The following is a 144,179-nucleotide window of genomic DNA, read 5'->3' on the forward strand; positions in this document are numbered from 1 at the left end:
CCAAATTATGGATTCTAAATTATAAGAAACCTTTAATTCAAATTTTAAAAATCAGTTAAATCACATACAAACAATACATGAAATCTCCGAGCTTTTTTCATCGACGTGAAATGATGTATGTCGACCGATTGATAAACCATCCGTCGACATTACTCGCGTTTTCAAAACTTTTATCAAACACAACAATGCATTCGGCAACGAGCACGGTGGGTTCTGTATTCGTCCTAAGTGAATACAAATCACGTTTGATGCTTCCCAACATCTTGCAGTTCTGGAACTTCTTGCACTTGCCCAACCGTCAATTTGACCAGTGATTTTCAGTGATTTTATGTACGATCAGTTTAAGAAGTAGTGTGGTGCGACGCGCGTAGTCATCAGTTCGATCCGATTTTTGTGCAAAAAATATCCATTCTACAGAATTAGTGTCTTTCCCCTTCCATCATCGTTATGGTTGCTCTCTATACTGCTCCTCACAGAATCAACTCCACTGGGAGCGAAGTCCATACTCATGATAATTCTCTACTCAGAGAAGGAGGTGGTACAAGTGATACTCCACTGTATTCTCCCGAGTGAAAAAGATTTCGAAAAAGACTTCTAACGGTCGTTTTGATGGAAAATTTGAAAGAAAAAAATTTACATCGGATAGCACATACCACACGACTATTATCGTTCCCGGATATGCAGCAAACATGACGTGCTGTCCGTAGACACTGGGCACGGTTTTTCGATTTTGCGAGCTCGAGTATTCCGTGATCGCACTAACCATAGTGGTCAGCGTTTTTCGTTCACCTGGACACACGAGAGCCCCCCAACGACTGTCATACGATGGTAACCGGACCGATATTATAGTGCGAGTGAATCATTCATAATCTATAGTTTAACGGAACGAGACGACGATCGATCACAGACCGGGGGACGTCGAACATTCCGAAAAAAGGAAAATGTTATAGGGAAATGACCAGCTGTGGTCCATCAGTAACTTGAATATACCGTATTTAACCGTAGTCTATATTGGTGTGCGTGAAACACTGCAGTTGGTCGCGATATCCCTATCGCGCGCACGGTACAAAGAACGAATAGTCGTGATTTTCTACAATTAAAACGCGGAGTGCGCAGTGATGACATTGGGGTCAACCGCTATGCTCCACGACAGCTAGGTTTTCTGGCTAAAAGCTGCCAATGGTACATCGTGCACCCACGACGTATATTAGAACTGATCAAAGGAGACTTGTTCGAAATACTTCCAGTTCTATGGATGATTTCCACTAGAAATTTATGAGTTAGAAAGTTAAAAAGAAAAGTTACTTTTGATCAATTCCCCGAACGAACAAATGTTTTTTTTTTTTTTAAGTAACTTCTACCTTAACGTATTTATTTTTTTTTTTAATGATTTACAGCTACTGATAAGTTTATTTATTTTAAAGTCATTTTTAATTTAATTCTAGAAATTAAAATTAAAAAATATATTTGTACGTGTAAATTATTGTTTTAATTAAAAATGAATTATGATTGTGAATGTATGGATGTACCATTCTTGAATTTTAGTAAGGATTGATATAAAGTACATATATAAAGCTTTATATAAATATTATAACATTTTAAAAAGAAACTTTCATTATGAGTGAAATTAATTTTTTTCGTTGTTGCTATTAGAAGTTTATATAAAGAAAAGTAACTTTTAACAAAAAGCTTATCTTAAATTAATTTAAATTAAGCTCATTTAAAGAGATAAAAAAAATTTGTTAACTTGCCCAGTTTTGATTTTAATAAATACTGTCTGTAGAGATGTGGAAATTAGAGCTTTTTGCGCTATGTTTAATGTTTGTAGAGAGCGTCCTAGCCGATGAGATGTAAAAGCTCAGGTTTCAAGAGGATCGTTATCTTGTTCCCCGTCAAATCGTAATGAAAAAAAAAAAAAAAAAAAAATAGAAAAACCTACTGAAAACCGTTGTAATGAAAGAATGCAATCTGATACGGATTCATCCGTTTTTAATAAAACGTTGACAAAAGTATAGGATGGCTTTTCGAATTGAGATGAACGTAGCCATCAAATTAATAGTAATACGCACTGGTATGTGCACTGCATCACCAAGGTCAGCAAAGCAAGACTACTGTACCTACTACCCCCTCCCCCCACTACGTAGAAATCTGTAGTTAGGTTTTTATTTTTTTTCTACGTTTCCCGCGAACAACCATGATGTGAACCGTCGGACGAGACGGGAGAACGTCGATATGAAAACCTGCAAGGATAAGCGTTGATCGTTAAATATTGCGTAGGTTCAAAATAGAAATAACGAAGGAATTTCGATTAAACGAATGTAGGTCAATCCAAATACTATGGAAAGGCCGAGTTACGCGTGTACAAGAAAAAGATTTTTAATCGAAAATGGATTACGCAAAAATGTGATGGAGAGTTTAATAAGATCCGGGGACTGTCAGGCGCAGGCGGGGAGTTTCTGCACCCAGGTAGCCGAGGAAAAATAATATTGTACTGTTAGTGCTCATAGTATCTATTCGGTCGACGTCGGGAGTGTGTTTAAAATTTTCAACGGCAATTGAACGTTTTGAACAGAGCCGCACACTGGATCGACTAGAATTTTGGTCACCAACGCCGCTTAGGTTTACTAAATCCAGAGCGACACCGAACGGTTGAAAATCGAGTTTCACTAAATGAATATTAAATCATACCAGTCGCAACGTTTTCGCGATTGGTAGGAACTACACGTATAAGTACTATACCTTGATCGAATCGCCGCCAAACAATCATTACAAATCGAATGCAAACATAGTGTTTCGTCAAGTACACGGACCGCTGGAAGTGTTGCCCCCGATGAGACGGAGGTTTATATTTTGACCGAATTTCAATACTACATATGTTTAAAAGATTAGTACAAAACGCAGTATTTGCAATTGATTAGCAATTGTTTAATGTACTCTATCGACCTGTTTGATGGATCACGGCAGGAGAAAACTGAAACAGATTTTAAACGGCAAACGATCCGTACGGGTTTTGATGTATTACCTGTTGGACACGATAGCCGTATGCAGTCGGTGCACGTGTTACGGTACCTAAATCTAAAAATCGAATTAAATAAGAAAAAAATTATAATAAAAACCAATAACACTGGAAAAAATATATATAAATCACGTACGCGCACATAAGTTTAATATTGTATGATTTCGTGTCGTATACGTGCGTGCACATGCCGGGTTTTCGAACCAAGACCTTTACACTTTTAAAATATTATAATCCGGCTATAACGTGATCATTAATCATTGAAATAATAAATACTATATTAAAAAGCGCATACACACATTATACCCGAAGCATTTTTAATATTCAGAGTATATACGTCATTAATGTTGCACTCGAACGTTTCACACGTCGTCCCGAAACGAAATAGTTTTTTCGTGAAAAGTATATTGTTTTTCGTTATCATACCTAGCGATAATGTTTATTCTCCGAATGGACTATCAAAATACTTTTATTCTACATCAGTTGCGTTTTATCCGAACAAGAATAACATGCGAATTGTTGTGGATTTAAAAATCGAATCGACAGCATTACCGGTTTTCGTTGCAACGTACGAAAATTAACCTAAACAGTATAGTGCATTGTGTAGCGAGCGCGGGACGCAAGGTATTTCAGTCGCTGGCGACGTGTACCCATGATTGAAATTGCTTACTTCCCGCGCGAGCCAAACTTACTAATTTTTTCCATGTTCCTGTGTCCGCGGAAAAGGTAATGCAGACAATAAACTAATCTACGTAAACAATTTCGTGGATGAAATATCATTATCCGTAACGTTGAACGCACTTGTGTAGGAACGGTGAAAACGAAATATGTTTAAATGTTAATGCGTCATGCAAGGAGGTCACAAAATTAGTGTAAGATTTAACCGGAGGTGTGTGTTTTGCAAGGACCGCGGTATAAGTTTCTTTTTCTGGTCGCGCTGTGAATACGACGCTTTCGGAGGTTTACACTTTACCGCTCGCTGGATGGAAAAAGGTCACTTTCCAACGCTTCAAACGCGGTCGAAAACCGAACTTTTTGTGCGGGCGTTACAACAAATAAAATCCAATGAACGTAAGTAAGTGACCACGTGTAATAAAAATATTCCAATCGTAATGTAGAGAGTAATAATTATTAATTACCAACGGTGATAAATTTAACGTTCATCAGTCAGCTGTCGGTGTTCGTTTAAAAAGTCGTTAATTTTTAGATAACTCGTAACGCATATACTGATACTTAGTTTCGTAACGATTTCAATGAGAATAACCGTTCGACACGGGCAGTCGAGCTGTTGTATTTTTTGGATGTCTGTATTGCAAGAGGATGTTCATTTAGTAAACCAGTGTACACGGAAAAACTCAAAATGTTTTCACTTGTATTTATAATATTATTACTGTCATTGTTATTATACAATGTCGATGGTATAGCTATACGTATATAATATCGTATACAAATCATCACGTTTTCTAAACTATTGTTTATTATAATCACACCAAAAACACTTTGTTCTAACTTCGTGTAAAAAAGCCAAGTTAAAAAAAAAAATGAAATAGATTTTATTTGACTTAATATAATAATAATAATGAAAATCTAGCATTGCTAATCTTCTGTTGTTATTTCTTAAATTTTCATTAATAACCATTTTTTTTTTCTAAAACTATAATGTAAACAACTTTCAACTACGAGGCCAGCGTATAATACTTAAAGACATATCGTTGCATCTAACCCATTTATTATTATGTTAAATAATCGATGTATGGCTTGATCCATAGATGGACCTTGATGGAAAATCATAAAATTAAGAATATATGAATTGTCATTGTCTTTGAATGTTGCTACAAGTAATGAATTAATCACAAGATTGTTTATTTTATCATTAAAATTGTTCCAAAGTTGGATTTGAAAATACAAATATTGGCAGGTATTCGTTATTTTTATTTTTTGTGCATAATTTGACGCTCTATTACACGCACTACCATTTACATCTTCTAATAATACTCCTAGTAACATTTAACATTAAATGTAAAATTTAATGTCACTGTGTTTGTACTATTTGGAATTGAAAGTTGAATGATATAATTTCGAGTTATTTATATTCTCGAATTATGGCAGAGCAAATCAAAGTTGTCTGCAATTCATGATACAGTACATTTTTAATGCTTCGTACAAATGAATAAGCTCACCAATAAACTCAGCAGCGTCTTGCTATTCGTGGTTAATAAAATGATGAGCAATCAGTTTTCTTATATCTAAAGTACTTAAGATGTTTTCTGTAATGTATAAGAGTTATGCCAGTTGTTTTCATATCGAATTTTGTGTAGAACTAATGGTTAATCTTTTTATTTATTATATGAGTAAGTTTTTTATACGTCTTATTGTAAATAATAATATTTTATTTCCCATATTTTAATATCCGTTTAAATATATTTATTTTATTTATTTATTAATATGGACAAAAGTCCAATTCACAATATATTATTGGGAGTTATTCTAGATCAGAGGTCTTTAACGGTGGCGATACCACCCCTTGAGGGCATTTTGGTTTCCTCGGGGGGGTGATAATTTTGAAGGGAGCGCTGAAGAGGCGGTGAGCTTTTTCAAACTCGGAGATTAAAAATAAATATAATAAATCGTCGAGGAAACATTGTTTGATACAAGTTTGATCACTGATATCGAAAGGTCGTCGATTTTTCAAACGGTAGAAGAATATTTTACCAGAAAATATATCCCCTTGACTAATATTATTGCATGTGCAATGGATGGCGCTCCTTCAATGACCGGTCATCATATTGGGTTCATAGTCCACCTAAAAAAAACCGTCCCAGGTATTATTTGTGTTTATTGTGTTATACATCGTCAACATTTAGCTGCAAAAAACTTAAGTGGTGTCTTGCACGAAACCCTTCAATTTGTTATAAAATCTGTAAACAAAATTAAAACAAATTCACTCAATGACCACATGTTTCGAGAACTTTGTCATGATAATGATGAAGATTTTGAATGATTACTTTTGCATACGGCAGTAAGGTGGCTTTCTAAAGGAAAATGTTTGTATTATTTTTTCGTATTATTTTACTCTATCATTGAATTTCTCGATAAAATTGATCCTATCTTAAAGGACAATTAAAAGCAATGAAAAATTAAAATTGGGCGACAAAATAAATTAATGAAGTCAATTTGAAGTTTCAAGAGAATGAGATGCACTTTATCAAGGCCAAAGGAATAATTTCCTTATTAATTTTTAAGTTGGATCTTTACAAAACAAACATAAATCGTCAAGAACTGAGTCAGTTTCTGAATCTCAAGTCATGTTTAGACGCAAATGGTTTAGTTCCAGAAGAAAAAATTCTAATATTCACTGATCATATTTTTCAGCTAAAAAAAGATATGAAATCAAAATTTTAAGACCGGCTTGAGTTACAAATCTCTAATTGGATTTTAGATCCATTTTCGTTTGAATCTGTAGAAGATCTCGAACTTTATTTACTAATGGAGTTTATTGATCTTAAATAGGACTGTGAGATACAAGTTATTTTTAAGCTGGTCGGTTACGAGCTATCCTAGGTCAAGCTTAAAGACACTTATCCACAACTATGGCAACAAGTTAAATTGTTGCTTCTTTTTTTTCCTTCAGCGTATCTAGTTGAAAAAGGATTCAGCGTTGTTGTTCAGTTTTTGACTAAACAAAGAAATCGGTTGGATATTTGCAACAAAGGTGATCTACGTTTAGCTTTGATCAATATCGAACCAGATATTAGCAACTACTCATTAGGCTCAGGGCAATTATTGATAGGCAAATTTTTTATATTTTATAATTTTTTTTTTCATAGTTAAGTAAAATCTTTTTGTAAAGTCAAATTTTTTTGTTAAGTGGAGTAAAATATAACCATTACTATTTTCTTAAAATAAAAGTGTTTAATTTAATTTAGTATACTGATGAATAAATAAATATATGTTTCTAGGAAGAAAATTTAATTTTAAATGAGGGAGCGTTAGCAGTAAATTATTACGATAAAGGGCTGCTGAACCAAAAAAAAGGTTAAGAACCATTGTTCTAGACTCATTTTTAACTTGCTCATAAGTTTATTACATCATTTCAATATACTACCGTAAAATGGAAATTTTTTTTTTTTTGTAGTTGTGATTTCTTGACCTTTATTTAACTTAGACTTATAATTTCAACAAAGTACGCTCCTTTTCATACTTAATTTTCCTTATTTTTTATCATTTTTACAAATTAAAGTCATTATCGTTATTATATACTAGTAATACTAGTATAGTAATAATAATAAATATATAAAACATTGTAATAATTATTACTGTTGCGAAATGGCAAATTACAAATATAATACACACAAGGTTTCAAAAGTTTTGAAGTCACAAGTCAATCGCAGTTGATAGCAAGTCATGAAATGGTTGGTTTCTGGCATCCAAGAAACTGCGCCGTCAGTTTCTTTAAGCGACGGATCAGGACACATATTATAATTTACGATATTTTCGTTGAGTACGCAAAATACACAAATTAAAAAGTACTTAAACATTTTTGGTAATAACTTAAAAGCTATCCAATCAATCTGCTTGTGAGTTCCTCTGCTCCCATGTGCACAATATTACTGTTCGATTGACACCTTATGCGACTTTATATGTTCAGCCGTTTGCCTTGTAAATCCGATGGATTAACAAAAATTAACATGGCATTTCAATGGTATAACTCGGTTTTCTGTTACGTTAGTGGTTACTATGCTACTTTTTTTTACTTTACTTCACTCCACTACCATCGCCCTGGATATTATTAGGTATACAATATCCATAGTAAACATATATAGATATTATAGATATTATATAATTATTATATTATATTATAGATTATAAATATATATTATATTATATATAGATATTATTTTTAATACAATATTATTTTGAATTACCTGTATAATAATCATTTACCTATACGAGAAGTTATCAGAAATTAAAAATGTTACGAAAAAGTTTGATTTGAAATACCTTATAGTGTTAATGAAAATAATAATATTGAATATTAATATTTGTGATGAATGAGAAAAATAAATAAAACTGTTAATGTAATCGCAAATAAAAGGTTTTCAATACGTATATAGACTAGTTATTAATTTATCTCGTTTGTAACAGTTATTTTATAGTTTATTCTTCTATCAAAATATATATTTTTTTTTGTCACCTTGCCCAATACATACAGTAAAACAATCAGAATTTCAACATATTAACCTTAAAGAATTGGTCTTAATTTTATTGTATTTAATGTAAATACGAAGTAGTTTTTATTATTTTTAGTTGAAAAAATTAATTAGTAAATACATTATTATATTTTTTTTTTTATTTTTTTTTTATTTTGCCATTGTATTAAACATTAAAACAAAAATTATTAAACCTATATCAATTAGTTATGGTTTAAAAAAGCAATGCAATACCTAAGACATAATTAATTCCTAAGATGAAATTTGCATGAATTATATCTATATATTGCTTATTTTCAATAACTTTACGTTATGTAATAAACTATTTATTCACTATGGACATTATTAATTATTAATTTTGACATTCTAATGTTTTTAAGTATTTCAATTTTGAAAAATATAAAAATTTAAAAAATGTACTTACGTTTTTTATTTATTTATTTTTTTTTTTAGTTGGTATATAATGAGATAAGATAAAAGAAAAGGGGTATTAAAAATGAGTTAGAAATCACTACTGAGAAAACATTACATTATGAATCCAAAAATATGTAATTATTATCCACACCATTTGGATTTACTTTAATAGCTGCATAAATAATAAAATATGATGAGTGGAACGTTTAAAATAATAAAAACAATAATTTAAAAAATAAAAAACAAAATAATCAAAAAATAAATATTAAAAATATTATATATTTAAATATTTAACAAATAAAACTTGTGTCATTCACGCACTTGAAAAACGTATTAACTTTTATTAGTTATACGATTAAATTTAGCAGTCACAAGAACGTTACCAAATGTATTATTAACGATAATGTGCGATTCTCGCCAAGATTAGAGTATATCCGAGTATCGTAGTAACATTGTATAAACATATGCACACATCTACTGATAATAGAAAAATTATTTTATGAAAATGAAAATGATGGAAAACATTAGGATTTTGTTATCCACTGTTTTATGGCATTAAATAAACAAAGCCATTTGTGCCATGTGGCTGGAAATAATGATATAGTTCTGATGCGTATACATAAATAATATACACACACGCGCATAAATGTAAAAAAAAATATTATTGTTATGGCGTACTTCAATGTTAGTTTCTTTTATTTGCATTCTTTTTTTCTATAAAAGTACTATTTCACTTTGTAACTCGAAACAACAATGTTATATGATTCGTGCGAACGTCTGTATATACGATGTGATAAGTATACAAATACATATATACCGATTTCGCTGTTGTTTATTTAAATCAAGCGAATATCCACGGCCAGATGACGGAATAAAAACGAAATCCTCAACTTAGTACAGTATATTTTGGGCGTTCCGATTAACAGGTAGACGTGTACGCTGTTGAATATTAAAATATAATATAATTGAACTGTAAAAAACCGAACGTGTCAGCACTAAGACATATTTATAGGATTCCAGTCTCTCGTCTTCTTTTAAAATAAAAGTATGAAATATTGTGAAAAAATATCAGTGTTTGTACTTTATATGTCACTGAATACGTCTTAATACTGATTAAATTTTCACAGAAACACATAATATTATCATTAATTCTACTTTTTAGATTTTACATTGATAAACGATAATATTTTATAATAGCTTATGCATAATATGATATTTAGGTACGCATTTTTATTAATTTTTATTTGACTCCCCCCCTTCACATAAACACAACACTGAATACGTCTGTGTACCAGTAATACCTGAGCACAGAGTATATTTTAATATCATATGTAATAAATTGTTCAGATTTATATTAAAGTTTCTATTACGGAAACGTGTTTTATTTATTTGTTTTATTAGTTTCTGTAATAATCAGAAATATGATTCTGATAACCATAGACAGATCATAATAAAGACATTTGAAATAATATGCGATGGTTAAGAATACACCAAATATTAGTGAACATAGACATCCATTTGTAAAAATCAAATCAATAACAATATTATAATATTATAAATATGAAAAAAAATGAAATTATTTTAATAAACTATTAATACGAAAAATATATTTCTCTTATATATTACACTAGTTTCGTTAAATGTAAGCTACGAGTTATCAGTATATTGATAAATAAGAGCTATGTATTGACTTATACATTTTCAAGTCGAAACTAAGTCAACTTTTTATTTTTATTTGACCAAATTACATGAGCGTATACGTACCTTGAACTGTTTAATATTAATAAGTTTGACGTATACGTCACACACACACAACTTGTGGTTTTAAATCAAAATGCTCATTGTCGTTTTTTTTTCAATATAATTTAAAAACGATTCTTCAAGTCCAGAAATTACATAGTTGTAGCAATTTGTAGATATTTTATTTTTGTAATATCGTTTTCATTTGAGTCAAGGTCGTTTCCTTGTATTACAGTATTATAATACGCCGATTGAAATTAGTGTTGATTAATCATAATGTTTTGAGGGCAAGCAAAAACTAAGTCCATAGAACAATATTCCATAAATAAAAATAAAAAAATGTAAAAATGTAAAATTATATTCAGTTATTTCAATTTCAATAAATATGTAAAATTAGTACAGGTGTCAGCGATTTTACAATACTTTTTTATTCTAATTTAATACTATGCATTATGTTTAATCGTTTTATGAGCCACATTGACATTAATTTTTAGTTGTATCATGCTCATACTACAAATCGAAAAAGTGCACCTGTAAGTATCGCATTGAATGGTTTATTTTGTTTTTACTGAAAAAAAAAAAAAAAATACATTTTTAGTGTTTGAAAATTTGGTCAATTGTATATAGGAATGTTATAGCGTTTTTCTAGGAAAGAGTTCACCCGGAAAATACTTGGACCGTTTATCAATTTATCAATAATCGAGGAGATAATTTATTAATACAGCAATCACAAAACGTAAGAAATCCGAGTCTTTGGTCAGTATCAGAATTGCTTCAATGTTTAACTATACATCAATTAATTTAACTTCTTTACGATAATGGACGTTCTCATGTCAATAGTTAAAAGTTTATTACAAATACAATATTTATATTGGGATACGGATCTGTAATTCTTGGGCGTTATACATTGAGAAACGCTATTTTTGCATTACTATGAACCAATCGGTCATTTGTAGACATTTAGTCCTACAATGCAAAATATAATATTAAAAATAATAATAATTGTTCCATGCAGCATTCGGTAATTACATCAAGCAGGAGTAAAACTAATTAATATATGAAATGAGAATTTCATACGGATGGTTATTATTAAGTATGACGAAAAAATAAACCGATTACTAAAGCGCAGAGTCACTTTGAACCAACTAACTCTGAGTATTCCTTCGACTCAATTTTTAAGCGGTATAATAATTTTTAATTCAACTTAATTCTGTAAGTAAATATACTTACGAGTGTTTATATTGAGAGCAGTGTTCATTAAACTCTGTTCGTCTCCCACACCACAAAAAGCTAATATGTCTTAGCATTATAACTATAACATGTACAAATTTCAAATTTAAATAACATTAGAGTACAACAGAACATTTTTTTTAGTTAGATTTAAAAATAGACTAATGGACATTTTCGATTTTATGAAAACATATATGTGATTATTTAATTTGTTATATTAGATCATAGTACTAAAATCTATAGTGCGAGCGTAAAAGTTAACGTTGGAAATATCAATATTATTTTATGACAACGATAAAATAATAATTATTAATAATCTTCGATAAACATACTCGTAAATTATGTTATAACTCTGAAAACGTTTGGAATGATTAAATTGTGAAGGAATTTCAATACAGTTTTATTATTAAAGCATATAAGAAGAAATGGTCTTGCGCAGCCGTCGTGTCAGTCATAAAATAAAGCCGTAACAGTAGTTCGTGCAGCGACGTGATGATTGATTGTTCGAAAATAAAAAACATCATATTATGCAAATGCAACACAGCGACGATGTAAAAGTAATAATAGCAACATTAAACGGTTTACATTTAATTTGGTTCGCATTATACGAGCCGTATTAACCATCTGTCACTGCTAGTTAAGAATTATTTTTAAAATCGACCGACGAGACTGCGCGTCAAGGATGTCTATTCTCGATACACGAATATAAATTATAAAAAAAAAAAAATAAAAATCATCTTTAAAATGTCACCAGCGCTGCAGCACTCCTCATGCATTACACGGGTTTAATAATAATAATTCAAACACACACCACGTGACACGGTCCTGAGAAAACGTATAGCAACCGAAGGATAAAACGGCAACTTTTCGCGTGGTGCGTTTTCAAGAACGTTTTCATCGACGTGATCGGAAGTATACGAAACGCATTACTCGTTTTTACGTAAACGACGACTGATAATATTTGCTTCGGAATTGAAAAAAAAAACTCCCAGATATTATGAATGGTATATATAAATAGTCGAGTAGGTTGTTTTAATGTAAATCGTAATTGTTTTATATTTCTCTCTCAATCAAAAAAAAAAAAACAAAAAAAAAGTATACCTAATATTAGAACTATAAATTGTTCGTCCTCGTGTGCGAGTGTGTAATTAACGAAAGTTTGTGTGGGAATTAAAAAAAAAAAAAAATAACAAATAATAATAAATCCGTTTCGCGTTTTACAAAACAGCATTCTCACAAAACGATCCAATGCGAATAGGTATACGCGCGCGTGTACAAGTTTCGAAACGTCGTTGCGTTGTGCGACCATTATTATTACCGTGTCATAGCCGTAAACGATAATCGTCGGCTAATGAAAATAGAAAACAATACAACAATGTTATGCATACACACACACACACACACACACACAGACACATATACTGCATATAGGTTTGTTCGACATGCAATCGAATGTATTCTATTCTATTCTATTGGCTCCGACAGACGCGACCGCCACACAAATACGGTTATCAATGATTCAGCAACTGTTACCCGCAGTTGTTTCGTGAACTGTTCTTGTACGTAATACTGATAGTTTTAGTAGGGGCATTGAAGCTCATTGTCATTCGTTTAATGCAATTAAAATACACGAAACCGTTCAAAAACACCGACGCGGCTACAGCCGTGCGCACGTTGTTTAAGATGATAAAATAATACATCATATCGCGTGGTACAATTAATACACATTAATTTATCGTGAACGTCAGGTTGCTCCTTTCAGTTTTGTCACCGTGATAGTTTTCTTTCTCTCTGTTCCTTCGGTGTACCTACGCGTATAAAATAACGACGTGACTACACTTCGACAGAGCCGTCTGTTTCGGTGCTTATACAATCGAGTACTAATTAACGTTGACTACGAAAATACTTATTATAACACTCGTACGGTACAATTTACATACGCTATTACATGTACTCCGTAACACGTATGACACATTAGAAGTTAATTGTCGTAGCTGTTGCAGCGTAGTAAAAGAGACGCGGACGTGTTCCAACGGAATTCATGACGTATCATTCGAAATCACGTCGATCTGCTTCTACGGTGTTTGTATACAAGTGGACTATATCCGTTCGTATCGATAACGGTTTAAACACACGCGAGACCGAATTTGAGGCGATATGCATACGCTCGTTCGTCTGAACGATAGAGCCTAAAGTGTGGAAGGCAAGGGGAATCGGTCTTCCTACGTCTCGCATAGTATTTTAAAAAGCGTTTCCCTTTCAAAGTTTTCTCAAGAAGTTCACTCTCAACTGTTTGGTCAAAACAATCGCGTAAATTATATTAATTAGTCATGAAACTATAGTAATATAATCAATAAATTTGTGTTAGCTTACAATTTTTATTATTATTAATTTTATTACGGTAATTACATTTCACCAGTGATGGTGGTTCCGAGAAACAGTTTTTTAAAAACAACAATTTATATTGAATAAAAATCGAACAGCAGCCGTAACAATTATATACTGTAATACGAGTATACGAATATAATTATAATTTATCAGTAATTGTATGGACAGGTACATGGAACGTTGAAGATAATATAGGAATCAAAGTCCTTCTTCTACTTTTTTTTGTTGTCATTTTAAGCCATAACAAAGAGTGTCTAATAAGTAAGGAATCCGTACTTTTGTAATACAGTACTAATGCCTCGCCGTAAGTAACGGCTGAGGATGAATTTAATTTATTTAACGTTCATAAAATGTCAAGCATACGATAATCGATAACCGTTAATTTTATTTGTTGGCTGTCGTATGATATAATATTATTCATCGAAGTCGGTTTCGAAATGTTTTTTAAACATAAATCTAAATAATCTTTATGAAAAAATAGTTAACTTATTACATTGAAGAAAATAATATGGAATACATGTGATCTACGAACTATATTATACAACTAATACCAATGCACTCGAATGCGTAACATAATGTATACAAGTAGACAGTACCTAGATAGAAAAAATTATAAAACCGTTCTGGTTGCACACAACCGTATGTACCACTAAAGCTAAGTAATTATCTAATTTTTTTCGTGATTTAAATAATTAAAATCGAATAATTGTTGGCTAATTTTCGCGACCGCGTCACATTTGTAACATAACGTACGATTACACTGTATTATATTGTACAATTATACGATATTAGTGTACCTCTAACATATGTTTATAAAATTATAGTATACATAATAAGTTCACGCACATTTTACGAGAGTGTTACGAGAAAACATTATTTTTTACAGTAAATATGGCGGATTAATGGTGTGCGCGTTTTTTTGGTCCCGTGAACGGCGCAGCAGGAGACGACTCAAGTCCGATCTCACTTACACGCCTGAAACTTTGCTCACCTTGTTGCAAATGTATTTAGGTCAAAGCAAGTTTCAGGCGACATGTGGATCGTTAATCATTGTTGTGCGGTTGTGCTGATCGGTGACGGATGAGACAGCTATCGGTGGGCTGCGGTCGACGGCTTATAGTATTGTTCGCAACGTTGGCACACCTGAAACTTTGCTCACCTAAGAACGTATTAAAAACACAGGTTGAGCAACGAGTCAGGCCCGCCAACATTGTGATGATATAACGCCGTATCCTGTTGAGATGTCGGCAGCGATTGCAAGTGTGTTCTTCGTCCTCTCTATACATACACACACACACACACACACATGGTACCGATTACAAGTTTTCGTTTTGGTGCGCGCCGTTAAGCACATAATGCGTGTTGGGCGAGAGATAAAGTCCTTCCCTCCTATATTCGCGTCCACTGAACCGTGATTAAAAGGTTATATTTCGAATCGATTGCTTTGCCTGGACTTCAAAGATATACAGGTACACATGTATGTATATAAATATATGTATAATTTTATATAAACGGTCACAGTTAGACACGTGTACCTATTTTATAAATATATGTATATAAGTACAAATTAACCACTTATTATAAAGGATATTTCAGCATGATATGACAAATTTAATAACTTTCGTTCTGTTCGATATATTTTTCTTTTTTAAAAATAATATGTATACAAGTACATACGTTGATATAGTACTATTATATGTGGGAGGAATTTATGTTATTTATTAACTCGAAATTAAAAATTTCATGTTTACCGTTTTAGAATTTTTTTTTCCTTTAACGGTAGAGCAAAATGTAAAATTTTTAATTTCAGGTTAAAATGTAATTAAAAATTATTGATTAGAAAATCGTGTTGAAACACCCTGTATAGTAGACTGATCATTGAGAGCTGCAGCAGCTTATCGGACGACAGCGTAAACGACGCGCATCCCCCAGGAAAGCTATACTTACTCACGGCCGTACCTACGCGCTGTTTACGGTCGGTTACGGTCATATACTTCGTGCGCTTGTACACTGGGACACAATCGAGTATTATGCAAAACCAGTTTTGCAGAGAGACACGCAACACAATGGTAGACGTCGACGATATTTCCGTCGACAAATCTCTGTTATAATCGCACACGATATTCCGGGTGAATTGAATAAGACGGGGTAGGTGGGTCAATAAAATATTCTATGTTATTGTACAACACATCAACAATGATTGTGACTGAAAGTTCGGATAAACTCGTAAAACTGATGGCCACGAAAATTGCAGATGTAGACACATTATTATCGCAGTGTAACGGAAGATATCCGCAATCGTTTTCGTTTCCTATACGAATCGTCGTGACCAGCTCGTCTGAAATTATAACAGAACGAAACGCATCAGATTATATACATTAATGTACGCATGTAGCGATTCGATCGATGCACGCGACCCTAAAAATAAAAAACCCATTACATTAAAAAAGTATACCGTGGACACTTTTCAACGTTTCATTGGCGCTCACGTCATTATTAATATTGAACACATATCATTACACATTACACACAAAAACTATGCAATTTATTACGCTTCTATAGATTTATGCACCGCTACCCGTTTATGATTACACTGCGAAATAGGTTATTATACTCGACGGCTACTATAATGTCACCTCTGTATACCGACTGATAGGGCCGTAGTAACCGAATATTGCGCACGGGGCGAAACTTCGAAATGCGTCCTTAAGTATTTTAATTTATAAAAAAAAAAAAAATTCTCAAAAAAAATGAATATTTTTTTAAACGCAATATAAATATATACTATAATTATAAGTAGGTTCATGGGTATAACATAATTATATTTATAAGTTATATAAGTAAATGCATAAATACATAAATACGTAATATTACTTTTACTCATAAGTTATAAGTTATAATGATTGATTGCAAATTTTTCGTTTTTGCGCCCTCTCAGGAATTGCGCCCGGGACATAGGCACCTCTATCCCTCCCCCTTGCTACGGCCCTGCCGATCGAAATGTACGCGTATCCGATCATTACAATATCGTATGCATGTGTTCACCGCGAGCGTCGTACTTGGACAACGAAAAAGTAAACCCGTCACGTGGAATATCCACCTACTCGCGCGCACGATTGTAACATTTTAACATCGTTAAAGGGATCGAAGAAAATACAAAAAAAAAAAAAAAAAATAATAACCTTGTCCAGAAATCAGCTTTCGGTCAAAACCCAGTTTCCGCGAACCCTGCACACATAAACACATTTGCGCGCGCGTGTTTCGACAAAGTGAGGAATCTCTTTTGTCGGTCCAGTGACTACGAACACGAACTGCAGCAGCGAACGCGGTGGAGGAGTTTCATTTCCGTTTTGAAATTACAGTTGAATCGGGTTGTACGTGCGAGCGCAGTGAACATAATAATGATGATGATAATAATAATAATAATAATAATAATAAATACGGGCCACGGAAGGGATGTGTTTTTATGAACTTTACCCGCGCGCTCTGCGATCCCGGAGGCGCGGTGAGTGTGACGCGTAATTGAAGAAACACTCGCTGGAGGCCAGATTATTTTTGACGCCGGTCCCAGGACTACGTGATTGGATTTGTAATGTTTCCGACGGTGCATTAAATCACAAGCCGTACGTGGTGTTAACTATAACTGCATCACCGTCGATGGCATTAGCCGTGGCGGACGGGGACGACTTTGGGAAATTGAAAATGTAATCCTATTTATTGCTTTTTCCGAATCACGCATACGCATTTATGTATATGAATACTTGTAACAACCGTATGCGCAAATTACAACACACACGAACGTTTACTTATAAATATAAGTTCCAAGTCACATCATCGACTGATGGTGGACTTATCCGTTTGCTGAAAATGAATTACACTACACCGGATTGATCGTACAAACATGGTTTTATCATTCGATGCGTAATGCAGTGTATAATTTAATACACGTTTAGTGCAGATAATATATTCTATAGAAAATATTTGATACAGTCATCACATTTTACTTTTCGTTTACAACTTTCCTGTATCTATAAATTGTACACTTAATTAATAATACTCTAGTTTAAAACGTGTCTACGTTTTTCACTTAAAAAATAGCATTACATTTTTGAGCTTATTCAAATAACGATTCATAATTAAATTAATGAGTTAATTTTTTTTTTTAGAATCGACTGTTACAATAGGATATAATGTCTTTTTCTTCGCCTTTCTATCAACTATTTGGGGTCGGCCACCCTTATTCTAAACCTCCACTTGTCTCGATTTTCTTCATTCTCAACGCCCTCACATCGTTCTCTATTCAATTGGGTTATTTTACCAATAATACTAGTCTAAAGCGCAAACATTAATTTAAATTAATTAATTTTACAAAACATAAGTAGGTATTTATCTATTAATACATGGATATATCTTGGTTAGTACTATCATAATTTAAAAAAAAATTGATAATATTATATATATGGTTATATATTGTTTAATTTTCATGTTTTTTTTTTAAAAATAAAAAAAAAAACTATAAATATAATAATAAAAAATTTAAAAACAAAATTCTTTCAAATTACGGTATCAAATGAGTATATTAGAACTTTTTTTTAAAGAGGACTATTGAAACATCGCTGTAGAAATAACATTTTATACTCATCGGCTTGTGAATAATAACTGCGCAACAGTATTGCTGCACCAGCGTATAATTTTGCAATTACGGTATTATTTTTATTTTTCAATTTTTTTTTTTTTTTTTGCTTCTCCGAGATTCATTGCTTATGTTTCAACGGTTTTATCCTCCGTGAACGTATATCATTTAACTCCCACCGAAGAGGGAAAACGACCGGATTTATTGGCACGTCCTTAGCGGCAGACCAGTTGGCGTGCGTTGCGGCTAATACGCCGTGTAAATCGATTTATTAAATGCCGGCCGCGGTCCGGGGTATACGCGCAAACGATCACGATTGATAATGGTCGATGCTAATGCGCTTTTCTGCATCCAATATTCTACCGTTATCCGTACAGAGATATACCGTGGTCCCGAGGCGTTACAGTATCGTGACCAGCTCGAGTTCACGATTATAATAATATATGTACGCTGCGCACACAGTTATAGGCTTTGTATACGTGTTACACGCAGTACCTCGAACTGTACGCGCATGCGGGGCGGACGGAAAAGGACCGAATGAAAAATAGTTTGTCAATGTTCTAAATAAGAATAAAAAAACAATTCAATTAACCAGAAAATAAAACAATCTTTTCCCGTAAAGATGATCCTCGGCAACGTTTTTAATTGTGTTATTGATGACTGTGCTCAAATACAATTTATATGTAAATGATTTCCTTGTGTTCCCTCCGACCGGCCTCCCGTAATCAAAAATAGAACAACAGATCTGTTATTGTCATCAGCCGGTTGTCGCATGAAAATATACTACTACCATACGGTGTACAAATCTAGCGAACAAACTCATCGGTGTTCGAAGAAAAATGAACTGCGACGATTAACAAACAACGATTTGAGTGTGTATACATAAAATGTAATATACATATTATGGGATGTGCAAACGGCGCGACTGTATTACTGCAAATATATCGACGATACGTTTTTTAAACATCGAAATCCTATATATGTTATATTGTTATTACGTAACGATGCACGGGCATCGACTCCGCGACGGTCATAAATCGTGCGTAACAAACTGTACGAAACAACGTCATGTTATTTTCGGATCTCCTAATAGATTTAGTTGATAAATTTCTGAGGTGGGCGTTGGCGTTTTGTAACCGTATGTAATATATCGTTACACGCGTACGGCACATAGGCGAATCTTCGTCATTAACGCAGACGTAATACGGAATCTATCTATTATATTAAAACGCGCGCGGTCATAAAAGAACGAGGGAAACTGTATATAAAATGAAACATTCATGAATCCCCGCGGTGTATACGCTGTACTTAACCAAATTGAACGTCCGTTACCCCGGCGGCCGTATAAAACAAGAGTTTATACTATTCAATAGGGCGCGCGTGTGTGTGTTAAAAGATAAAGTTAAAATGAGGCCGGTCCGTCGTTGGGTCTATGCGGTACGTACGGATAGTATCGGTGGATAGTGAAGCCGGCGGAGTCCTATCGAATCGCGCGCGGTAGTTGGTGGGTTTATAGACCGTACGGAACCGATGAAACGGAGGATGCTAGGGGACGGCACTAACTCTAATGGCCAATCGACCGAAAACTATTGTGTTGGGCACACGAGTTTCGGTGATTTCCACTGTGCACTACCGTCCAAGCGGCGGATGAGTACAATTAACATTAACCGGGTAATTTCCCAAAGTGTTCTCTCGTGCCTTTTGCGTACAAGTTATATGTACCGTTTCCCCACGTGAAACATATTAGTATACGTACCGTGCAGGATATACATTTATTTTTTGATTTTTTAAATCGTTCGATGAAAGTCGAAACTTTTACTATTTGATTCGCGTCGTCGTATATCGCGCTATAACGGTTTGATACGAATAATTGCACATGAAAACGTTCGCATATACAGAAGCAGCGAAGTTACCACAAAGTACTAAATTACAAGAACACAAACTCGAGAAAGAGAAATAGAAAAGAGAGAGAGAAAGAGAGAGAGATAACTTATATCAATTGTCATATACTGACACCATACAGTGTACCTTAAATAATTTGATACTGATAATATGTTGATCGTGTGATAGCGCAAGTAGAGCCGACGGAGTAGATATTTGGTAGCTGCCGCTTGTTGTACGGATGGAAAATAATGATAGGAGTTGTGATTAACCATCTAGTAATGGTGCTCAATGATTCTAAAATAATGTTCAAACCATTCACAGAAACATGATTTTCGAAACCCATGGAAATGAAAATCAGAAAAGAAGTATTTAATTACGAAACTCTGAGAATGGGATTGACGAATTGCCTCGTTCGTACGACGGATATCCCAAACACTTTAGACAGGTTGCACTTCAATTTAATATACGAGTATAATAAAAATAATATTAGCTTTTATGTATACCTTTTATAAGCCTTTAATAGTTAAGGTATTTTATAACACCCAGGTCAGATCTCCTAGGACCTCGTAAAACAAGAAAAAAGATCATTACACACTGATGAGAATAACAAAACGATTACTATGGATCTTACCTGCATGATAGAAAAAAAGTTAACTCAGAAGATAATCAAATATACAAGATGAATTGTTTAACACTCGTAAAACGAGTGTATCACCACGAATGGAAGTCTAACAGGCAGTTAACAACTAATCGTTTTTTACGAATCAAATAACATTTAATATCGACTTTTTGATGTAATGGTAATTATTAGGGCTCAGGACTTCTAGGAACTTGCATGTTTTTAAATAATTATCAAAAAATATAGCTAAGTAATATTTAAATTTGTTTCAAAGCAATACAAGTTTATATTTAAAATTTATAGTTGCATATTTTGCATATTTGACCATTTTTCGTTTATAAGTGCATATTTGACCATTTTTTCATTTTATAAATGCATATTTGACAATTATTCATATGAAGGAGTAAGTTTTTAAATTTTATAAAAAAAAATTATGATTTATTTCTTTATATATCTCGTGACTTGGAACTCAAGGTGTCTTATTGGTACACTAATTGAATGCATTAAAATAATTAAAACTATAAAAAACGTATACATTCTGCAAAAATTGAAGAATTTGCACAAGCTAAGGCTAACTATAAAAAATTTCGAACATTTTAAATGGAAAAATGAATCTATGAATAGATTGCCTGCAGATATTAGTAGTAGTGACCTACGATTTTTTAAGTTAGCACTAATAAGTTCTGTAGACGTGTAACGTTCCTTTTCTAAATATAAAATTATTTTGGCTGATAACAGACAGTCATTTAAATTTTCCAACTCAAGAAAATATCTTATAGTCCTTATAGCATCTTGTAATGCTCAAGGTTAGAAGAATTATAACTATATTAAAAATAAAAAAAAAAATGTTTTCAATTTAATTTATTTTTAAAACCATTTTAAATATTTTGTTTTAGATAAAAATTCAATATAAGATGAAAAAAAAATTTGAAAAAAAGAAAAAATTATCTCAGATCATCATATCTATCATATATAAAAATATTATTATAATTTATTAATAGTTAAATTTTTTTAAATACATATTTTAATAGCATATTTATTGATTCTTTAGGGCATAAATGCATACATATTTTAAGGTTTTTAAGGGCATAAAGTCCCTAGCCCTAGTAATTATAATTAAAATTATCTGAAAATTAGTGTATGAATTAATTCCACTGTTAGTTTTTTTCATAATACGTATACATATTTAATATTTATCTGTCCGTAAATGGCGATTTGTTATTGAGTTATCGTGAGAATTGACTGTTACTATTCGACGTTAAACACACATAATCTTCTATGCATACATTGGATAGTCCCATTTTGGATAACTAATAAACGGGTAATTAAAACTAACCGGATCAACGAATTATAATGATTATAACAACAAGAACGATAATGATATTACAGAAGTGGGCAGATCCGATTTTATTAAAACATACTAACGAGCAAATTACACTGTGTGTACTATAGCATGCACAGGGTGTAATTAAATTATGCATAAAAGAAATAAGGATAAAGTAAATATAATTGAATTGGTTTTAAATAGAAGAAAAAAAGAAAAATATACTTAAAGAGTTCATTTGAGTTTTGAATATCTACCGCGTAGTCGATGTTGCCGTTGTCGTTTTTACGTTAAATTGAAGTTGTAATAAAATATATGTAAATTCATAGAGAAACCCATAAAGTTTTTCTTTTTTTAATACATTCGGTCTGCTGCATTTTATTACACATACTATTTTGTTTTAAAAATATCGAAGGTTTTACCTTTAAGCTACCACTGTACAACTACTACTGTTTATGATTACTGAAGATTTATTCAGTTTTAAATTATTGTATTGTTTTAATGTAAATATTTAAAAAATGCGTAGTATGTAATATTTTTATATATTTATGTGTTTATAGAATGTTTTTTGTTTTTAGCACACATGCGTTTTATAGTATAAAAATGATAATTAACTTTTAAATACCTGCTGTACACAACTATTGTTTAATATTATCCTATATAGGTAATTTGTGCACCGACCCGTCACTCTAAATATTACCTTACAATGTTTCCAAGTGACGGATCTATAGCTAATTTAAAAATAAAAGTTATTATATGAACTTATATTATTTTATACGTATAAATTATATATTAAATAAAAAGTAAACGAACATTAAAATAAACATTTTCACTATGGACACATTTTTTTATCGAGAATACGGTTTTTTTTTTTTTTTGTATTGAAATCAATGAAAAAGTGTTATTTCAAGTTTAAATACAAACCCTCACTTATAATTATTATCCATCAAAACTTAAGGAAAACAAAAACCTGCGACGTTTTATATTTTAACAGGAAAAACAAAAGGAGAAATAAATTTTCTGATGGTTTATTTATTTATTCATTGTTTAGTTTTTGCTGATGGTTTCGGAACAATAAAGTTTTAAAGTGGAATCGAAGAATAGGAGTTATAATAAAAGCTGTCGGTGTAGAGGTAAAACGATCATTTTCGAGACGGAGTTAAAGTAGAACGGTTAAATGGTTTTTTTTTCTTATTTATTATTTTTTATTTATTCCTAAGTTAGCGGAGAGGGAAACGAGAATACTGTGAAACAACCCTCAGTTGCAGCGCGTAACGCATCAACTCGGATAGACTAACAAAACCAGCATTTAGAGTACGCAATACTTTACACTGTTTTTAATAATAACAATGACGTCGCGTCTATTGTTGTGCGTCACCACGCCGCTACTTTGAGTGGACGAAAATTACGACCACAAAATCATTATTATTATTATTGTTACCCGAGCGCGCGTCAATGACAAGCGTTGACAAACAAAAGGAAGCCACGGAGTGCACGGAGTAATATATTCGTATATATATATAATAAATAATATTATGTATTGTACCTAGGAAACGATACTCGTATAAATATTTTATTAAAACAATTCGAAGAGAACTGATAATGAGATTTTAGCGTTTAACTGGGAAATTGTGCGCGCACAGCATTTTTTTATCATCGTCCAACAGTATTATTTTACTATTACACGGCTAGCGAACGCGTGCATCGACTTTATTTCACTGTAAAACCGTGAGTACACAAACAGCAAATATTCACACACACCCGCGCGCGCGCATAAATACGCGTGTAAATACTCATACACGAGTACGAAGTATAAAATTCATACAGCGTATATGCTCTGCGGGGGCCTATATTCTTCGCACGGAATCGACTGGAATCAGTTTTAACGCGCCCGCTGGGGAACATATATAATAACGCGCGCACACGTGTGACGACGTGCAGCGGTGTCGTTCGGAACGCGAAACCAACTCGCGTAAAACGCCGATAAAAACCCCGCAACGCCGTAGCCCATATACCGCGTGAATCTAAAAGTATCGTGTTATTATGCACCTAAACGTATATTATTATTTATGTAAAGTATATGTTCGAATCGTGTACCGATGAAAAACGATCTCCGCAGGAGTGGTATAACCGCCGTAGTATCCCGCACGCGATATTCCGTATACGCCGTCGCGGATTTGTGCGCGTGTCGGACGGTTTAAATTTCAACGGCTGAAGTTTCTGAATGACAGAGATGTAACATTTTGAAACATCGATTGAATGATAATTGTATCGTTGTAGACGAATAAATCAACTGTGGTAACACAAACGGTTCGTTATTACGATATCGAATACTCGTGCACTTCGTAGCTTATTAAAAACACTAGACAAGAAATCAATATTAATTATGAATCATAACCGTTGGAATATTCCGCAATTGTAGTATTTAGAATATTTAGATATGAATCACTCTATCCGAAGCAGCTATCGCAGCAGAAACACATTTCCGACGACGGGGTATTGTCAATATTATTACCGTCACAAAAAAAAAAAAAAATCTTGTTTAAATGTTTAAATGTTTCAATTATAAGCGTGAAATTGTGACCTAACCTCGTGAAAAAATGAACAACTTCTTTTACCGTAAGATCCGATACTATCGGATTCATATCATACTCAATAATAATAACAGAAGTGAACGTCATGTGACGCGTTGTAAGCTAGCGTAGAGATTTTTAATTTATTTTGCGGTAGCTGTGTCGACGGCCGGCGTGTCGACTCAAAAAGAAGATATTTGCTCACGCGTGCATGCACTTGTAAGTCGTCTTATTATTTCAGGAATAGGAAAACTGCAGTTTTTTTCTACCACCCGATCCCGTCAACCCGTATTACTTTCTTCATTAATTTTTTCCCCGCACTGGTCGTGATATACAATACGCCTACCGCTCAATCTATGTGTCATAGAACCATCTGCAGCATCGCCGTCGAACGATAAACAATAATAATAATACGCGTTTTCTCTCGCTGAACCGAATGAACAATGTTCGCCGAAGTCGATCACGGAAAATAATCGTATACCTCCGATCCGACCAGTTTACTAATACATAGGTAAGCGATAACGCTCGGATAAACACGTCATATTATACATATATGGCAATGGGTTACTAATATGACTGTCAAAACCCGAACGGATAACGCACACGTCACATCGGCCGCATTATGAATAACGTATGATATTATACTATAGGTATATTATACAGCGCGACCCAGAAGCATGTACAATACATACAATTCTGAATTTTTGAAAAGTAACATTTTGAAACGTGCGCCCATCCAATTAAACGTATTTACTTGCGACGGAAACATTAAGGGTAATACAACACTTTTGGTGCACACTGTGTACGGTAAAGTATTAATCGATCTTGAATTATATTTAAGCCCACGCGATACATCATCACCTTATGTGAATGCGTGAATTTGACCGTGTCAGATAACGACGACGAGGGATAGAATCCACTGTCGCTTGTCATTCGACCAATGTATATGTGTGTGTGTGTGTGTGTGTGTGTGTGTGTGTGTGTGTGTGTGTGTTTGTGCAACAACGTTTGACGTGGTGGCAGCTGAATTGACAGTGGCCAATAAATTACCATTTTGTTTACAAATTATTGTAAACTGCTAACCTACAGGCTTATACGGAGCGGTTGTAATCACTGAGGCTCAGGTGCACACGTGCGGGGTACGCCGACTATAGCAGTAGTTGTGCAGGGTGTAGGTGTGCTGGTGCGGAAGTGGGGAGGTTTTGGAGCTGTTCGACCGAAAAACTGATGTGTAGCACGAGCGGCAGTAGCGGCTGTGGCGTTATCGCGCGCCCGTATAATATATTTTAATAATAAACTTTATTCGAGGGGTTTTTTTTTTTTTTTTTAATGATACAAAACCGTTGTAATATATTACAAACAAGCCATCTATTTTCATGGTGCACGTATACCGTAAATGGATATTTTTCGAAAACGTTTACGATACCGCACCGTTCTGTTGTTACGAATTAACCACCCGAAAGCACTCCTGATATACAAACAACCGATCGTATCCAACGAAATACCGAGCTAGACCCGAAGTCCCGAAGCACACGTGTTACGTCAAATCGACGGTTTATTTTAAGCCATCTTTTTGGTCCAACACTGGTGCCGTTGCCGCCGTCGCCGCCTTCGACCAGATGGATCACAAACACAAATATTTATCAAATACATTATATATATGAAAACAAAAACAATCAATTTTCTGGCAAGTATACGAAGGCCGGTTCTTAAAATATCCGTTTAGAATAATATATCATAATGGATTTTTGCGTTTACGCCACGTACCAACGCACGACGCACACGCACAAACCATATACAACTTGACACGCGCGCTGCCATTTCGAAACGCTTTTCCTCCGACCCCGGCACCTGATAAATAAGTTTTACGATATCGTTAAACATAAATTCAAATATATTTCTAAAACCGATATCATTAAAGTAGATGCATATATACTTCCTTCGTATAGACTTTCCAACTACTACTAGTACAACGGGACACCGCTTTAACATAATCGAAGTTTTGCGATTGCTACGTGCATGACCGCTACTTTGTCATTATTGCTGGACGTTAAGTAACGATATTATTATTGATCGCATGACGATAATAATAATAATAAAAATAAAAATAGCGACAAAAACAGTATAAATAATCGATGCAATACAAATGTTTAATGTCTGATCGTTTTTTACGACCAGCGCCGGAAACGGAACGAGGGTGGGTCACGTGAAGTGGAAATTATACACTCACACACGCACATTATACACAAGCTTTAAACATGTCCACCCTTTTGCCTAGTTATGGTTCGTAGCAAGTCCTGGAAATGTGACTTGGCCGAAACCAAGTTTAAATTAGCATATTACAAGAAGACGAAGTATGGACATCACCATACCGCTGTTTGTTTTGATAGTATCGAAGTCGATTCATCCTGATTAAAATTAATAATAAAAAGAAAGAGAGAGAGAATATTACAAATAATACAGGTCATGACGCTGTACGGTAGTTTTCACAAGAGACGATATTATATACTGAAAAATTATAGAATATTATGTAAAATGGCATCGTTCGCATACGAACAAACGTCAACCAGTAAGCATAGGCTAAAACCGGTGAAACGATGCTGAAAATTTATCTCGTATGTACACGGTTTATGAACAACCAGAACAAAACTATTATTCGAAATATATAGACTTCCGTAGACTTATACTTTACGATAATATCTTTCGTTTACAGTAAGGCTTAAAATGTTATTTAAATATTTCATTATTAATCGACAGTAGAAACGACGAATGGAGCTACGAAATGCATACCAAAGCAAAAATAATGAAAAAAAAAAAACTGAATATTGTTCCGTAACAAAATTATTTCCATTATGTAAATGTAATAAGCATTTTCTTTAGTGAATTAAAATGCGGACTTTCACTCACAATACGAATAATAATAAAAAATAAAACAAAAAACGAAAATGTTAATACAAAAAGCATTCTTGGATTAACTTTCAGAGAACTCAAAATTTGTTTTCACGCACTCACTATGTATAAGTATAAGATTTTCGGATAATAAATAAAAGTGTTCGTGGAAGAATAAATAAAACAACATTAGGTGATGGAAGCACTCGAAAGTAGCGGTGAGTAAAAAAAGAACAATATTCGTATATATAAATATACATGTATTATTTATTTTCCATAAAAGTTTTGTACGGGTTTTTTATAAAAAAAAAAAAAAAAAAAAAAAAACGAAAAGGGAAACAACTTTGAAAAATTCGTATATGTGTGAATAATAGAAAAACTTTTTGCGGACCGGATTCGCATGCGTGCGTAAATACCGCGATTCGTGTATGGTAATCAGCGTGTACAGATATCATTGTGTTTTCGGATGCGAATCGTGCGCATTCGAACGACACATTCTTGTGCTTTAGACTTGTGTCGGTTCCGCTGTTTAATTGCGATAATGCTCAGCCCGAAGAGGAAACCGACGTCACGTATAAAACTCGTTTCGAATTCGAGTGGAATTCACGAACGTATTTCCATAGGTTGATCGGAATCGACGAGTTAAAAAAAGAAGACGAACGGGGGAAAAATACGATGGCACTGAACCGCGGCGGTTACGCGGAGTCCGATTAGCGGTTTACTCCAAACGAGCCGCCGTACGACGGGGGCGTGCTAGCGATTAAACGATTTATGTGATTATAACAAAAATTAGCGCTCTCGTAGATTACTTAGTTGTACCCGTATACTTTCTTGTTTCTACACCGAGACTAAAACATCAATGACGGACGGTCGTGGATTGTTTTACACAATTATTTATTATTATTTCCTCGACTGAACAATCGACTAAGAAATCGCGATCCGCCGTCTGGATGCGTTCCACGCGAGCCGAGTTATTCGTACCGTTCGATTATTGTTCAATCGTGAAAAATCATATCGTAATAAAACATTAGGCCGGCGTTGAGCTGGATCGTCATCAGTCGACTTTTTGTCGTTCGGCGTTACGTGATGTCGAACCAGTGCGCCAGCCCGGAACAATGTGTTACCTGATAAATCCCGGGAACGATACGCGCGTTGTTGTGCCGATCGTCACGACCATCTGACGGTTTTCCCTTCGTCTTCGGAGCGCCAACGTCCCGGCGGGCACTTGCACGCGAACGTACGAACGGACGACGAGTGAATGACAACGGAGAAAAAACCGTACTCGCGTTCACCGCGTGAAAATAACCGCAACGATGTGGCGCCGCCGCACGTGTAGTGGTCGAGCGCTCCAGTGTCGACGCGGACCTGCCGACCCGGGACTCCTGTGCCGGCGGTGCGACACTCGTGGTCGAGTTCGCGTGTTGCACGTTGCTTCGGAGAAGGATGAAAACAATCGCGCGATGTACTTATTATTATTATCTCGTACACATGCGTTCGAGATTGGTTTTTTTTCCCCGACCACATTTTAAACGTACACGATTTTTCGAGATCCGGTCACGAGTTTTTGCCGACTCGAGAACTGCGCGTGGTGGTGGTGGTGGTGAATCTCTCTTCTCGAAACCCGATTGATCGCTGCGGCCAAAACGATATTACGGGAACGCGCGTTTATTTCTAAGCACCGATCGTACGGCCGCGGCCCAGGTGTGTCTCGTAGAACAGCTTTTTCTCGACGTTTATAAACAAATCAAAGTAGTGGGCGATTTGGAATAAAGTATTTTCGATTTAGACTATCCGCGTTTAAAAACAATTATAAAAATCGAAAACGATTAACGAAACCGTTTTCTCGATAAGCTCGTTTATTTTTATATCCGTCTATTACTGTTGCGTTAGAGATCGTTTTCTCTTGGTACGTCAATAATGTACCGCGGTCTACGGGCACCGGCTATTGCTCGCGTCCTGTTATAGTAGTTAAATGAATCAAGGACGAGGCGTACGGAAGATTGGGCAAACATATTTTAGGCCACCTACACCAACATCAAAGGGCGAGAACTACCGGCATTAACCGTGCGCGTAATATTGTTGTACGGAACACGGCCGATGATGGTGCGCAGTTGTCGCAGCAGTGCGATACGAGATCACTTGTTTTCCGATCTAATTGCGATCGAAATAAACGTAAAAAACGAACTGGTATAATAACGCCGAGAGAGAGAGAAAGAGATGAGATCTGCGCACGAAATTGGAACGTGATGGCGTTCAATCAACTCGCCGCGGCGTAGGAAATGCGAGCGAAACTATTAAAACCAAAGGAGGTTATTCAACTGTTGCCGGCGCAGCTGCGGTGCCATCTATTTCGTGCTCGCGTGCGCGCATGTGTGATGATGAGACATCGTGCAAGTCGCGCGCGCGCTGAGCATTATAATTTATGCTGCCGGTGCCGACGTCACACACAAAACACGCGACACAGCCCGTTTTGTCCGAACGACGTGTGGGAGGCACAGGATATTGTTATTTAAATTGATGAGGTTTTCACCGTTTTTTTTCATCCCTTTCTTCTCGAGTTGCTGCACCACGGACGTTACGCGAATATCGAAACGGAATGATCCTCGCGAGATATGCCACCACCAAGAGTAGAAAACAACAGCGCGTTATTGGAATACGTTTCACGGGAGTGTTTTGTTTTTTGTTAACCGTGAGACTACTACTTAACATTTTTACAAATTTACACGTCCAAAGCGATGTAAAACGTGTACGTAATTATACAATGCACGGCCGGCAGCGGACGAATACCAAAAGGATAAATTTGAACTGAAACTCGGAACAAAAATATCTTGTCCATTTAGAACGGTATTATATTGTCGAAACAAAAACGTTAGGCGTGTCATTGTGCGCTAGTGGTACGCTTTTGTCGAACACTGTTGTGTTTATTTAAAATAATCGAATACACCGAAAACGTTTTACCTGTTCGTTTATTTAATATTCATTCGAAAAGTCGAAACTCCTCCCACGACGGAAATCCATCATCCATTGAACTCTCTTGACGGCAACAATAGGTTGAGTGATTCCGAAATTATAAATCTCGTGTTCTTCAATAGCCATCATATACAATCTCTATGCTTACGAGGGTTTTCATCGGTTAGCCATGAGAAACGCAACGAAATTTCATCGGTAAAATGTAGATCGTTTATTTTACATCACGCGGAATGCAATTACAAAGGTAGTGTGGTGCGTTTGCCGGAGCTCTGAATTCCAAGTAGAGCGATAACCGTCTGTGAAATTGAAAGAACAGAGTTAAATACGTACATAAAAATATATTATCACCACCACAACAATCATCATCATCATCATCATCAACATCTTATATGTATAGTAAACACACGAATTTGAATAGTGCCGTGTACATACCTATACTCAAGTTTATACATTAAACGAAATACCTTGGTAAAATATAATCCCTAATTTCCTCTTTTTATTCTATATATATATATATATATATATGTCCTCTCCGTATTTTGTCTTCTTTTACTTTTCTAGAAACGATTAATTTTTGTTTTCTAATGCCACTATATTAGTTTGATATTTCCCGAAAAAACATCATTATTGTTAAAATGTGTATTGTGCGAGCACTGCCGCTCTTTTCCGCATATATCGTGTGTCCTCGTCACAACATTTTATACATAAGACGATACGGAGAAAGAGAGAGAAAGAGAGAAAGAAAATTTATATTATGGTGACGTAAAACTACTTTATTATAAAATAGCCACTTATTCCGTCTCTCAGTCTTGTGTATATTGTAATATTTTTGGCTTGTTGTGCAAGAACCTATGGGTTAGGTGTTATAGCGTGCACACGTGGATGGTTCGTGGATGTATTTCACCACGCGGTCTGCTGAAAACCGAGAAACGTTCATTCAATAGTTATACCAAAAACACAAGCGCGCCTCCGCAAGCGACTCAATATTCCTGATGTAGATTTTTACAAATCAAATGTGTCGACAAATGAAATGTACGGCCGGCAATCGTACGAGCGCGCGTCTGTCACGAATACAGAATTGAAATTCAGGCGATAGCCGCCCAGTGCGCACCTAACGAGTTCGTCGTATGTTGAATTCGAGTAGAACGTATATATAACGTAACAATGCTGCAACGGGATCAGACGAGACGTAGAGTCAGTTGGCAATATCATCACAAGATTGAATTTATGTTCACCAATATATCCGAAACGAAATGAATACGCTTCCGACATCGAACACGCGACGTAACAGAGCGGGCGAAACTTTCCGGTTAACCGAAAATGATCGATCGATTTACAGCCGGTTAGCTTTCGGAAACACCAGCAGTGGCGGTGACGAAAGAAAATATTCAATGGAGACTGATGGGTAATGATATTATGTTCGATTCCCACCAAAGGCCGCTTTTCTCCTCCTCGGCCGCCTCCACTGAATCCGCCGACCAACTGTCGGTCAATCGTATCACTGAACGGATGACCACGGTTTAGTAACTATATACAATACTAGTCCTATCAAAACAACTTTTAATTAATTGTGTGGCTCACAATTATATAAACTTTGTAGACTATATAAAAATATTCATATAACTTATTATTATTATTATTATTATTATTATTATTATTATAGTGATACAATTATTTATTGACAACTAAAAATGTTCAAAGGTAAACAAGTTTAATGATCTGTCCTGACGGAACGCCACCGAAAACTGACTGTATGAAAGTGCTCAAGGGTGGTTCGGTTGGAGAGTAAGTATAAACATAGTTTTGATGTTATACACGCGTATACTATGTTGATATGGTGAGAACGTCAAAAATCGCATATGAAAATGCTATCATGGTGATCAGTTGGGTGGAGGAGGGAAATTGTTTGAAAAAAAAAACATGAAAACATCATCCTTTTACTACAACCGTACAACGACGGACAAGAAGTGGTGTTTGAAATATTGTTCTGTTAAAAATCGATAAGCTTCATGGAGAGGCGTCATCATACGAGTGTACAGTCATCGATTAAACCAACGAACAAAAAATATCAGCCTGGTGCGGCGTGGAATACAATGTTTACAGCAGTGCTTAAAATTGTGTGAATGCACTACTCCTACTACGCACTGCGTGTAGTAAAAAAAATACGCTGTGTATACGAAAACTTTTGAAAGTGTGTAATAAAATTTGTTTATACTAAAATCTATACTTTGATACCGTTTTCAAAGGGATACCATATTTCGCTAACCTAGTAGTTTTCGCCACTGGAATTATGTTCGATTAAATATGTATAGCCCTTCAAAGTCAAAAACTAGGTATCGTGTTTTTGTGTACATCGGCTCTCTCTGGACGGTCTAAAGAAATAAATCTTCGTTCTAAAATCGAACAGGACTTGAAGGTGCTGCGCGTGAAACGAAAAATACAATACTATACAGCATTTTTACTGCCAAGCCTTTAATCCGTCGTAAATAGTGAATTAATTGCAATTCGTAAAGATTATAATGTACTGTATATTATCATCTCCGTGCGGCGGACGTGCTTCGCTGTGTACACGGGAAAAATTTCGCGCTCACATAATAAGAATAATAATAATAATAATATTAATTCTAATAAAAATAGTAATAACGTACAGCGCAACTATAGGAATATAAACAACGACGGCGGCGGCGGTGGCTGGCTGCTGCTTTTGCTGTTTTCCTCCCCTCGACGAAAAATAAAAACGTGATAAGAAATAATTTATGATTAAAGTCCGTGCGCCGTACTAGACGCACTACACACGCACCGCTGCGCAACACTGGCGCGACTACTACTCCGCAGCGGCCGCGCGCAATTAAATCGCCGTACGTGACTTTTGCTCGGCGCGTTGCGAATGCCATAAAACTCCGTTTTCCTCCGTCTGATTCCTCCTCGCACAGTACACATAAAGGAGCCGATCTCGTTCCGGATTTGTGACAGCCCAGTCACACTATATTTGTCGTATAACAATAAATATTGTATTATAAATTATAAGCTGTTTTGAATACATTTTTATTTTGCTGATTATTACTACACCACGCTCGCTTTCGTTCGTTTATCGCTCATTCCAGCCACTGTTTTCGTCATTCGATTACTGCGATGATGACGGATTTCGCGAAACCGTTCGTGATCAACCGTTGTATCGTTTACGAACAACACGCGAGTGCATCATCTCGTAGTCCGGACTCGTCAGATTATCTGAACGCTTTTATATTTTGTCCTGCTAAAATACATCCTAGGTTTGCGGTTACACGTTTACACGTTCGTCGGAGAAATCGATAAGAATCATATTATTTCTTAAACCGCAACGAAAAGTGACTTTCCATTTCTGCAACATGTACACCAAGAAAATGTCTCGTTTCGTTAGTGGAAAAAATGTAATCACAAGCACCTAACCCGCACTTTAATCACTGTATGCACTGTAGAACTAAACCGTTTTAAGCACGTGAGTGGTAAAACGCATTAACGCGTAATGGTTCGAGTCACCCATGTCTTGAATTAATTTCTATTCATAATGCACTGTCTGTGATATTTTAATTGTATAGTTCGCGTTGTGCGTTGAAATCGTTAATATTTACGTAGACTATAGCTATTCAGCCGCCACAACAATTTAATAAGTTTGTTCGGAGATGGGTTTTATCTTGTTAACGGTGGCACTGCCGGTAGAACAGAGAAACCGGAAAACCTTTTGGCAGTTCAAAAACCGGAACTTCCGCATAGTCCTCGACACTTTCGTCGAACAGCACATACGCATTTCCCACTCTCGTGGCGTATTCGCGGTTGGGAAATTTAATTGAATACACATAGAAGTAAATGCCGGCAGAAGCAAACTTAGGGATGATAAGGGAGAGAGTATCTACTTAACTTTTGGCCGGATGCCGACACGTAATGAAGTTTAACTCCGGAGCTGAGCGTCTTACTTCCAAACTTTTAGTGTTCTGGTGAATGGTGACATTGACAACGAAATTTACTATAACATTTAGTGATAATATACACATTGTTTAAGTTATTATAATCCAAATATTTATAAGTATTTAAATTATTTTAAATTTAATGTTTACTATTTGTTTAAATTGTTATAATCTAAATTTTGATAATTGTAAAAAAGTTAACGGAACGTACATACACATCAATTGTCCATGTGTATAAATAACTTGTATTTCATACATTGAATCACGATTATCATGGTATATTACTATAATATGGATTTAATATTTTTTAAATTATTACTTATGAATATATGAATGCAAATTAGTATACACTCCACACAGTTTGAACTTGGGATGGAATGTATAATTAATCATAGTTATTAATTTATTCGAAATGTAAAACTGATCGTTCGGATTTCTTTAGTAATGCATTTTTATCGGAACTAAAAAACAACACAATTATTAATACATAAAAACAGATTTGAAGTGTAAGTATAACATTTAGAGATTCAGAGGGTTACAAAAACATGAATTATAATGACAGGGGCATGCCTAGACATTTTTTCGAGGTGTTCAATAATTTTCCTACCATGTGTTTAAAATGTATTTATTTTACAAGATTATAATTTTGGCAATAATTAATTTTGTAGAACTAGATAGATCGATGATGAATTATATAAATAAGCTTGACAAATGTTTATTATATTAAACTTAAATTATATAAAAATATTAAGTATTATGTTTTTCATAAACGCGTTAAAATTTCGGTGGCAGGGTGTTTTGAACCCCCAAAATCTCCTCTAGGCACGTACCTGACTAATGGTTCGATGTTTTCAATATTGTTATTTTTCAACAGTATACAAAGGACGGGGTTTTTAAATTAAAAATCAAGTGGTCCCGTACACGATATAATTAATACAAGAATTAATACGTTCCGGAAAACTGGAGGTATTGAGTGGCGATGATACTTATTATATTGATTTACTATACGAAAAACACTACTCGGTATAATAAAGGACTGCAGACCCCTGGGGACTACTAAACAGGGCATCTTGATAATAATCGAGCCAGTCTGGCGACACTGCTTTTATATTAATTGGGAAAATAAGAAACTTTCCGCACACGCAAACATAAAAAGCATACAGAAAGTGGATATATACATATACTTCGAGAGACCTTTTTAATTAAAGATAAAGTCTCGAAATACTGATGGAGAGACAGTGATAGAGAGTGAGAGGGTAAGGTAGTGACGATGGTGAAATGAAGGTTGCGTGACAAGTTTTAACCGTTGGAGCTTGATTTTTACCACGTTCGAGTCTTGATTGATGAGAGCCCTCGGTAGAGACGGCTGGCGTCGGACAAAAAGAGAAACCGTGGAATTATAAAAGGAGTAAAAAGAAAAACTAAAAAGGGAAAAATCAATGAGTGGTCTTATACCATTAATGCATACTACCGTTGTACTGTGTACACACCATACAAAACTGTCGATGCGCCCAAAGCTAAAAATATGAACGCCAGATGATAAATTTATAAATATATGCACACGCTTATAAGCCTGTTTTTTAATTTTTTTTTTTTTTTTTTTTATTTATTTTGTGGTGGGCATCCGTCCAGCTTCGAGCGTCTGATTTTTGAGCGAAGCAGAGTCAAAAATGACGATTGAAAAACTAGTATATATACAAACATAAATAAACGTTGCTCGAACCTATGCTATTTAGTCTCCATGTCATTTGCAATTAAAGTTAGTTTGTTTTTTCAGACGTTTGAATAAACATGCTGGGAAATTAATTCGACGAGCGATGTCATTGATCAACGGGACCAGATATCATCTAACCCGACGTGGATCGACACTGATGAATGTCAATTGAGTGTTTGGTATAGAATATCGAAACGTTGGAGATGTATCAAATATTTTAGTCGCAAAGACATTTTTTTGTCATGCCTACGTCGAAAATTTGATTTTCGTGAGCAGTTGAAGTGTTGGAAAGCGATATATATATATATTATTTCAACTGATTTCATTTACACTATTTCTACATAAGTACGTTGAGAGTTACGGATGATAAAATATGTTCCATGAAATTGTTTTTGTAGATTTGTGTGTTGTTGCATGGATCCCTATCTATTATCTTTTGCATCTATTGCATTATCTTTTGCACGAATGCAGGGCTGTGACAAAAAATAGTATGTGTGACTAGCGCGGGAAAGAAGCGATTTCTGACTTGGACGAAATGCGGCCGCGTCTGTAGCTCATGCCGCATACGAAATAGCTTAATTCCTGCCCTTGCCATACAATATACTATTACGACTCAAAACAATAGCAAAATATAGATAAAAAATAAAATAATAATATGCCAATACATGAAATATGCGTAACTTGTGAACATTATGGATCTTGGTTTTAGTTTTTTAGTTGTACAAGCAAAATCTACATCAAACACAATTTTGTTGTCTAATCGAATTTCAACATGTGCGAAACTGAATTTCTCAATCACGTTTCCAGAAATTATACGGAATAATACAATGTTTTCTAATCGTAAAATAATGGTTCGAATAAAAGTTAAACTAACTATGCGTTGTGATTATATAATATGCACACAAAACACTGCCGATGAAATCACTGACAATATATAAATTCTAAGAAAGCCACTGGTACGTGTGAAAAACAGGCACCTGTAAAAAATATGTATTGTAAGTATTATTAAAATACAAACAAACATAATATTTTTTCCCATAAAATCACTCCATTCAATTTTATTTTCGTATAATTTTAATTTAAAATTAAATTGAAGTGGACCACTGAAACACATAAAAACTATGCCATTGACACCTGGTTGTGGATTTTTACGGAAAATAATTTATGTTAGATTATTATAGCGTTTATAACACTAAGCACACAATTTGTCTAAAATTTTGACACACTTTAGTGAGATCGGCACGAACATTCCAAAACAATAAACCTATTATACACCGTAGAATCTCATTCCTCATTCGGCGGTCGATTAGAATTGTTATGATAAATAAATACCAATAATTTTAGACGCTAAAATGATTGTTCCTGTATAAGTTCATATATAAACGTAAAGAGAAAATACGGGTCGTTTGGCGTATTAGAAATTGAAAATATAAGAGTCGGTGTGTTTTTGTAATGGCTGACAATCGAAATCCGAACCATTTTCAGTGATGGTGTGTAGTGGGTGTGACGCGATGATTGTGGTATACCATATGTAGTGTGATAACGGTTTTTTCGCCACTAGACGAACCAGTGTGTAAAACGTATAATAATAAATTGCGGGTGCCGGAGTGCAGGAAGGGCAATCGGTTGCAGGACATAGGGACGGAGAAGCGGGGAGGGATTGATAACAGGGCGATGGTGACGGGGAAATGACAACTGAGGACGGGATTGATAGCGTTGACGAGAGCGGAGGGTACATGCGATGAGGTGATAAAGGGGTGGTGGTGGTGGTGGTGGTGGTGGTGGTGGTGATGGTAGTGGATATCGCCGGGGATGATTGATGCCCAAAGCGGAGCCGCTGACAGCCACCGCTGCACCGGGTCCCTAGGGTTTCCCGCGTGCCTGGCATAACGCGCGGTTTAAACACCGTGACGCTCCGGGCCGAAAACAATGGTTGTGACGCGGAAACAACGTGATTAATGGTTAGGCCGATGGCAAGCGGTACGTGGTGGCGAGATAGAGAAGAAAGTTCGCGGGCGTCGGCTATGCAGACCGTGCAGAGTAATGTAGGAGTAGTGGTAGTAGTAGAGGTGTACGACCCGAAAGCTTTTTCGATAAATCAAATAAAAACGTAATGGAAACAAGACCCGCAGTAGTAGTTACAGTGTTAGCGGTGGAAGGCGGTCGAAAATGTGAGAAGGAAATTGAATAAGAGCTATTATCGTGTATTGTCGTTGAGAGCTTGCTACCAGGTTAATTGCAAACATTTAAACGTTTTGAGTTCACCGTATGTTTACTTTTATTTATAATATCATTATATTACCAAGACATAATCATTCACTATATTGTGTTTGATGTTTGTTGAGATTTCTATTGTATTTTGTACCGAGGTCGAGACTCATTAGTTTATTTATATACCATAGGTGTATTTATATATTTATACATATATGGTACACGAATAGAAAAATATTAAAATCATAGTTAAGAATTAGGAACAATCGTAAATATTTTGCACTACATATACGATTTAAGTTATGATTCAAGTAAACGTCGTCGTGATTTTAACGAGAACAGGGTTAACATCTGTTGATCGTTTCTTATTTTTGTATCGATTCAAACTGAATAATATCAATTAAAAAAATAAAAAATAAAATAAAAAAAATACACTATAAAAGAAGACATTATAGCATAGTTATCGGGTCTTAAGAACTTCATCCAATGTCGGATGTTGTTCAATTAATTACATTTTCGAGGGACAAAAACGTTTGTAGGGAAGATTAATGCGGGTTGCGGATCTAAGGAGAAAATGCTGAGGGAGGTTTAATAGGAGATAATAACGTTGACTAATCGTCTCAGAACAACTTTGTACATACAAAATGGGTCCCGATGACGAATTCGGACCCGGTAAAATAGGTTGAGAGAGGGTTGGCACGGTGAACGGTTTTACTTCAACCCTTGTAACAATTAGCTTCTTCCAAATTTTATGAATAAATCAAGTTAGATTATCTTGATGTGACAGTAAAACGCTTTTGATAAATAAATCTCAGAGATAAAAGGGATAGGGGAAACGATATTTCAAAGTTCATACTTTTATAATAATATTATATTCGTACAAAACTCGACAATGCGACAGTGTGGTATAATGTAATTCTATGGGAACGTAAAACGTTAAAACATTGAAAATATCAACCATCTCTCGCATCGAAAGTAAACAATTAAAGTTGAACGCACCGGTGTCAAGAAAGGTGGGTTTATTGTGTGCACTATGATTGTCGATTTGTTTGAAATAGTTTATTTACGAGTATGCACAGTGTATGAATTTCAAGCAGAAATGAACTGAAAAAAATTCTTAAGGGACGTTGTTAGTTTGTTGTTGCACAGCATTATTGTAAACTAAATATAAAACATGTCAGAAATTAATTGTTGAGAAAACAGAGTCTACGAAAAAACGTTTTCAGAATCTAGATCAAGTATTATAGTAAAGTGAGGTAGTATGGGTTTCGTGAGCCGAGCCGCACCCAAAAAATAAAAATAAAAATATTTTAAAAAAAAAAAGAGCAATTACCGGAAACCGGTAATTAGTTTTTAGATATTTTTTTTCTGTCATTGTTTTGTACTTTTTTTTTCCATTATTATTGTTGAAGGTTTACTATACAGCTATTAACGGAGAGGAGCGGTTTTTCTGTGTCTTGTTGAATAATAGTCAACATTGTATCTATTTCTGTCTAAGACACTCCCTTCGAAACAACCAATTTAAATTTTATATACACTGTCATCACTGGTCACTGCAGTGCTGTTTAATCGTAGTCAATAATGATCAGTTGCAGGGCAAAACGTTTAGTGTCCATACGATGTATTTATAAGAATGTGTACGTAGGTGTATTTTTATTGATTTTAAATGACATAGGTATCTACGGTTTTTTTTTCTTATCGATAATATTTTTGACTGCTATAAAGCATAGAAGTAAATAAACACCACTACTGTATTCAAGAGAAAAAAAGTAGAATAAAAATACAAATATGATAAAATCGTACACGATAACTCTACAGAATATAATATATTATAATATGGTACGTGGTTTTCCTAAATATGGTGCGATTATTTAAAAGCTAAGCTTCTATGGTATATAAACTATATGACGCCGGACCGAGACTGTAGTACCAGAGGAGGATTTGGTGTATGATTTATAGTGCGCATTGCACGGAAGACGAAAATAATGAAAATCGAGTGTATCAAACCGTTGTACCGGAAACGGAATAGAAATTCTCAATGACGACTACGAAGACGAAGGCTGACGATTTAGCCGGAGGAAACGAAATTCTGTGTACACGTCAGTTTAGTTCTCGCTCCACACAAACGTGTAATAATTGTGCTGTGTGTTAACCAACGCGCGAAGCACAACATCGTAGCAGTATAAAGAATAGACACGGTAGAATAAATGCGATAATCGAGAGTAAACCCCTAGACTCGTTGTCGTTTACGGCGTTCCCTGTACATACATACATACATACGTGTGTGTGTGTGTGTGTTATACACTTATACCATCGTAGAAGATATATATAGATATGACGGTGTAAATACAAAAGAATACTAAATTGCACCTGCAGGACGAATCGGACGGCGTTAACGTTGGCTGAACACAAAAGTGTACTAAGACCACCGTGACCTTACGTTACTACTGCCCGCAGCGAAGTTTAAAAGTTCGCAGTTGAAAACCACACGAAATTTATTTTTGTTGAAACGCATTGAACTTATCATACCACCCCACCATGTCGAGCCATTGTTTTTTTCCAGGCGAATCAACCGATCGTTACGATTCCCTTGTGTTTTACCATTGAATTCATAACATTACGTTCAACGCTGTACGGTTACACGAGCTATACATGGTCGAGATACCGACCGGTTTCACGTTATTGTTTATCACTGTACACACGCGGGTGTGTATAATACAACGTAATACGATGTGTCCCGTAATATGAACGGTTGTTACAGTTGACTCTTGTGCATTCTCGTTCGTATATAATGTTAAATCAACAAAATCCGACCAGATATTCGTACTTCACAAGTACCGCATTGCAATATAATACAAGTACATTCATACACGGCGTTCTCTGCAGCAGTCACGGTGTTACAAGTTTAATCGCCATATAGTAAACATAAAACTAAGCCGTCGAAGTCCATTTAGGTATACCTCGACAAAAATAAGTATTTCGCACGGGTTTTTCGAAAACTAATTGCATTTTCATACGGGTAACGTGAGTACGTCCTCTACGATACACAAGTAATACTCTGTATTTAAATTTATTCAAAAAACAGCCGAGACGAAAATATTATTTCGCGCCCGTAGTAAAGAAGTTCATGAGCGAAACAATAACAATTTAAAACACTTACACACACACACACATACACGTGTCGTATTTCCCATTTCTAGGCGCTAGTCGTGTTCAACCCGATACATGAACAATACCTAATCATCGTTGTAAGACCTTTCCATTGTCTTGGATCCGACGTGTTTCGGGGGAGAAAAAACCAACACTAGCAATGATGATGATGATGATAATGATGGCTACCGCACGCGTTTTAAAAATCATGAAGCCGCGACCTCCATTGTTTTCCACCACTATCGTCCTTACCGAAAACAGGACTCCCAAATGCTGTCGTCACGACGCGTTCCTATTCAAGCACACGTATGTGCGAGACGTGTCATTTTGTAAAAATCGGTAGGCAAGCTTCACGGTACTTTATACGCATGTCGTTGGACAGAATGAAAGAAAAAAAAACCAAATCAAATAATACCCAGTAGCTCTTCAACTCGTTGATTAATGATAAATATAATAAGACGCACGGCAAAACCGGTTTGAATAATAATATATGTATTATATATGCATGGAAAGACAACGCGGGCGTCTCAATTATTATTATTATTATTATTATTTTACGTTTGAAATATTATAATGACGCCGTCAAACGGCTGTTGCCATTGCCGGTCAACCGCAGCAGAAATAGTCCTCGTAGAGAGGTTTAGAAAAATCACTGAAGTTTCTCACGTTCTTGCACGTATCACGAGTAAAGCGGTCACGACTTTTTCTTCTTTGCGCGCGCGCGAGAGAGATGCAATCACGGACGGAATATCGTTATCTCGAGGGAGAAGCGAGTTAAGGGGAAAAAATAAAAATAAACACAGTTTTTTGTCCCGTTTACACGTCGTGGTGTGTTTCGAGTACGCGACTTTTTTTTTTTTACTTTTCGAACTGCGACACGCATACAACACGTAATAACCGAACAGCCGAATAATGCACTACAGTTTCGAGTTATTGAGGAATGCGCGCGTGTACGTCACAGTGGAAACGACAACATGGGACAATACTACAGTACTACACATTAATGCACGCGTACACGTAAACCGAAATATATTAGGAGGAAGTACGTGTGTCGGGCGTTTGTTGTAAATCAAGAGCACGGACCGAGCGGAATGATCAATGGACAATGTCTGCGTAATGGGATACGAGGCGAGAAGCGTTGCCTAGAATATTAAGAAATTACAGTGACACGTACACGCGCGTTGAAGCTCTTCGTCTTAAACTCCTGCCGACCGTCTCTGCGTGTACGCCTCTCTCCCTCTGCTATAACTCCTCTATGCGTCAGGCCTCATAACTACTGTTCAGACAAAATACGGTAAATTTATTTCCAAATTTTTATTAAAATGTGAACAAATATGATGCGGCTTTTATATGTATCGTAATGTTTTTATAACGAATGAAACGTACTACGATACAAATTATTATTATTAAAATCGACTTTTGATTTATCATTTTAATTTTAAATAGGTTATTTTGCCTTTAAATATAAGTAATGATGTTGCCACCAACATAAATGGTAAACAGATGATTAGAAATAAAATATCTGTTTTCTTGTGTTCAACCTTATGATTGGTTTTGTAGTGAGATATACACTTTCCGCTGTTCCCTGTTTCCAGCTATCCTCTTTAGTTCAGTGTAGCTTGATCGTTTAGCATTGGAGATCATTTGTTTGATAAATTAAGTTTTTGGACGTCTTCGGATTCTCTTACTTTCAATGTTTCCTTCTGTTATTCTGTAAATCAGTTATTTTTCGTGCCTTAATATGTGACTTAATCATGTTCTATCATCTTGCTTTATGGTTATGAGTATCTCTCTGCGTTCATCTATTTTACTGAATATGTTATTGTTGCTACGATGTTTTATCTATCTGACTCGTGGTATTCTTCTCCAAAACAAGATTTGAATGCTTTCGACGATTCGTTGTTTTTTCTTATTTAATATCAAAGATTCACAGCCATATAGTACCACATTCCATACATTCATTTATATGAAGCGTTTTCACTCACCTTAATAATCATTGGAGATTCGATTTTTTTTTTATTCATAAACTCTAACTTTGCCTGAGCGATTTCGGAATTTATTTGCATGATGCATTTGCCGTCTTGGCTAATCGAGCAAAAATATAAAATATAATCAGGAATTAGAGTCTTTTAAAGTACATCATTTTTAAAATTGTACAAATTATTTTGTAATTATAAACAGAGGTATTTGCTATTTGATAAAATGCATCATTCATTGTTGTATAAATAATTATTTAACATTTCCATTAAAAACGGTTTACTATGTGTTAGTGTTATATTTAAATTAAATTAGACGAACGTAAAATAATAAAAAATAAAATAATTGCATTACAAGTACAATAATACTAGAGGCTAAAAATTAATTAATTAATTTCAATATAATTTTTTCTCAATATGATTGAGCAGAAAAAACAACAAAATTGATGAAAAATAAGTGATTAAAGTGATTCCGTCTACTGTCTCTAGTCTCGTTCTTCGGCCACCAGTTCGACGCACGTGATAGGTTAGAAGATCAACGCTAATTTATAGCACTTGGTAACGCCTGTGTGTGATTCAACCGTATATACGAATTGAGTCGAAGAGAAAAAAAACTAAAACCCGAGGAGAGATGATGACGTTGACACGAACGTGGGCGACTGACAATTCTAATCCTTTATCCGAGAAAATGCTCGCGCCGGCGGTCGCCTCCGTACGTTAGTTTTTTTGGACGGTGCACGTACACCTGTCACAATATGACATACGCACGCGCATGAGAACTGTCGCGTTTTGTAATTACAATACTATACGTTTGCAAAACATTATCATTGCATCCAAGAATCGATTGAATACTGAACGATATTTTTGTGTTGTAATCTTTTCGCCACCGATTCATCTATGTCGACTGTTTGAAACCGATTTTCCTCTATTGATCGTATACACCACACGAGGCATTTTTCTTCGTCACTAGCGTGTGGATATACAACACGACACTTGCAATAATAATAATAATAATAATAATATTTATAAAAAAAAACGATTTTAATCGTTACCAAATTTTGCGGGACGATATTAATAATGTAATAAGTTAAAGTGATCGAACGTGAAAAATGTATTCTTCTGACAATGATATCTAATGTACACGCTATGAAATCGTTTTTCTTTACTTCTTATCGGCCAAAGTCACTAAACTCGGACTATGGTCTTCCATCATAGTCAAAATGATGGATGAATACAGTGACCTCCCATCGAACTTTCCCCAATTTTATTTCTTACCTCCTACCGCCACTAACAGTGTCGACTTTTTTTTGTTTTCAGATCGAAGGTTTGTTTGCTGCCCTAACTCATTGTGTTCGACAAAAAACCCAGGGTTGTTTTTGCGCCTATCGTTTGTACCTCTTGTTATATATGTTGTATATTTTACCAAAAAACTCGTTATTGATGCAAACAACACTCTAGAACAACGGTGTCTATACAGCAGTAGGTATTATTATTTTAATATTTAAGGAATTAATATTATGTTCCCCGTACTCCGGACTTTAAAATATTTATAAGGATTTTTGTATGCTTACAAGTGTTACGTACTCACGTATATACAAAGTACACATTTAATAACATCTTTTATAAATATATAAAACGGAGTATGAAATCGTAATGGAAGTATTAAGTTGGATAGAAAAATTAAAATAATGAAATATAATATAGAATAATATTTTTTTACTAAGGTATTAAATAAGAGTAAATAATTTGTAATCAATTATATTTATTACTATAAGCAAAAAAACTAATCAAATTTGAATTACTTATTATAGTATACGGAATTATGTAATTAATTGTGATTGCGTTAAATTTGGTTTTAATTTGGTATACCTATTGAAAATATGAAATGAAACTGTTGAAAAATCGTCTTGGATATTATTTAAATGTTTAACATTTAGCATATTAATTAACGTTATTTTATTTTTTTCAAAATATTTTAGTCTTTATTTTATTTGTTATGCCACTTATCCAAAAATATCATACACAAGCCTAAAAATGAATGTTATTTCAAATATTTTAGAGCATGAATATAATGCTGAATATAAATGTACTCCTCTTAATGAAGTTTTATTAAAACGAATTAATTATATTATACAAACCGAGTAAATATTGAATTTGTTATTTCAATTCTCAATATCTAATTATAATAGATTTAAGCATTAACTGGGATTCTCTCTGATTACGCTACAATATTTTTTAATGAAGCTCAAAACCTTCATTAAGCAAAGTTTTTATTAAAACGAAAATTATAATGCTGTGGAAACTAAAAATTAATAACGTCCACTTCATTATTCGAGTTTTGTTTTATATGAGCGTAAATAAATTCTTAAAAAAATTATTCCCACTGGATTATCGCATTAGCATTTCCGCACAGAAAAATATTAATTAACAGCATCGAGAAGACAAACCAAAAAATAAACATACATATAAAACATATAGTATATCGTTATAACATTTTTAAGTAGAATATCACGAACATTTTTAAAAATCAATGGGTGAATACAAAATCTAATCTGAGTGTAACAATATTATACCGTAATAAATAATGATTTCTTGACGTTTTTATAGACAGCGTAGTATTAATTTCAAAATATTATACTAAAGAATAGCACTTTTAAACGGTTTCGATTTTAATAAGGAAATAATTAATGAAGCATCTAGCGTCGATGTCTGTTTTTCCTAATTTGAGTTCTTTTCGAATTAATTTATAATATGAAAATTTAAAAGGATTAACGTGTTAATGCATTTAGTTTGTTGGGAAATGTCAAATGTGTAAGTAAGTACATTGCTTGAACTTTGAGTTACCAAAAGAAACACGTACGCTTATTAAATATTTCGGTCGGTTGAAACTCGAGAATCGATTAAAACTGAACAGGTTGACTGACGTGTAGGAACTTTTTCCGTAGTCAAAGTGATTTTAGCAAACCGGCTATGGCATACTACACATCCGTTGGTGTTGCTTTTGATATGTGACGGATTTTGTTGATAATCGATTCGAGAAAATGTTGCCACGAGCTTGGTGTATTTTTAATGCTGACTAAAAGAGAAAAATCGTTTCAATCTGCATAAAATGAAATTGCTTTCAAATCGAGAGACGAAAAAGAATACCGATGACCAAGTGGATATTATATATTATTTAGTAGTAGATCATAACTGTTCACTCTCGCTGTAACGTGTTCTACTGATATGTTTACGGCTGTGTATCAAAAGGGAGGTCATCGCTGTGTTTCTACATAAACAACACGGTGACAAAGAAAAGCGTCCTAATTGGACTAAATATGCATTGCGCTCGCGTTCATTTTTAAATGATGAAGGAAGATGAGATCACGTATATTAAAACAGAGAGAATACAAATAAAATTTCTCAATGTTTATGCAGGCTAGTATTCGACCACGTCTCCCCATTGCTCTTCATATCGTTATACCATTCGTTCAACCGTTGTATAGAGGCCTCATTCGCAATTTCAATTCCGTTTTGAATTAATATTATTGAACAACATACTTAATTATAATTTTTTAAATTTTTCTCCTCTAGTTGCATCTTACATAATATTATTTATGTGCCACATCGTTAAACCTATACCTATACTTTGTGAGATATACACAACCATCTACTGGATTTCTAAAAACGAAAAACAAAAACGAAGATCACAAAACCAATGCCACTGCAACCTTTTTTCGCGTGCTGATCATTATTGTCGATAATAAGATAGGAGAAAATAACGACTTAAAACTAAATGTAAACCAGTACTTAGGAAGAATAGCTGCTGTAGCTACACAGAAACCTGTGCGGTATGTTAACAGAAAACGAAGGATGCGATGGAAAATTTGGCGCTGAACAGAAATTACACAATCAGTTAAATAGTGATTAGTCGGATACGTCTAGTACTCGTACACGACGTGCGTGTAAATCGCAAATATAATATCAATTTACTTAAATACAGACATTATTCGTATACACACATCAAGTCAGAGTCTAAGATTTTTAATTGTTCGTATTACACACGACATTATAAACAAAATTTATTGTACACTTGTAGCCAGTGCATAATACCCATGATGGACACCGATGGAGATAGTGGTCTACCCTTCTAAAATTGTTTATTACGTAAAAGTAACTTTTACGACATTTGTGTAATATAAGTAACCGTGTTTGTGCTTCCAATAAATAATGCATTTTAAATAATTATTTATTTTTGACCCCTTAAAATGTTTATGATTCTACTAAATGTATTCGTTAAAAATTTAATAAACATTCTAACTAATGAATACACGCAAAACGACTTTCATATTGTATTTTCGATAATATTTCAATAAATAGAAAAACATTTTCTACACACTTTCAAATTTCTAAATACACACAACCGTATGCTACACGGTAGTGTAACAAAAATAATGATAACTTAACATATCGGTTCAGAAGAAACGCAGTTTAAGGACCGATAACACCACTATATCGTGTGATGATGTACATCCCGTCTCTCGTATAATCAGTAATGTCACCGCAACCGCCACTGGTCACCAGCAAAGTGCACAAGTATAAAATGGGCGGCGGTGGCGGTCGTTGCGGTGTGCGTACTTAATTGTTTGGACCGTGGGCAATTAATTACAATCTATTTGACGCACTATCATCGTATACACTGCGATGACCAGCAGCAGTACAAGGGCGTGTAATACACGAGTATACCGAGCGCGGTGTTGTGCATAATATTCTAGTAATCAAACGCTGTATAGTGTCTAGCCGAAGGATTAAATTTAGTGTTCACACTCATCACGAATCCATAAAACAGGGCGGTTTATATTCAATACCGAATGGAACGTTTCACAGCAGGACCATACACGAGTAAGTATTCAAACTCTAGCCACACATGGTTCTCTCTCTTTCTCCCTGAATTTAATCGACCAGCAGCAGTTTGGTAACTATCAAACCCGATCGGCAGTGAAAATCAATATAACATGATAATTTAGTTTATTATATTAATTCGTTTTTTAAAAAATTAATTGCAACTCAATACGACACACTTGACGAGAATATTGTATTATGACTATTATAACTATTCCTATTTCTATCAGTTGTCATAGTTAGCATGTTTGATTTTCTCGTGTACTCACCAAAAGTGTGATACAAATTCCTCCATAACTAGTAGTGATTTATCATTACGATTATCTTTAGAATCAGAGCTGTGAACAAAAAAAAAAAAAAATAAATAAATAAATAAAATAATATGCATGAAAGTATTTATATATATAACTGTTTACTTGCACTATTTTAGTCAAATATTTTGGTCAACCAACAATTAATTTATTCTATTATTTCCATAGAATACTATCCACGATCCAATTAATTAAAACCAGTTGACCATGATTTATTAAATGTAAATTAATAGATTTATTTATCATTTTATAGGTAAACTATAGAAATTATTATTTTTTTTCTTTCAATATGTTTATCATAAGTACACTGGATTATAGTTTTTTTTTTTTTTTTAATGAGCTGATCGTAAATCGATCAGCTGCACGCGCGAGGATAATGCGCAGAGGGTTCTGGCACTTTTCCAAGGGTTGATTTTCAGTCCATTGTCTTGAAGCAAACAATTGCAGGCCTATTCTTCATATGTGCTCACACTCACATACATATATACAAACACGTAACGATGAGTGCTCTCATATAATCCGTTGTACATATTGGATATAATATATTTTATTTGTCTCGTCAGATATAGGGTTATTTACAACCTCTGGCTAAGAGTAGAAGATGGCTAGAATTCAACAGCAGAATATGTGTATTGGAGAAAATACGGTTTTTATTATTTTTATTGTTGTTATCACATCAAATCCTTAAGAACACAGTGGACTAGTGTAATAAATAAAATCCCTACATAAATCGACCGACAACTAGGGAATTATATTATTATTATTGTTTCTGTTTTTATTTTTCTTCCTTCTTCCTTCAGTTCCTCCAGCCTTCAAAAAACTTCATGAACTCGAACGTGTTCATGTTCTCGGTGAACGTACATCTAGACACGTCAAATTCATCGATACTATGGGTTTTATACGTATTAAAATACTATAGTATAATAAAATATCGTCATAAAAACGAGATACTGTTGCTGTTAAAAAACAATAACATAATATTATTAAAATAATAAATAAGCTCACATGTACAATATATATTTATATATTATAATATTTATGTTTATGGTAAGAGTCACACGGGTAACTATAATATAAAAACATGCAATGCAATCACTTACATCGTATATGATGCCAAAAAACAATAATACACTAACATGTGTACTGTCACCGAGATAATTGGTTTTAATAATGTTCAAATGTGCACGCCAGACCTATTTTAATTAAACATAGTTCTCGCATTGACAATACTAGATGAATTATTAATTCCAGCAGAGTAATTTAAATAATTTGGAATACTATCATCGAAGGTTATGCCTGCTGTGTAGGCGAATAATGTAAAATTGGTCAAATATATTTGTCCGGTTTTTCTTTTAATTATTACATTCATTTTGAGTATATAAAAATATAATTTATAAAAAACATTCACTTATGCATGTATAATTGTATTAAATTTAAGTACCTGATTATAACAATCCAGATTAATTATTTTATATTAATTTTATTAATAATATCGTATTAATTTAATTATATTTTTTTGCAATATATTGTCTTGAATATTAATAAATACTATTAATATTTAATGATTAAATGTTTTAACTGGGGTATGATTTCGAGGAGATTTATCTGTCTATATTTAAATTTTAATATTATTTCCACCGAGAAAATAAAACATAAAATAATAGGTAATAATGCGATATGGATCTTAAAATGAAAAAAAATATGACTTATAAGGCCATAAGAAATTGGTGAAGAATACTTAAAATCTAAACGAGGAATATTAATTTGAATGTTTCAATTATAATGAATAAAAATCTATACATTTAAAATAAAAACACAGTTCAAACTTAATTTAAAGGTATACGTAATAAAAAAAAAAATAAAACATTGATTTGGTTGGAAAAAAATCTTAGAGAAATAAAAGTTGTTTCCAAGTAAAAATAAACTACTTTAAGAATATCTGTTTGCTAGATTTTTAAACGCTTGGGATTTTAATCAAAATTAAATCCATTGAGATTAAAATTCCAAAACATTATATTTTTATTTGAAATAACGTATAACATAGATGCTGTATTTCTGTGTTCCATTTAAATTTATGTGAAATAAGTTTTATCTCAAAATGTTAACTTTAGCATGGCGCATACCTTGAATTGTTTAATAAAAACACCGAAATTTATAAGTCACGCTTTTCAATCTTTACTGCTCTACTGTACGATAAAAGCTTATCCTTTCGCAGTATAACTCACATATTCTTAAAATACTTGAGAGAAACTTTTTCGATTTCCTAAACTTTTCACAAGGTCAATATTCGATTGTAGTCTTACACGATTGATCACATTTGGTTGCTTCCTTTCTTACGTGTACATGTACTACTGAGTAAAGTTTCAGGACACGAACTTTTGTTTAGTCCATTTTAATGTTCCCTATCACGACATTTAAGTTTCTGAGTGTTATTGTTTTCCTCGGAGGCGTGTTCGATAACCTTACCTCAGAAACGTAAATGTTTTGTATTTTTAGTTCTTGAATTTTAAAGTGAAAATTTATTGACATATATCTACTTATATATAGTATAGAATTAGTTGTTGCAATACCGTTGAAAAATGTATTGTTCTTAGTAGATTTCTCAGCACAGTTTTAAATATTTAAGTGTTTTGCGTGTCTAAACATACTGATACGATTGGAACTGTATATTTTATTTCTTTTTTTAAACTCGACGAATACAGTAATCTTAATTAATAGTTCGTCCACTCATAAAAAATATAATAATTTAAAACTTTAATGGGTAAGTTATAATTTATTATTTAAATTTAACCAGTTTACGACAAAACGTATAGTATTTTGTGTTTCTTTTGCCGTACCTAACTCCTTATTATAATCTACTGACGACATTAATAATGATTATATTGTATAGAAAATGTAATTATCACGCGCTATATAACGTTACGATGACACTACATTAGCTAAACTTAGTTGGAGAGTATATAATAATATTCAATAGGCAAATAACGTGCGTTCGGAGTATATTTCATGAGCATGTGAATTATAGACCGAAAACAATGTTTTTTTTTTTTTTTTTTTTAAAAACAAATATTCCATTTGGAGGTTAAAATGAAAAAAAATGATTTTCACCGAGTGAAATAATAAAGTATAGACACTACAAATGTAGTGAAGCAAATATAGTAGAAGCTTATATGTGAACATAAATGTATTCAATGTTACTCACCATTTAAGGTATATGATGTGTTTTGTTTTCTACGATTTTCCCAACGTATGCACAGCCAAGTAAATTTCTGAAATAAAAAAATAAAATAAATAAATAATACGGCTTATACAGTGTATAATTTTTATCATTTTATTATACAAATAAATCTAATCAAAATTATAATAATATTTGATAATCCTATAAATAAAACGTCATTATATATTTTTATGGTAATTGATCAAAACCGCTGATTGAAATATAAAAAATAAACAGTAAAAATATAAGCGTAAAAGTATACAAAATGCCGTCGATAAAATTTCGAAAAATATCAGTACAGATATATTATGTATACGAAGAATTACGCTACATAATTAGGATGCAGTTTATATAATATATAATACACGGGCCAAAGATCTCTCTCGGTGGTATTCCTTATTGTCGTATAAGTCGAAACTATTTCGTCGCGACTGACCTCTACCGCTTTCGGGTCGTCAACTTAGTTTCAATTATGGTCGTTTAATGATATTTCGTATATACGATAGACATCAGCAAAGTCATCGTACATATATTATGACTACGTAAAACGAGAGTATAGAAAACCGTAACAATGGCGTAGTAGGTCCATATGAAAAAAAAAAACCTACAAATTTAATTTCAGAAGACCATTCCTGCCGAGTGTTTATTATATATTTTTCATACAGAATAATAGCACGGAGAATATCGTATTATATAATAATTAAACGCAACAAGATATTACTATAACAATATTATCGTTTGTTAATAAATTATGGCAGTGAAGTTATAACATAAAAATAAAATAAAAATTGCACTGTAGTTTTGAAGAATCGCCTTGAAACCAAATTAGTTTTATAAAAAAAAATAAACATTAATATTTTCTGCGTTAATAATTGACATTGGAATAAACTTAAATGTTCTTAAAATTAAGCAAAAGTTACGAAAAAAGTTAAAATTGCAGTTAAATTTTTTTTATTTTAATTAATATTTTATTATCAAGTGGGACATATTTTAAACTCACTTAGAAATGAATACAAGTATCTACAAAGGAATGCAAAATATTAAATAACTTCATTACTTCAGTAATAATTATTAAAAATACATTTGTTCGAACGGAAAAGTGCAATTTATTTTCATATATGATGGTTTATACTCGTATGTATAAAAATTGTTCAAATATCTTACAGCTGCAGTCTCTTACGAAATTATAGGAATTTAAACAGGAAGTTAGGTCACTCTAGTACCTATTTGAAATGCTTAGCGTTTGTAAAGCGTATGTAAAATATACATGCACATGCATTACACATACACACACGTGCGTTATTATTATTGTTACTGATACAGCCTTCTTTCCCCGCAGAGATGCGTATCTGCGCACTAGTAAAGCCTCCAGGGCCAAAAAATGCCCTATGTACGCTCGTTAATGTCGAACACTCGACCTGAACCCGAGACGATTCCCACACCGTTCACGTCACGATCTATATAATAAACGACGTTAGTATGTATTGAACCGTGGTAGTGGTGTCCACGATGAACTCGATGTAAATCACGGTTTAATACCGTATAAATATACTCACGCACACAAATATACGTTACATACCGTGTACACAAACACATACACACACACACACACACGCACGACTATAATAATATCAATTTTTTTATCGATATACAGCCCGTTTGATAAAACGCAATCAATTATACAAATGTCGTTTTGGCGATTGAATTACAAAGGAACTCATCATATCGACTATAAAATGAAACTATACTATTATTTATACGGCTTAATGCCAGATGGTTAATTTATTATTTAAATAATTCCAAAAGCGGAATTAATTTTTTTTTAATAATTAGTGTACAAAATATTGGGAAAAGTGTTAACAATAATTAAATAGAAAGGTTTAATGTTCAATAAATGATCCCAGACACTTTTTTTATTTATATTATTCTTACAACAAATAGTCTTGTGAATGTCGAAACATAACAATTTTGCGTTTTTTGTTAGCATTAAAAATTTTTAGAAAATCAATCTTAATAGGAAATATAAGAAAATATATGAAAATTAATTTTTAAATTTGATTGCAATATATGTAAAGAAACAATGAATAATGAAAATAAAAACGAATATGTAAATAATTTCAAATTGAGTGTGTAAATAAAACACGAATTCGCTTGTGTGTTATCAACTTATTGACAAATAATATATTGTTTTTATACATTTTGATGAAAGGACGTGAAGCTACCTGATAATGACGTTCAGTATAGGTGTAAACAATCGATAACTCTTGAATGTTTTAGGTCATGAAACGCCAACAGAGAACAATGATCGTTTGACATAAGGTTCAAGGTTATATCATCTCCATAAAATAAAGAACGCTGCTGTCGGCAATCTACTTAAATTTTATTTATTTATTTTCTTTTGTTTCTGAACGAAACTTAACCAAAAATACTACCCACTCAAAATAATGTTATTAATAACGATAACTCAAAGTCGAAGGAAAATGCATGTATAATTATTAAATGAACAACTTCACTAGAATTATAATTAGCTATGGAAAAAAATTAAAGTATCCCAGCAGCACATTATGTGATGCGTTGAAATTCTATTCAGCCATCGTAAACACGTGCGCGATAAACAATATAGCTATTATAAGTGCTTTCCGAGTAAAAATATTAAAATTTATTAATCGTGAAATCATAGTTATATTACTTTGGGATGGGCGTGATGCATAGTGCCTACATATCGTATATTATATCGTTATTCCAAGTTTCCATAAATACAAATGACGAGCGGGCACTTAAGTGTGTGTATTTGCATGAAAATTGTAAAAAAAAAAAAAAAAAATAGTATTATTCAAAATGCAATACACACCTATTGTGTATATGTCGGTGGCGACGTGTAGGCACTCGTATGTGCAATTTACGGCCTTGCATTGCGGTTAACCGCTTGTCGTGCGTTTAATTTAACAACCTTGACCGTCCTAGCCGCCCCTCAGTCTTTGTCGATCGTGTAAACAATAAAATAATGAGAGAAATAGATAGAGAGAGAGAGAGAGAGAGAGAGAAAGAAAAAACAATTAAATATTATTGTATAATTTTCTCGAAAATTCGATCTCTGGTGTCAGCGTTATTCTGCGCGATTTGACTTAATATCTGCATGTATATATTAAGTATACGAACGAAATATATACCAGGAAAACTAATTTATTTGATATGTCGAACTTGTATTATACTTGCATTATTCATCTGCGTTCGAATGTCCGTCATAAAACAGCTAATCGGTTTTTACACCCCGGTTGTTTTTAGAATTGTCATCGATTTGTTTGAACAATTTTAATATGAATTCCATGATAAGAATCTCGGTGCACGGAACAACGTTTTTATAAATACCGCACCAAAGCCGGAAATAATGTGTGCGCTATAATTCGATCACATCATCAAACTACTTAAATTTAATGGTTGGGGTACATAGTATGTCTTATAGCCGGCAGAATTGTGATTTGGCACGAATGACTATAGGGTGGTGAAGACACAAAACACACGATAATTATAACAGAGAAAGCTTACGCGAAAAACCAATCGATAGAAATATATAATAATTACGCGCAGGAATTAATAAACACGCACATAAACCGCGGTCCCCCTGCAGTTTATCGCTGAGCCCTAAAGGTATAAATATGCGCGTAGTTGGCCGCAGCCAAGCAAATATTGACCAACAGTAAATTTATTATTATGTTACACGAGTAAATATCGTTTTTCCGACCGAGGTAACGTTAAATATAATACAAACATAACGCGCGCACGCACACACACACATATAAACATAGTATATGATCACGTACATATAAATTATACGTGAACGTGTAATAATATTATTAGCTCTTGTGCGTTCAGCGACTGTAAAAAATAAAAAAATAAATAAAAAAAATCTCGTGACGTTTAATTATTATAAATTACGTTATTATTTCCTCCACCGAAATAACACTATATTAATGTATCGTATGCCGTACGTAACAGATTTAGATTTATCTGCGGTCGGTGACTGATATACACGCACGCCAGGTGCAGCCACGCGCGCCACGTCGTTAAATTCAATTCGCGCACGGTCGATTTTTTTCATACCACTGTTTTTTTTTTTTTTTCGTTAGTGATCATTATTATTATTATTATTTATCAGTAATGGCGTCACGGCGGCAGCGGGCTACTGTGCACGGAATTCATCACATGCAGTTCAATAATCATTATAATGATAATAAGAATATTATTATTATGTACACATACACATATATATTTACATAACATACAGATGATAATAATAATAATAATAATAATAATGTTGTATTCCCGCCCATTAATTTCAACGGTGTATTTTGTAGGCGTTTGTTAGGCCCGCAACAGCACCCGAACGCGTATCATTAACCAGCGTGAGATCGGTAAATCTGCAGTTGGCGCGTACGCGCGCTTAACGAAACTTTTGAGTTATTACACGTGAAGTTTCTCGCGTTGAAATTTCTCTTCGTTTTCTTTTTACTCGTCTCGTTGAGTTACTATTTTTTCTTCCCCTAGCGCAGTTCATTTCGCCTCCTGTGGTGTTGGAATTCGCCTAACAAATAGGTAGGTATCGTTCATTACATTATAAAAATATAATAATACGTTACCAGCCCCTACGAGATACCGCGTTTGTTATGCACACGCGACGCTTGTACTTTTTTCATTTCCTCTTGAGATCGATACTCGTAATTTTAAACGAAATATTTGTGCCTTCGGATTGTAATCATATTATCATCTGTCATTCGCATGCTGACCACGAACCACCGATAGGTATACCATCATCACCGGTGACACATCTATGCGTGTTCTATGTGTTACGATTGATTATTTATTCTTTCGAACGTACACGTAATAGTGAACAAATAAAATAATATGTAGAATATGATATCTTCTCGTGTACCGCATATTGTGAAGCGAAATATCGGTAACAGGAAACCGCGACGTGCGAACGTGACGTGTGGAATTCGATTTCCTGATGCTCAACGTAACGGGAATGTATTTCTTGTTGGGTAGACACGTACGAGACACGCCGATCTGTGCAGACGATGCGCTCGCGTCACCGAGAAACGCGATACGAGTGACAAACGAAATAGCTATTAAGCGAGGAGTGAAAAAAAAAAAAAAAAACAAACATCAGTATAATATTTTGAACCACGTAAAACCGCCATGATACGTTCGTAAAATATAAGTAGTAGTTAAATTGTGAAAACAAAATACAGAGTCCGAAATGAAGAAAATTAAATTTTCAATAATTATTACTAGGACTAGGGACTGATAGAAGTTTGCATGTTTTCAATAATTATTCAAAACATAATAATTAAACAACTTAAATTACTATAGATTAATAAAAAATAAATTGGTAAGTTTTGATTTTTGAATGAAAAATAAAATATTTTAGAATATTTACATACTTTTAGAACATATATGATGACGTTTAAGCGCATATATGTATATAAATTTTAAGGTTTTTTAGAGCACGAAATCCTTACCCCTAATTATTATACTCTGCATTTATATGATGCGATGGCAGCATACGTGTTGCGATATTATTCGAACATAAGCAATTTGATAAGTAAATATAAATGTGGCGATAGGTTCTAGCATTTTGAATGCGCTAATATGTTTCATAAATAAATAAGAAAATAGTTTTCAATGGGTAATACACAGCATTAACAACAGCACTGTTTACGATCTAACGAGCATCGTATATTATATATTGCATGTGTATGCACACTCGAACGTTGCATTTTATAGACTTTCAATTTACGAACATGCGTTTTTAAGTCGCTGGGAAAAGTGTATGATGAACGACGTGCGATCCTCATTGTAAGATAGAAACATTTCAAACAACGCAAGATGAATTAATAGTAGCTGGATTGCCGTAAAAATGCCTTCTAGATTCCTTTTTTTTTTTTTTGCAAGCCGTAAGGGAATTGCAGGCACTTTAAAATGTACGTATTGATGAACAACCATAATTATAAGTAATATTATACAATATATGACATAACTTATCGTAATAACTTACATTTCTTAACTATTAGGATTAGTAAATTGGTAACTTTAATTTGGTATTCGGGAAAAACAACCACAGACGCAAATGATAATCGTGTGAAGACGCCCTAGTTTCATGAACATATTAATTTTAAATGATTCAACCAAGAAAATATAATTACCTCGATTAATTATTTTGATAGGACAACTACAAATGCTTATACATTAACTGTAAGCTTAAATATTGCGTTTTGGTACACTTTTGGTACATATTAGTAAATTTATCTAAAATATTCTTAAGTAAAAACTATTTAGTACAGATTTGTTTTCGGTGTGGCAAAGTATTTAGTTACGGGATTACTACGTATATTATACTCGGAGCAAAACCACGTCGCTGTTCGATCTGGACGAAGTGTGAGATGTTAATCAAATTGTAAACAGTTAACCGTTAATAATAATATTATGTTAACACGTATCATTAAAAATGAGATTGCAATTTTCCGATCGGAAATCGGTAGGCCATAAAAATGTCTACGTTAAAATATCTCCAGGTAATAGATTCTGATTCCCACCCCCCCCCAAAAAAAAAAAAAAAAAAAAAATAATGATGAAAAATTTAACAAGATTACGATAAAAGTATAGTAGATATCATTAATAAATTAAGCGCAACTAATTTCCGTATTTCCGAAAATACACAAAATCTTACATTTTTGAATTATTCTATTCAAAATGCAATCGAAATACATTGAAATCGTACTAAAATTAAACTTTTACCTGAAACGTTATTACCAAAGATTTTTTTTTCTACGGGGACATTTCGACTGGAGATATTTTGTCGTAGAACCATGGAAATCGTCAAGAGCAAATCGGTCGCCCCAACCATAGTTGTTCGACGCGCAAAAGGTGTTTTTAACACCGACGCAGAGAACTGGGACATAAACACATGTACGCACCGCACACATTACTGTACACGTGCAGTCGTCGTATACGTGTACAGGTGTAATTAAGTCCGGCAAATTACGCGGGTGGCCGGCCGAAGCCATTTGGCGTCATTAGCAGCATGTACGTACCGCCGGAGCCGCTATCGCGCGAGACTATCATATATAGGCTGGACGCGCGCGCGTGTAATTACACGTGGAATCGCGGAACGACCGATTAGAGAAATAATAATAATAAAAAAAGGATAATAGTTATAATAATAGTAATAATACTCGTAATAAAATAAAAAAAAAATTACAGGTTTTAACGACACGCGGCTTAAATGATTTTTAAACGACGACAGGACAACCGAAAAAAAAATAAAGAAAAGATTATCAAACGGTAGTCGGCGATGACGATCGCTATGAGTTCGTTTACCTGAACGTGAGTTCGTGTGCGATTATTGGACTTATGATATTATGCATTTTATACAACCCAGATGTATATGTATAGGTATTATATGTATATACAGATAAAACTGTGTGCGTGTATAAATACTCAGTCGCCGCAGTTACAGGACAAAACCTATTTATTATCGCATTACGCGACGCGGCGAGTTCACACCGTTATCGCCAACTCGGTGTGACGGACGTTGTAACGATCATCGTGCCACAATGACACTTTCTGGCCCCGAGTACGGTGTGTTATGAATACCTAGGTTGTATCCAAGGATTGAAATGGGAAGGACGTACGGGAGATCAGTCCCCCTACTTCTCACAGCGCTTAAAAACCGTCCATTATGACGTTTTTCTTTTCAGTAAAGTTCACCGTAATGCTTCAAGATAATAGCCCAAATTAAAATGAACTATTCAGTAATACATTTCTAATACAGTTTTTGAATATTCGTTTTACTTTACAGCTATTATGATTATTACGTCTGGTCAGCGGTCAACCGTATAGCTGATAGCTCCGAGAAATAGTTTTGTACAAATAAAAATACACTCGTATGAAATATAAAACAAATATATAACTAATTAGAAAATGTAGTGATACGTACACAGGATGATGTTTGAAATTGTGTAGGTATCATAGTCCTCGCTGAATTTTATTTTTTGCCAATACAAGCCCAGGTCATATCCATACACTACCTTTCCCTGTACAATATTACAATAATAATTACAAAAAAATAATATACATATTTTTTTAGCTTTTATTAATAAAATAATATATTTAAATCATATTTATATATATTTTTTTCCATGCCAGTTACAAGTTTTTGACTTTATTTTTCTTATTAGATTTAACAACAAGATACTGCACAGCCCCTATTGTATTGTTGTCTTTATCGTTGACAACAGTAGCGTAGCCTACCACAGCGACAGTATTAATTTTCTTTATCGTAAACAGTGAACAAACATAAAAAAAAAAATTTGAAAAATTTTGTTATTTAATCTACCTACCACGTTTATAAATGGTACACAATACATGCATCGGACATAGGTATGTGTGTATGTAGTTATGGAGTGGCAGTGGTGATGGTTACGGCAGAGAATAAATAAAAGTATAGTACGTATATTTTATCAGTTTAGTTCGGTCGATTTAACGTATATTATTGTTGCGTTATTCATAACGATGAAATTCCAATTCAAACTAGAGGAAAAAAAAACGAATCGCCCACGCTTTAAACGTAGTCGGCTTTTCATGATAATGGATGAGTAAATTATATCGATGGCAATAGTAGTAGTAGTAGTAGTACATTAGAAAAATATAAAATATAACCATCGTAACTCTTGTAACGGAAACATTCGACCGGAAATGGAAAAACCTATGAAAAATACGTGTATATATCTATAACGAATAATTGTGCTTTGGCGTTTGAAAATTGATTTATTTTTCTATGATTTCCGATGAAAGTATGGGTGAATCCCAGTGCGGCAGTAAATAAATACCTCGATGAAGTTAAAGTAAAGAAAACGTCGAATACTTGTAGTGTGATCTATAAAAAATTTAATAATACACGACCTATTAAATTTGTAATGTACATTTTAAATGTGATAAAACTATATAGTGTTATAAATAATGAAATATATATATATATATATATAGTTTGGTAAACGATTATGGATTACATTTTCTAGTATTGAAAGAAGTGAAAATCACCTTTATACGACCTAATATCTGATTTTAGTATTTTAAACCTAATATTTTAATTACGAGTATGTCTAGTCTTAATATTGACAAATGGATATTTTAGATTTACTTATAGAATATTTATTATTATGTTTAAGTTTTTGAAAACAATATTATATTTTAGAATTTTGTTATAACTTGTTGGGCCTCATTAAGATCTACATTTAACTAAAATCATTATATAATAGTTATATTTCATTTTATAAAAACGTATAGCCTTTAAATAAAAACTAATATAACGTACTAAAAGTTACTAGAATTTATATAAAATTAAATAGTTGTATCAAAATTAAAAACTATATATGCAGTAAAATAAAACGATTATTCCTCCACATTTTCTTCTAACATGACCAATCAATTTTATGTAAAGCATAGTGGGTATTTGCCATACATTCCTTTACTCCGTATTTCATATGATAAACGCATAATTTAGAATAAAATTATTTCGGCAAGAAGATCTCTACAATTTTTAACACATACGTATATACATTTCATATCATTTATTACTATATAATGTATACAGGAACTATAAATTATTGTTATCAACTCGGTGACGGTGCTCGGCTTTTATAAAACTGATAAAAACTTAGTTTTCCTCATTATTCATACAATTATATTAATATACATATTTCTTATCACTATTATAAATTTATTTTTATTTTTATGTGAAAAATATTATATTTTTTTAAATCGTTATAAATTAGGTTATAAATTGAAATGAAACTATACTTTTTAATATAAATAGTAGTACGATTAGTAGTTAAGCTTATAAAAAAAAAAAAAAAAAACTTGGTCCTATAAGGATAATTAAGGTTAGTTAGTTAGTTATTTATTTAATAAAATAAACATACATATTTTGATATCATAACTTCATAACTAGGGTTGAGATTTAGATGCAAATGTATATTTTTTTCTAATATCTTAACACGTAGGTCCGTAAGCAGAAAATGTGTTTCAAGTGACACTGATTAATTTAATGTAGTTTTTATTTTGTATTGTTTTTTTTTTTACATTTTATGATAAATTTATCTTTATATGAATTTCTAGGGCATATTTTGTTGTTTTTAGAGCATTTTTCAAGTTCTAAATATAAAAATATAAAAATATTAATTTGTACAATTAAATAAGATAGCCGGAGGAATTTAATGATGAAATTAATGATGGAATGAATGATAGGAATGTAGTGAGAGTTAAGGAAAAGGTTAGAGTAGGGAGTTATATTAGTTATATTATATATATATATATATATATATATATATAGCCAGAGGAAGATAAGAATGAAAAAATAAGTTGTCTACTAGGAAGAAGGGAAGGACAGTTAAATATAATGTGGTTAAAATCGCATATTGATTATTCGTGAGGACTAGTAAAGAATGGAAAATAATTAAGGGAAAGCTTGAAAAAATGATGGAGAACGAGACTGTGCCCAATATGGAGGCGGATGAATCCTACGATCAAACGTCTAGAAATGTTAAATTTGCTGAATCATAGAAATTTAGGTATTATGGGGGCAATATGTCTGTTATGAGGCGAAGTTATAAAGAGGAACAAGTAGATTTCGGAAGAGCGTACAATGAATAGAAAGGAGATCGGAAGTAAGAATTAAGGGAGAGAGAGAGGGCTTGAATGAGTTTGAGGAAAGAGCGAGGAGGCAAGCCTGTGAGTAAGAGATAGAGAGGAATTTTTTGGAATCAAGAGTGAAGATGTACCGAAGAGCATTAATTATTGCATAACATTCGGTGGCAAAGGATGACGCGTGAGAGTTTAATTATTCAGAAAAAGAAATATTCAGAGTAGGAATAAAGAAGGAGAAACCAGTCGAGCCAGTCATTTGTGAAGACTAATAGAGATCGTAGAAAATTGAGTAGAACAAAATCGTTAAACAATGAATCAACAAGGGAGTTTGTGAGGGAAGAAAGGCCAGAGCGATAAACGAATGGGATGAAATTCGAAAAAGAGTAAGCGACAAAGACTAGTATGGGATGCGTTTAAGGTACGTAAGCCCAAGAAGTTTTGATTGAAACAAAAGTGCATAACAAGATGCATATCATATAAACTTTAAAGATGTATAGATTTAACATGGAATAGATAATACTTATATACGTAAACTTAAGCTATATTAGTAGGTAATGAGATTTCAATTTAGATTTATACTAGCACGCCAATAAATTATATACACATATTTATTACTCGAGTGGTATTTATTTTATTATATAGCCGTAATCGGGAAGCCATATGACTCTAATGTAATTTGTGAAAATACCAGTAATTTTTTCAAAAAAAACGTGTGCCTGTAATAGTATACATTATCACTTAATTTATCGGTTAATAATTTATTACGGCTAAAGCCGGTAACTGGATCAGAATTGGAAAATACAAATAAACTGAATTATAACGTAGGAGAGAGAAAATTTAATCGAGAAAAACACTAAAAGATGGAAATTCGAGAAACTGAAGTATAATTCTTTTCCTTGCATTACAAAATGCGGTTCGTTCGAAAAGACGCAATTTAGTGGGCAACCGTCTTTATGCTATCGGGCAAGACGGCGAGATACATAATGTAACGCGAGAACAAATCTGTGGAACATTATAGTATCGGCGAACGAGCAGTGGTGGCAATTTATTTAAATTGTTATCGTTAGTTTTTTAATTTATCTCATACCGTCGCGTATTTTATGGCTTCCGTCCATACGTGTATGTAAACGCATATTGTATTATTGTACTCGCTTACTTACGGATGTCCTATTCTATTATGTACTTGTGTGTACGTATAAATATTATGACTGGCCATACATAACGCCACACCGGGTGACGATAATTATTATTATTGTTACATCGCGGTACGTACTCGGTTAATCGAATGTCAACACACGGTACTCGTATGTGTGCATGTGATTGAAATTAGTTATTTTTTTTTATTTTTTTATTTTTTTTCATAACTATAAACGAACGCACAACATAAAGATAATACGACCGCGTTTATTATTCATAAGAACTTCTTTCTTCACGATCGTAATTATATAATTATTATTAGGTATTTATTCATTCGTTTTCCGTGTAGGTACGCGTACCTACTATTTTAAATCACTTTATATTGTAAACTAAATGAAATGGCGTTTGAAAAAGTTCACGGAATACGTACAGAAACTATCCGAGTAGACGCGTATGGTTATTATTATCGCGACGGTTATTGTAATATTATCGTCGGCGAACGAATCGAAAACAAGCTGCTACTACCTTGCCGACCGCCACCCGGTGCCGACGGCCTAAATGGACTCTTGCCAAACGCACCTCGACTGGTCGAGTCCCGTGAGAAAAGTAAATAAACCTCGGCCGCGCGCGCCGCCGCACCAGAACGATCCGTAAAACAATTTGCGCGATGCGATTACCGCGCGCGGCGAAAACAGTCCCCGTTCACGTGCAGCGAGTGGATGGGAAGGGGGCAGAAGTGCCCTGCGTACGCGTTACTCATGCGCCACCGCCGTCACCGTTTCCGTGCAGGTACGACGCGCAGGCGACACGAAACGGTTTTTTTTCCTTCTCATCTATTTTTCATCGGCGAATTGGACACAAAACCACTTAAGACGAGGTTTTTTTTTTTGACGAATTTCCAAAAAAAAAAAAAAACTGTGAATTGATACGAACACTAAAGTAAACGACCACTAGAAACAACATTTATAGCTCATATTTCATATACCTACAGTACAAAACGTGTTTATTCAGCGTATATATGTATAATATTATGGTCTAGTAAAAAGTATAGTGCAAGATATATCTTACACGCATATGCAATATTTCCTGTTCGAATTGAATTTATGATTTTACATATCTTTACATACTATACACACACACACACACGTATATATATATAATGGTTTAATACTTTGATCTCAAAACTCTTGCAGTACATCAAAATCGATATACAAACTCGTTTCCATGGCTGTGCAACAATAATAATATTATAATACGAAGACAATATTTCAACGCCGAATGTCATTAATGTTTCCGATAATCTATTGAAGAATAATTTGGAGTATTATTATAATAGGTACAAAAAAAAAAAAAAAAAAAGTATAACGAATAAATATATCGTCGAAGTAAGTAAGTAAAATTCGTTACAAACTGTGATTCTAACACGAGTATTACAGTCGATCAATACTACATCAAAAGTATAATACTTTTATAATGATTATGTATTATACGCAAATGCACTATGAATATTTGTATGCGTGTATTATGTATATTATATTGTGTTTTCAAGCTTTTTAAAATTTATATATATATATATATAATGTCTTGGAAACCAAAGACAAAATTCAAATACATTATTCATTTGTTTGAATAACCCATAATCTGATTTAAAATAAAACCCCGTTCAATAATGACAACCAAATTTATACAGGCTACTGCTTTATATAGGTACTGTTAGTTGAAACATAAAATTTGATTTCAAACGATGATATGAGATTTTATTAAAATGTGTATACCTTTTTTCCATAACTCAATGGATCACGATTACGTCGAGCCGTTCAAGGATGATCATTTAATGTAAAATATACATCATGCATACATATAATAATATTGTGACAAAAGAAACAACAGAACAGAATCCTTTTATTTTTATAGGTTCTTGAATTATAATATTATAGTTCTTTTTTTACATTTTTACAATGACCATATTATAATGAGTTGATAAAAAACTTATCAAGTATGTTTTGTGTACTAATGTAGAACTACATTTATTTCTATTATTTATTATAACTAAAGACAGGATTTAATTGATATTGCAACTTTTTATTGATACCAGGTAAATCAAATCTGATCAAATATTTATACGAATCGGATTAATTACAGTCTTTCTATTTAATTTAATAATGCAATTTTTTGCAATTTTTAAAGTTTTTAAAATTTTTGCAATTATTGCAATTTTGTATACTTTGCTTGATAAAATATACAAACTATTATTTCTAAAATAATTTTAAAATAAAACTATAAATACGAAGTAAATTTTTAAATGTATTTAAATGTATTTTAGCATTTTTAAAATTATATTCATCTGAGTTATCCACAAAGCTCACTAGTTTAGATTTATCAAATAATCAATTACTTAATAGTGTAAACATATTTAGTGAAATTGAAAATATCCCAATAGGAAAATAGTTAAAAATAAATTAAAATATGCCTTAGAATAAAATGAAGAATACAAAACAATTAAAACTTACTCTGAGGTTATAACAGGAAATCAAAGTGTTAATTTAGATGTAAAACCAATTTTTTTAAATTATTTTAAATATGTATCGATAACAAGTGTAGATGTTGAACGTACTTTTTCATTATTTAATCATATTTTAAGTAACAGACAATACAATTTTCAAGAATATAAATTAGAAATGTATATAATTATAAATTTTAATTAAAAAAAATGATATATTTCGTAAATATTATATTAATACCCATAATATTATTTAAGTAGGTAATTAATAAATATATTTAATATGATTTTACTATATAATTTTAATGTATTTTTCATTGCAATTTTGATAAATGTTTAATGCAATTAATTCCGGTCTTTAATTATAACATATTCTTATATTTAATAGTATATTATACTTAATGGAACAAAATATAATATATAATGGTAAAATATAAAACATAGTACTATGTTATGTCCGGATTTTTTTTATATAAATTATATGGTAAGAATCTAAATCAGCGAAATTAATATTTAATGTAAGCTATCAAAGGAAACACCCCTCTAAACTGCTTTTGCAAATAAATATGCAACTTATCAAAACTTGTTATTAGTTAAGAAGGAGGGTTGTGGGTTAGTCTGTAAACTTTTAATGATCTCGTGAATAATAAATGTTCATATCCGTTAATGGGTGAATACCACTTTTTTTCATTTTTGATTATTATTCAATTCATTCAACGCCATTTTTTCTTTTGTGTGAATATATAAACAAAACGTTAAAATAAGTATAAATGGCTGGAAAATTAATCGTTGCTTGTGTGATGTAAAGGTCTACTTTTTTTTTTCCATATACAAGAATATTGTGGAAAAAAAAATAAAAAAAAAAAAGTTACAACTGTATCCATATAGTTGTAATAAACAAACCATAACCGACATGATAACGGTGTGGAAGCTTAGTTTGTTAATGTTGATGCAGGTGTTATCATGGCTGGGGTTCCACCTGTGTGTTTACCCACTCGCACAAAATTGGTTAGATGACACCGCATGTAATGCACACCGGAACAATCGGTGCAGCTGGTGTTTTTTATATTTATTTTTTATTGTTTTTACGTTTTGTGTACATGCGGGGCCCTTACGGACCGATAAAACTTCTCTATTATTACGTACAATACTTGGGTATGTTTAAAGCGACAGACTACTACAGTTCTATTTATTTTCCAAGTAATAAGCGCATTATAAAAAAATTATTTAGTATTGTACTTTGAAGTGACTACACTGCGACAAGAGTATTCGTATAAAATGAACGTTATTAATTTTTTACCAACTAACATTATTAATTATGCACACAATTATACACATGTAAGTAAACCGTTATTTAATTATGTAACCGTCATTTCTGTAAAAAATCGAAGAACGCTACACGGTAGTTCTAAACAGACAATAGAAGCCATCTGTCAGAATTAATTCACTATCAAACGCAACACTTTTATAGGATATAAAATACCGTTTTGTAAGCGGTATAATATTATTCTATACCAAACAACGACGTCCAAAACAGTAATGGTGGTTGGATGATATAGTTAATAGGTAAATGCCAGATTTAAGACGGATTTTTTATGAATACCTAGACGATCATCATGACTGCAACACAGAGGAGTGGAAGGAATTAATTTTGGCAACAAAGAGCGTAGGCGGTCTGTAATGTCAAGATAAAAAGATAATTAAAAACAATATGGAATGGGTTAGTAAGCAATTTAAACAGGCCATTCGGGACGTTCGCAAACGTCTTATAACCTAAACTCTATTAGATACTCACTTCGAATTAGATCGATAAGGTTCGAAACAATTGCTTAACGGACAGACACAAACGTTTAACATTGTGCGCATGAGGTATCATAATCAGTCAATACGACAAAGCAGTGTTAATTATTCACTATCCGTCCACAACACTACAGTACAACACACACACATACATATCATACGGCTATTGTTTTAAAAGTAATAACTACTCGTAATAATAATATCTCGATCGGAGGTATCTGCGACGAGATGCGTCTTTTCGTTACGTTCGTGGTTATGCGTCCACGAACGACTACGAGGACACATTGTATGTAATATCCTTTGAATACACACACGCGCGCGCGCAATTATTGTACAATGTATGGTGAGCGTGTGTTTGTAATAATATGAACGGACATACGCGTGTGCGTAAGGAACGAGTTATTGTGATAATTAAGGACGTAAATGTGATCGCGCAGCCACCGCCGTACTTCTACACTGAGAACGACCGGCTGGACGATTATGACGGTGTGGGGCGTGTACCTACGCGCGATGTGTTCGCGCGCGCGAGCCCGTGCAGCAGCCGCGCAAAATTTTCCATGAAAGTGCCGTGTGTGGGAGAATAAGAAATATTTTTAGTCTCGGCTCGTTGCGCATGCACACGAAAACGTGCTCCGCGGGAGGAAGATGATCGGGGGGGGGGAACTAAGGGAATATAATCATAATAATATAATGATATGCATGCGCACACAAAGAGACGACGAATCGCATAAGGACCAGTGGGTGAACGGAAAAAACTAGCTCTACTCCCAGTCAGGAGATATTCTCGCTCGTACAACATTATGGCATTTATTTTATTAATACATTTTATCTTATTTTATTGTACATACAACACAATAGTTAGACTATTTTATCTTCTTCCTCTATTGTTGAATGAACATATACCATGTTTTATATCAGTAAATTTGCTTTTCGGAAAAAAAAAAAAAACTGAGAAATAGAACTTTTTTACTTTACATATTTTAATAGTTTTATTTATTATTTTTGAACAATACTTCTGTAATTCTACGCAATAAACTCTAAATATTATTGTAAAACACCTTCTGACGCTCAAGATCTACATTCGTATATTGTAATTGTACATCGCGAAAGAGCAGCGCTGCGGTTAGGAAGAACATTTTAACATCGTGCCCCCTCCACGTACGTCGCTATATTGTTTGCAGTGATTTCGAATGCCAACGTGTAGAAGCAAAACAAGTTTCCGGAAAACGTGTAGTGCGTGTACTTACCTATATGTTACTCGTGTATTGCACTCGGACAATATTGCTTGAATCGACTTAATCGGCTATTTATATATATATACCAATACAGGTGGCGTGTAAGCCGCCACCACAAGAGAGTTGAAAAATCCGTTGCACCGAACGTGACCAGCGTCCAGATGGTCTCCATATCGAGACCCGTTCACACTTCGACCGACAAAACATCTCTGTAATAAGTTCCTTGTACGACTGACGGAGACGGTGGTCTTTTTATCTCGGTATATTTATTTATTTATTTTTAAGGCGAACTAATTAAGTAGAAAGAAAATCTTTCTCAAAGAAACGGTGGACCATTGTTGGTTGGCCGTGGGTCACGATTTGATCATAAACAACCGTCCTTAAACCACGTGCCCTCCCTCTCTACCCAGCACATTCCACTACTATCGTCGGTCGATGTTCGAACAGCGCGTGTACGATTTAGTTTTTTTTTTAGCGTTTTTGATTCAACTTAATGTTACGTTGAGTACATTGTGCTTTTATACAATTAATGGTGATTATACTATTATCTGTATCCACCCCATGGTGAACAACTACGGGGGAAAGCTGTTCAAACGTATTGTGTATACTGATATCTGGACTTTTTCGAACTTTTTTTGTAGCAGTCGGTGTATGTAGATAATATGAGTACATGCAAAGTTTTTTATTTATACACTTTTCAAGGAACGTCAATTTTACGGTCAGTTTAAAGATTGTGAACGACATTACTCGTGCATTACTATCGTTCTTTGTAGTTGACCACGCCTCAAACGAGCTACTGCCAATAAATTTGATAGCTTTCTTCTTTTCGCTGCAGTTTCTTTCTTCTATTTTTTTTTCGCGTTTATGATCATTTTCATTGTGCTCCAAAGCATTTAATGTTATATATACACATACACATGCATATGTATTTTATATATATTTATATATATATATATGTATTATTCTCAATAAAGTTTAATAGATCATAAAAATGTCTTTGGCATTAGTGATCTGTCACCCAGCCAAAAAAAAAGGAATTATATTACATACGTCGATACCACTATTTCTCGCGATATTCCAGAAGTAATAAAGTAATAATAAACATACAAGTAAATAGGTACCTCTGATGATAATTTGTTTGAACCAAAAAAAAAAAAATATTCACAATCATCCATAGTATATCGTAATAATATATAACAATAACAAAATGTACCGGATCTGGTGCTTTGAGGTGGACTGAACACACGACGACCACGGAGAACAATGGCGAATTAAAGCCGGTTTGGTTTTCATTGTTTGATTTTTACACTCGTCCACCGGTGACGGACTGCATCGACCACCACTGGACACCGTTGGCCGTTCTTGACCCGGTCCGGAGATAACCGTGTTACACCCGGTGTAACACTATTAAAACTACATCGAATACCGTTGCACTGCGCACACGCGTACGGCAACGACAAAAACGCAGTGCTTCGATTACGTTTTGTAGAGAGCGAAACGGGGCAGGAACGCAGAGCGCGATTTATCGCATTGGGCACTCGCTGCACACACAACCCGCACATTATTTTCCTCTCTCCATCGCGGAAAAGCCAATCCTCGTTTCGACGTCGCCGTCGCACCGCGTTATTTGTTCGTTCGTATACAAAAGTAACACGGCACTAACTGCTGCGGAACAATTTCATTTTGTTCTTTTCGAAACACGTCGAGGACAGAGAAACGAACCGTGGCCGGATCTCCGGTCGTTTGAACACGGTGGCATCGTCATCGCCGCCGCCGCCGCCATCGGTTTCCAACACGGCCAGGGTCACCGGCATGACCTTGCTGCGCGCAGTACACTCCCACGCGCTCTTTCGAGTCGTTTCGTTTCTTTTCTGTGCGTGTACGTATTTTATATATTTGTATTAATGTCTGTGTATAACGTGTATCTATTATCATTTCCTTCTCCGTCGCCATGCAATCGTTTCAACTCCTTAACGGAAATCAATCGAAATGTATCTAATAACTTTTCTAAACGACTGTTATTTTTTATTCGTTTTTTCCCCCTCCATTCATTGTCTCTTGCATACCGTCGCTTCGTGTTTGCCAGAGGTGAATTTGTCACCATTCGAGTGGAAACGTTTGCAGATACCCGAAAGCGGTACGATAGAGTTCACTGCGAATAATTTGTCTACTATCGGATGGCCATTGACGATGGTCCAATAATAATCTTCAACGACGAGCCGATCTCATCTGGTTCGCGCGTACCGTTTACCAAACGATGGAAAAACAACATCAATAGTAATAATATTGCAAGCGAGCAAAGCACTTTGCATTATCAGATTACAATGCGTTTACATGTACGGTAAAAAACACCGTTCGCGTTATTCAATCGATGTATTATCGTCGTGGAAACATTTGAATGAGTGCGGCGACGACCAACCGAACATATCCTCGAAACCGTTTGAACCGATCGGGTTCTAAATTAAAAAGCACGCGGTCCGCAAACTCGTACACCTCCTGCCGCACACGTTTTAAGGTCAATTCACATGTACAGACACCACGCGTGGCAGACACGGCACAGACAGTAGGTTTCATATTAACCAGCACTCCACATACACTGTATTAGTGGACAACAAGCAAACCAATTTAGTAGCGATGCGTAGTGCGTTATCGTATGTAGAGTAAAACTCACGTGAAAATGTTTGGTAATTTTTCTATGGAAGATTTGGCGGTAATCGCGATCGCCCTCGATGAGTTGAACGGTGATATAAAATGGAAAACAAAAACAGAGACCGATCGCAGTGCATCGGATGAATGAAAAAACGCAGAGCGAATTCGACAGCAACGACGTCGGCCGGCGGTGACGGCGCGTACACCGAACGGCCGTGCGGGCATGTGTATCGACGACGACCGGCGCAGCGGTCCGACAACACAAAGCCCCGTCACGCGTGACCCGCGCGCACTCGGGCCGTGTAGCTGTAGTGCACAATATGCAGCGCGTACTCTTTGTCTTCGCTTCGGTTAAGCATACGACGACGGGCTCGCAGTCCGTTACCCGTTGCCGTGCACGTTTTACATATGTTTACCGGATTGGTACGCGACGAGCTGCGACAACGGCAACAGCGGTACGATAACGATAATGTGGTATATAACAGTGGTAATATTGTTTTTGTCAACGTCGTCGGAAATGATGGTTTTTCGCATACCGCCACCACGGTTCTTTTGAGCGATGTTATTTGAAAAAAAAAACAACCAGCCCGGAAGCCCCTCGAAAGTCTATAATCACGTCGGATTCGGAACACTCGTGATACGCGTGTACCGTATGTAAATGCGTACATTGTTGTATTTCACTGTTACGTTGCTTGGTCTAACGGGAGTCTCCGCCGTGCGCACGAGAATAAAATAAACGTATAATACTGATCGATATACAGTCGGACCTCAACGTAACGAATGTTTCTGTTTAACGAAACTCACCCTAAAAAATTGTTTATTTCATGGGGTGATACAAATGGTGTCTTTAATTATTTTAATAATAGCAAATGCAAATGAGAGTGATTCAACGCAATATAAAATGACGATTCTTCGACAAAAAAATAAAAATAAAAATAATTTATTATAAGGTACCTACATGAAAGTATACACATCAAAATGTCATCACTGCAAACATACTATTATACATATTATTTATTATTTATAACTATATAATATTATTATTATTATTAATATATACATTGTTGTTTTACATAATTATTCCGAATATTATTATTATTATTATTACATTTCGTACGGTAAAAACAAGTGAATAATTGCAATTGTTTTTAATACGATTTCTATTTTAAGTTTTTTTTTTTTTTTTTTTTTAAAAGAAATATCAAACTCGTTAAGCATTGCTTTGATGCTATTATAATGTAGATATTTTTAAGGTTCACGTGTATACCGCGTTGGTGTTGATCGCTAAGAACTCAAACCACATGGCTATACATACCTCACGGCTCTGTGTATATACACGAGTTTATAAACGCACGCACGTGTATGTGCGTATGTTCGCACCTCGAAGATTATTATTATTATTATTTATCTTATCGACCGAATGAAATATTGTTCGTGTAGAGTATTGTGTTCGCGTTGAAAAACTCGCGGTCTTTTCACATCGTACAGCATATATACGCGCGTGCAGTGCCTATAGTTACACCCGTTCGTCATTGTACCTCGTCTCCAAAAGTCACATGCTTCATTATTCATTGGCGAGTTTGTATAGCCGCGCAAGCATAACCCGAGTGGGTGGACAGCAGCGCAGGCGTGCATAGTGTTTTAGGATAATATGGTATTTTATTTTGTACTTTTTTTTTTTAATACTTTTATACTTTTAAACCAGTGGTTCTCAGTGGCACAATAGCGTCTATTCATACGTATAAATATATATAACAGCGTCTGACCCCGGCAATGGTAATTATTAATTGCTCGTTATGTGCCACATTTGAATATGAATGCGCACCGTGTGTAAACGGAGAGCTCGTGACCGTGTTCAATGCTAAGAAAGAAAAGTGGAGCGATGTACACGAGGAGTATCATATAGTGACAGTATGTATGTTTGTATAAAAAGAAATATTTCTGAGGCCATTATATACCTATATGTGTGTGTGTGTGTGTGTGTGTGTGTGTGTGTGTGTGTATGTGTATGAGTGAGTGTTGATGCGCGCGCGCGCGTATGTAACGGGCAAACGGTTTTTTAATGGATAAAGTCATCCCAGGATATTCTCTTTTCTCCCTATCTTCATCGTATGCACATTCTCCCCCCAGTTTTAATCTATATTATATAGATGGGTTACTTACAGTTATATTATAATATACGCAAGCATATTTGAAGGTTGAAGTAGTATCTGAGCATTTTGTTTTTTAATATACTGATTATGTTTTCATTCGATCGTTAAATATTTGTATATATATATATTAGTGAAAATAATGAAACATTGGCATTTAAATATTAATTTGTTGCTGTCAAAATTCGAAAACTTTCTGTGATATAAACAGTTAATTTTGATTCAAAATATAATATTTGTATAAACTGAGGATACATTATACTAATACACGGATATTTTCAACATTACATCATGCATAAGAACAGATATTTTTTTTAAACACAACTTAAAATCGCGTCTTGGATTATATTATTATATTTTTGTAGTTACGATATTCTCCATATACACACATAATTCGTAATATAACTTTTTGAGTTATTTTTTTCTGATAGAAATAATTCAATTACATGTCATAATTGACTGGTAAAACTGGTTTTGTGACGCTTACATGAACACTATAGTCTATACTTTATGATATGGATTCAGTATTATCAACGCAAGTATTCTACACAACACTATGAGATCTAAATCAACATAGGAATCGGATTTGATCAAATTTCCTATCGGTTTACATAAACCAATGTCGTATTTGACTGCATAGTAAAAATTAAAAAAAAAAAAAAAAAAAACTATGTACAGTATATTGGATTGCTTAATCAATTCAGTATCAAGTTAAAATAGTGTTCAATAAATACTTACGTCATATCGGTGTTAGTATGCTTCTGAGCATGTGAATCTTTCGGTAGAATGCCTTGTGTCATTTTTAAATTGTCTAACACTAATTGTCGTCGAGTGGTAAAATGCGGTAACTTTAAGTCTGAAAAAAATATAAACCTTAATTTAATGTGTTCATTAAAAATAGCAACACATTTCGTATGCATATAACTGATAGGCATACAATTTGACAGGTTTTGAAACTGGATGTATATCTACCGAATTTATAGGTACATATTATTACGTACAATTCATTTCATATAAAAGGAGCCCACACAAACCAACACGCCGCAAACATTGTGGTTTTAAGCCCTTTTGAATTCCTCCGCCTACAGCTGTGGTTACATAACATTTTATGATACCTTGTAATTCCTTTTTAACTTAGAATGAAGGGACAATAATACAGACATGTTAATATGCATAGTTTGAACGTTGCGCTTATACAACTTCAGGCTGTTAAAATTCAATCGAGTTTTTAAAATAAAATTGTAGTTCAATTTTTTAAGATACATTTATAACCTAGTTTTTTTTAGCACATACGTGATTATTACATTATTTTTGTTTAGAAAAAATATGTTCATAATTTAAAACAAAAATTTATTATGAAAACACGTAGGACCGATATTATTATAAAATCATTATTCGGCTTAAAGATAAATGTTGAAATAATGATGTTAAGTGTATATTCAGTGTACATATACAATACATATACACACAAATACACACACACACACACATATATATATATATAATTTATATACAATAGTCTTTGCAGATATTTATTTATTAACCACGCAGGCACGACGAGCGAAATTATATTACCGTTGATTATCGCAGAATGGGCTACGGGGTGTGATGATGGATTACGTGAGTAGACGGTCGTTTATTGTGGACGAATAGAAAAAAAAAATTTTTATTTATTCACGAGACGCGTGCGCGCACGAATATAATACATAGATCTTCATCTGCAGCGTATTGTAATGATCGCGTACGACGGAATAAGTTAAAGATGAATGTCATCGCCAGACAGACGCGCGTTACGATGAACTACGTATGAATAATACTCCTATATATGCGTGTAAGGGCGTTGGATTCCGAAAGACAACCGATTTAACCGATTGATCGATACAAACGTCTCGAAATGATCACTATATGTATATATTATACAGGCAATAATTACAATTTTAACCCAGCGAGTTTATAATAGCAATAATCACGTATTTGCATCACACGAACTAGTAATAATAATAACGAAACCTTTATACGTACGACGAAGAGAATAAATACTTGGATGTTTTGTCCGATAGCGTATGTATGCGGTGGTGACCGTCCGTATTACGTGTACGGCGAGCCGACAAAGAGTGAACACTGACATTTAGCGTTAACTTCAACCGTCCGCCGGTTGGAACAACTCAAAGTCGATGAGGTTGCGGTCGGTTCAAGTAGCCCCGCCGCGTGGTCGTGAACGCGTTTTGTTGTATAACATATTACTAACGGAATCGGCTTCCGAAGAAAGTGTATCGGTGAACAACGCTAATAGTTAGAATATGGTATTAAAAGAACGGTGATCTTGTTATTATCGTACCGAATGCATTTTGCACATCAGCGTAGTTGTTGAATACACGAAATTATGAAATAATATAAAAATTTAGAAAAATATTGAGAACACATAACATATCAAGTGTAGTGAAATAATAAAAAATACTAAATCTGTGTTCATCAGCAATGTTATACGAGTGTCGTCAATACGACAATAATAATAATATGTTAAATTTTATGAGCCGCGGTGTTTATAATTTAAAATATAATTAATACTCCGATGATATAAACATTCGAATATATGTATGTTTTCTAAATGCGTTGATAACTGTTAAGTACCTATTATAAATATTTTGAAGTCTTATAATTAAAAATGTAATAACTACATTTCATTTATATAATATATGCTTGCAGAAAAAGTTATATTTGAAAAATGAATCATTTCAGTGTACACGAATAGTTGATAGCTTACAACATCTGTGATAATTTATTTTGACAGTTTTTTTTTTTTTTTAAGAAAAAAATTGTTTGAAACGAAGCAAATTATAAACTAACCACAAAAAATACAATAAAACTCAGATAGCCAAAGTATTACATCCATCCAAAATGAACTGGAAGGTCGCCTAGTAGACCAATTTTTACAGTTAATCTAGTTTGTCACACGCGTTGGAAATTAATGTTTATCATACACTCAAAATCTCAATATCGTTGTATTCATCGTATTTTTCTAATTTGTTTTCTATGACGACATTATACACATATAAATATATACGCACAATGTTTTGTTTCTTTCACATGTCAAAGATATATAAAACGTCTCTAACGTTAAATATTTATACTCGTATATATATAAATATATAATATTATGTTATTTATGTTATACGTATATATTGTGTATAGGTGTGTATATAGTATAGACATGCCAGGCGCCACGTTAACGACATAAAACCACATTAAGTTTTTTTTTTTTCACATCTTCGTTTCAATGATCAACCATTGTCAAGTGGTTTCCTTGCAGTAATTACCGTTCGATTCACACGGCGTGTTCATCTTGGCCCGACTTGGAGGAATGGTATCATAGACGACAATATACTAAGTACAATGATTCCGCAGACTGTCAATATTCATGGTATATCGTCACTCGACGGTAACATGAGAAATGAAAATCGAATCTATGTCAATCCTGGTGATCTTTTAATAATAAATAATGATCTGACGAAACCTAACGAAATCACAATATCAAATAACTCAACATTTTATGTGATTCTAGTTGTTAGAGGTTAGAATGAGGTGAATAAAATCGATTTGTTGCGACAGAGAGTACACATACAAACACACACAAATACTCATTCATACACACACACACACACACACATACACACACACACAGAGGAGGGGCAGATAATCCAACACTGTTTTATATGTTTTATCCCAACAAGTCGTCGATAGCGCGACTACAGCACGAGAGAGACTAGAATTGTACGCTTATAAGTATTGCACATAGAAAACGATTACTGTTCGCAAAGTCTCGTAAATAAAACCAGTTCAGAATCCTTTGTGACAGTTTACCATAGCAAAAAAATAAAAATGATCTCGTATATTAATAAAAAGAGGAAAATATAGTAACAATTTTCTCTAAATCTTGAACCAACTACGACGCTAAAATATATGTCCCAACGACATTTTAATTGCAATAATGGGTACATAGTGCGATAAAGTCTTTATTGCATTAAAAACATGTCGAGTAGTCGAACAAAACCTAAAGTGAAGTGTTTGAATAATTATAATGAGTAACAATAAAGATTAGAAGTGAGCGAGAGAAATATAACTTCATTACTTTATGTACCTACTTCATAATTAAAAAAAAATATATATTACCATTTAGTAAATTTAATATATTAATTCGGTTTTAAAATAAATTCTATCTATATAGATACATTGTTTATAAATGATACTCATTTTCTCCATCATATTTTTAAACATATTATTTACATAATTTATGTTATATAAATATTTATTCATCAACAATTTTTACATTTTTTTTATCATGTTTTTAACAAGCAAATATATTTATGATTAAAATTCGATTTAAAATATCCTGTTATTCGTGGATACGATATCTATTTGAGTAAATCAAAAATTATTATAGATTTTTAATTTTTCAAAACAATATGTTTATGAAAATTCAGACATAATTAAATGACGGTAGTTGACAAGGAAATTACTCAATTACAAATCGTCCAAAGAAAAGTTATCACTCTCGATGAATCATAATATTATCTTCATAAGTTACGATTAAATCCCAGAGAATAAATGTCATCCCTTTTTTGCCATTATGCAATATATATTTTTAAATAGTTCAACAATTTATAATTTCTTTATCAATAAAGGAAGGGATTGTTAACCTCTAAATTCTAAAAAGATTATGGGACTATAAAATTGCATATAAGTAAAAAATAAAATAAATATTAACGAAGTCTTATTTATAAACGCGACTATACCGCTGGACCAGAGAAACTCGGCTCGCATCGTTGGGCTTGAGTTTAAAAATAAATTACAACTGCAATATTAAATATCAGCGGTTCAAGAATATTGCGGGACAGCTGTAAATTATAAATAATCATTTCCTCTAGTTTATTTTCCTTGGCTAGGTGTATCGGCAAATATCGGTGGCTGCTAGTGTCTCCGATGGGGCTATGAGCAATTTTAAATTTAGCTTTAAAGTAATCACTTTATACATTTTTATATAGTCTAGATTAATATTGATATTGCACTTTATTAGAAATAAACTGTAGTTAAGTCAATTAAATTAACTACCTGAAGTTTAAAAACCTTATATTTTAGTAACATACACTATTCAATGTTAAATAAGCGTCTTATATGTTTTTTTGGTTTTAAAATCAAATTTGTTTGTGATGATTGTGATGATGTTTGTGGTGATTTTTAAAAAAAAAAAAATGTATTTTATATTAAATGTTGAAATAGGCTTATTATATTATTTATATTTAAATTAACATTTTTAAATGTTTCAAAGGAATGGTTCTCCATTTTTTTTATTACCTCACAAATAAATTATTTTTATTACTCAGATAAATTGAAAAATTTAGCACCAACTAACTCAACAAAGTATATAAGCAACGAAATAAATCTAAAAAGAATTTAAATTTACTGGCAAACATTTATTTGATAATATTTGGGTTGTGCTATTAAATGTAAGAAAGATGGGATTAAGAAAAGTAAAATTAATACACGTCATAGTTATATTCTGTAAACAAAATAGATAAAACACTCATCAAATAAATTAGTAATTATAAATATAAAATAAAATAATTCAAAATATTGAATTATTTGCATTAATAAAAGAAGAAAAAAATGAATGCATTTATTATCTTCATCAATTAGACTAAACACTTGAGATTGATTTTCCAGGAAATTATACCATTAATTCATTACAGCCGTAAATGTCCATTAAATAATTCCATAAAAGAAAAACTGTTGAAAAGAATCCTATCCTTGTTTTCCTTCGTCACACTGAATTATTTTATATACGTAACAAGAATGTTTATAATTTTATAATGTACACGTACATTTTGGTAAGACACGTGTTCAACTAATCAATGATTATAAAAGGTCATAATATATTTGAAATAAGTGTGATGGTAAAAAATGATAGGGTAAGGAAAACGAATTTTTTAGTGCTAAGGTCGAATGACGTTGCTAAAACCTTTTACTAAAGATGTATACAAAAAAAATATTACATTTTCTATTTGATTATTTACTTAATTTAAAATGTCACGACGAGAAAAATTGTATAATTTCCAATTTAAATTTAAATAATATTATTATGCTACTATATTTAACTACTAAAACTTTAGTGTCTCTTGTTTTTAATTTACTATCAAATATCAGTGTGAGTATAAGCTCAACCTTACCCATAAATACAAACAATATAATTTTAATTTTGTATAAAAACCAAGAATATATACCTACCCTTCTGGGAAAGATAAAATTCAAACATTATAGTAAAACTGGCCGTATACATAAATATATAAAAGTTATAAATTGTATTCTGAACACGAATTGGACCTTTCAATGATATATTATATGAATATCTAGTAGTTACCAAAACGATATTTTTTCTCTTTAAAGAATTTATTTAAATTGCTTGTCGTCCATCAAGAATTCCATACTGATGTTTAAACGTAATGGTCTAAAGAAAAGCGTCAAAGATAACTTAAGTTTATTTTTTTGAATTCAACGCGATTTATCATTTATTCTCGTTGACATATTTGAACAATTTTTTCACCAACTTGAAAGTAAATTATACGTAACATAACTCTAGTACTAGTAGGACATTAGTTGTATATAATAATCAAGATAAAAAACATATGATCTTTAGAAAATTTAAAATATCCATTGAAAATAAATTGAATAAATAATTGTCAAAATTAATTGTACTGCACTTGAAATACATCCTAATTTTACTATATAATTATATTTTCAACTATATATCTAACCAATTTTAAATAATTTTAAAAAAATATGATTATAATATATTAGTAAAAAAGTATTAATCCCAATAAGTACATGATAAACACTCCCAAATACTATTTAAAAATGTCGATATATTACCGAGATTAATTATCCAACCGCCCGCCTTCATATAAGCCCACATGTATATATATATTAATAAATATTTAATATAGGTACTTACACATATTTATAAATATATCTTAGAGTTATAATCAAATAGCAAAATAATCGATTCATAATTTTAAGTTTTTAATTTTATCATTATGCCTAAAAAGCATAGAAGAATCGATAATGATCATAATAATTATTATAATCGTGCTGATAAGATTCGTACTTCAGGCATTATATATGTATTTCAGCATAATTTTATAATTTTATCTACCTACGGATATAGCTGAATAATTTCGTCAAAAATTAATAATCATCTGAGATGTATTCATATTGAGATGGGTCATGAATCACACACCCTTATTTAATACAATCAACACACTATAAGAACTTCAATACATTTTGATATTTAGTAATTTAATTCTCATTTAATGCTTTTTTTATCAATAACAATTATGATAGCTATATTAAAAATTTCCTTGAAATATGTATAGGTATAATAAAATAATAAAATAAAATAATAATAAACTGTTAATTCAACTTTTAAAAACGAAACTCAAAACATAATTTCAGAATTATAATTTGAATATTTAAATTTTATTTAGTCATAAATATATATCAACTGAATATGTGGAATATAAAAAATGATAAAATAATTTCTATTGCCCAGGGGGTCTAAGTTATAATAATAATTAATAATAAGCAATGTCCGTGACTTCTAATAACATACAAGTTTTAGTAGAACAAATTAAAACTAAATACCTAAGTGATGTGCCATTAGTGTAAAGGACATTGGTTCTATTGTTTTTTCGACTTAACGATCTAGTATAGAATATTAGGAAATACCGTTCCTGTTAAGAAGACATTAATCCTTAATGTCTCAGTACCAAAAGGAAGCAAAAATAATACCTAAAGAGATAATGTATAAGTGATGTGAATTATATATATTTTAAAATACTTATAAGCTATAAACACTTTATTTGAAAAAATTGTGAGTGTTAATTATCTTAAACGTATAAATATGTAATACAAACTATATATGAATTTCCACTTATACATAGGATAATTAATATAAATAACTTAAACATGTATTTATGACTAACGACCATATAAACTTTATACTTGTATAGAAAAATAAATGTGTTTAACGGAAAGTTTTGTTGATATTGAATAAAAAACGTATGAAAACTAACTATTGTAACATTTATCAAATCTAAATATTAAGCATGTTGTAATTGTAGAACATTTTTAGACTTTAAAATCGAAAATATGTTAATTTTCAAAAAAAAAATTTATTATTTGCTCTGAACAATACAACAATAATTGAAAACAACATTTTTTTTATTTATTTATATAATATATTTTTATTTATTTTTCGTATTAATAAATTTGATTTAATCTCGTACTTAATAGTAGATAAGATATTAATATAGGTAATAATCTACAGAGAATAAAAAAATCCCAAAGTACGTTTTTAACGGGCCGTAGTTTCTCTGGAAAAAAATAAATATACAATACGCTCACATATCCTCCCTGAAAACGCTTATTCGGTCGAAACCCTTCTAGATCGGACAGCTGCCATATGAAAAATCTCTCCCCATTGCGTGTTATTAAAAAACAGTATTACGTCACATTTTATTATTTCATTGTACATCAGCATTTTTTATTCGCGACACGAAAACATTATTTTGATATGAAATAGAGATAAAAACAATGTGTATATATATTTTTTTAATATATATACACAGTACTTATTTTTAATTGAAATGTGTACAATAACTTACAATACTACTAATGAATTACATGTATAGTAAAAATGTATGTCGTAAAATTACAATAATTGCATTTTATGTATTTTTAAGGAATATAATTGAGAATTAACTATACAAATTATGAGTGACGAAAATGGGTACCCTTGAACATTATGACAATCGATAATGGAATAAGCAGGGAAACAAAAGTTTATATTACAAAAGTATTTTTTCTATATATAAAAAATGTAAATTATGTAAATATAAATATTTTTTTAAGTGTAAGGAGATTTTCTATTTATTAAATATAATGAATTAAAATATGTTTGATTAACTAGACATATTTATTTTGTGAAAACCGTGAATTTAAATTTAATAATTAACTACTATCTACTTTGAAACGTAAAAAGAGTAAGATCACGTCAGATTAATAATTATGTACTCAAAATATTAGTTTTAAAATACTTTATATAATTTTGATATAGAGTCTGATTTGAATTTAATATAGCTCAAAGACATGAATATTTTCTTAATTTGAAAAAATGAAACTACACAAATATTAACCAAGTTATAAGTTTTGTATTAAATAATATTGTATTATAATATTATCCAGTTAATTCGTAAATGTATTTTTCAATAAATAAAAATGTATGATAATGTACATAAATAATTAACTTAGGAAAACAAAATTAGTTGTTATATGATTTAGTTACTTAAAATACATGGTTATTACGTATATTAATACGTAATGTACATTACAATTTATTATATTTATTCCATTAGTCTTTTTTATAAAACAAGTACCTATACTTTCTTAAAATTAAAATGTATTATTACGAGTAAATAAAAATCATATAATTTATCGTGTATTGTGTGTTGGGATAATAATTTAGAGACTTTTATTTTAAGTCAATTTTGATTAAAAACCTCATTTTAAAATTAGAAATTTTAAATTTGGTTGGAATATTTGAGGATAAAATCTTATTTAAAATAAGTTGACCAAATAAATCATTTTTATAATTCTCAGAATAAAATACAGAAAAGTTGCATGTGAAAATAATAATGTAATTTTTATAAGTTTGTTTCGGAAGAAAATCGGTCATCAAAAATAATCATGATATTCTTGCCCGGTCACAATAAAAAACTTGGCTCAAAATATATTTTGGTTAAATATGATTATATTTTGTTAGCAATGCAAGGAAAATTGCAATTAGGTACTAAAAAAACACATCAACATAGATTTTAGTTAATAAAATTTAAATTATAAAAATAACGTTTTCTAATATATAATTTAAAGGAGAGGGAAAAAATAGTTTTAACTATGGAAAATTTCTGCGAAACACAATTTCTGAGGGTAGATACAAGAGTTTTTTTTCATAAATACTTTCTCTTAAATACTCAAAAATAGTTATTATTTATTATCAATGTAACATAATTATTATAATTATTTAATTTTATCCATTATTTTTCAACGCGTATTGTTATTTTGAATTTTTCCTTGGACAGATTATATCTATAACCTTATACTACATAATTTATAATTACAATTAACAAAGTATTCAAATAAAACATATTTTTGTACTTTGATAAAACAATTGTTGAAAATCGAAAACAACTGTTTTTCAAATGAACGATATTGAATAAATTCTAAAGTGATCTTAAACCAATTGTTAAAATTATATTTTTGTTCAGATACTGTATTTATAGGTACTCACCGGTTTCGTTGAACGATCTCGTTACTGACGGATTTCAGTGACCCGTCTCTGCATCTTATGCATGCGCATGTTGTCGTTGACGAAACAATAGTATAATTGGACCACGGTAATAATAAATGAAACGGAAAAAAAAAAAAAAGTATAAAATCAATCGTACGTAAAATTACAATGTTATCAAAAAAAAGCGGAGAAAACGAACACAAAAAAATGATAAAAAAAAAAAAAATTATTGTAGTGAAAAAAAAAAATAATAATAACAAAACAATAATAAAATAAATAAATGTCGAAATCGTCGATCAACTGCGGAAATGCGGAAAATGATGTTCGGTCGGAGACGCGCGTAAAATGTAAGTACAACGATTGCGGCAAGATGTCTTTTGTAAAACCGGAGCGGAGCAGTGGTGTCCGCCGGATGGGCAGCAAACGGTATCAGAGAACTCGGCGCGCGTGTACGTTGTTGTGCAGCAGTCGTACGAATGACGACCGGCGAGCGTTGCGCGTCCGCGTTAAGTCGCCGGCACGGTTCCGCTCGACTGTGGCGCGCGCACGGTGCGATACCTGTGCGCGCGCGCGACCGTCGAAGCCCCGTTTGTCGTCGGTCGGCGCCGGGTCACGGCGGAGCGCTCCGAGCGGATTACCCGGTGCCGCCGCGCACTGCGAATGCGAACGTCACGGCGGAGTGGCCGACGAGAGCGGACGGACGCCCGCGCCGCGGTGTCGCTAGCCCGATTGCGCGTCTCTCTTCGTTAGGGCACAGTCGGCCGTTCAGCGTTGGTCGGCAGCGGTCGGTCCCCGTCGGCCGTTCGCCACCGCCGCCGCCGCCGCGTACCGGGCACACATCAATACACACCCACGTGCGACCACACCCTTCACGCCCTCAACCCTTTTTTTCCATCCCCCATCACGATTCTAACTCACCGCCGCCTCTGCTCGCCTCTTCACCACTCAAAGCCAACTACCCCACTCCCCGTGCAGCCGATACGACGTGATCGTGGGGTCAAAAGGCTGGGGTGTACGTATGTATATAAATTTATACATGTATGTGTTTTTATTAAGATTTGCAGGGAGCGCAACAGACTCTCCGCGACCTGTACCGCTGCCGGACCGTCACATGATTTTCCGGGGAATTACGCCCCCGCCACCATCCTTGGCCCTCGTATGAACATCAAAGCGCACCTATTCCATAATAACGTCGTACGTACACGATATTATAATATCGTTATCCGTATTTTATTTACTAAACGTGTAGTGCATAGTGATCAGTGTTTATTTCAGACCTTCTATTCCGGTGGAAACGTACGTTTCCAGATGGGTTGTAAAAAATATATTGGTTTATTCTAAATATTAAAAAATAAATAAAAATATTTAAGGGTGTTCATCTTTTTCCGGAAGAGTTTTATGCCCCCTTCCTCGGCTAACCCCATGAAATGATTAATCACTGGTATTGACTGATGTATCGCGTTTTTACGTAACCAGATGTAGGTGCGCATAACGTGATATTATTTCGACGCGGGAGCTATTAAAATTGTTCTGTTGAGAGTAAATGTTTTTATAAATAATAACGGTTAACACCTAAACACCACAGTATCTAGCGTTATAAGCTAAAGCATGAGCGATAAACATTTTTTTCGAAAACTATCGATTACGGTTTATGCGTCTTATATTGTTATATGTAAATGTGTTTATAGTTATTTTAGCCTCTATATGGGTAATTGTGGAATAATCGTTACACCGATGTATATTGTGCTTTTATTCGTTTAACTATTGATTAATATAGTGACGCACAGAGAATTCGAAGTATTCATACAAATAATTACAAAATACACGTATTCATCTATACTATAATTTATATATGTTTTTACGCATCCCCTCTCTACGAACACAAATGCAGTTGCATTATTATTTGCTCACCACAAGATTAATATAAATATACTATAAAATAAATGTGGTTATACCTAAACATTGTTTGATGTGATTCAATAATATAAACTTAGAGGTGATAATTATTAATATGAATAAAATATTAAAAAGAGGTAATATTTTATTCGATGAAGCATAGTTGATAATTATACAAACCAATGTATTTTAAGCAAGTATTATATTTTATTTCACACATTTTATTGGATTAAAAACTATATTTATTCTGTGTATGATTTCAAAATGGTTCAACAATTTTAATTGGTTTGGTACATGTATTATTTATAAATTATACATAAACATTTATTATGTACAATGTATTTACAAACATTCGTTTTTTAATTTATAGGGAAAATTTTCTTTATAAGTCTATAGTATTTGTTGTTGTATTGTGTACTAATGAGAAAAAAAAATGAATATTAGTTGAAAATAGTACCGAAATAAATCGAGTTTGTAGTTGTTGATTTTTCTAATCCACTTTTTTTCAAACAAAGTAAGTTAACATTATATATATATATACTTCAATATTTAAAAAAGTTAAATATAAGTTATTTTAATATCTGAGTATTTAATGGTTATTTTTATAATTTATTTTATGTTGTTGTTCATCAACTCTATATATTTTTAAGTACATTCTACAAATGATTAATGCATACATTTTGTTTAAGTAAGTTTATAGAATATTATCACAATAGACAATTTTATTGATTTTAAATATTTTACTTTAACACAATTATTTTTAAAATTTTTTATATATAATTATTTCAACAGAATAATAGGTCCTTTGAACATGCTTTAGTGGGAGCCTATATATATTTATCTAAAAAAAATTATTCTTAAAATTAAATTATGACTTACATAGATTTTGGATCTAAAAATAATTACAGTATCCGAATAATATAAACCTTTTTATTTTATAGTCAAGAAAATTTAAATTCGCGATTGAAATTTAACATTTATCAATAATATGGAACCACAAAAACTTTAATTTTGCATGTGAAGTATAAAAATAAGCCTTTAATGTAAGATCCATTTTAAGAATATATTAATAATTATTAATAAACCGATTTGCACTACGATTATGCATTGTGTTTGTGTATGTCTATGATTGTCGCCGTATGATGAATCTTTATATTGCTTTTGTTAGAAATAGTTTTATTCATTACAAAATTTTACATTATTTCTTGTGCTGATTTCACTTTTCGATGTACATGAATGGATAATTAATCTTATTTTGCGGTACCAAGTGAGTCAATTTCAAAATTGAATTTGTTATTTATACAACCTAGTCTCGATATACATGTAGGGGTTATTCTACGTCAGAACACTTAAATTTTAGTAAACTAAATTGAACCAATTTATATTGCATTATTCATCAATAGGGCACGGATGTTATAGTAGTAAAAATTAGTAAAATTGATTGCAGTATTGCACTAAAAAATACCGAAAATTGCTCCTAAAATATTTAAAATTGCACTAAAAAATAACAACGTTTCGTTACAATTTATAGACGTTTTATTTTAATTCTACCAAAAAAAATATTTTTTATATTTTATTATTATAATTAATAATGTATGAGTATACTAAAAATATTAAATATTTTAAATTTTATACATTATTGCATTGGACTATAAGTGTTTGTTTTAAATTTTCGAATTCGAACGCTCTTCTATTTGGAGCTAATAAGTTCTTATATCTCGAAAAACTTCGTTATACGTCGGTTGATGTAAGCGGAGCGTATTTAAAAAAAGGTAAATCGCTTACTGTCAAGTCTTCGGGTAAACAATCGAAACATTTTCCTTGTCCAGTGAGTATATCATTTATTTTAATAATTGTTTCAAATCCCTTGTTCTTTTCAATAACTTTCTTGAATTTTTCAAGGACTGAAATTCCGATTTCACAAAATATATTGTCTAATTTATTTTGAAAATTTTTAATTATTCCAATAGCTTCAATTATCGGAAGTCCTTGATTTTCTAATTTTAAAATCACGTCCGGCAAAAAACCGTAGTTCGAGTGAATAAATACTAAATCGGCTGAAGTGGAAATCTGAGTAAAAATATTTTGTGAAACTTTTATTGAAACAGCTTCATCAGGATCAAGTTCTTGCACGACACTTTTTACCTCATTAAAATATTTACAATAGTATGATGCAGCCTCAAGCCATGTGCCCCGGCGTGTGATCGATAATAGGTTGTGGAGGTAATGGTGTACCTGTTACTTTATTTTTAAAAATAATACCTGGGCTTGGTGCTTTTAAAAATATTTGTTTGATTTTAGAAATGTGTTTATCTATTTCTCAAATTTTTCTCATATGTCTTCTGCAATTCGATGTATATCATGGGCCCAAGGCCGTATCGGGGGGGGGGTCCAGGGTGTCTAGACTCCCCCCGAAATTTCTTCAATATTTTAAGAATTTTTAAAATACTTATTTATTTTTAATACCAACATAAATATTTTCAGTCAAAAATGACTTAAGCTCCCATTAATCATTGACTGCTTTTAATTTAATATCATAATATCATATGAAAATATGATATTAATTTTAATAAAAGAAGATTAAATCTTTTTCTGTCTTATTTTTAACCAAATATCAAAAGTTAACATCTTAATTCAATAAAATTACAATATACATGTTTTGGAACCCTCCCGAAAAAAATTTCTAGATACGGCCTTGCATGGGCCAAGCAGGTAACATGAATCATTTTTCAATTCAGCGCTTTAATTGTAGTCCCTGCTTTTATCATATATGGAGCTGCGTCACTCAGAAACATAAAGACGTCATCATGACGAATACCATCGGGCCAAAGAAGGAACATTGATTTATTGAATAATTTTGTTATTGTTAAATAATTTGCTTTATCTAGAATTTCTGTATTTAATAAGTACATTTTTCCTGATTGGTCGATTTGAAGTGTTCCAATCACAACGTTATCCACATATGTTCCATTAACATCTGTGGTCTCATCAATTGAGACCCAAATTTTATTTTCCTTTATATTGTCTCTTATTTTATTTTAAGTATCGAAGTACACTTCATTTATGTAATTTTCACGTAGTGTAGATTCATTCGGAATGTCTCTATTCGTATATTTTTCCAAAAGTAAACGAAATTCTGGGTTATTGATTTTATGCAACGAAATATTGGCGGATAACATGGCTTTACACAATTCTTTAGAAAATTATGATTTTTTTGTAAATGTTGTTACCTGAAGTTGCGATATAGACGTTTTGGTGTTATTTTGTCGATTAACCGCCCGTTGATCTTAGCAGTTTCAATATGGTGTGCAACTGTATACCTCCTTTTAGCATTTACTTTTGTTTCGCACAATTTACAGAAAAATACGGATTCATCAAATGAAAACACATTCTTACGAAATTCGAATATGTATTTTTTTAAAACAGTGAAAATTATTGGTTTAATTTTCGACATTTTTACTGAAAAATAACAGAACACGATAGTTTAAAATTCATGATGTGACTGTAGAACGGATTATAACTGTCAAACTCAAACAGTCACATTTCACAAATTATTTTTGTATTATATTGAATACCAACTCACTTAATATTATTGAAATAAAGATAAGATACCATTAATACTAAATACTATACTACTTATTTAATTTTAAAGTTGGAGATATTAAAGTATAATTTTATGTAAACGGTTGTCGAGTTTCGACTATAGCTAAAATAGTTCTATAAATGAGTAAATTCAACAAAACTGCATTAAAATTTAAAAAATTTAAAAAATTGCAAAAAATTGCACTTAAAACTTTTATATTTGAATTCGTACTTACATGAAACGTACATTTAAAACTTACTTAGCAATAAATTGGAAAGGTAGAAGAAAAGTTGCAAATGCAACAACATCCGTGCCCTATTCATCAATAATAAAATTAGTCCAAAATAGGTATGACACACTCGTGTTATTATTAATTACGGATTTATATTTTAATAATTGTTTTTAAATAAAAACAGTTGATAAATTATTGGTTGGAACATTAAAAAAATATGAATGATTATCATGATATATTGTTAGATTATAAATACTTAACATTACTATTTGTACAATATAATATTTTAAAACGTACGTTAAACACTTTAGATAAAATGACGATTATGTGAAAGTTATAAATATGGTTTTGATATAAATTATTATACTGAACAAAGTTCTCCAATAAAATATGTAGTTATGTCATTCAAATGACATTTTATGTTTGGTTATTTATATATATTTTATTTTATTATTTAAAAATAAAATAGCTTTATTATTCGATATGGATTTTTTTTAACTGTACATATAAAATAATTGCATTATAATATTAGTTTATAGTAATTTTGGTTTAAGAGAAATATAGTATTCAATATTTAAAAAAAAATATGTTCAAAGTTATATTTTTTTGAGTAATTAATAACCAAATAAGTGAAAATAGTTATATAGAAAATAACCATTACTAAATGTACATGTTTAAATTATGTGTATTCGTTTTTTAATATTTTAAATATTTTTTGTAACAAAAAAAAAAAAAAAGTCGAAATCACTTTAATGAGGGTTATTATTTAATATATTAAATAGGAAATATATAGTCTTTATTATTGCTTTGAATTAATATTATTTAATAAAATAATCATTAATATAAAATAGTTAACAATAAATCATCATGCAGTTATAAATTATAATCATAATATTTTTATTGAAGTGATTGGTTTTTAAAAATCACGAAATTAATGCTTAAAAATGTTTATGTCAGCATGTCAGTATTTAATTTGTATGTTATTTAATTTACCTATGTTTAAAATACTTTATAAATTATGATTTACATGATTTATTTTCATTTAACTTATAATAATAAACGATATATATCTTACTATTATTAATTGTCTAGTTAAATATGATGATATTACTATTTCAATATGATATTGTACATTATAAAATGTAAATGCCTCACAACTAGTAATTATTATTATAGGTATATTCAAAAGTTTTGTCAACCATAAATATTTGTTTTATTTAATAGATACAAAATATAATAGATATACTCATTTTATTTATTTAAATATATATGAGTATAATTTCTTGATACTTATATATTTTTATAGTACAGTTTGAATTTTTAACATTCCTTGATCAAATATTATATATTGTGTCCCGTTCAAGAGAATAATGGAAAATTTTAATTTATTAGTCTATTCAAAAAAATTTATTAGTGAGAAATTAAGCGTCTTAGACGGAACTATTTCATGAGAAACACATTGTACTTAAAAACATTATTATCTATGCACGCATAATCCCTTGAGATATTACTTTAATGATTTTATATTATTTCATTATGATAATTATGATATAACACTTTTTATTTTTATTGTATCCATAACAAAAGTATTAACTATTAATCTTGCATAACTTGACTAACATTTTATAGTTATAGTATGAATCAAGTTAAAAGTATTTATAATTATAAAATACATGTGACTATTTATTTTTTTGATTTTGGTTTTACTTAAGACTCAATCTTGAAAATTATAGAACCGGGAAAACTTTATAAATATTTTGATATAAGCATTATTGACTTGTGTAATTTAATATTATAAGTAAAGACCGGATTTAATTGATATTGCAACTTTTTATTGATACCAGGTAAAAATCTGATCAAATATCTATACAAATCGGATTAATTACAGTCTTTCTATTTTTAATTAATAATGCAATTTTTTGCAGTTAGATTTTACAATTTTTGCAATTTTGTATACTTTGATTGATAAAATATATAAACTATTATTTCTAAAATAATTTTAAAATAAAACTATAACTACGAAGTAAATTTTTAAATGTATTTAAATATATTTTAGCATTTTTAAAATTATATTCATCTGAGTTATCCACAAAGCTCACTAGTTTAGATTTATCAAATAATCAATTACTTAATAGTATAAACATATTTAGTGAAATTGAAAATATCCCAATAGGAAAATAGTTAAAATTAAATTAAAATATGCCTTAGAAAAAAATGAAGGGTATAAAACAATTAAAACTTACTCTGAGGTTATAACAGGAAATCAAAGTGTTAATTTAGATTTTACACCAATTTTTTGAAATTATTTTAAATATGTATCGATAACAAGTGTAGACGTTGAACGTACTTTTTCATTATTTAATCATATTTTAAGTAACTGACAATACAATTTTCAAGAATATAAATTAGAAATGTATATAATTATAAATTTTAATTAAAAAAATGATATATTTCGTAAATATTATATTAATACCCATAATATTATTTAAGTAGGTAATTAATGAATATATTTAATATGATTTTACTATATAATTTTAATGTATTTTTCATTGCAATTTTAACATATTTATACTGCAATTTTGATAAATGTTTAATGCAATTTTAGCATCTTTTTTGCGCAATTTTAAGATATTTTTAATGCAATTAATTCCGGCCTTTAATTATAAGATAATAAAACGGTGATACTAAAACCATTCATGAATAACTATAAAAGTATAGCTATAGTTTGAATGAAACATAAAACCAAAAAAAAAATATATCGTACATGTGTATGTTAAAATGATATACTTAAAAATGTGTTACAATTTAATTGTATTCAATATAACATTTAATTATTAAAAATCTATGTTGTTTGGATTAGCTAAATTTGAACATATATTTATTATTTATACATAATTGGTAATTTGTATTGTTCTATTATTTAATAAAAGTTTTTAAATTAAAAGAATCCTTATCTTCTTTATACCTGATCTTCAGTATCATATTAAGTTCTACGATAAACTTCTAGAACTTTCTTTATTCAATTTCATCAATTTGAAATCATTATTATGTTATAAAAATACGACTCACTTAAGGTAAGCGCAAAAATATGGCCCCTTCAAGGTGGTATTTTTACAGTTATTCGTGAACTTCATTTAAATTTAGAAGTAAATTGACTCATTAATGGTTTTGAAGTTACGCCATGATACTAAATTTAACCACAAGCAGTTAATTATCAGAAAAATTGTTTGGCACTTTATACATAATTATTTAGTAGGGGTTTAAGTATTAACTTAAAATATATTTTCATATTTCTACGATATATCGGTACATGAATTTATCAATATTAAAAATAAGATATTTTTTTTTCATTTCAAGAGGGTAATAGTTTCATATATTAACAAAAAAATATTTATTTAACAACAGAAAAGAATATTATACAAAATAAATTTGCATCGATGATTGATAAACAACGTAAGGGGAACGAAAAATACGAATTTATAGCAAAATTATTCAAAAGTAATAGATAATCACACATTTAGATTGAATGAATATCATGTAAAAATTTTATTAATTTATTATATTCTATCGAGCTAAGACCAAAAGCACTTATTTGTCTGAAAATTACTCAAAGAAAAATCAGATACACTAACAAAAATATTAAACCAATGTGTTTCCATTAATACAAAAATAATAATAGAAATATTAAAATCAAGATATCCATCAGTATGTGGATGAATATCGATTACACAAATTAATTTGCGATATTTTGACATGGATGCGATAAGGATTACTTAAAAGTTTATTCTCAGCTATTTTATATCAAAATTAGCAACGATTGTTAATGGACAAGAAATTATTTTGTAGTACCTATTAAATATTTGTTTCGATAAAAAATATACATCAAAGAGTGGTCATTATTAGAGTTCTTCGTATAATAGCATTTACATAATTTAAATAATTGAAATGTTACAATTAAATTTTTATTAGTTTAATAATCTAACTAGTCAATCTACAAGTACCTAAATGAAATAATTTTTGTTTAAATACGAAATAAAATTCCAAATAAACAAATAGAAAACAGACGAATATTAATTTTCATTCGCAATCCTTTTACAAATTAGGCACTATATTTTTATTTCGACAATTTTAATATTTTACAATAATACAATTAATTATTCATATATTCCAATTGAAATCATTATAATATTTTAATTGATACTATGATGTATTAAAAATATCAAATGTATTAAATACATTAAGGATAACTTTTTTTATATTCTAAAATGTATTCAAAACGTATCGTTGTTATTCTTTTAATTATTTTAATGGCATATATGGTTTTTTTTTGTTTTTTTATAGGATTATAAAGTATTAAAGATTTCCCTTTTACCGAATGATCTATAGTATATTTATTTACCGGATAAGCAACGACAAGTCCGGATACGTGTATTCTCTTAGGAGTTGCTACATCTAAGTCTTCATGACTTTACAATCATTTATTTCACTTTTCATCGAACTATTTACTAAACTTTAATTAATGTTCACGTGTAACGTGTTTTATTGTTCTTGATACAATTGAATCGTGAATTTCAAAAAGGGCACATCTCTAGTTTTTATCAAAATAGATTCTGCTATATTTTTTTCATCTGCACATATAAACCAATACCGATATTTTATGAGTAAAAAGTGCTCATATATATTTTTAATTGTCATGAATTAATTTATTAATTGTTGTTAATTGCCAAAATAAAGAAAATCAGTTTTTTTAATTTCCCAAAAAATTTTAATTTCTAGATATGACCCCTTTTCGGAATTTATGATTTAATAATAATGCGATGCATATAATATATCGATTTTACAGTAAAGAGTTATAAAATAAAAATAGCTCTATTTTAAAGTCTTTAAATATTTAGTATTTTTAATGATTACTATTGGCATTCTATCCTAAATAATATGAAAATCTAAAGTTAAATTATCAACACCAATTTTATTATTATAGTATTTAATTGGCGATATTTTAATGTAATTTATCTGAAATATTTGGAAATAAAAAATTAAGTTGATGCATTTGGTGTTGTACCTAGGAAAATTATATTTTTAACGATTAAAATCATTTCAAATTAAAAAATAAATATACTTTGAAAATTTTAAGTGTCTTATAATATGATTGTATAAATCTAAATTACCGAACATTTTATAGTTATATTACTTACTAGATTTTATAAAGAAGCTATTGGTGACTTGAAATGTTTAACATCAGGTTTAAAATTAAATTTCTATACCTGACAAAGTCATAATCATAATTAATTATAATTTAATCGTTACATATTTTGATTTTTCCCATTAAAATAACATATCATTGTGTTTTATGATTAAAAAAATAAAAATAGTAACAGAATTATACTATTAAATACTAATAAATAGTTTGGTGCGTTGTGACTTTCTAATTTAATAATTGAAAAATATAAATTTAACTCATTGTTATATCAAAACCTCCGTAAAACAGCATTCATAAATAATATGATACTTATCATACCATGCAAAGTGGTAATTTTTTATCGATTCTCCATTAAAATAAATAAAAATTGATATAATTAAATTCTTGAATTGTTTATAATGCAAATATATTTTTTTAAAACTCAAAGGTGTCAGAGTGGTCTCGATTGGTGTTTTCACAGAGAATTCAACGATTAAGTCTCGTTAATCCGTGCTGTGAATACTATCAAAATAATATAAATATATTACGATCATTGTTTATTAAATTGTGTACAATTATATCAACAGGCATATTAGATTGTACTTATTGTTTTACATATTAAGATTTTTGTAACTCAGCAAATGCCTAAGCGTTAATAAACATCACTATAGAGCATTTTATAAAAATATTTCTGTCGTATGTATAGAAATACAATTTAGATCGTTTATTATTGGTACAGAACACATGTAGTGAAATAATAGGTTAAATAAAGATATTTAATAATAAATACAATAGCCAATGTGACAAAACCAATGTATTAATATAATTTATATTATTATATAAATCATTGAAAACATAATGATCAAATCACTCAAATTAAAAAAAAATAAATTATACTGTGTGAAGTATTAAATACTTGCTCCAAATTGATAACTTTTTAACATTGTTTGAAAATATGTTTGAATACTAGTGCTCTTATTAAATAATTGTTTTGAAGACACTTTTTCTAAGCCGATTTTTTATTATTATATTTTTATTATAATTTATTTAATAAAATTAATTTTTAAATCCGTCCAAAAACCATTTTTACTAACTTAAAAACTTTACGTTACTTAGTTTATCGCAACGTTTTCATACATTTAATAAATTGAATGAAATGGAATTGTAGAATTGTATTGAATTTTTTTGAAAGGTTTAAGTGAACTTTGTGATGATAAATATTCACAAGACCAAGCGTATATTCTTATTTTTATAAACAATCAGAATACACGTTTAAATAGAAAAAAAGAATCCATTACTTTATGATTGTTGATATAATGAATATTTCATGTTACATCTTAGGCACAATAGCATTTACTTATTTCCATGCTTATCTACATAGTTAATTAGGATTTTAGTGTCATTCAATAGTCAGATATATGAATAATTAGTATACATATTGTATCTCTCACGTATTATATGTTGGATTTAATCCAAACGTAGATTTGAGAGTTTTTGTAAATGACAGATTATAACAAAAGAGAGTTATAATACTATTATAATAATTAGTAAAAAATAAAACGCAAATCAGTGTCCTATAATTTTTATTTAAGTATGATACATTATATCGAAATTATTGTAATTTTTTGAATTAGTTACGATAGTATATATATTATATATATCGAAGTAAATGGCTGTCAGTTGGTATACATGAATGTATCTTTTTCAAACATTCCTTTTCCAGATATACATTTACTTGCATAAATCAATTAAAACAGCAATTGTTAGCTGAATACGTACATGATGGAATACAGCAAAATATACCCACTTAGTATTAGAGTAGTGTACAGTGAAGTGAATAGGATTTAAAAATTACATGATATTATTATATTATGACATCATTAAACACTCGGCCTGGAACACGATTAAGGGCAGTTAGGTCATATATTTTAATGTTATTATGGCTGTTTTATTTTTTAAATGTTTATGTAAAATGAATGAAAACATAGCGGAAAACAAAATTTAGCACACCCATGTTGTGTACAATTATACTCTACGCCCATCAATTACTCTATATGATATGTCAACATTAATACGATGTAAAATAAATACTCAATTTTACTGAATATTAAATTTATGTATGATTATTAAGCAAATATTACGAATTACGCATTATCCCAAACAGTATATACATGTGATCCGATTAAAATAAATTATCCTCTGTTGCAGTAAATACGAGTATATCATACAGTATTTGGAAACACTTGATTAAATTATAATTATTTTGATCCCAGCAACAAGTACCAATATTCTATGAAAATCATCCGTACCACATGTTTTATTATCATAAAAAGAAACAAAACGAAGTAGCAAAGGCTTCAAATTGAATTTATACTCGGATAATGATCAAATGTAACTAACTGGCCAACAGGGATTATCATATACATGCACTATCCAGGTATCGTGTTCTTGTAAGATAATATTTAACTGACTGTTAAAAAAGTTTGTTCTAATAATGATAATCATCAACCCATATAAGTTATTTTATCTAAAGTTTAACTCTCACCTCGAATTAATCAATGATAATTTAATCACTGACGATCTCTATTCCAAGATTGCCGTCGAAACTATTGATTTTATCAATTTTACTAAACTTGCAAACTATGCTGTTTGGTGAAATAACTGATGGTGCAAGTATACAATTATGTTTAAACTTAAGTTACAACAATATGGGTCATCACTTAATAGTTACACAACAAATTTCGAATTACAAACTGATTGTGTTTAAGTGGGTTTATTTCATTCTCCCTATAACGCATGTTATTGCATACATTTATTTACAGTTTTTGCACAAAATTTAATAATTTTCCTCTTTATTCTGAAATATAGTTTTGTGATTATTGTTCTATGAAATATCGTAAAAATAGCTAATATCAAAAAATATAAATTTGGTAATTGAAATAAAATAAAGACAACCATACACCTCCAGTAATTCTACTTTGATTTCTAATAAAGAATATGCATTTTTATTATATTTTTTTATACGTAAATTATTGTTATTGTTATATATGGTATTCATTCATTTTAGTAATTCTATTAAATTTAAACTTTAAGCTGATAAGTTGAAGTATTTATAGGAATGATAGTACAGAGAAATAGTGATTTTGAATCTTGATGAGTAGAACTTGGTGTAGATGGATGAAGTAGATAAGCGGCTGTGGTACAGTTAGAGGATGCCGATAAGAATGTAAGACAAGATTTTATTATATAGTATACTAGTGAGGTTTAAAATGTAGAAATGTAGAAATGACAAAACATATATAGATATTTGGATGAGTAAGAAGTATAGGATAAGTAATGAGCAGATAATTAGTAGTTTGGAGTGGGATTAATTTTGGAAAAAAATAATGTACAAATGGATAAAATTGACTATTTAAAATTCATATGTCTTAAATATGAAATAAATTCGAAATAAATAGGAAAACAATTAATTTTTTTAGAAGCATAAAATTAAGGAAGATTTTATTATTTGAAATTGTGTTTTAAAATTTGACATAAAGATCATTAGGATAAATTAATAAAAATACGGCCACTGGATGTTTTGTGAAGGATGCGTAATTCGAGTTATGACAATTGTTGTGATCCATGTATTATACAGTAGGCGCAGTACCTGATGATTCACAGAGAGATTATCGGTGCACTGTTATAGAACAGCGAAGACACAGCGTGGCTCGTAAACGGAATTAGTTTGAGTTCGTGAGCTAGGCCCAGACATCGGCGACAATTATTTAGAAACCGCCGGAATATATTACTTAAAAGTTTGTTGTCGTAACAACGCAACGAGAAGCGGTGGCGTGGTAATAACGATAATAGTAATTATAATGACATCCGCCACCGTTGGTCCGGGAAAACGCTGTTTGATTTATCGTCCTCGCTGAAGCCGAATATTCGGCGACGGTTGCGCGAACACCGTGTTTAAACCCGACTTCTTTGGAGGTCCAATTAAGATATTAGAGTTGTGGCTATATATATGTAATCGAAAACGGTCATATATTATATGATTGTTATTATTATTGTTTTGAGTTTGGTAAGAACGTGACGGTTGTTTATGTTTATGGTCACCGTTGCTGGTCGATCTGTGCACACACGGAAAAACGGCTCTAAATAACTATACAGCGTTGTTCGCAATGGCTACGATCGGCGTCAATAATAACCATACACATGAAATGCCGACAAAAGCGTCAAAACGGTATAAAAATAGTGTAGGTATAGGCTAATATCCATGAAAATAAGAAAAATAAGACACCGCGGTGGTAATGATGATAAAAAGGTAGGCCGGCCGTGAGAAATCTTTACAACGATAATATGACGACACGGTACCATATATTGATGGTGGCCTTACCGTTAACAAAGTATGTGCCTGAATAGGAGAGATCACGATACCATGAAGTAACCAATGGTTACTTATTGAAATATGACTATGGTAAAAATAGACTATTAAAATAATTATGTGACAGCGTTATTATTCCGAACAACGAGTGACTATAATATTTTTGTATTTTCTAAATTATTAATAATACTTTAATTAGTTATCAAAACGAATGACACTTCATGTTATCATACAACAATTACCTATTGCAGAACGATATTATCAATTAACAAATATCACCCCAGATATTGCATTCGTCACCGTCGAGTATCCACGCATAAAATTTACTATGAATTAACAATTATTACTGAATCGTTTCTAAGTAAACGGTGAACATTAATCCTTAGAACTTTTTACACTTTTCGTACCGTAACCACTACAATCGTTCTCTCCGGGTATTCCGCGTTTTGCGTAAGAATTAAAAGAAGGGCTCTCTAGCATACAAACCACATAGTGACCATTTAAGGACGGTGTCATTTTGGTAATTTTTCACGCAAAAATTGTTTTTAGCACCACAGATAACAGTGTGGATTTTATTCCATCCGTGTTAGCATGAATTCTGGTTTAAAATTCTCTGATCTAGTCTGATCGAATGGTATTCGCAAACACTTAATAAGTTAATATTGTTCCGACCAAAATCTATCATTGACCACTGGTGTCAATCGGAAACCGGAGACCAATACCTGATACTGAGTACTATAGGCTCTTCAGGAAGTGCTCACACATTTTGTTATCGCCTCAGGGCATTCGTGTAACGCAGAGTGTGTTTTATATTGATGTGACGCAAAATGCCTTAAGGTACGATTTCTTTAACGTGTCAGACGCGTGCGGTAAATGCAGCGTACTGTTCCCAAGTTATCCAATCGATACGTTTCCTAAAATGTGTCAACAGCTTTGCGATGGCCGACAGTCATTAGAGCCGCAAGGACCATCCAGTTAGCGAGCAGTATAGAAATAGTCGCTTGCGCGTCGTACACTCTTATAACTTTTATGCCTAAAATAATTACTATCAAAATACTTTTCACCATCATCGAAGACGCAAAACTTGTAGAAATATATAATGTTTTATCATGGCGATACTACTGCTGACCACAACAAATCATCGTCAATTTTTTTTTATTATAAATTATATTTCAATAAATATTAAAATACTGGAAATGCATTTATAAACTTACTGGTGGAAGTTTAGGGTTAACTCTTAAATCCTCTTTTATTTAACTTATTCAAAAATTTGCTTATCTCTATCCATTTACAAAATCCTGTATACACCACTGGTACTGATCGTTTAATTATTTGAAAACGTTTAAAATTGTTTGGAAAAAAAAAGTCTTAGAATCCGTGAGTAGGTACCTACTATTTATTTGCGTGAACGCTATACTCGTATTGGAAATTCGTGAAAAAATGTACCTTCGTCGACGTTTGTCGTCCAATTGAATACTTAATTGATTACGATCCGATATAACTCCGTGTTATATATTTCATCCGAAGTTCTCACGATTTTCACTCGTGTAAAAACGTTACAGAGTTAGGTTGTATTATTGCAGCAAGAAATCGTTTTACAGAAGTTCCCTTGTTAGTCAGTTTTATATGTTGACCGTTCGTGCGTACACATTTCTGAAGACTCTCTGTTTACGTTATATGAAAGAGTAAGAGTGGGGTGCATTATATAACAAAAAGACAATATGCATAAGGTAAAATGATCTGTCCACCAACGGATCTCAGAATAGTATTGTCACGAAGAATGTGGGTTACTTTGGATAATATTGATACAATATTATACGGTAGGAGATATTTTGAATGGGTTTATCGAAAGTTTAATTATAAGTTATCGGTTAACTAACTTACTTTTTCCACGTACAGTTGATTTTCAGTTTAAAGTTAACGAAATTGTAAAGCGCTCCGCAACTGCTTCTTTTTATGACTATTTTTTATCTGTCTATTGGGATCATGAATTTTCTCAATACTCTACTGTAATACAATATCCCTCATTAACCTGTGGTTTAATTTTTGTGTAATTATTTTACTTAATGATACTCGTTTCCTCTTAAGCTATTATGTTATGTGTTACTTATATTGCAACTGCTTTGTTGTTCAATGATTATGCAAAGCATGTATTATAATAATTTCTGTACCATCACTTTATAATCGTTATATATAAATATATATTGAAATGTAATAATATCAAAACCATATTCTACAGTATAAATATTAAAATTTTTATTACAGTGCCACGTTTTTTTAATTTTACAATGTAACTTATGGATATCATAGCGTTTGGTATAGAAAAAAGGAAATTTTAATTAAGGTAACTGACTTAAAAAAAATGTGAAATAAAGGGAGCAATATAAATGGAGAAATCATATTTTCTCTAGTTTTATAGAACTAATAATTTGATTTTATTAGTTAATTTAAATTATTCAGTAATTTATTCTTACTAAACTAATTGATATTTTCAACTAACGACTTATAAAATTACTTGAAGAATTTACTCTTGGTAAATTTAAGACTTCAATTAAGTAGTTTTAAAAATAAAAATTTATTCGGTTTCTTTAAGAAAAATGCATTTATTTTATTTGCTTGGTTGGTAAGTTAAGTAATTTTGTTTTTAAATACCTATTGAAAATGTCATATCATACATAATATTATGTTAAACTTAGGATTCAGTATTCTGTCCGAGGAGCTAAATTATGGAAGTGATCAATCTAAGTATTATATTTACTTATTTTTATACTTTTTAATGAATTTTAAATGACTCATCATTTGATACCTTATAAATGCTTTGAACGATAATTTACTATTAAATACATACGATTTCATAAGTTTAGTAATATCTATGTATAGTATTTATTCTTTCATCTTCACCTGATCTTTAATACTCTTTAAGAGTTTTCATCGCCATCACTAAATCCCTTCATTTTTCTCTATCCTGGGCTAATCCTCTCCAGTCTTGAACTTCCATTATCTTCAAGTGAGATACATTTTATTACTTTCATTTTTATGTATAGTATAAAAAATAATATTTGTGAGCATAACGGGAGCAACAAAAAATCAAAGATAATCAACAAATGCATTTAAAAAATACTTTAAACACAATTGATTGTTCGTTGGAAAATTTATCAAGAAACAAACATTGATATTGATTAGTAATTTAAAAGAGAGAAAAAGTATTATAAATATGAAGGAAATGATTTAGAACTGTAGATATTAGATATTATCTAGCTTGAATTTAAAATGAATGTAGGGGAAAGAATGATAAGTAAATGTAGGTAAGTTTAAATATTTAGGGTCAGTGGTGTCAAAGAATAGTAGTTTAGAAAAGGGTGTATTGTTCAATGCAGAATTTAAAATATGAGTGTTTGACTTAGAAAAAAGCGTTTAGGTTAATTCACGATAAAGAATTTCAATTAGGTCGAAACGATAAATATCGTACAATATCTAGTCGAAGTTAGTTAAGCGGTATGTGGCTTTAGATTTTTGGTAGAAACTAAGAAAATAAGATTTTAAAAAATTAAAAATATTTAGGGTACAACGAAAGATATAGAATAGGTTATATTAATATAATGACGTAAAAATCAGAATATTCAAAAATAAAAGTGTGTAACATCTAGGTGAAAAATGTATAATACTTACATTGATATTACATAAGAAATAACGAAAAGAAATATCATGACTATAAAAGTAATAGTTATAGGAGAAATTAGTAAATATTCAGTGATGGACATCTAACAAAAAATATATAAAACAGACAAAAATAATTTGTATTTAAAATAACAATACTAAAAAAACTGATAATTGGATAGAAAACTGAAAATGAAAATGGAAATGAATAGAAATTTAAAAAGTAAACATGTTTTAGAGGACTTAATTAGATCATGAAAAATTATTTATGTTTAATGTTTTTTATATATTATATTTAATAAATATTGAATTTTAAATGTAATCATCATGGTATTTTACATCGCGTTTTATAGTTATCTATCAGGACCAGAGTTTATATTTTAAATTGAAATATGAATAAAATAAAAAATAAAAACTATGGAACATTTTCGTCAGTTGGTCAATGAAGTCCGTGATTATTTAAGACGATAAACTATTTAATTAGACTGAAATTTTATAGAGTGTCAATATATATAATAATGTTGTTCAACTATTTTTCCTAAATGGACGTGTGAACAATTAACTTTGCCAAGAAAAATTAAAATATCCATGAATGTAATGATTTTGAGTAGTTAGAGTATAAAGTATAGTTAGAGTAACAAAGTACGTAAGTAAGAAAACAAAAAACCAACTATCTGATAAAACCCTGGGATGCCGTATGTGATTACGTTATTTTTTTTTTTTGTATTAATCGTAATATTTGAAAAATATATATGAAAACGACCATTGATCATCGTATTCAAGAAATGACATTCCCAGAAAAGGTTTGTATAGTTTTTATATCGAATATATATTCGTAATATTTGTTAAAACCATAATGAGTTACGATGTTTAATACAGGACTTTAGAATTGTTTACACACAATTTTGTAAGAAAAAAACTGTTTTCGTTAAGAATTTAAAATTAGAAATATTCTAGATACCAAATGTTATAAATAATAATGTAAAATTATTAAGTATGTTATAGTTTTTTATTCTTTGACAGGTGCATATAATACATATTTACATAACTTAGTAGGCATATTATAGATTAGTTTTTTGTTTGTACTCTAATGAATATTGTGTATATTATATGGTTTATCAAATCATTATTATTTCATATGCTTGGGTCGTACGGGTTTTGTACTAGTCAAATACTACTACTTATTTCACAATCGCCTATTTTTTTAATTTTTTTTTATTTGTCGCTTAGAATACTGACAAATAAAATAATACATTATTATATATAATAAATATATTATGCACATTTTGAAATAGGGTAAAATGTCATATATTCATAGGGGAATCCTTTAACTGGACAGCATGCATTCGTGTCTTGTTAGAATTACTATGCAAAGTCGCAAACGCTCCTTTGTCACACTTTTCAATGATATTTTTCCATATAATCCCACGGTGCACTTGACATGTCCAAATTTATTAAACCGGGCTACTATTTTTCTTAGAGATACCATTCATTGCCGTTCGAAACGCCAATATGTGATTTACATATAATATGTACCGGTTGCTACATTTCGACTCATTTTTCACATATTTCTTTTTGTTTCATTATTTTTATAAATAATTTTTCATTATTATACTATACATATATATATTCATATCATTTTTCACCTCGATTGTTTTTGAGTTTTATACTTTTTAAAACTCGACCTTTATGTTTTATTTCGTATTCTAATGCAATTTATTTCGTTGAATATGTTAATATGTAGACATAAAATATTGAGCAAATATAGTTTATAATTTGTATAATATAGATGTTTAGAAATTTAAGAAGTTATATAAGTTAGGAAAACTACTTTACGACTTACAAATTGTAACACATTGATTTTTTATATTAAACTGAAAATTTTTATAAATATATGATATGTAGCGATTGAAAGTGTATTTCAATTTATTTCTATGTACTTATATATATTATGAAAAGTTATAAATTTAATTCTTACTCCTTTAAAATTTGAAATTAAAAAAAAAAAAGGTTTGAAAAACAATAGTAAATAGTAAAATTAATTTTAAATAAAAAACATGATCATTGCTTGAGAAGATAAATGTTTATAACACGAAATTATCTGAAATGAGGTATAAACATAAAATATAAAACAAGATCAATGATCATTATTTAATACAATTTATTGTATAGTTTTCTATTCATCCATTCGTCCATTGAACATGTTATTATGACATTATCGAAAACCGTAGAAAAACGTTCTTTTTATTATTTACAATACAACTGATAAAAATGTATCTTAAGTTAAGTTCTGTGATAAAATAGAAAAGGTAAATTTTTTCCGTTTTTCTTTATAATACATTTTAATTGCTAAAAAAAAAAATAAAAATATCTTTATATTCATAAATTTTATAAGACTATTATTTTTTTTTTTTTTTTAATATTATAAGCTTTATATCAACGGTTATATTAAATTATATAAATCGAAGCCAACATATAATTTTATATTTCATAACATTTAGACGATAATTTGTTGATTGAAGAACTTGATACTATCATTTATATCCAATAACACTTATGATCGTTGTTCATAATACCTAAATATATAAGATAACAAAAGTTAAATTTACTAAATATTTTAGGCATACTTCTTTATATTACCATATTTGATACACAAACATATATACACATATATAAATATAAAAATAAATATTTTCTGTTGTCGTGGAAATATATTTCACCTATAAATTTACTCATTTTACATATGTATTTTATTCCTGTGTTTAATTACTGAATATTTAATAGCATGAAAAAAATATTCTAAAAGTGTTCTAAAAGCGTGGAAAAAATATAAAAATTGACCCTTGTCAACGTACACGCATCGCTAAACAAAAAGCAAATTATTTGTGATAATACTGTAGTGTCTTTACATAGATACTTCTAATATTTCCCTCGTTTATGGATGTACAACTTGTTAACGTAATAAATTGTTCTATGGTGGGTGGAAGGATAAAAAAAAACCACCTACCATGCGCAAAACTTTGTTCATACACGCATCTATATAGGCCTAGAATATAATGCATGTTTCTAATTAAATTTCTGTTTTTGAGTTGCATTGACATAAAATATGGTTTATCCGTTTTTATTGTTTTGTTACAGTTTTATCGAATTTAAAGTTATAAAATACTTGAACATGATTATTTCAGTATCATACTTCCAGGTAAGTTGTTTTTCGATCACTTGGGGAGTTTTTATTTTCCGTTATTAATAAAATCTGTGTTTGTTTTTTACTAGATTGTGATTAAAATATTTAAAAAATCGAAATATCATTTTTAATAATAAAAAAAAAAAAAATGTAATTTCTGTTAAAAGAAATGTCCAATGATTGTATTATTACATTTTCAATATAACTGCGTAGAATCATTGAATCATCAAAATAAAAATTTTTTAACTGCGATGAAGGATGTAATGTAATTAATTATTTTAATAGCTTATTTAAACTGGACGAAGAGAACATTTAAAATCATGATTAAATAGGATTAAAATGTAGTTCAAAAACGATTTATTTTAATGTACTAGTTATTTAAAAATTATCATACACATATAATGTATGTGCATTAATAAAAATAACTGTGGTTCATTTGATTAATCATGAATGCAGTATTATAAAATAATATTAACGTATTCGTACTGCAAAGAAATGTGATTTCATTATTTTTTATTAATTTATGTATCGCAAGACTTGATACACTGTTTATATGTATTATTAGTATCTATATAATATATGATATATATTATATATTTAAAGAAAAATTAATTTTAATGTTATGCTCTTGTAATAGTTGATTAGAACACAAATGTCGTAGACATCGTTTAACATAAATCATTAAATATATGATAAGAACCAGATTTAATCAGCTACTCGTATTTATTGTGTGAAAGTAAACAAAAACGAACCTTATCCAATGCCCACTATGTTTTCAAAAAATCTCTCTCTTTTACCATTTGACATTTATTTCTTCAATATATCTATTTATTATTTTAACAATATAAAACCTATATAATATACCTTGATACTGTAGTAAGTAATCTATTTACGAACTTTAATCCTTCACAACATATGAGCTATTTACCGGAAAATATATTATTATATATATATATATATATATATATATATATATATATATATATATATATATATATTAAAAATACATTATCGGAAAAACGAGTGGTTTTCAACGTGTCACATAATTTTTTATTCTCGTTATATGTTATAAGTTATTGTGTATATATATTATTTAAAAATTAATACTAAAATATAATTAATCATTTTTTAATAAAGAATTTTTGCAAAAAATTGCGTTAACTTTGTAACTACCGTTAATAATTGTAAATTAAAACGAATGCTATTGTTCCAAAAACAAAATTAAATGCTAAAAAAATAAAATAAAAAAATTTACAAATAAATTACTAACCTTTAAATAAAGAAAAGTTAAAATAAAACAAAATAAGTTTTATTTTGTTTGAAAAAAATAATAAAATGTAATTTTTTAACTAGCATTGGCTTATAAGTTTTTTTGTGACCTTGGAATATCTAAATTGAAATATTTTATTTGAAATACCAACAAATTATGTAAACTATTTAAAACTGTCTTATTTAATGTATTTTATGTTTTTTATTCATTCTTAAGTATTATTATTTTTATCAATCTGATTTCTAGACTTTATTTCAAAAAATTACAAATTTAAATAATGTCCCATGTATACATTAACTTTAACATGGTATGTTACAATATATATGTAATTGCATATAATTTGATACTACAAGAGAAGTAATGAAAACTTAATTGAAAATCGTTCACTTAAAAATAAGTATTATAATAATTTTTATAATTATTTGTAATACATATTTATTTTTTAAGAATATCCATGGTATTATTGAAAAAGTTTATATTTGTTGTTTAAAATCTTGCGAAAAAGTTAACAAATGCTTTAACTTTTTTCTTTTTTTATATTCACTGAATTTTTCATCATCTATCGATATTATAACATTGCGGTGAGTTCATGTAAATTAATTTCACTTTTTGTTTTATGAATACATAATTTGAAGTTATGTTATTATAATAAAACGATATTTATTGAAATGTTTCTGAAGTTTTATTACTATATTCCTTTAAGAAAAACTAGCTATACATTTATAGTATAATAATTCATATTTTTATTATTTATTATTTTAATTATATTTGTACGATGTATAAAAAAACTCCATTATGAGGCCCCCCAATCCAGAAATATTTGGTTTTTTTATTTTTATTATTTGGAAGTATTTTGTATGCATTTATTCAACTGTTTCATTTTTTGCAGGAAAAACTGAAATGAAATTATTTCCATCTCTCCCTCCTTTCAAAGCAGACATTTTACAAAATTTAATTTGCAAATAATTAGTACGTAATTAATATGAATTAGGACAATCTTTTTCAGAATTTGTACGGAACACACAAACATGGACGAACGTTTAAAAGAGAAATATCTTAAGTAAAGTTGTGATATATAATATCCATGCAGTATGCCTTATTATATGTACTGATAACAAAATTATAAATATAATGATTTAAGAAGCAAATTTTAAGCATACTGACATCTTCTAAAAATATGATATATTATATTTATATCATATTTTGTTTGAAAATTACTTAAAAAAGTAAACAAAAAATAGGGAAAAAAAGAAATTATTATATCAACGAATTGGATATTGAACATTGAACATTGCATGAAAAATTTAAAAAAAAGTTGTATAATTATTACTCATTAAGTACTTATTATTTGCAAATTTCAATTTGGTAAAATATTTATTTTAGAAGAAGAGAGCAGCTGAAATAATGTAATCCTGACCCCTCCAGCAAAAAATGAATTTTTCGCGGAGAATAAGTTCCGTAAAAAAATGTGAAAACAGTAGTACAAATTCATACAAAATGCGTACTAATAATAAACATGATAAAATGCATAGACTTCTGAATTGAGGGGTGTGTAAGTGTCATAAAAAATTATCGTTCTTTCATTATTGCACTAAATCATAATCTGACTTTTCAAAATACTTTTTATGCTTAAACGCCCAATTGAAAAACGAAAATAAATCGTCAACACCCTTTCTCGGCCTATCAATCCAACGCAGCTTTATAACAACAAAAATCCTTATAGTCTAGGGTGCATTACCATCGGATAGCACTCTCCAACTTAAAGTAAAAAATTAATCATTTAAATATTTTACACAGTTTATTTTTATAAAATGAAACTATCGTTGTAATTTTAAAGTCCTCCAAATGTATTATAGTTATATCCATAAAGAGTATTTTTGCCTCTAAAATATCCTTAACAATAATTATATTGAATTACTGATATTAAAAACCATTGTTAATCGTTTAAAATAATTGTTCAGGCATTATGTGTTATGTCAAAATTTTTAATTATAATAAAAAAGATTTATTCATAAATAGTTACAAACATTTTATTTAAATTATTCTATATAATTTAACCTTATTTATTCTTGAATATTTAAAACTGTTTGCATTTAAATAATATAAGTAATATAAGTATGTAATAATGGGTATTGCTTTAATCAAACATGTAGAATATAATCAACTCAACAAGATTTTTATATGTGACTTTGTCATATTATACCACAACAGATTTGAGTATTAGAAGTAAAATTTCGAAAAGAAAAACTTAAATAACAATATAATATTATTCAATTATAATATAATTATTAACTAATAAAATAAAAATTAAATTAAAATTAAAAATTATAATTTTTTTTTATAGATAATAAAAAAATAAGTGGGTAAATAAATAAATTCTTAGCCTGGATTATTATTAATTATAATTCAGGCTAAACATTTATATATTTTTTATTTTTTCTACATATAAACTATTTGTTTCTTCATTTGTATATTGATTATTAACTCTTATGTTAAATTCTTATAGAAGTGTGTTTTTACTAATAAAATATATTTTTTTTTGTATTTATTTAAGCTTTACGTACAAAATGTATTAAAATAATTCGTTGTCTTTAGAAAAAAATTTAAGTATTCACAGGTTCAATTCAATTTGAAGTGACATAAACGCAGTTCAAAATTAACTCCGATGTCATTCATATGACACGAAGGGCCAAAAATTATTTAACCTAAGTGATTAATAACCTAAGACCATTTTATTTTGTGTTCGATGTTTTTTAAATTACACAGAAGTCATGCATTGTTCAGAGAAAAATTTCAATTTAATAAATAAACACTTGCGTAGTAGTCTTGGAGATGACTTGTATGCTTCAAAGATTAATTTCATGCCAATAGAACAAACTGTTTTGCTTTGAACACAGGAGAAAAGTATATATTAGATAGTAATATTTAGGTGGAAATTCCATTCTGCCTTTTATATAAAAATCAATTTTTCATACAATTCTTATACAGAAATACATCCTATATTCAATAACGTTTATAAAATCTTTTTCTTTTAGTGCTACTAGATAAAAATTCTTTACAACTATATCTGAAATTTATTTATATCAATTTATATCTACATATATTATTGAAATGGAATGAAATATTTCAGTTTTTTCTAACCAACATTCCACACAGTATAGATATATTTATTCAATTTTTAATAAATATTTAAAAATAATTAAAATATTTGATAAATGTTCAATATTCCTAGGTTATATATTTTTAAATATTGAATTATCACAAACGAAGTATAATCACATAATCACAAGTTCAAATTCTCATTATCTTAAATACATAAATTAAACTATCCAGTCTCGATTAGCTATAAGCAAATTACATGTAATTCAGTAATAACTTCTTTTTGTTTTCCTTTTTTTTTCTTCTCTGTCACTAGTATTAATACCACCCAATGGCCATTGTTGCCGAGGGTTAATTTGAATACAAAAAATAAAAATAAATAAATAAACATAATGAAATTAGTATTAGATACTTCAATTTTATATTTTCATTAATTTTTAAATATTTTTTTCAAATATTAATACATTCTTATTACATATCATAGGTTCAACACAAAAAATCAAATAAATATATTCAATGTTGTATACATTTTTTATTTTAAATATTTAAATTTCAATCATACATAAATTTTATTCAATCGTTGCAATTGAAAAATGTTGTGTGGAATATGATACTTTATACCATATACATTAAGTTATACTGTCAAAGGAAATAATTTTCTCTGTGAGTCATAAATTCTTAAGTATACCATAGAAAATTAACTATTAGGTGGTTATATTTTTTTCAGAATGTATAAATTTATGTTTTTAATGAAATTATTTTATTAATACGGAGTAAAACGTTGTCAATTCTTATTATCATGGCCAGGAAGTATGTCAAGCATTTAAAAATGCCAAAAATCAAAATTTTGATATTACGAAGTTATGTGTTTGTTATTAATGTATGTTTAATAATGATGATTAAAATCATATCATTTTAAATACTAGGATTGTAATGAACATATACAATTAAAATTGATGTAAAAAAAATCTATCTACAATGTATATTATATTTCATTAATTTATTTTGATAGTAAAAACAGTAGCAATAATTACGTGGTTAATATACAATAAATATGTCAGATGACTCAAATCATTTTATTTGTGTAAAAATAGTTTACAATGATATCATAACATTACAGAAAGTGTGTTAAGAAATATATTAGTTTATCAGTTGACATAGTCACAAAATTGTATTCTACTAATGACAATTCACTATTATTATATACAGATAATATTTGTGTACGTATATATATATATATATATATATATATATATATATATATATATATATAAATATTTGCAATATTTTCCATAATCAATATTTATTGGGTTTTCGTGATAAAGTGTCATACTTTGAATAGTATTTTATGTTCTTCAAATTATTATATTTTCCGTAGAAAAAAAAAAAGTACAATTCCAACTTATTTTTCTCAATAGTCATTATTCTTATTGTTATAATTTTTATAAGTGTTGTGGTTGTACGTTTTACAGTTCATTTTTATACTTATACAGCACACAGAACTTTAATATTTATGACCCGAATAAACGTCTACCTACACACAAGTGCGTGGTATTAAGAATAAATATTGTTTTTTCCTTAACTTGGCTACTACTAGGGTTGCGAACACGCACGCACGCACAAAAATACCTACAATACCTACGACAGGGAAACAGAATAACATTAACGAAATATTATTTGTTATTTTTAACTGACTCCGCTATGGTGTAATGAGACGATGTTTTCTCTCGGAAACGAGAATATTTATCAGATTGAAAAAATATCACATTTCCTCTGCTTTTTGTCATCTCACAGATATATACAAGTTATCTTTTCATCTGCCTGCGTGCCGCAATAACGATTACGAGTATCTCGTTTGGCACTCGGCGGTTCAATCAGAACATTCAAACCAGATGGCCCGTGCAGTACCACTATCTTTCCGCTCGTACGCTGCGTCACGTTTTCCCATGGATCGGCCGAGAATGAAATCGCCAAAATCGCCAACGCCCTCGGCGAACCACTACGGGGTGTTCACGAAAACTCGAAAACTTACGAAAAACCATCGTCGACGGACGGCCGGACCAACACGAAGGGTTAGGGTACGGGAGATGGTGGTTTAGTACGATTGCTACGATTGCGAGTGCTTGAAAACTGTTGATATGGACGAAAAGTGTGTAGGTACACAGGGCACGTTAATCACAAGTGGTCAGCGGAGCGTAGTGCGCGCGTGGGACCGTGTAAGTGAATTTGATTGCGGTAATTTTTCTCTTGGTGGAAACCCACGTACGGAAGGCATTATTATACGTATGGGGTTATGGCGTTTTCGTGCGGCGGCGGCGGCGGCGGCGGCGATGGTCCGCTTTATACAGGACGGTGGCCATCTAGCAATATTTTTCACGATTATCAGTCGTTGATAAGGAGATGACAGTGAAAGGGTAATTTAAAAACAATATATTTCCACGGGCGAGAACGGGCGTGTCCCGACCGCTTATCTCTTCGTATATAGCTGCAAACCGGAATTAAATCGCGTCATCCACCGAGGCACAACATAGATAACCGCAGATATATATCGTTTTGCATGTGCGTGTACGGGAATGTTTTTTGAACGCGTGCGTGTGTACTGCGGTATGCTTTGGGCTTTCACTAAAAGCGATTTTTGAAAATAATTTCGGGTGTTTTCTTCACCACGATAATACCGAGTAAACGAAAACATTTATACCTGCCAAACCATGATACCGGAGAGGAAGAAGATTTAGTTCATTATCAATCACAAATAATTCGATATCTCAATATTATTATTGTGATGAGAAAAATTATTAAATTCGTGATTTATAGTAAAATATCGTAAATGTTGCTGAACGTGTTTAGTTAAAAGTGATTTAAGGATTAAATAACTGAAACAATTACACCTTGATGTTAAAAAAATTACAACCGGTGGGGAGGGGAAATTCCCACAGGGAGGAATTTAGTTACTACATGGAGAGAATTGAGTGATGATGAAATAGGAAGAACTTTTTCGAATAAAATTAAAATAACAAATATATTTAAAAATTATTGATCTGTTGATTTATAGGAAAAGGTAAAATTCTCTGATTAACGTTTATTTTTTATTAAATAAATTATCAAAAAACATTAAAATTATTCGACTTATTTTATTTTCCAATGTTTCAACTTTATTTTATGAATAACAAACAAATTATGTTCAGAACTTTTGTCAGAGATACTATAAATTCATAAATTTTAACTGAGCACAAGCTTTCAGTCGATTACGATGTCCACATTGCTTCTAATATTTATCAGTACGCTGCAGTTCACATCATAAAAAACGGAAAAAATCGTTAGCATTTTTCCCTTTTTTTATTTCAAAATGTTGAGTGCATAATAATTCAAATAGGAAAACTTTATGACTCTGTTTAATAAAACTCAGTGCTATCAAGGGTTATTTTTTTTACCACATGAAGAGATATCCTCGTATTAATAATTTTTACTTGCTATTTTAATAGATTTTTTTAAATTGTTATTTCCTTCAAAAAGGGAACATTGAAGGGTTTTAACCACATTTAGAAAATTCATGACTGGATTATATTAAACTGACAATGAATAAAGTTAACAGAACGACAGAGGTGGATAGATATATGCTGTAAACTTATAATCTAAATATTGATAATAAGAGGGAGAGAAATCCTTACTTGCATAATAATTATTATGCAATAATTATTACTGTCATATTTTATAAACTCCACATGGATATATTTAAAGTACAATTTTTAATATTTGTTTAAAATATATTTGTGTTAAAATTATAAAAAAGATTTCATATAAAATTACAATACCACTCAAATCCTCTTATTTCAAACCTCTCCTCTGTCGATATACTTGATATAACACGTAAATTAAAAAGAAAATGTTTCAGAGACCTGTTATCTTGGAAAAAAAAATAATAATTAAAAATAAAATTATTATATACTTGAATTCTGATTAATAGTAAATTACTTATATATTTATTGTATGGATATTTTCTTTAATTATGTGAACTCATAACATACAATTTTTTTTTATCAAGTTTACTTATTGTATTATGAATATAGATTTTAAATACATATTTTTCAATTAAAAAAAAAAAAATATTTATGTGATATTTGAAAATCGAAATACTTTAATAATAATTTAATATGGTATCGTGCTATGGAATACAGCTTTTATATTTTAGCTATAAAAAATAATCTTATTTCAACATCTCAGCTTAATATTTCAAAATAAAATCCATTTAAAGGTCGATGAGTTTATTTTAACTTCATATATCAACGAGAAACGTAATTAAATTTAAGTTTAAGATTATTTCAGTATCAACATCATAAAAACCTTAAGTCACGGCAAATGAGGTACGAAAGTATTACTCGTATATTTATCTAACTTATCAGATAAAAATTAAATTATGGTTCCGTCTATTATAACAACTTTAACATAAATATTCTAAATATAATTAATATTATTCATTACAGTGGTCTATGATTTGTATCAATATAATTTCAAGTACCTTATCCAATTCAGGATAACTACCTCTCCACATTTTTAGAAATCAACTATATTTAAATTACACTGTAATTTACTTAAAAAATGTTTACGTTATCATTTATCAGCAAAATGCATTTTGCAAATACATTTTCTACTAATTCTAATTTATAAAAACCACTGTATCTAAGAATGTTGATCAAATTGTTTCTATGAAAAATTATCCTAAAATAATAATCAATTGAAAAAGTATTTTGGTATCTCCGTGGAGACCGCCAAATTTTATTGTTGACACTAGTCAAGCAGATAATATAAAACAATAATTAACGAAAACCCTATATAAAAATATATTTACTGAAATTTTGAACTCTTTACCTTTCAGCTCACAAATTTATACAAATGCTTCCAAAACTATTACTGTAGTTGAAATTACTTTAGTATACAAATACTTATTCATATCTAACAAATTAATAGAACATAATAACATTTATACTGTAGAATACGTAGCTCTTCTCAAGGGAGTAAAATTAGCTTCTTAATTAATTGATTCTAGTATTAACATTTATACGGATTCACTCAGTGCTCTTAATAATTCGAAGTATAACTTTAACTCAAAAACCCCATATCAATTAAAATAAGCAACATCATTAAAACAACTAACAATAATATATGGTTTAAATGAATACTAGGCCATCGAGGAATCGATGGAAATAAGAAAACTGACATTATAGTTTGTAAAGTAGTTAATATATCTATGATGGGAATACTCACTTTACTCTTCACACATTGACGTTCATTGGAACGTGAACACATATTGTAACAATTTATGAAAATCCAAATGGTGATTAACACTAAATAAAAAACTATGAGAAATAAAAATACCATCACATACCGGCCTAAACACTATTTAATGAATCGCAAAAATTAGGCAATTATTAACAGACCACGTGTAGGTCACTTAAAAATGTATTATATTCATATTTTGCGAAAATAAGAACCAACATTGTGTTAAACCTCGGACAACCTCTTATAATCAAACACCTCCTTGTCTACACTCATATCATATGGCGATTAGAAAAAGCCCTAGGAATTCCTAAAAACAGCTCTGAAGAATTTAGCCCAATCGAAGACAATATCAACAGAACCATCACCTTTCTAAAATTAATCAATATACATAACTTATGCCTAGAAAATCATTGTATCCATTATAAATAGTTAATTTTAATTTTTTATAACTTTATAAACTAGATGATGAAGTACTAAGAATAAAGAAATAAATTCCTTTGTGTACATATTATGACTATAGAAATGTTTCGTTATTGGAATAAAAACATTCAATTATTTTTATTTATTCTATCTATATGATTTATTAAAATCAATTAATATTGGAATGGGTTATGGTATAATAAGTTAAGTTAGTATAATAAATTAGATACTCAATAAGAGTATATAAAAATGTAGGATATTTATTAAAACTTTCTGAACGAATAATGACACACATGAATAAACACGTATATTACGGTCATATAATTATTGTCTTGTTCATAGTTAATAAAAAAATAAAATCTTCAATATGTTCATATCATATTTTTCACCATCAAAATAAGATTTTTTTATAAGAGACTCTTATTTTCTTTATAGAAGTCTCTAGATAAAAAAAATAAAATACAAGGAATTCGATACAAATGTTATCAGTGTAATATTATGTAACTCAATTTTTTATAGATTTGAATAAGGATTAGGTTTGATCTGGTCCTTCCTGATAAAATTGTGAAGTACAATAAACATAACATTTTAATAGCAGGTTATAAAATATCGTAAAAAATAAAACAAAACATCATTGATCAAAAATAAATATATTCGTATTATCAAGAGTATTTATCGTTTTATTCAAATTATGTTAATATTGAATGAAAACGCAATAGTTAAACGACTCTAGCACGATCATTTGTTTTCTCAATAAAATGTCTACTATATAAACATATTAGTATATACTTATAAGCAATTTGATAAATAAGGTTATTTTTTTTAAAAAAAAAAAAAATATTTTAGTAAACTGAGCTAGAGGAAAATTAATCGAAATTAAATTGATATATATTTGACAATTTTTGGTTGGAAATTTATAATTCAACTTCTTTACGATTTACAACTAATACACACAGTACATTCTACTTATTAACGTGTTTAAATTTTAATCGTTATCTGTACGAAAATATTCAATGTAAATCTTTTATGGCCAGACGTAAGAATAGTAGTAACTGAAAAAAAAAATCGAATTTTATAATTATTAAGACAATCGAGTTTATTTGAATTTCAATATAACTACTTAAGTTATAGTCAGTGTTGTGCTTAGATAAAAAAAAAAATATCTAGATATAAATAAGATATCTGGAGTTAAAAGTATCTAGATATAGATAAATACTGTAGAAATTGAATTTATCTAGATATAGATAGATAAAATCACTTTTATCTTGATATAGATAGATAAAATAATTTTATCTAGATATTTATATAAGGCATCAACATTTTCATCTGTTTGTAGGCGAACTCTTTTGGTCTTGGGTAATGATTGTATTATGTAACGATCCATTTCAAAATATAAAATATTTCACCAATAAAATAAAATTGAAAGTCATAGACAGATTTATGAAAAATATGAAGACGGTCTGACGATAAACACTGAACACATTGTAGATGAGAGTACGTTGCGTACAGAATAAGTTTTTAATAAATAACGGACGTCTCACACCTAATATTTATTTTGTTGTACAATAATATTATGTGGACACATCAAAGTACGAATTCATAGAATTGGGATCCGGTAATGACAATTATTTAGAGCACATGATTACATGAACAATGGACATAATTTATATATAAATATTGAATTTAAGGCGGTCGAATGATGATGGAAAACTATCAATTTCTGTGTAGGTACAGCGTAATGTGTATTGTAATATTGCTATTTTCTCATCGACAGTTATGTATTTCTGTATTTTAGTATTTATAAACCATCTACCGCGTAGCTGCAATAATAATCAGTTTAGACCTATGGTGCGTTATCTCTGGTTCTAATATTCATGTAAATGCTCTTTCGATGTTCGTAATACCACAGAACAATAGTAATACGGGCATGAGACTTCCCCGTATGGGCTATACTATGAAATTATAAATAATTCTCACCTCCCATGCATATTATGTAGGTAATATATGTCTATATACATAATAAATTGTCATTGTTCATAATTAATAATAAATGCTATGTAAAAATATTTTAGAACCAATTTTTGCAAATAAATATACAAATGAAATTTCTTATTTAGTTATTTATTTTATATTGAATCATACAATTGTAGATTAGTTATTACTAATGATTAGTTACACAGATTATGTTAATTATCTAGATAAATTTATCTAGATGGCTATGATTTTTATTTTATTATATATTATATACAATATTTTATATATTTTTTATTGAAAATTAGATGTCAATTTTATATTTTATCTGGATAAGATAAATGATTATATAAATAATATAAATGATAAGATAATGATATGAAGTTTTTATTTAGATAACATATCTAGATAAATTTATCTAAAGCACAACACTAGTTATAGTACCATACAAATATACAAATTAAACGGTAATACAATAAAGTTAAAATATATAAGATATAATAACAGACCTGCGGTAAGTTATCTAATATGAATAATGAAATTAGAAATTTGTCGCATCTTTTTTTATCAGCGCCGTACTGTTTAATATTTAGCCCGAACAGATGATTAAATGACATAAAAAGTTGCATACTACTGATAATAAATCGAAACTATATGTCTCACATGCACAAAATATGTATAATATATATGTATTATACTTGTATTACGTCATGACTTATTCAAACATGTATGGTTTTTTTTTCATTTTGAATCAACTTGAAATTACATTTAAATTATAAGGCTAACTCAAAGACTGAATAGGTTAATTTTGTATGTTGTGAAAGTTCTCTGTCATTTGCATTGCTGTGGGAATTCTCAAAACCGTATAGTTAATCCTCGATGGCATATAGTTCACCGAATAATGAATGATGATATATAAAAGGAAAATGCTAGTGTTTGATTTGTTGACAAATTATTTCCCTTGATTTATAAGTATGCTGAAGATATGAAAATATAGTAATCTTTGAATTTTGACTAACGACATATTATTTATGGTATTATACGACCATGTAATTGTTTGAACTCATCAAATTAACTTAATGTGCGTACGGAATATTTTGAAAATGCTTTAATGCGTAGTAGTCGAATAAAAATAAATAATAGTTGTCAACTGTTTGAACAGAAAATTATTTTTTTTCCTCGCATAGAATATGACGCAAAGTTAACGCTTCCAGTTAGACATACTCGTATTTTGCAATAGAAAATATGATGCTATTCTCGGTTTGTCCTGAACCCAGTACATTACAACAAAACTGATAATATTATTCTATTAATATTTAGCAATATATTTATTGTATGTCTGCTTTGATGACAAGTACATTTTTTTGTTTAAAAAATAATTGTATTCCTAAAGCTAAACAATTTAAAAATTTACTAATATTTATTATTTTTTTTAAACAGATTTACCGAATGTTGACTGCTGGTAATGATGCATTTTATGTTTCTTGTAAAAATCGAACGTTAAATAATGCAGTGAAAATTATAAAATAAGTTGTCGATTATAATATATTCAGTTTAGCAACGCATAAGACTAAATCAACGTGATATATATATATATATATATATATATACATATACATAGTAAGTACTAAATGGTCTTGTGAACTGTTTTATTGAACTCACTCGATGTGTACATTTTACATTTTAAATATTATATGGTTATAGTAAGGGAAACCGTATTTATCATGGCATCTGAATGTATTAGTTTTTCGATGAAACTATTATTTAAGAAATTATACAAGATATAATATTAGAAAAGTTGTTTGTAAGATTAGACAAAGCTATTTAAACAAATTTCAATATTTTAATAACGTCCATAAAACTTTTTACCAGTTTTTCTTTATTTCTAATATCCACTTATTAAAATAAAAAATACATTTGCCTTGTAATAGATGGATGAGGCATAATAAATTTCAATACATGTATCGTAATATATTTAAAAATTTATTCTTTTTATTATAAAACCACTTACATAATATATTAACATTAATTAAATCAATGTAATCTTAATTTTTAAATAAGTATAATAATTTATCATTACTAACTTCATTGATTATTTAATTATCAATATTTATAAAACCTTTTTTTTTTAAATATTTCAAAAGTACTCTCAATATTTTTACTGTCCAACAGGATATATTTTGCTGAATAAGTTGGTGAAGTTTAATTTAATTTGTAATTCTTAATTACAATTAATACTAGAAGTAGTAGTAGTCTTTGCTGTACTTTTAATCGACTGTTTCAAATACGAATTTATATATAAATTAAAATATGAAATAATTTAAATTGTATGCATAAACAACAAAATAACATCTATATAAAAATTCTGTTAAGTTGTAGAAAAAAATAACCTATATTTATGAATTGAACTAACCTTTGTAAAGAATTTTTCTTTTTGATAGTGTGAAGGAAATTATTGAAAAATATATGGTACTTCAACATTTCTTAACAATGGTCTGCAAGCATCTAGTCGTAATTGAAAATCTTGTTCAGTATAACGTACACTACAAATACGGCTTGATTTTGATGGCTCAGCATTTTTCCTTATTAAAGCATTAACCAATTTTTCGGCAAGAACTTCATTGAGTTCAAAGAAAATCTTTACAAGAAAATAAAAAACAATAGTTTTAATTAAAAAATACAACAACAGAATAAATAAATAGTACGACCATATAACATCAAAGACTCAAAAGTGATTTCCAAAAAATGTATGTATGTTGTTCGACGAAAGATGTATTGGTGCAACCACGAGTAACACATGATACTCCAGATATTTCAAGATCTACGTCGACAAACCCAATGAAAAATTAAATTTTGTGGATTACAATCGATGTAATGTAAACAGCGTTAAGTAGTGACATCTATACCGGTGCGCACTGGTGCACTGCACTGACGGTTTGTTTTTGACGACAAAATGGCGGACGCCAGTGAAAAAAACTTGAAATCATTACAACAACCGTATAAACGTGTGATACGAACTATGTTTCGCTGGACGGTCGCGATAAACGTGGTATACCGGCTCGGTATACCACGGGCGTAACGGCGGAAATTTAATCCGGGTTCACATTACAACGTGACGTGTATTTTATCAGACCGTGGGTTTTGAAAATGTGTGATACCAATATATATCTTACGATGATGTTATCAAATGTTGGTTACATATTTTCGCGGTTTTCTTTTTATTATACATGAAATATTATCATAACTAATTTGTATTATAGCCATGATGTTTATTTTATTGATTTAATATATGTAAATTTTATACATTTTGAGTAGCACATTATTTCATTGTATTTATAGTTTGAATCTGGAATTAATACCTATTACAATTTATCATATAAATCATGTACAAATAAAGAATGTATAAAATACTTACTTAACAAATTATATATTTAAGTAGTTAAATAAAAAATAGTTTCAATAAATAATGATATACTGATGAATATTAAATTATAACTGTTAAAATCGGTAACCACACCTTCAAAAGTTTGCTGTTATCAACTATACGGTAAAATATGGTTAGTGAGGTAACTTGCGATTTATTATACAGTATATCATGTTGACGTAACAACGTAGTTCAGCCAATCAGAGATAATTATTTTAGAAGACACGGCATAGCACGATTCAGTGTGAACCCGGCTTTAGCATCGTGACCGAAAACGAGATCTGGGGGGGGGGGGCACGCGCGCACGCGACATCGTCGCGGCGATACAACAATGACACAACTGCAAAATTGGATATTAATGGATTAAATGCTTTGATGAATTTATATATACCGAACGTATAGTGTTGAAAAACGAAGTAACTGTAATTGCATTTCGGATCGCCAGAGGACAGTTGCGTCGTGGAAATATCAGTTATTTGTAAAACGAATTCGGTGCGATTTTGGTTTTTTGATTTTCCTGTATAACTGCAAATTATTGCAATTGTGTCATTGTATCTAGTGGCGATATGGTCGACTTATTTATCATTCGCGGTTCGGGTGCGAAATCGTTCGTTATTCTCTCGCACGGCGGTCGCGTATCGTTCGGTGCATCGCAGGTGACACGGCAACCGAAAACCTTTTCTGGATAACCGTATTTTCACGCGAGCCTACCCGCGGGACCTGACGCGTTCCGATTAAGCTGCTCTGCGACGCGGTACGAACGTTCCAACACTTTTCGAAAATCGATCCGAACGTATTTACACGAGTGATATACATTTTTCCGTAAGCCGACAGGTGGTAACACGGCGATAATTGTTTATGCGAACGACCGTTCCCGTGTGACACCGACGAATATGATTTTGTTATACGATTTCAAATCCCCTAGTGCACATAGGCCCAGAGCTCTAAGGGAGCGGGGGTATAGACATTTACCCTTCAAAATTCGGTGGTTGGGTGGGTAATTTTTAGACGTTACAATAAACACACTTATAATGCGTAATTATAAATTGTGCGAGCCCAGCGATCTATATTAATTTTTTTTTCATATGTGGGTATTGAATACTATTGTTTATCTCCCTCCCTCATATTCCAATTCACTTCTCTGCACACATTTCACGTAGTGCAGTGCTTATTTTGCACCGGTACAATTGTTCCACCGCTGTTGTTTAGAACTACCCAACACACACATATTTTGTCTACGTGGTTAAGTCAAAAATGACTTAAACTCATACGCGAACATTTTTGCTCGGCGCATGTTATAGCAATAATAATCACTACGTCCGATGTCGTGAGGTATCGTGCTCTACGAAGAACGTATTAGTTTTCAAGAACCATTGGTACGAGGAGGTTTTTTTTTTTATTTTCATTTTTTTTTACTCCGCATTAGTTTTACAGCGCAGGTGTTTGGATAAATCCACGTAATCCTATCCATTGATAAACATTTTGTCGATTGAACAGTTTTTGTTTAATATTTTTGAAAAAAATATTACGGGAGTAATGACTGTGTACGGATTGATTGACCAGTAGGATAGAAAAAATAAATAAGAATAATATAAACGATACGTGGAAGTAACACTTCGCTAAAACATGTTTTGCTTGAATGGTTTTAGATAGGATTTGCTTTAGGGATAACGAGAAAAAGCATCACAAACGAGTAACACGATAACTTCGAGGTCAGAAATCGATACATTTATGCGATTTGGTTATGTTTGGACAAGTTTGATGATTCACAATGAGCGTATGCGTATTTTTATTGCTCATTGACCTAAACACTCCAAATTTTAGATAATTTTTATAAAAACATATTTACATAGAAATAGTATTTATTATACTAAACTAATTATTAATAATCGTTGATAACTATACGAGTACATCGATCATTATAACAGACATTTTAAGAACCATACAAGTATAGGTCTGTTTATAAAATGTGTTCCTAGGTATACTCAAAAAATAAAATAATGTATATTTATTATAAAAATCAAAAACGACGTTTATTGGTTTTTTTTTTTTTTTTTTACTATTTTATGATTTATTTTATTGAATGAATAAATTGAATTAATAGTTATATATGATAAAATAATATCTTAAAATATTGTCATTTTTTTTTCTTTATTTAAAGTCAATAAACACATGTTACACATATTTCAGATTCACCTGGCCCCTTTTTTCCATTAATGTTCATTGTCGTATTACTACGAGGTATTAAATCATAAAATAAATATTATTATCGTGCGTACATGTACGTGTATGGGATTTACATCATTTGGTCGTGCGTCAATTGGATGTACCTCATTTGGACGCACGACAATTGGTCGCGTACGACATTTCGTTGCGTGTAATTTCGACGCATGTTACATTTGGTCGCGTGTCAAATGGTTGCATAAATTGAAATTAATTAGCAAAAAAAAAAATAGCAACATCAAAATAAAATATAGGTAGGTATAAATTAAAATTAATTAGTTTTTTAAAATATATACACAATCTAACTATTTAATTAAAATTTAATTAAATTAAAATATAGGTAGGCGTATATAAAAACGAAATGTTTAAATTTAAATTCAAAAACTATTTACAAAAATTAAAATTATGGGCAATACCAATTAAAATGTCGTCAATTGAATGGCTATTAATATTTGAACATACTTTTAATAGTCTATTTGATAAATGATGATAAATTATTATATTTTTTTTTTATTCGGCACATATGCAGCAAGTAATTGTTCTGATGTCTTAGTTAAGCTTTTTTTTTTTCAGACAGTCTATAAATTTCAAGATGATTGGTCTATTAGAACTTAGCAAACTTAGCATTGACGAAAATCCATTGTGCCAACCCTCTATCTTGTTATTTGTTCTAGGTAGAATTTTTTTTAGGCGATCAAATCAATTCCAGATTTCAGTTGGAAATAATGGTGGTCGACGATTTCCTCTCCTACCCAAAATACCAATCCATGTTCCTTCAAAATAGATTATAAGGGGTGATAACAATTCTTCGTTTTCGACATAATACGTGCTCTCTAATGATCTCTCAAATGATTGTATTACCTTATCGACAGATATAAAAGCAAAGGCTAGTAATTTTCGAACCCCTAATGCAAAGTTTACATCGTCACTATATTGTTTTGTAAGACCATGGAGTTGTATCTATCTCCAAGCCACTTAATTTAAGTGAAAAAACCATCCATGAAGTTTTGTATTTGGAAATTCAATTTTAATTGCATTAATTGCTGCTTTTTCGAAGTCTACCACAAATGATTTTGAACATAAACCAAACTTCAATAATTTTAACGCTTTAAATAATTGTATGTATTTTATTTCCTTTTATCTGGTAATAAAACGTATTATATCACTATCAAACATTGCATGGATGGTATAAAATTGATAAAATAAGTTAGGGCAGCTTGAAAATGTTAAGAAAATCAGTGTTCAGAGTTTTTTAATAAATTTAAATTTTTATTGATAGAAAATAATAAAATTTGGTCATCATATGTGCCAATATCACCATTTTCATATAACAAAAATTTTTTACCGTCTAAAGTCAGTTTGAATTGTTCTGGAATTTTAAAATGTAATGTTTGTGGATTTACAGGAACTGCTTCATCAATTTTTCTAATCCTTTGTATTGATCTTTTTAAATACTTAAAGTTTGGCATTTAACCTGCCACTGCGGGTGGTAACTGAAATAATATAATTTTATAAATTAAATAAAGAACAAAATTTACCTATTACCTGTAATTTCAAAATTATGTACTGACATATTTGCATATATTATAGCATTAAAATGTCCCTCCATGAAAATTACGAAAAAATAGAGTAAGAAGTTATTTTACTTAGGTATGTGAAAAAATTAAGTTACCTGTGAAGACGTATTTGCCAATACACCACGTGTAGACATAACTGTAGTGATAACGTTTTCTTTCATTTTATTTATGATTCTTTTTGCTTCGATTTTTGTCCTATTTTATATATGATTATAATCGGTGAATTTTGTGACGTCATCTATTAAGAAAACTTATGAAATTAATAAAATAATATGATAGATTAATCATTTTACCTTAAATTGTATGAGCTTAACTAGTATATTTTTATTTTTCATTGCATTTCCAAATTATTTCATCTTCAATCGTCTTCTCTTGTTTATGAATAAAACTATTATACCATTGAAAATTGAAAGATCTCGACTCCGTTGACTTTTTATAAGCTCTAAAGGCATTATAGGTATGTTGTACTATTCGTTACAAATTAACGAATAAGATGCCGCGCGCTATAGTGCAATGCTATGTGAGCACTGCTAAAAAATAATATTATATAATAAAATAAACTATAAAGATACCAAAAACTTATCTAATAGATAAGGCTTTAAATATATAAGTCATAAGTGTATAACTTACACATATTATATATAGGTACTTAGCCAAATAATTATATTCGATATAATTATAATCAAGGCCGTATCTTTGGTGTCTGGAACCCCTCGCCCCCTCCGAAATTTCATCAATATTTTACGAATGTTTAAAATAATTATTTATTTTTAATACCAACATAAATATTTTCAGTCAAAAATTACTCCGATTAATTATTAACGGCTTTTAGTTATATATCATAATATCATATGAAAATATGATATTAATTTTAATAAAAGATTTAATTTTTTTCTGTCTTATTTTTAACCAAATATCAAAAGTTAAAATCTAAATTCAATGAAATTACAATATACATGTTTTGGAATCCTCCCGAAAAAAACTTCTAGGTACAGTCTTGGTAATATTGATAAGCGACGAATAGACGCACGACCAAATGTAACATGCGTCGAAATTACACGTGACGAAATGTCGTACCTGATCAATTGTTGTGTGTCTAAATGACATACATCCAATTGAGATGCGACCAAATGATGGACTTGCACGTGTATGTATAAGATCAGTATTATATTACGTTCAGTCAGTCCCTAACGTCCATTATAATAATAACAATTCGAATTAGACTTATATATTTCTTAAACGTAAGACTAAACGTTGGTGATTCAGTGGCATTATTTCCGCGGGTCATCGTGTACTTACTTGTATAATATTGTTTCATATGCCGTAAAACGATTGGCGTCACGAACTTTTTTAATTTTCGTGTCTTTAAAAACGATATATTACACGGGGAAAAATGTATGTATCGCAGCTACGTTTTGTATAAAAACGAAAATCAGTATAATTTATCGACATACGCGTGTACATGTAATAAATCGTCCGGTATATTGCTTGGTTTTAGTTGTGTATCAAACACTATATTTCAATTTGGAACTTGTTACTTTGTTGTATTCAATTTCGAAAAGCAACAGCGTTTGTACATGCTTTACGCATTCATCAACAGTTTGTGCGAATGTCGCACGCACTGTATGAACCGTACGTTCGGCAAATCCCGTTAACGCGCTTACTTTCGACAATAGTAATATATATATACATTTAAGTAACTACACTAAACTATAAAAAAAAAAATTAAAAAAAAAAATCAAATATACTGTGTCAGATCTATTGAATCTTGGTCAGGATCGATATTCGTTGCGTCATAAATGAACGAATCCACGAGAGTTATACGCATGCTAAAGAAAAAAAAAATGTACAAACGCGTATTCAATGTACCCGTATTGTATTGTTCCGCGCATACGCAACAACATAATTACGATATTGATTGTGACAGTAGTAATATTAACGTTAGGGTACCAGAATCGGGTGAGATAAAAGGGCGATTGTGCGACTGATAGAGGTTAATTTATCGTTTTAATACATTTGAAATCAATACTATGTATCATTTGTTCATCTATGTAACTTATATTTATCAAAATAGTTTATATCACAATGAAAGTAATTAATAATTTTGGAATTTTGGTTAAAATAGTGGTTACGTATACAAACAAAAAGAAAAGAAAAATCGCATATAATTGTAACGACTTGGATTTAATAAAACATTTAATAATAATATTTCAAACAATGTATACCTATATATGTATAGTAATATCGCGTTTAAAAACTCATAAAATAAAAAAAATCATTCAAACCTGAATACTTCTGTATTCAGAGTTTTGAATAATACAATATTAGGTGCAATTGCGGAACATCTAAGCGTTGTTTAAAAAATTTTAAATCTTGTAGACTCAAGGTTGGCCGTTTCAAAATGACACCATTGCGTGAGTCTATACGCTAATGTACATTAATTTACCCTTTTCGCTATGCTTGTTCACGAATTTCCGTACTTTCGATGTTATTTTTATTTTTTGACACCACAGCCAGGAAGAGAATCCCAGTGATTTACTGTAATCGTTTTTAATTAAATGTGATTTTATTAGGCTCCGAAAACCCCACTGGACGGTGCTGATTTTACGACGGCATACCCCGCAAAACCAAATTGCTAACCTTTTGTGAAATCTTAACATTTTTAATTTATCCTATTTATACAATGAGAACAGAATTATTTAAAATAATCAGTATCTGAAGTTAATTAACTTCAAAGTGTCCAAAGACAAACAAATAAAACGTTAATGGAAAGTTTAGGTAAATAATACATTAAAAATACACGCACGTATATACATTGAAAGAAAAATGTTACACTTAATAAAATATATTTATTACATACATAACTGATATTAAAAATAAAAATGTATTTATTTATTGTATGAATAATACATTTTTATAGAATGTTAAGGTAATACATTTTATTTAATCAAAAGTATATTCGTAAAAATTAAAATAAGAACCGTGTTCCACGGTCATACGCACTCAGTTTATAGAAAAAAAATTGTATGCAATTCCAATGTTATATTGTGTCTGGTTGATATATTTTTTTGTTATGGTTCATTGGTTTTGTTACGCCAAACTAATCCGAACATCACATTTACATCATATTTATTTACACTCCAACGGATTTCAAACCAACATTTTTGCGGTTAATAAAAATTTTGATGACGAAAATTGATAAGTAACACTTCTAACCATATTTTATTTTATTCCTATGCATCTTCGACACTTGAATTTTATTTTTAATTTATATATATATATTTGTAATACTGTAATATATATTGATATATAAATTATAATATATAAGACATTAATATAAATATATATATATATATATATATATATATATATATATATTTGTAATATTGTAATAGAAACGATTGTTTGGTTTAATTGAACTTTCAAAAACATTAACGATAATATTCACACATTTCCATAGTGGGTATTAATGTGGTAAAACAATTTCTAATGTGAATTCGTTAAATCATTATCACTTCGTTATCACTAAGACTACAGCCAACAAGCATACAACAGTATGTAATCCGAGTAGAATTTGAACAGTCAAGTTTTTCAAATGGACTTGAGGTATTATTTATTTAGTTTATTGCTACAATAAATGTAATATTGATGTTACGATTATTTACCATGTGTAGGACTTGGATTGGACACATCCCGTTTTTTTCCCCAATATTTTTTAGAAAAGCTATGACTTACATCGCATCTGGGGTGAATTTACAAACATTTTGAGAAAAAAAATTTACAAAAATATTTTGAGCATAAATATTATTTTTTACGAGTTAATTGTGTCTTCAGTTTATTTTTTTAACTAGACCATTGGTTCCTAACCAGGAGTGAATCCCCCCCCCCCCCGAAGAAATTTAAAGTTAGCTCAGAGGGGGGGGAATATAGTATTGATAAAATTATAAAAATTATTATGTTATTTTACATTTATAATGTGCCAAATTTAAATCACTGTATATTTTCAGATTATTCCGTATCGATAAAAATTATATTTTATAATGATAGCAAATAGAAATTTTCGTATTTATTATAAATTACAAAATTTGATTCCGACGACTAAAAATCGCCTAAACTCTAATTTAAAGAGAGTAAAAGATTTATGAAAATTTATAGGATGATAAAGGTTGGGAACCATTGTTCTAGACAATAACATTGAATAAAATGACAACTTTTGGAAAATGAAATTCCTAAAGAACAATTGAAAAATTCAAATTGAATAATAAATATAAGTTAAAATCTTTATATTTTGATAAGTTTTGGTAGTAATAATAAAATGCAATTTTGTTGTATATACTTTAAAATAATATTTATTTAAAAATATAAATTTTAATTATGAATTAAATTAAATTTAGTTTAATTTATACTTAAATTACATTAATATTAATTTATTTATATTTAACGAATAGTAATAACTATTGATAAATAAAATACTTGTAATTATAAACAGAGGAATAGGGAAAAAACTAATAATAATTACGAGCGAACATATACAAGAAGAAAAATATAATGATTGGTTGAAAAAATTTAAGACACCTAAAATAGTATTTTTTTTTTTATTTTGCTTTCATTTAATACATCAAAAACTTGATATAATCAATCTTAAACCCATCACTGGATTAAAATCGGCGTAATTAATGACAACATTTTAATGGTTTTCTTCTGTTAACCATAAAGTGTGATCATGGTTAAAATGTTTGATATATGTAAAGGTAAAAAATATCCAATGGTCCAATAGTCCAACCTATAGTATTCCAGATCACCATGATTTAGCTATGTTTAAATACATTACTTCATTTTAAATTAATTTTAAGATGCTGATGAGTTATGAGGTTTTAATATTTATTGTGTTAAAATTGATCGTAAAACGATGTTTTATCTGTTTAGTTATTCAAAAATATAATATCTTAACTATACATAGTTTTAGGTGAATTAGGTCTGTTACTTAGCTCTGTTTTAACATGTGTGATTTTATTTTATTATTGTTCCTTTGTGTGCAGTTGTGATGACAGTTGAGTTGTCGTTGGCTTATCACTCAGATAGGTTATATTATATTCACGATTATCAGTATTAATGTTTATGTAGTACGGCACGATCCGAAGTGAAACGATACCTAACCGCGAAAGTGTGTACGTCGACAACAATATTAAATATAATTTCTTTTAAAATTGCACACCTTCGTTTTTTTTCCTTTGTTGTTAGCCATTATTTTACGTACGTGCCTTACAAACATTTTAAATATGTGTTTCAGATGTGTCCAGTGGCATTATTCGAGGGAATGGGAAAGCTCATGCATTTGCCAAAATCTAGACTTTAGCGTTTCCAAAGTCGGCACATCGTTAATATAAAAATACGTCTTATATGAAGCCATTGACGTGTTATTAATCATAAAAATAAAACGCGTAATATACGAGTACTAAGTAGAAATCATTAGATTTTTGGACTGGTTCAACGTCCATCTCTCTCTACGTTATTCGGTACTATGGTGAAATGAGCCGTCGAGTCCGCAATTTTATATGATCATGCAAACTGCCCTACGGTAGAAAATATTGAAATAGCTCTACTGACCGCGTACCGTTGTTTAATTCTTGATAATGTATTGGATCTATGTGTGTCAATTTAGTGTTTAAAACCGAGAGGTTATAACGATTATAACCTCAGCTATTGATTTATGCCATAAAAATACTGATTCATGAACAATATAAACAATTGACAAAATAACCATCAGATTAGTTATTATGTTTTTTAAATATAGGCTAAAATAATTTTCGTACATTTTTAATTCGATTTCCAAGCAATTGCTTTTGTCGAATAATTCCTGCTTTCTCATAAATTAGTTATAACAAATTATAAATCTTAAAAAATTCCAATGGTTATTAAACTGACAAAATGTCTTAAGCATATTTTATTAAAATTGAAAAATTAACTTAAAACTTCAATTCTACTCCATTTTCTACGAAACCTCAACCATAACGTTAAAAGAAACAAGCTAACAATAATTAAATAAACATAATTTAAATTACTATAAAAACTGTCAATTTTCATTAAAAAGTGACTTTTCAGTTAAACGATTCTTTTTTTACATCCACACACTTTGGGCTGCTTATTTTTATTTATCTTCTTTGATTTTATCGAAAATTGATGTGTTGTAAATACTATTGTATTTTTGTAATTTTTCTCGACTTTTCATAAAACTGAAAAGAAGTTGAAAAAAAATCGTTAAAATAAATACAATATAACATTTTCCATCAATAATCATCTATACTTATAATCAGAGCAATCCTTATTTTTATATTATAAATAAATCAAATTTAATTATTGTTCTTGCAAATGTATATGTTTTCTATTACCACAAATGCATGTTAAACTGAATGTGTTTTAATCACTGTAACTAAAAGTTTTACACTGTATATAAGTATATTTATTTAAGATAAAAAAAAAAAAAAATTCACACACATTTCTTATCATTTCGTAAATGTCATTTTTAAAACACATAAATAATGCTATTATGATGAATTAAACTACAAAGACATATCGAACAGCGTTTCAGACAGTGGTCGGAATTCAAATCTTAGTCCTTGTTATACGAGAAAGTTGCTTGATTTGGAATTGTTTGACCTTAAAAACGATTCTGGAAGAGACAATGATTGGTTTATGTTGCGTGATTTTGATAAATCTGTGATCATGATAGATGAAATTTCTTCCAATAAACTGTACATATAGCGTGGTCCTATGTGGTATGTCAAAGTCTGGTGTTTTCTCGATCATCATGATAAACGTAGTTCCCTTCAAAGTTGCTTCGTATATTGCACCCTTCATTAATACGGTTCACTGTGCACACCACATTAAGGGCACCAGTCATAACGGAAGTGTTCGTACGATAATTTAATACACGAAACCATTTCCTTTGTAGTAATTAGGTGCCAAGACAATTATTAGATAATAATTCAAATATTCTGACATAACGGCTTCAATAATAAAAAAAAAAAAAAATTAAAAACTGCATTCCCATCAACGAATTTACATAAAATTCTAATTTAATATAGCGTTATATTTCTCTATTTACTAAAAAAATCTCTGAACGGTTAAATCAATTAATCAATCGATATACTTTTCATTTACTTTATTGGAAACTAGTTTCTTTTTCAATTATTCCTTTTACAATTTGAAAAAAACTAGATCCTCTTCTTAGCCAAATCAAATGCGTGAAATTTAACAAAATTTATATTCAATCTTGTAATGAAATTCGGATTTTAATGGTAGAATTTTCCTTAAACATTTTTTTTTTTACAAAATAATTAAAAATAATGTTCAGCAGTTTTGATAAATTAAGTTGCTGACTGTGTATTGATTAAGCCAAAACCTTTATTTATTTGATATTACTCTTATTTATATTTCTTTAAAAAAATTTATATATTACTGAAATATTTTTAATATTTTTCTGCTTTTATTTTTCAATACTACAGCTTATATATTGAAATTAAATATGTATGTACAGTTGTGGTACTTATTTTTTTTTTAATTATTGAACAAAAAAACTAGCATAAAGAATGAAAATAATAATGTGATAGATGGATAATAAGAATTTCATAGTAGCATTGTAACGAAGAAAATGTAGCCCTGAGAAGAATGTTTAGAAAGCTATGTAGGATACTATCCTATGATATTGTATTTTCCCATACTGATGGAAAAAAAAACAGCAAATGTAAAAGTTTTATTGATATCTCAGATTCCTTTATCAACGTATACTGTGCAAACAATGGAATTAAAAATTAAGAGAGGGAAATTTTATTGCGAAATTTTTTAAATTGGTGACTTTTTTTTTTCTGTCAATGTTCAATTATTAAATAAAATACGCTCAAATATATTTGAAAAAATTGTAACAGGCGACTTATAAGAACTAATGTTCATAATTTATAGATATATACAAATTACATTTAAGAATTAATAAAGCTATGCAGTGTGCCAAGATAAAATAACTACAGTAACATATACACATACGACTAAATATTATTAAAATACTAATACATTTCTTATTTTTATTATTTTGTTACAATGATCAACTGGTTTTAAATTGGAATTGGTATTATCCTTTTGAAGAAATAAGTCTTTATCAGAACAAAAGAATGATTTTCATGGAAATAAAACTGGTCAAGATATTTTTATGTTAAAGTCAAGTTTTACGTGTAAACTTTTTCACCATAGCCGACGAGCATATGTGTATTAGTTTGTATTCTTATGCGTGCAACTCGAATATTTTTCAGACGATAGTTTATGAGAATTGTAATATTAATGATATGTGTATTTTAAATTATTATTCGTGTTTGATAAGAAGGAAAAGGGGTTCATTTTTTCGGGTTTCTTTTTATTTTTTTACAATCTGTACACATAACAATATTAACACACAATATTTATTAATATAAAATGGTGTGAATACCGAAAATCAGGACATTTAAACGGATAGTGATTATTTCCATATGAATAATTCTGTTAACTTTATACAGTCATCAAAATAAGGAAAGAAATCCTATCGGAAAGCGTACAAATTTCCACAATATTTTTTCTAATATTTATTTTTATTTTTCATTTTATATATGTTCAATAGTTTGTAGGAGTTTGATGAAAAACCAATCGTCGCGGCTTCAAAATGTTTTAACCTTTTAAATTTTAGTTGAATTAAAGTAGCGATTGTTACACATTAATCACGAGCTCCATACGGACGCTTGAGACGTCTTCGAAACTCGTAAAAAGTAATTTCGTACACCACGGCGAACAAATAATATTAAAAAATCCGTAGAGTATTGATTAGGTCCCGTTGTTGTGCTATCATAAGATTGGTACAACAACCACACGTCTAAACGTGCGCGCAGCGAAGAAAAAAAAATAATAACAGCGGTAACAATAATAACGTTATTGAACCGCGTGCAGATGGATAATATAATAGCAACAAGAGCTAAACGGCGTTGGTGTGATAAAAAGGAATAAATTATTTGCTCTTAAAAAAAACCGTTTTGGCCAATATAACTTCCGACAGCAATAGGACGTGTTGTTCGTGCGATGGTACGAACAAAACGCTGCGGCCCGCGGTGAAAACGGTGCAAAAGAAATGCACACCGTCTTCGGCGTAATGTATGCCATGGGCCCACCCGACCGACCCGTTTTAATGCGGCCGATAAAATTCCGCAAAGGGTCAGATCCATAATTGATTGATGGAGATCCTCGCGGTACCCTTCGCGTGTACGATTCACACCCCGGACACGTCCACGCCGTATAAAACCCCTCAGCCTCCAATGTCTTCTGCGCGGAGGAGGCCCGGTCTGCCGTGCGCGCAACCAGAATCGAAGATAAAATCGATGTCCAAGTCGGAATACGCGAACAGACCCCTGTAATCGTTTTTCTTTTAAACAACAGGTACGCGGTGGCGCGATATTATGGTTAGGGGATAGGGGGCGGGGGCTGCCGGGGAAAAGTATAAAATTTAATTGTCACTAAAAACCGACGATTTACGGCCGTTTCGTGCGTTCGTTATTTTGCTCCGCTGACCCGAGGTGTGGTTCAGCCCGTAATGACAATTTGCTCTCCCGTGAACCGCTCTCGGTGGTTGTGTCGGTTGAATAATAATTTTGTTTTCTCAACCGCGAACTCGTATCCAGAACAATGGGAATGCCGTTTCGCCACGAGCTTTTCACTGTAACGGGGAAAAAAAAGAAGAAAAAAATTGAAAAACATTTTAGATTCAGATTTTGAACGGTATAAAATATAATTCGTATTTACTTCACGAATCCCGGACGGTATGAAACTGTTAAATATCATTGTTTTGTACTGGATTTATGGTGAGACTCTTAAAACGTAACCGATTCCAAGTGACAATTTGTACGTTTTGTACGTAAACCGCATTGCTGATTTCGGGTGATTTATTCAAAACAATAACGGAAATACATCCAACAATGGATATTTATATCGATTCTAATGTAATTTTTGAATGTATTTTAAAATCATATCATACATTATTTTAGGTTTAAGTTTAAGCTTTTGATGCATTTTAAACAATGCGATTGTTCCGTTGGAACGTAACGTTCGACATAATTATTAAAAAGAAGTGCTATATTAATTTATGCATGGTATAATCATAATAGTCGTGCGTTTTTGATTCGCTCCAACTCACCTACGGGACGTTTGTTAAAGGGTTTAGTAACCAAATCAAATTTAAACTGATTAAATTATTGAACCAATAAGATCGAAGGTCATAAAGTATATTATATAATAGGAATATACAGAGATTTTATGTTTATAAATAATAAGCTAACGCCTATAGTTCCTAAACATATGATATAATTATTTGTGTGAACTTGTTTTCAAAATGTATCTAGTATCTGATGTAAATAATAATAGTGAATTTTCTCGTTGTTGACATCAAAATTTCATTGTGTCCAAGTAGGATAAAAGTTTAACAGTTTATTAGTAGTAGGTTTTTGATAATTTACTAGTTTTTTCGAGAAAAAAAAATGATTAATTATAGTTAAAAATTATAGTCGGTCATAATTACGTCAATATGAGTTTACAATACCAAAAAACCTCGTTTGTTTTTTTTTATCCGTCCATTAGTTATAAGTATACATAGTTACGATTTTTGCTATTTAGATGTTCAATAATAATGGCTAGTACGGATGTAATTGTACAAAAAATATGTTTAAAAATAGGTGATTATGCGTCAATGTTTTACTAACAAATTAAGATATTTATTGCACTTAGGTTTCTATATATCAATACAATGATGATATAAGAGATAAAAATTATTTTTAAACTGTTTGTAGAATTTCGTGGTTTGTTGTGTGAAATATGTAAGCAACCCGAGAAAGTTAGCATGCTCATAGAGTGACCTTTCTGGACTTGTTTATTCGATGATTTTATTACAAAACAACAATATTAATGTTTTCGTTCATAATTGCCTCAGCATATACTTCACACATATACTATATGGAGTAACTAAAGTTTAATATTAAATTAACATTATATAAACTGACTCTATATTTTTATTTTGTTTATTATTTATATGTATTTCAAGTTACGTAGACTTAATTCTTAATTTGTAACTTGTAGGTAAACCACTTCTCTAAACGGATTAATTAGGAGTAAAGGATCCTACGAAACAGGAAATTCAAACAAAATTTTTGATTTAATTAAAAAATTAAAAAATTAAAAAAAAAAAAAAAGAAAAAAGATTAGTATAAAACTGATCACAATAAATGTTTGTCATTATTTAAGATATTTTTCGCTAAGTCATAACAAAAAATACACATATTAAACAGATGTAACATAACATATCTGTGGTCTGCATTCAGTTAACAATTCATTTATATTACTTTACCCGCAGCAATATACTCAAAATAGAAAAATATTTTTAATAAATACCAAGGATGTTTTAGATTTTTTTTTTTTGTTTCTACATTTCAAATAAATTTGGTACATATAATGTAATATATGTAATATAATATAATGTAGAATATTCTGTGAAAAAGAACACGAGACATAACAGATTGTAAAAATGCTTAAACCTATGTTTAAATATTTAATAAAAATATTAAATTCTGTAAATAATTTAAAAACATGTTTCATAAAATATTTTTTATTTTAAAATTTTTAAAACATTTGACTATAGATATATAAATACTAACAAATTGAATAATCTTATTTTTATTTATCATTATTCATTATTTATTCGAGATATATGAAAGTTTACATTTTTTTTTTTTTTTAATTATTTGAACTGTTCAAAATAAACATATGGTCAATTATTATATTAAGTTGTTGTTATAATCGTAGTTTTAAAACTATTTTTATCACTAAAAATGCTATTATTTGTAACACGGCACTCAATATAGGCAATTTAAGTACTGGTATGTGCAAAAGTGTTTACGTTTACATACATACCTATATATGTCGAAAGTAATACTTAATTAAAATTAATTAACATACAATAATAGTTGGTTAGTCGAACAATAAACATATAAAATATGAAATTGTTTCACAAATATCAAAATGTATATAATTTTTAATTTTTTATTTAAGCTTCTTTTTGGAAATTAGTCACTTACATTGCGTCTGTCATTATATTTATATTATAATTATATATTATGTTGAACAAAATATAATAAATATGTTGACCTGTACAATTATTTAAGGTATTTGTTTCAAACATGTTTTATTATATTGAACTCGAAATGGATTCGTGCAAGACCGATTCTGTTTTATTCGACGCATATTCAAACAATTATCCGTATTCCATTTGTGATTGGTTTTTTTGATGTATCAAATCTGCATGAAAATTGTTTTTTTCTTTTAATTCAATCCAAGCTTTTTAATAGGAGAAATGGGTTTTAGAATGGTATTTTATTGAAATTACCAGACACAGAATCGTTAAAGATAATATTATACACAAGTATTCGATCGTCGTAAAACATTATGGCCGTTTTGATTTAATTGTGCACAACATGCTGACGCGCACCCTTCTCCTTTTGAAAAAAAAAAACATTTAATAGTTTATACATAATGAATAAAAAATATCGTCACAAAAAATCGCAGTGAGTGCAATAATATAATGCAATAAAATTACATAAATTACTTATATATATATATTAATTTATGTATTTGTGTATATTGTGCATGTGTGTGTGTGTGTGTGTGTGTGTTTGTGTAGAAAATGAAAATTTAATTTGTTTTGACAAGAATATTATGTGGACATCAAAAGTAAGAATAAAGTTATAAACTCACAGAATTACACGCTGTATTATTATTTTTTTCATTCAGACACAAAAATAATAAAATGTTCCTCTTCCTAAAATGTTGGGAGTAGTATGGTGATTATTTAAATAATATAAATAATAATTATCGTACAAAAACGTGAAATTATACTTTTGACTTCATTTTATGATTTTTAATTTAAGAAAGAATTGCTGTTGAAGGAATAATGTGCTATGAAATAACAATAACAAAACAACACTATAATTATTTCGTAAGCATATCATCAACGAATTACCAAGTTCTACCAAATTGCAGATAATTTTTTTATTATTACCACTTTTAGAAAATTAAAAATAAATCACAATGCAATATTTGTCCGGTTAGCTTTTAATTTATTACAAACTGTATACCATGACTTAACTACAAAATATTACGCGAGAAAATAATTTCATTTAAGATGTAATGAAATCCAAGACCATAAAAAAATATCAAAACTAAGTTCAATTAAATCAAATTTTTGATCTAAAGAAATTAACATTTTAATTATCTATCTATCTATCTACTATATGAATAACTGTTCATAATTATCATGCGAGTAAAAATAATAAAAATTTATGGGATAAGATTTCACGATAAAGTAATCGAGATTGTTATTTTTTTTTCATATTATTATTATTATTACACCATAAATGTAGTATTTACAAACAAATATCACAAGATCTCTATTATTTTTTTCCCAACAAGAATGTATCAGAGTAATAGAAGGAAAATGAAAATAACCAAACATTTACACTACAACACTACAGTAGAAAGTAAATAACAGCTTATTATGATTAATATGATTTAGTTTAATAATTTATGATTGTTGAAGTAAAAGTAAAAGTTTGCAAGATAGCTATATTTAAATAAATATCATGAATATAAAACTTAGAATATTAGTATTAATTAAAATACGCTTTACGAGTGTTCATGAAGACTTTGCCCTCCTGCCACCTTAAGGTATATTCTTTCGTAAAGTAGCCAAAATCCACTATTATATGAAGTGATTGAACACATCAAATCTACTCATTCAGTGACGGGGTATGTTCCATTTACTTTTTTCTTTTATAAGATTTCTGATAGCATTAACGAAGAAAATCGGTCCAAAACTTTGACGTCGTAGAGCTCGCAAAAACCACCTGCTCGTTTGAAACGCACGTGACGGCCCACGCATATAGAAACGAAAGCGTTGGAAAATGTCATTTTGTCGACGAAATCGAATTTATCGCATGCTCGGTATTCATTTTCCAAAACCACGTTCGTCCCGTGGGCATCGACGGGGGCCATTTGCGAGAACATACAGGGTAGTAAAAATCCCATGGCTTACGTATGACGTTTTCTCTCGTAATCATAAATATGAGAGATACTACTGTCCACCCTGTATATTATATGTATATTACCTCTCTCTCGCTCACGCGTACACTCATATGCACACACATACGCTTACACGTTTTCACCGGACCGTAAACCGTATTTTCCAAGCCCTATTGTACAGCGTAAAAGTAGTACTGGTGATGGTGGTAGTGGGCAGTAGTCGCAGAAGTAGGTTGTGTATATAGTGATACGGTAGTCACACTGGTAATAACCTGTCTGTTAGCGTTGGCGACCGTCCAGATGTCTCTCTCACCCTGCTCTTGTCCCTTCCCACTGGTTCATAATTCCGTTTCACTCCGCCCGCCACCATCGTCCTTACGATGACCCTACACATACGCTCGAGAGGGCGGTCGTCCGGCGCGTCCTGTATAATAAGATAATCCTGGCGACAGATTGCACACCGGGTCTCGGTCCCGGTTGATAATTCAATAAGCCGCTACTGATTTCTTTTTCCAATACCGGGCTAGACGAAGTGCGGTCCACGAGGAATGTGCCAAAAACAATAATGTACTCCGCACTCGATTCGACCACTCACGATAAATCGTCCGGACGAGTATCAAAATCCATTACTATTTTATTGGACACTGTTGCGGCACAGTAAAGCACATGCAGCGTTTACCATGTCGAACGCAGTACGCTTACTATCTCTATCCCAACCCACCGTGACGGAACATAATATTATAATACCGCATAATGACACAATGACGATTTGTTCCGAATTTTGAACGTTTTGTCTCGGATCAATCTTTACTCCGTTTAATTCTAGAAATAAATATTAATAAAATATTATTGCGGTCCAAATACAAAATGCCCGAAAACGCAAAATTAAACATATTTTCAGGGAAAACAATGAATATCTTAAACACTCGTGCTTAGATAAAAACACTGTTGTATTGTTTGATACGTGTTCACTCCGACTCGTCACTCATATCTGCCGTTCTCTTTCTAAACGATTTTCACTGGATTAAGACAAAACAATGGGTAGTCGAATACGAGAATGCATGTAGGACGTAAGTAGGTTCTATAATAAAGTCAATATTGTGCACGATTTTCTAGATTATCTGCGATTTTATTTTGAATTGATTTTGATATTCTATCCGATTTGGAAACATAGTGCTTAAAAATCGAAAAACTATGATTTTATTTGTTGCAAAATTATGTATTGATATTGAATTTTTTGTACATTTTCCAATAAAATAATATAGTTGTTTCCCAAAAAAACTACGTTGAGCATTAAATCCTCAATGATAACTTTATTGATATTTACAAAGACAGAATTTTTACTTCAAGCGTATATTATCTTATTTAAAAAATCATACCTCATTAATGACGTGTACATAAATGAACTTAAAGTAACATAACATGGTAATCGGCCTTAATAAGAATGTAGTATGTCATTTTTTAATGAAATGAAATGGTACATTCAAATTTAATCAAATTATGTGTCTTTTCTGTTTTAAAATTAAAAAAAACCTTAATGTTATTCGAAAGAATTAGTGATTATCAATCGCCATCAGGCGATAAAAAAAAAAAAATAACCTTAACACTTTTATGCAATCAAGATAATATTGGTTTAAACATAAGCTCGGTGATAACTCGTTAAATTATTTAATATTGAAAGTACACGTTTATACGTGTACACTAAAATTAATAAACGCAACAAGAGATTCAAAAAATATTTACAGTACATTAATACTTTATCACCACGAATTATCGTTATCAAAACAAAGGATCATCTTGGTGATTTATTAAATTGTTACACTTCTAAAGAAATCTTGCGTCGAATATTCGTGACTATAATAAGAATACATATAAATTTTAAACAAACAATATGTACGATATTAACCTTTGAATGTGGTACCGTTGTTTGTAGAACAGTTGATCTATTCCACTGTGTAGCTGAAAAATAATAGAGGTAATTTAAAGAAAAATAAAACAGATATCATAGGTATGCGTAGCATCACTGTAGTTGAGTTACAGTACCCAATGGAATAGTAGTCATAGAATTCAGAAAGGCGTAAATGGATAATGTCCCGAGAGCAACATACGTACGCAATAAGTTGGATGCGCGTAAAAGGGTTCGAAAGATTCAAAAAGAATTTAGATTGGACTTAATACCGACAATAGGGTTGGCTTACACGTTCAGACATAAATGATTAGCTCAATTATTAAGCATTCCAAGGGAACAGTGGAAAATGTTGAAACTCTGAAAGAACAAAGGGCCGGGGGGAACTTGATTTCATAGGTGTTGCGATGACGTGACCAAAAAGATTGTGGATTTATGGTGATGATCGATCGAAAACGTAGTCCGTCGGACGCAATATTCGTTTTACTGCGTGACAATGATCTTATGACTGCCATAAACAGCTTTTACCACATAATATATTCACAAAAATGTTTTGGTTGTTAGCTTCCAAATTGAATTTTTTCGTTGAATGGCGAAAGGAGAAGTTATCTTCTTAAATGCCATCTTACCGACGTGACTGTGTGTGTTTTATAATCATTATTCGTTACCTATTCATTATTTTATCCTTCCTAAGAGAAAATATATACGTAATATACGTAACATATAAGAACACCATATTAACGTAGTTTTTGCAAAAATTCAAAGTCCTTCCGATCGATGAACGGTCCCAAAACATATTTCACGCAACGCTACGACCGACGTGACGCAAAAGGTACGTGTTCGGCAAACTGACGTTTCGGAAAACGAAGTGGCTTGGTCCACCCTTACTATTTTTGAGGTTTTGTGGCCACCATTTCAATCAACCCGGACAAAAAAATGTAATATAAAACATATTATAATGGTTATGTCAGCATAAGTCTTTGGGTTTTGCAACCTTATCGTCAGAAAGAACCACTATTCTAAAAAGTTAAAAATCCACGCATTACAATTAGTCACATCGATGAACAACTTTTTATTACGTCGTCCTAACCTCCGTCCATCTACGATTAAAGTTAGTTTTAGTTTGAACAAAACTCGCCATGAGTATTGATTATGATTTTTAGTCATTTCTGATTAATGAAATATTTTGTTCCGACGAAAAGCGTAAGTTTACGTGTTAATATTATGATCAATGTTGTAATGTGATCATAATGTTTTAACATTATCTTCTAAGTACTATCGTCAACGACGGTTTCCGACATTCAAAATTAGCATTTCACCTACACACGTTTTCGGATTCAAAAAATTCTCTCCCGTAAAATATGAAAAAAAAAAAAAAAAGAAAACGGAGCTGTCACCGAACTCTTAGATAAGTCGCGTGGAATACAACAGGCTCGGGACGATGGAGCCGATGGTCACGACTTTGGACGAGCCACAAGTGCGACGGTTTTGGCGTGATGGCGCAACACATGCTCTGCCCGCCGAACGTGTAGCAGTGCCTTAACCTTACGTCGTAGGCGTACGTGCGCGAAAACGCACACGGCCCTCATCCTATCGTCGTGCGGAACACGTTAGGCGTTGAACGGAAGGAGAAAATAATAATGATACCGTATTTCCATAGGTTTCGGCGCATGAACGCAATGCACTCGAATTCGGTTTCCGAAAAACGCCCCTTGCAATATGATAATATCGTTTGATCATATTATTCATTGTCGTTTATGGTTGCACGTTGACGGCCCTAGTCACTGCGGGTCGTTTTACGGTTAATTCAATAGTACTTTCGATTCCGTTTAGATCACTTTTCTATTTGTTGAAAAATTATCAAATCAAAACACATCATGTAAAACACAACGGACTGCCAAAAAACATCAC

General features: G+C 30.8%; 1 long non-coding RNA gene and 1 pseudogene across 2 annotated transcripts; both read right to left on the minus strand.

The window, feature by feature from the left end:
• Window positions 1-10,792: 10,792 nt before the first annotated feature.
• Window positions 10,793-85,019, minus strand: LOC112690069. 2 transcript variants are annotated; one of them, XR_003149175.1, is made up of 7 exons: window positions 84,869-85,019; window positions 75,208-75,325; window positions 60,291-60,387; window positions 52,280-52,346; window positions 49,036-49,104; window positions 30,879-31,186; window positions 10,793-10,948 (listed from the first exon to the last, which is right to left on the minus strand). It is a non-coding gene; the product is annotated as an uncharacterized LOC112690069 (long non-coding RNA). The 2 variants fall into 2 exon arrangements; XR_003149176.1 differs by lacking the exon at window positions 60,291-60,387.
• A 40,770-nt stretch (window positions 85,020-125,789) lies between these two features.
• LOC112690011 lies at window positions 125,790-126,591 on the minus strand (annotated as a pseudogene).
• Window positions 126,592-144,179: the final 17,588 nt, after the last annotated feature.

Source organism: Sipha flava, unplaced genomic scaffold (genome assembly GCF_003268045.1).
Source record: "Sipha flava isolate LNK unplaced genomic scaffold, YSA_version1 48_pilon_pilon, whole genome shotgun sequence".
NCBI classification, from domain to species: Eukaryota; Metazoa; Arthropoda; class Insecta; order Hemiptera; family Aphididae; genus Sipha; species Sipha flava.